This window comes from Aphis gossypii, chromosome X (genome assembly GCF_020184175.1).
Source record: "Aphis gossypii isolate Hap1 chromosome X, ASM2018417v2, whole genome shotgun sequence".
Taxonomy (NCBI): Eukaryota; Metazoa; Arthropoda; class Insecta; order Hemiptera; family Aphididae; genus Aphis; species Aphis gossypii.
The window spans coordinates 38,687,214-38,820,369 of record NC_065533.1 but is presented as its reverse complement, the minus strand read 5'-3'; the positions used below and the strand labels follow the sequence as shown (position 1 = coordinate 38,820,369).

At 27.3% G+C, this 133,156-nt stretch overlaps 4 protein-coding genes, 2 long non-coding RNA genes and 1 pseudogene across 8 annotated transcripts; 4 read left to right on the top strand and 3 right to left on the bottom strand.

The window, feature by feature from the left end:
- Window positions 1-24,992: 24,992 nt before the first annotated feature.
- On the top strand, window positions 24,993-25,879 carry LOC126551957 (uncharacterized). Of its 2 annotated transcripts, none has more exons than XR_007605811.1 (4): window positions 24,993-25,228; window positions 25,360-25,452; window positions 25,525-25,589; window positions 25,701-25,879. It is a non-coding gene; the product is annotated as an uncharacterized LOC126551957 (long non-coding RNA). The 2 variants fall into 2 exon arrangements; XR_007605810.1 differs by having other exon boundaries at window positions 25,693-25,879.
- A 5,447-nt stretch (window positions 25,880-31,326) lies between these two features.
- On the bottom strand, window positions 31,327-32,425 carry LOC114125745 (piggyBac transposable element-derived protein 1-like; annotated as a pseudogene).
- A 6,418-nt stretch (window positions 32,426-38,843) lies between these two features.
- Window positions 38,844-41,079, top strand: LOC114125743 (elongin-B-like). The gene is made up of 4 exons (XM_027989511.2): window positions 38,844-38,978; window positions 39,063-39,156; window positions 40,215-40,356; window positions 40,417-41,079. Exons 1-4 carry the CDS (start codon window positions 38,976-38,978, stop codon window positions 40,673-40,675), a joined length of 498 nt encoding a protein of 165 aa, XP_027845312.2. The 5' UTR covers window positions 38,844-38,975; the 3' UTR covers window positions 40,676-41,079.
- Window positions 41,080-44,516: 3,437 nt separating this feature from the next.
- On the top strand, window positions 44,517-60,819 carry LOC114125746 (ATPase ASNA1 homolog). Of its 2 annotated transcripts, XM_027989514.2 has the most exons (7): window positions 44,517-45,005; window positions 45,109-45,256; window positions 45,314-45,465; window positions 49,684-49,939; window positions 50,001-50,204; window positions 50,281-50,411; window positions 60,470-60,630. In XM_027989514.2, the coding sequence occupies exons 1-7, from the start codon at window positions 44,881-44,883 to the stop codon at window positions 60,483-60,485; spliced, it is 1,032 nt and encodes a 343-aa protein (XP_027845315.1). In that variant the 5' UTR covers window positions 44,517-44,880; the 3' UTR covers window positions 60,486-60,630. The 2 variants fall into 2 exon arrangements, with proteins under 2 accessions (XP_027845315.1, XP_027845314.2); XM_027989513.2 differs by lacking the exons at window positions 44,517-45,005; window positions 45,109-45,256; window positions 45,314-45,465; ... (1 more) ...; window positions 50,001-50,204; window positions 50,281-50,411 and adding an exon at window positions 54,698-56,025 and having other exon boundaries at window positions 60,470-60,819.
- Window positions 60,820-89,349: 28,530 nt separating this feature from the next.
- On the bottom strand, window positions 89,350-92,934 carry LOC126551584 (uncharacterized). Its single transcript, XM_050205383.1, has 8 exons — window positions 92,875-92,934; window positions 91,962-92,154; window positions 91,484-91,654; window positions 90,846-90,953; window positions 90,552-90,758; window positions 90,018-90,274; window positions 89,548-89,728; window positions 89,350-89,468 (listed from the first exon to the last, which is right to left on the bottom strand). Exons 1-8 carry the CDS (start codon window positions 92,932-92,934, stop codon window positions 89,350-89,352), a joined length of 1,296 nt encoding a protein of 431 aa, XP_050061340.1.
- Window positions 92,935-96,422: 3,488 nt separating this feature from the next.
- On the top strand, window positions 96,423-102,465 carry LOC114125739 (uncharacterized). Its single transcript, XR_003592539.2, has 6 exons — window positions 96,423-96,889; window positions 96,977-97,062; window positions 97,142-97,221; window positions 97,297-97,505; window positions 97,578-97,799; window positions 100,808-102,465. It is a non-coding gene; the product is annotated as an uncharacterized LOC114125739 (long non-coding RNA).
- Window positions 102,466-124,157: 21,692 nt separating this feature from the next.
- Window positions 124,158-126,090, bottom strand: LOC114125750 (uncharacterized). Its single transcript, XM_050207207.1, has 4 exons — window positions 126,039-126,090; window positions 125,416-125,658; window positions 125,229-125,333; window positions 124,158-124,171 (listed from the first exon to the last, which is right to left on the bottom strand). The coding sequence occupies exons 1-4, from the start codon at window positions 126,088-126,090 to the stop codon at window positions 124,158-124,160; spliced, it is 414 nt and encodes a 137-aa protein (XP_050063164.1).
- Window positions 126,091-133,156: the final 7,066 nt, after the last annotated feature.

The window sequence follows — 133,156 nt, the reverse complement described above, 5'->3', positions numbered from 1 at the left end:
TCGTCTCGTCAGTGCATCGTGGTTGTGAACGTTGAACTCTGCGCGTTAGTGTTTTGTTCTTATTATAATATTATTATTTATGAGTATTATCCAAAATTACTACACAAAATGATCAGTACACTATACCGCCTTGCCAATAAATAACAATTCGTATTTAAACGACGATGTTATTGATATTAAACATCGTTTATTCCACAAATCGTATTACTTTATCAAATATTATGTATGCATTCGGCCATTGAGAACACGAATGATTTTCTAATTGTATACAATGGTTCTACTGAAAATGCTGCTATCGGGCATTGGCCATATTGTGTAATGTGTGTATTATATCGCAATGAAACTAAATGCGTTGGTAAAAGTCGATACGGTCTATACCTACCATACGCTATATTCTATACATTTAGAATCATTCAAATTGTTTGAAATAATTATCGTAAATGAAGTTAAAATACAAAAGTTTTAAATTATTATTTATTACATGGCAGTTTTAATTGGATTGGTTATAATTAAACACCAATGTTACATAATATACAAATCGATTATTGTCGAAAATTCGTGCATAAAATACACGTGTTGTACTGGATTTAAATTCGTCTGCCTACATTTTATGTTTGTTGTGATCTGGGAACGGACAATAATAGGCCGTGTGCCCGGTTATTGTCTGTACATGTACGCACCTTATGCATTGTGCTACACACCGATCGGTCTGCTTGTGTGTAATGTATACAGCACTGAGCAGTAAGTGGACATTGTCACCAAATTAATCCTGTGAGTGTTAGTGTGTGTATGTGTGTACACACTTAAAAACTAGTGGACAGTAGGCAACTCGAATAAATGATAATAAATAAAATGGCGTATTGGTAACACGAGTTTTCATCATGAATATATTGTACAAAATTATAGTTTGGTTATATTCAAATATGAGTTTATATAAAATTCTATATAATTATCAGACATGTATGTGTATATTATAATAAAATTACGGCCTTCCTGGTCCAACAGATAAAAAGTGTCGAATAAATAATAGTTTTACATGACATTTTTTAACATTATGATTATAAATGAATAACGTTTAATGAAAACAATTAAGCGCATTCGGATCACGACAAACAAAAAAACCCGACTAAAACATGACTCATAATAACTTACTCAATAACGACGATAACAGATTAGGTACTACAGATAACTATAATAGTCCCGACAGAATTAATTCTATAATACTTTAAAGTAACATATCAGACAATATAAGGTTTCCTTCGTAAATTCTATTTGCTTTAAATATAACTATAAATACGTTAATTAATTAATTATAATCAAAATATAGAAATATGTTGTGCATGTTGAAAAATGGAAAAATACCTATACAAAAGCATGCAAATAAAGCTTTGTATTTCGGATCTTTTGACTATAATTCAAACTCGTAGCTTATTAAGCTATTTTTCAGGCTGTTTAAAAGAAACATACAAATGCATATAAATCCAGACACTAGACTAATAATATTATATGTAATACAAAACGATATAAACAAAGGTTGCGATTAGCGAATTGCGCCAGTAACAAATATGTATATATAATATTACTATGGTGATTTGCGATCACGCGTATAAGAAAATACAGCCATTATTTCAAATGCCTTTTAAACACGACGTGTTAACGCAACGACAATTTAAGTGTATGGCAACGACGTACTAAACTGTACCAGTGAGAAGTCGACCATATTAATTTTAGCGCGCAACATCGAGCCGGCAACGGCCGATAACTGCGCTTAAGCACGTAATTTTTATATTTTGCCTACGATTTATTCACCGTAACAGTATTACAGAATATTTATACAGAAATAAAACAATATAATATATTAAACGAATGATGCGCGTCAGTGTGTGTGTGTGTGTGTGTGTGTGTGTGTGTGTGTGTGCAGGGCCTACGAAAGCTATGGTGGACTGCCCAGTGTGATGGCACGTCAAACTGAAAACTATTTAACTATTTCGATTTAATTTATCTTTTGATACGTATATACGAACAAAATCATCAATAATTTACGCAATTTGAAATATGTATTATCCAATACATCTTCTGATCTTCAATTGATGATACTTAATGGTTTTATTTTAAAAATAATGTTTGTAATTACACCACTTCCTTTGTGAGTGCACAAGTCGCGGCGACTGGTACATCAATTCTCTTTTGATATAATATTTACGTATTTACGAGTATAATTTAGATACCCATTTTTATAAATAAATTCATTACTAGACGGCAGACGGTATTACAGGATATTACGTTTATATTTTCTATTCTTATTAATATTAATACCTATTTTGATGATAATCACAAAAAAAAAAAACATTGTGATTAAGTACTAGGTATCATAATAATATTCATGAAATTGTGTATTCAAAAGTAAACAGTTTTAAATTTAAACTTAAAATTATAAATTTATATAAAAAATAAAATATATAGGCAATACATAGGTATCGGATTTCATGTAAAGAAAAATAAATATAATCTTAGTTAATGAATAATATGTCTGTATGAGATATTTAAACATTGTTAAACCTTGTTTTAAATCATAATTAGTGTGAAAATAAGCAATATAAACTTTTATTTTGCTTACAATCAATTCAGCTTTCATCTCACACATTTCAAAATTTGTGACTAGAACTTTTAGAATAATAAATGTTATATAGCAAAAAAGTAATATTGCTTCATACAAAATGTAATTGAAAATGAGACTTTTATAACAAAAAAATCATCCAATTTTAATTGTTTTTTTTTTTTTTATTTAATAAAATCAATGAAATATCCATTTGTTTATAGGTTGATTGTCTTTATTTAGTCTGTTTTTGTGTTTAATTTGTCTGTTTTAATTGTTGTAAACGTTGAAGCATCAAATAATTAGATTATGTTGGAAATTAATTACAGTAAAAATATTTAAAAAAAAGTTGACATACGATTAGAATTTTTAATTTAATAGGTACTTCGTTTTCTTTAGAGCCAGTTTAACCCTTTGTAAACCAACAATAAATGGTGATAGAAATTTGATTTTTTCTCACCTTTATAAATTATTATTTTTTTGATGAATTTAGAAATTAAGAAATTTGAAATTAGAGGTTTCTTAATATATTTTTAAGGAGTGGGATAAATAAGTCCCTTTAGTCATTTAAGGACTATACTTAAAAGTCCCTATGGTCCGTTACGACACTACTATTTTCTCATTCCCTATGATAAATAGGTAATAATTAGTTAAAATTTAATTAATTAATTAATTAAAAATATAATGACCATTTTAAATATGTATATAATTCATGTTTCAAATTAATAACAATATAAACTTAAAGAAAATAGTTATAGTATCAAAAACTAAATGGTTTAATAGTTTAATTTAAAACATCAATTTTTACGGAAACAGGTATGTATAAACTACTGTCTACTGTACTGAATAATTATAGAGATGTAAGTCTTTTACTCATTATTTAAGTATGTAATACCTATGTCATATTCTGTTTCCCTATCCACACAGTGATGAGTAGTCAGTCACCTGAGTAGTCACTAATTATTGTATTATGATTTTTCCATGGTATGTTTACATCACAGTATATAGAACCATATTTATTGTGAAATATTACCTAATGTATTGTCTAAGTTATAATGAATATTAATACATTTATTTGGAATATAAATATAAAAATGTAATGCTTAAGAACTATTCAACTATGTACAGTGACGTATTTAGACATTTTGCACCCCAGTGCAAAAAAAAATTTGGCGCCCTTAAGAGGCTAACCACTGGAAATATGGGAGATCTTAAATCGTTTTTCCTCAAAAAACAACATATATCCTGAATAGTTTTAGGTTATTCCCATGTAATTCGTTGTAGTGTTGTAAAGTGTTTAAATGTCTTTTTTTTTTTAAACCATTATCCTTATAATTATACAATTATGTACAGGGGCGGATCTGAAGCTTGGTTTAGGGGGTGGCGAATAGGAATTTTTATGTGTGATATATAAAACACAATGAATACTTAATCGTAATTTCAGCAATTTAAGAAAAAATAAGTACAACGCTTATATTCACTGTAGGTATATCTTTATTTATAATAATAAGTATCTATATAAAAATGTATTATTCAAAAATATTTATTACAATAATAAGTTAATATTTCTTTTTTTTTCATTTGCAAATCTATTAATAACGTCTTCTATATTTACAAAAATATCTTTATTTTTTAAACGCCTGTTAAGTCTGGTATTGTTTTACCTTTGAAAACAAAAAATCAATTTCCAAAACAATGTGATAACCATGATTTTGTGTGTTATGAAGGATCTTTCAAGTTTTCATTTGAAGAATGGTCTCTTATGAATTACATTAATCCCAAAGGTGAAACCTGTTTGGATAAGACTAAATATCCTATTATGTTCAGAAAGCGCATAAGAACTGTGAACAATACATGCGTCGTTAATGCAAAAATGGTCAGATATTTTAAAAATCATTGCAATGTATACATGTATTGTAGCCATGAAGGGTGTAAGACTTTTAGGATTAAAGTTCAACTAACAAACGGTACGTTCGTGGCAAAGATGTATAGTTCTAGTTTGAATTATCATCACAATCCTGATGACAATGGTCCTACAAACCACGTCAAAGGGTTTCAGCGAGACTTGAACAAGGAAGCGCTTAAAAAAACTTAAGCGTTTTCCTTTAGGTCAGACAATGTTGATATGGCATCACCCACCCAGTTGAATTGTGGCAATTTGCAAAATATTAAATCAGATGATGTAATCAGAAAAATCAGATCAGAGGCGTTGACCGCTGATGATTATGATAAAGATGATTTTCATGATATTGTATTGATATGTAACGATAAAGAAAATGACTTTGTACAGCATGTCGGTATACCATCTGTGCACTGCTATAGTAAAGAACAGTTGGATATATTAAAAAAACTGATTAAAAATCAAAAACCAGTAACTGGTTATTTAGATGCAACTGGTACATTGGTCAGGAAAATTAACAATAAAAGCAAAAGAGTTCTATACTATGTTCTAGTTGTTAATGTCCCTTTACCTAGAAACTCTAGTGTCACGTGTACCGTTGTTGAAATGATTAGTTCAGCACACCACATAGTTGCGATTTCACAATGGTTGACCGCTTTTAAAGCATTTGTTTTGAAACACAAACTGACTTGGCCTGTATTCACAAATATAGTGACAGATTTCAGTTATGCACAAATGAATGCCTTGAGCATTGGATGGAATGGTTTTACTTCCATATTTGATTACCTTAACTGGTGTTACAGAGTATTGGTTGAAAACAATGTAGGGACTAATGTCACAATCATAAACATCTGTGCGAATCATTACACAAAAATCTTAGTAAACCATGTCTATACATATTTTCAATCGGAGACAAACAGTTGTAAGACTGTAGACAAAATGAAAAGAAATGATGTTATTGATTGGATATGTTTACTGTTTAATGCAGAGAGTTTGGAAGATGTTGAAAATCGGTTCAAAATATTTTCAGTAATATTATTGTCTCCATATTGTCTTTTTGCATTTTTTAAATAATTAGAAATATAACAAATTTCAAATAGAAGATAGTATAAAACCCTGTAGTAAACGTGTTATAGTTATTAAATCATAAAAATGCATTAAATTATGACAGCGACTAAGAACGGCGCGCGGTACGGCAATTATTGTCGTGAACCCAGTCTCAATAGAGTCTATAATACGCAGCTTATTCTCCCTGCCCCCTCCGGCCCTCCATCAAACCAGCCGTACCATTTTACATGTTATGATTGAAACTGTCGGGCGGCAGTTTCACTGTAACGGCGACCGTCACCGTCATCGATAAAACTAAAATAGCATTTATATTAAAATAACTATTTAAAGGTTTTAGACTTGGTTGCTTTCAATTTATAATAATAAACAAAGAAAACAATATAAATTATATAATATTATATTTTCAATTCGAATAAAAATATTTTTATGCATTATTATTTTAATTAATTATTATTTACAAGTAACTGGGTTTTTTTAAGGGGGAGACTCAGTCTCAAAGTCTCCCCTGACGAGCCGCCCCTGATCCCCACCCCGGGAATGTCAGAAACCTACAGGTGCATAAATGGGAATTCTACCCAAACATAACATTGACGTACTTAAATAATTATAAAAACAAAATTAGTATGCAACTTTAAAGTTTACTTACTGCTCCTTTTCTTGATACCACCACGGCCCCCACGGCCACCACCGCCGCCACGGCCACCACCGCCGCCACGGCCACCACGGCCACCACCGCCGCCTTGGCCGCCGTATATATAATTATATATAGTAGTTGACATATTCTAATCATCAATGAAGATAAAATTAACTTATTATAAAATAAAAATGTAAAAACTAATAAAATAAAAAACATTCACAATAATAATATGTGTATATTATTTATGTACATATTATTATGTAAACAATATTATTAATAATCTATTCAATTAATAAGGTAGCATACCTATAATATACATATATCAATTAAAAATTGTATACTCACTATTTGACTGCTCGTCGAATGATCAATGAATGACCGCACCGCAGTACAATATTATGTAGCACAATTTTATTTTCCCTCCCACCACAGGATCGCTGTCGAAAGCGTCCGTCATCGGGGAGATCCCAAAATATCGAAGAATAGAAAAATAGGGATTAGAGACTTATTTTTGTGTTTCATTTTAAATAGTATTACACTATTACTAATATCATTGATTAAAATTTGTCATATATGTATATTTAATAAATGGTAATACCATGAACAGACTATTATTTTTCATACAATTTTACGAGTGCAAAAAACTGGTTTCGTACGTCTTGTATAAATATAAGTATTGACTTTCTTCTCTATATATCAAATATAATCATCTCTATATATAAAGGAATTAGGAAAGTGTACTTTACCAATAATCAACGCAGAGCCGAACCTATTACGGACGCCCGTCGACAGTAGTTTTTAAATGCATACTATGCAATATTGTTATGTTAAATTTTATAGTAAAATAGTATTTATAGTTGTGAACCTGTTATAGTATTAATCGCTTAAAATTGCTGTGTATTGATTTTAAGATTAAAAACTATGGTTGAACATCAATCTTGTATACTTTATAAATTATGTTAAAAATAATGAAAATAAAATACATTTTTTTTACATATTTATTATTTTATAGGGTATATTCTACAGAATAAGAACATAATGCATACTTCCTAGGTTTTTTGAACACATAAATCCAGTCTCTAGCTATAACTGACAAAAATGTTTTTTAAATTAAAGTACTTAACTAAAACCTTACTACCACATACTACTATTTTTTCCCTAATAACTTATTTTTAAAATTACTAATATATTGTAATATAATAACAGTAATATTTTATATCATTTTTATACCAAATATATTTTAATTTCAATGATAATATTTTCTGTTACTGTTTTTATTTATTTATCTCCATTAATGTACCTAATTATTAAGTTTAGCTTTCAATCAAATAATATTGAAAATTTACTATTTAGTATTTATTAGTTTTCCATAATTAAAACAAAAAACCATTTATTGTTGTCGCCGTCTTACAAGTGGGTAACATAGCAAATTTACGCTCTATAGATCACGTTAGGTTAGGTTCCTCATAAGTTCCTCATAAGTTATTCTTATAGTGATCAAAAAATTATAAGAATAAATAGGCACAATTTTTTTTATTAGCATTTGAAGTTCAAATATTGACAAAAATTCGTCAAAAGCATGAATATTTGCAAATTATTTTGTAGGTATAATTCATAAAAATGTTTGTATAAGTATCTAATTGTTGAAAATTTAATACAAGATTTTTCATAAGTTTAGCTTACAATTATTATAAAATAACTTAAATTTTGATGTATTCAGGTCATTAAAATACAAACCACCTTTTTCACCAACCACTGGAAATTATATCCTAGGCTGACAAATCATCTTCGTTCAGAATCGTTTTTCGTATACAATGATAATTATCATTGGATTCAAATCTAACCCTCCTATAATGTATAATAGTGATCCACATGGCACCTAATGTACAGCAGAGCGGTACCCACTTGCCCGTTTTTTTTTAGTTAAATACATATAAATATAGAAAAGATAGTAAAAACAAAACATTTTTCAAGTCAGGTAAAAATATATAAAAAACAAAATTGTACTCCAAACAAACAAATGCCCGTTCAGCAGAACCATTTGCAACAGGAATTGTTAAGTTTAATCGAATTGCAATTAAAATATTAGGAAATACATCTTTTATTTTTGTTTCCTCGAACCATTCTAATATTTTATGCACATTTGAAGCATCAAATGGTGGTTTACTGAGATCCCAATACTCTCTAAATTAAACAAATTAAAAAATATGAAATAAAAAAATTCGTATAGCCCGTACAGATAATTAAATGTTGATGTGTCTAATATCTATGAGCTATTTAAAATTTTAAAATAATAACACAATAAGTATTATTATTAGTTGTCATGCATTATTCTGTCAGACAGAATAATCACTATAGTGGCATTTCCCACACGCGCTACAGGGCTCAAAAATCTAAAAAAAGATTATATACAATAAAAACTCGAATAATAAATTATTAACAAAACTATTGATATATGAACCTAACCTATCGCTAATCAAACTTAACCATCGAGAATAGAAATACACACTGTAATATCTGTAATTTCTTTATTCTGTGGTAATAGTGAAATAGTGTATATTCCACAAAAACGTCAAAAACATACTTAATTATTTAATATTATACGATATAACTTTTTTTTAATACCTAATTTAATTTTTTGTGACAATGATATTTAGAATTCTTAATTTTTGTCCGGGGGGCCCCATAACATTGTGGGCCCTGGGGACGCTACCCCTCTGCCCCCCTAGTCCCCGGGCCTGGCCCCACTGAAGGTGATCACGGCATTGGTCAATGGTCATAATAATACTTATCAAATACATATAAAGACCAGAAGTTAAAAGTAATAAATTCGATATCGTTCGAACCCAAGATAATAATAGTGATAATCATTGTAGTATTGTACCTACTCGCTACTGGGATATACATATCCTGATAGCTAGATATAGAACTTAGTTATTAAGGTGCATGTACCTTAATAGTTAATAACCATGTACCTTTTATGTATTAAAAATGTAATTATTATTAATTTAACAGTTTTTACTATGTTACGCGTGTGTAAGGCGGACAACACCAAATGCGGGTATGGGGTCTTCTTAATGGACTTATTGGGAAATCATTAATCAACTAAAAATAAACGTTATATGTTATAACAATATGTCCGTTGGCCTACAAGGTCATGAATTCTATGTAAAAACATTTAATTATAAATTTGATACTAATATATATAACATGATAAAAAAACTTTTATAAACATTTATTTTATCATGATATATAATATATTATACTGAATGTTATCGTCTATAATAATAGAATTTAATCTAGAAGATTAAAATATTATTTATACAAGTTATAACTTTATAATCAAATATATTTATAGTTTCTACAATGAATAATGATATTATATATGTTCAATGCAGGGGATGCAGCAACTCATCAGTCATCGACAATATAAAATAAAGCTACTAATTCAAATAGTATAATATTATATTTAATAATATAAACAGTCTAACAGAAATATAATATGACTAATAACTACAATGAGTAATAAGTATCGACAAAAGGGTTAAATAAATTCGAATTTTAAACGATATGTGAGACGCCATCTACTGATTCTGAACCATCAATAGACTTCGTTAAAAATATGGTATTTACAATACTGGCATTTAATAATTCTACAAAAGATGGCACGAACTAAAGACGTCATATAAAAGCATTAAACATACATCAATAAATTAACACCTAGGCTGAAACTGAAATCCAACAAATTCAAAAGAAACAAAATTGAATTAAACATAAATCAAACACTAAAGAAATAACATGAAAAAATATCAAACATCAACAAACTTAACAAACAAAAACAATTAAAATATAATTCTCACATGAACAGTCCAATACAACTAAACATAAAATAGACGATAATCAAATTCACTTCTCTTAGAGTGTAAGTATAATATTTCAATAATATTTGCACTTTAAGTAAATCATCATTAATAATTTTTGGAAGCCGCAAATCAATGGCGGCTAATATAAATGAATAAAACAAAGTAATTAAAAACTACGCACGACTACCCGATACGCGTCTTACGGGAAACAGTCACCTGGCGTGTTGATACGCCGTTTCCGTTTTCTCAACAAGCTATGAGTCCTTTTTAAATATATACGTCTGATGGGAAATTTTCTTGGCTTTCCGCGTATGTAGGTTAAGTTCTTCGACTCTCCCGGGAACTCGACGAAAAAAATTAAAAACTACGCACGACTACCCGATACGCGTAGTACGGAAAACAGTCACCTGGCGACTTACCGTGCTACGAGACGTCTCTCAATAACCTCAGTACTTTTTTGAATGTATTTCGTCAGATAGACAATTTTCCTGGCTTTCCGAATATGTAGGTTAAGTCTTGCGACTCCCCGGGGAACACGACGAAAAAAATTAAAAACCACGGACGGACGCCCGTCACGCGTAGTACGGAAAACAGTCACCTGGTGACTTTAGCCTGTACCATATTGTGATGGAAAAGTGCTTTTAACTCTAAAATCATTAACATAGCGCTATCTTGTGGTTGGCGGATGTTAGAAGGAGGTTGGAAACGTTTTGCGCCTGTTATACATTTTAATGCAACCCAGTATTCGGTCTTTCTTATCACTATTCGTCCGAAAAATAGTCACCTAGCTTTAGTCACCCAACTTCACACTCGTAATTGGTTGTGTAACTTTGTTATAGATATTTGTTTGTTGTCATACGCTTTTAATCTGAGCTTAGAAAACACACACATTTTATCATGCAATGATGTTGCATGGCTATTGGGAAAAAGAGTAGTTGGGGAAGTGCATAACAAAATTACTTTCAATCAGAACAGTATGGTTATCCTGCCATGGTTAATTGGTAGACATTGGATTATAGTCTTTATAAATTTCAACACCAAAGAGTGTTATATCATGGACCCGATTAGTCCATATGATACAGAGAGTCGAGCATCAAAAGATCATTTCAATAAAGTATTTAAAATATTGAAATCAGATGTCATCTACGGTGACGGCACACATGAATGTTCATCATTAACACAGATTCCATGCCCGTTTGAAAATGTTCCAAAACAAAATGATGCATTTAATTGTGGAGCTTATATTATATATTACACATTTAAATTTATGGACAATTCCAAGTTCAGTTTAGAGTTCGATCCTAACACTTATAGAGAATATTTAAAGACCTATCTATTAGAGAATTCTGAAGACATGACAAACATATGCTTATACTGTAACTGGCACTCAGATAGGTACCGTTGTCCACTGGATGATGAATATGTAGAATGGGTGTCGTGTTCTCGGTGTTGTCCCTGGATAGCCATCAATTGCATCCCTAAAGAATACAGACTTATTAATTATGATAATATTGATTTCTTCTGTTTATTTTGTCAAAAATGATGAAAAAAACGATATACAGAAATACTAAATATAGAGTTTAGGTAGGTGAACAAGTTAATTGTTAACAAATGTCTGGTACCTATGTGTGGAATAAGAACACTTAAGAAATTATGAAATATTTAAACAGTAACTATAAGATGTTATTTGAAACAATAATCTACCTATCTAATAATAATAATATCACAGGTTTTAGACTACTTTATGAGATATCTCTCGGATGCTAAGAAAATATTCTACACAACAGTAGGTACCTGTACAACAAAAATAGCAATCTTATCAAAATGCTATAATTAATGATAGTTGATTATTTCTAAGTTAGTAAAAAAAAAAAATACATAGTAAGTTAAAAAACAACCACAAAAAAATAACTTAAACAATGTTTAAAATACTTTTCATTAAAAGGTACAGAATTGAATTAATTTCATTAGCTTAATCAAGCTAGTCTTGTTACAGTAAGTTAATCTAAACATTTTTTCACATAGGTATGTAAAATACCAGACATTATACAAAAACACAACTTGTAACCACACCAGTTATGCTTTTACTTTAATTCATGCATAACTGACAGTCAGCAGTCTGATTTAAAGTGGGACGGCACTTTGTGTTTTACTTAATGAGTAATCGATTATAAAAAATGTCTGATGTGTGTGGGTGTAAAATAAAAACACTTAAAAAATTATGAAATATTCAAACAATATATATAAAAAGAAGTTATCTGTATGTAATAATGTATTTAAAACAATAGGTAACGCACCTATTTAATAAGATTATTATCACAGATTTTAGATAACTTTATAAGATAATGCTTGCAACCTAAGAAAATGTTCTGCACAACACATAGGTACCAAGTGTAGTATTATAATATGTAAAAAGAAAATTACACGGTTTTTTTCAAAATGCTATTAAGATTGTTTCTAGGAATTAATGAAAAAAATATATATACAGAGTAAATTAAGAAATAACCACAAAAAGGTACCAGATATAATTAATTTTATTAGCTTTTCAAACTAGTCTTGTTACAGTAACTTATAAAATAAGTTAATCCCAACCACTCATTTACATAGGTAGGCAAATCACTAGACATAATTTTAAAACACATAGTATAATGAAGGGTTCAGTGCAACAACCTGGTATGTCCACTTTCTCAAAAAGGTTTTTTATTGCGGTTTTCTAATGAGGATATAAAGCTACACATTTCGGTGTAACAAACTGGTATGTCCGATTATTAGATACAGAGATATAAGCAAAAATGAACTTACCAGGTTATTATATTCAGTGCAAGAACCTGGTATGTCCTTATTATCCGGACATACAAGGTTTTAGCACCGAAACTAATTTGACTAAAAATTATAAAAATCAAATTTATGAGCAAAAAACCTGGTAAGTCCATACATTTATCGTATTTATATATCATAACATTGTTTGTGTTATTATAATTGTAATTTGAATACATAATATCAATAAAAAATATAGACTGTTACATGTTTTCTATATAAACATAAAGTGTATGATAAATATTAAAGAATTTAAACGTTTATTTCTTCTCTTGAAAAATTTCCAAAAGTGGATATACCAAGTTGTTGCACTAGACCCTTTAATTTTTTTTTACCACACCAGTCATGCTTTTTCCGTAGAGGATACCTACTGCTAAATCAATGATGTACTGTTAGCTGATATACATTTTCAAAAGCCATAATGATGTGTGGAAACAATAATATAAATGCTTATAACTGAAATGAAATAAAATTAATACACATTAACTATTATAATATCTATACTTACTAATTTAAACTGTATATGATTCAGACACAGTAGGTTTATTTAATGCCTGATTCGTGTTGATGAATACCAATCAGAAGTTTGATAAGAATGACCTCAAGTTGTTGGTTACAAATAGCAGTTGTTATATATATTTACTTTGTATATATATTCATGTGTTGTTCAGGCCCAGGATGTAGACTAAAATATAAAATAACTTTTATAAAAATATAGTAGAAAGTTTAGATACTGTTGTTTATCATAACCTACCAATAATACATTATTGTAATATTGCAACACTACACAACTTCCGTATTTTAAATTGTAAGTCTTTAAGAGTGATTGTTGTAGGTAGTAATAACTTGAGGTTCAGTAACACTTTGTTTTTTCAATGTTTTTCGTCTCCCTTGATTCATTATTGTCAATATTGCACCTAGAAATATTTAAACAGTAATGTAAAATAAAATCTACATAGCAGGTGGATAATGAAGGTTTATGAAATTCATCCTGATAGTCACATCGGAACCAACTAATACCTAAGAAATAACTTTTATTTTTTTCAAAAAATTGTAAGTATCATAGACATATTATGTCCTAAACATTTTTACTAAAACTAACAAAAAATTAGAGTGTTGGTCATTGACAAATGCTTTAAAATTTACAGAAATGTTTAAAAATTTTTATAATAACATCTCAAGAGCCTCAGTTTCAAAGTTAGACATTTTGTCTTGAAAAAATATTTTTTTAAGTTTTTTACTTTTTTGAATGATAACATAGAATTTTAATTTCATATTCCAAAGCAGATTTTTTTTCTAAGTATTTTGATACATACAAATCGAATTTGGGACGAGTAGTTTATGAGTTATAAGTATTTAAATTTTAAAGTTTAGATAGTCGGTGAGGAGTGTACGGGGTACCCCGAAAAATATTTATCCACTACTACGCTTGTCTAAACTTCAAATACTTATAACTCATAAACTACTCATCCTAAATTCGATTTGTATGTTTCAAAATACTTGGGAAAATATTCTGCTTTGGAATATGAAAAATATAAGGATAAAAATATTTAAAAAAATTGTTTGATTGAATCTTACAAGGACTTAAGAATCTGAATATTTAGATATATCACTAGGAAATTATGATGATGTTCCAGGAGAAAAAGTGTAGTCAATACTATCATGTAAATCTAGATAAAATTTAAAAATATTATATTAAATAATTATTATAAATGGATCTCTATATAAAAAATATTAATAATCATGTGAACTTACCAGGTGAACAAGTTAATGGAAGGGCTGAAATGTATACAGTATTATTGGGAATTGTACGTAGATTTCATTAAAATAATAAAATGGTCAGTTTAATAAATATTCAAGTATTTTCAAAAAATGATACAAATTTGAGAAAATAACATAGAGAAATTTACTTTATCAATAATCGTGATTTGTTAAACTTTGATAAAAAATTATTAAATATAATTACGGTTAGGGTCAGGGACGGTTACCAATATAAATATTGGACATACAATTGAGGTTATGTTTATAGATTTTATCACGGTCTTAAATATAAACCCAAAACCGGGTCGAAGCATAGATAATAAAGAATGGATAGGCCACGCCTATGCTTATAAAGTTATAACATGTATAGGTGCCTCGTTCCTAAAGAGCAGATATCTTCTAGTGTCTCACAAAGGTGCCTGTTATCTCAACTTTTGGTTATCACTTATTGAAAATCTGATATATATATATATATATGGATTAGGGAGTCGTAGGCAGTTGTCTGAAAAATGATAAGAACTCGGGCCGAATGACGGCACCACTAAAGTTATTGCCAACATACAATTTCAAAAAATTTTATTATAAAACTTTATTATAAAACAAAAAGATGACAGCAACTCAATATATATTTCTTCTGTCTTCCCTGATAGAATTGCATATACCAATGGAAAACTCTATAACCAAGTATGTGCATTATTAAATAATTGCTTATATTATTTCTTGTTATGATTTTTAATTATTTGCTGTATTGTAGATATTGAAATCTTGGAAGATTCCAGGAGCAGAATAAACATTTTCTGAAGATTTTTAGCTAAATAAAAATAATATACAGGGTGAAGTATTGACTTTTTTCATTTTTTATTTTATTTATTTTATCTTACTACCATAATATTTATTATATTATTATTTATTTTATTTATATTATTTATCTAATAATGTCAAATATTAGATTAAAAGCATTAAAGGTACCATATAATATCGATGTAATTATTTACTATTTTAAATTTTGAACATCGTAATCATTATATGTACGCATATCTTTAAATTACAAGACACCTACAAATTAGTAACTCCAATTATTAAACTATAATGATGGTCAGGAAATGAAAACACACTGAATACATTTTTTTTTTTTGTATTTTATATTATTTTGTTATAAGGCTATGTTATTATGTTATATAGGCATGTTAAGGCTGCGGCGGTTGCTGCGGCGGTTGCTGCTGCTGCAGCTCCGGCTGCTGCTGCTGAGCAGCCAGGGCGGCCTCCTCCCTCAACTTTTTTGCAAGAGCAATGGCCGCTTCTGCGGCCTTCTCTGCCCTGGCTGCTCTACTTGCAGCCTCAGCGGCAGCATCCGTGGCCGCTGCGGCGGCGCGCTTGGCGTAATGGCACTGTGTGGTGGTATGCCCCCACTTGAAACAAACTATGCATTCTAGAAAATCAAATGAATCAAAATTAAAACATATCCATGATAAAATGTTAATTCCTTTTTTAATTTAAACAATTATTTATAACCAATGGTAATACGTTATACGTATCACATTATGCAAGTATATAGGTATATTTAATAATAAATAAATAGATCATTAATAAAATATATTAAAATAATCAATTTTATACAGATTTCAATATAGTTGAAGATAAGCTAGTATTTGATGGTATGGAGGTGTTAAGTGCTGATGATAGTAATGATTTGGATATGGAATATGAAGTACCAAAAAGTAGAGAAAGTATGCCAGGTAGCTGGAAAAGAAATGTCAATCAGAAATTAAGAATGAAAGGAGACCCATATTTAGGATATAGCAGGTCAAGAATAAATCAAGTTTTACATAATGTTGACTGAGTAGGTAAAAATATTAGACCAGCTTGTGCAAGTGAAAAATCACAAAAAAGGAAATGCAATGAAGTAGCTGAAGTATATAGATTAAAAATATTTAATCGTTTTTGGAAAAACTTGAACTGGGATGAAAAAAAAACTTATGTAACTTCTTTAATAATAACCACTTCTGTGAAACAAAGAACTGTAGAATCATCACGAAGGAACAGCACTATGTCTTATAATTTAAAAATTCATGATGCATATTAGTGTGTATGTAAAACAATGTTTTTAAATACACTTGGGTTAGGTGAAAAACAAGTTCTAACTTGGTGCCTAACTGAAAAAGATAATGAGATGAATTATGAGAAAAATAAAGAAAATAACAAAAGCTCTACTTTAAGAATTACTCCAGAAAAAAGAAAAAGGATATTTGTAACTGAATTTCTTAACAAATTACCAAAACTACCCTCACATTATTGTAGGAAATCTACCTCTAGATTATATTTTGAGCCATATGTCAAATCTAAGTCTCAATTATACAGTATGTACAAAATAAAGTGTGATGAAGAAAATAAACAACCAGTGTCTAGAAAAATATTTACTGATATTTATGAAAAAACCAATTTTTCTGTGTACCACCCAAAAAAGGATCAATGTGACATTTGTTGTTCTTATCAAACAAAAAATATTGAAGAGAATGATTGGAGTAAACATATGAAGGATAAAGATCGAAGTAGGGAAGAAAAAAAACTAGAGACAAAGAAAAAGCTATGCTTAATGATATTATTGTATTCACTATGGACCTCCAGGCAGTAAAAATTTGTCCATATTTAAAAGCAAGTGCTTTATATTATAAGAGTAAATTATGTGTACATAATTTTACAGTGTATAATTTATCCTCTCGAGACTGCACATATATATAATAATTGAACAAAAATACTTAACCAAAGGCCATACACAGATGGGATGTGACTCTGTCCATTCAACAATAGAAAATAAATTAAAAAATACTGACATTTATTTACCTTCAGATTATATGAAAATAACGAAAAGTGCCAGGATTAAACCCATAATTAAAATACAAAATGATTAAAATACAGTGATGTAACATTTTTCAAAAAATATGAACTTGAATCATACAGGTTTGATACTATTAGACCTGGTAAAAAGCCTGGAGATCCTACCGTTACTAATATAAAGGCTATTAAATTTTAGTTTTTTGAGATACGACCTATTAGTCGCCCATCGACGATATACGTCTTAAATAAATAATAAAATTAAACATAATAAATAATCAATAACTAAAATTATATAATAATTTAAAACATAGACATTTTTACAAAAATCGTCGTCGCCCAGTAATTAAATTACAAAAATCTGTTGGGCGACAAAAAGTTTTCTCTTTGAGAGATTTTTATCGCCCAGTATATTAGTTGAAATATCCACTGAATGCACATGAATATAAATTGTCCGTAGATAGAACTAGACTACAGAAAACCAATTAGTTGGTATCATATGATAATATATACTTACTATTTCTGTTAGGGGCTTTACCGCCACCACGACCACATTTTTCCTATAATGACGCTTCAAATTTTCTCTATAGCTTTTTGAAACAAAACTTATGGAAAACTTAGTGTTGGATTTTTTTACCGACACTTTAAAAAAAAATTCGCATAAAAACGCATAAAATTTCAGTGGTCTATGAATAACTCAAAAAAAGTCAAAAAATTTTGAAAATTTAACTGTATATAGATAACACTAACATAAATATTTGGTGAAAATTTCAAGTATTTACATTGATTAGTTTTTACGGTTAAGTATTTAGTTTCTTTTAACAAGAAGAATGTGAACGTGAGCCTAAATTTGGCCCTGCATATTATTCAAAAATAATAATTGATTATTATGTAATACAATCATTAAATGTATTTAAAATTGAACTTGGGAATAAAGATAAGTAAAATATAAAAAAAGTCGGCAAGTGGGTACCGCTCTGCTGTACATTAGGGGGTGGGGTAGACCTCGGACTAGGTAGATTAATTTGAATGCAATGATAAGTATCATTGTATACGAAAAACGATTCTGAACGGAGATGATTGTCAGTCTATAATATATTATAATTAAATATTGTCATATATTCTATTTTGAAACAAATATTCCGATTTCATAAAAATTAAAACTCAAACGCTCAAAACATTTTTCCTATAATGACTCTTAAAATTTTCTCTATAGCTTTTTGAAGCAAAACTTATGGAAAATCTTGTATTAAATTTTCTACTCTTAGCTACCTATACAACAATTTTATGAATTTTGAACTACAAAATAATTTGCAAATATTCATGATTTTGACGAATTTTCGTCAAAATTTGAACTTCAAATGCTAATAAAAAAAATTGTGCCTATGTATTCTTATAATTTTTTAATCACTATAATAATAACTTATGAGGATTTTTGTATTAAATTTTCAAGTATTTTGATAGGGCCAAAAAGATTTTATCGACACATAAAAAAACAATTTTCAGAAAAATTGAAAATTTCAGTTGTCTATAAGTATAGCTCAAAAAAAGTCAAAATATTTTGAAAATTAAATCACGTAAAGAAAACGCGAATCTTAATAACTGGTAAAATTTTCAAGTATCTACGACTTATACTTTTTGAATAATAACAAATATTTAAAATCGTTTGAGGATAAATCGTTATCGTTACGCTATTTCGTTAAAATTTAAAATTCAAACGCACTTAAATTTTTTCCTATAATGATGCTTCGAGTTTTCTCTATAGATACTTGAAGGTAAACTTATGGAAAACTTAGTGTTGTATTTTAATCCTTAGTTATAAACACAAAAAATTTTATGATTTTTCAACTTCAAATAATTTGCAAATATTCATAATTTTGACGAATTTTCGTCAAAATTTGAACTTCAAATGCTAAAAAAAAAAATTGTGCCTATGTATTCTTATAATTTTTTAATCACTATAAGAATAATATATGAGGAACTTTGTATAAAATTTTCAAGTATTTTGATAGGGCCAAAAAAATTTTATCGACCCTTCAAAAAAAATTTTTCAGAAAAATTGAAAATTTCAGTTGTCTATAAATAGCTCAAAAAAACTCAAAATATTTTGAAAATTAAATCAAGTAAATAAAATGCCAATCTAAATAACTGGTAAAATTTTCAAGTATCTACGACTTATACTTTTTGAATTATAACAAATATCAAAAATCGTTTGAGGCTAAACCGTTATTTAACGCGGTTTTGTAAAAATTTAAATTTCAAACACTCATAAAAATTTTTTGTCTGAATCCGGTAGAGTTTTTTTTACAGATATTTGAAGAAAAATGTATGGAGAACCTTGTACCAAATTTTCAAAACTTAGTTATAAAAGAAAAAAATTTTATGATTTTTCAACTTCAAAATTACTTGCAAATTTTCGCGTTTTCGACAGATTTCGTAAAAATTTGAACTATAAACTCTTATAAAAAAAAATTGTGACTAACGATTTTTAATTTTTTTTAGCTACAATAAAAACAACTCATAAGGAACCTTGTATTAAATTTTCAAAACTTTTTGGTCATCCAAAAATTTTTTATCGACACTTTAAAAAAATTTCTCAAAAAAATCGAAAATTTCAGTGGTCTATAATAACTCAAAAAAAGTCAAAATTTTTGAAAATTTAACTATATACAGATACCACTGACATTAACATTTGGTGAAAATTTCAAGTATTTTCAGTGATTAGTTTTTGAATTACAACCATAAAAAAAATCGATTTGGTCGAAAACTGGTTTGCGTAAAAATTGCCGTTTTTCCGTCATTTTTTTTTTGTTTTTTCTCGATTTTTTTGAAAACTGTTGGAAAATGTTAACTTTTTACCTCTATAATGCACCAAGGATATTCACTTTTACATCGGAAACCACCCCCATTGTTTGAAATTGGAGCATTATTTCGACTAGTTATAGCTGTACACACAGACACAAAAAAAAAAAAAACAAAAAAAAAAAAAAAAAAAACAAAAAAAAAAACATACATCATTGTAAAATCAATACATTCTTCACTCCGTTCAGAATCTAATATATAAAATATTAGAGGTAGTCATCAATATTGTACTTACATTTATATTGTGTTTTAAATTAAAATTAAAACTTTTAATTGGAGTAGGTATTGATGATAGTCGATAGATTGACGACCGTTTCGCTTGATCGCAAAATACAGAATGACACGGTCACCGGGTGGCGGCTATCGGCTCTATTTCAACATTTTCAACGGCTACGCGGCAAAATACATTTTTAGCGCTTTGCCTCAGACGAGTATGACGTATCTTAGCGGCGAACATTCGCACTCAATTTTGACAAATTCCCGCGTTCATGACCCGTATAAACGTGGTTTAATTTAATTTGCTAGCTGTTTTTAAATTATTTTACCGATTTCCGGCCGTCGCTTATTACTTGTAAATTAATAATTATATCATGGCCTTATAATAGGTTATTATATATACAGTGTTCGGATTAAATAAGTATTTTTTTATCTAGATAAAGATAAAGATGATGCAACTCAAAAGTATTTAAATAGAGATGAAAGATGACTAAACTCATATTCATCTAGATAAAGAGATAAAAAAAAAGATAATTTTTTTTAATAATTTTAAAATAGGTGTACCATAATCTGACTTAACAATATAGTTGTTTTTTGTTTTTTTTAGTGTGTAAAAAATATTATTATATGTTAATGGATCAACATATTATACAGAGCATAATCATACATTTTTGACCCAACAAATACTTGAAAATTGTATACAAAGTTCCTCATATATTATTCTTATAGTTATTAAAAAATTATAAGAATACATAGGCACAATTTTTTTTATTAGCATTTGAAGTTCAAATTTTGACAAAAATTCGTCAAAATCATGAATATTTGCAAATTATTTTGTAGTTCAAAATTCATAAAATTGTTTGTATTTATATCTAAAGTTAAATTCAAAATTGATTAACCATGCCTTTTGCAAATGCGTCCTAATTGAAAAATAAAATATTTGTTTCAAATTAGAATGTATGGCAATATTTAAATGTAATTTATCCTAGACTGACAAATAATCTCCGTCCAGAATCGTTTTTCGTATACAATGATTTTACCCAGGGCCTGATTAACCAATAGGCTTAGTAGGCTACAGCCTAGGGCGCCAATTGGTCAACGTTAAATTGGGGGCGCCACAACATTTTTTTTTTGACGAATGTAGAATTTTTACTAACCCTAGCCTACTGGTGACCAACTCCTTAATCAGGCCCTGATTTTACCAATCATTGCATTCAAATTTAACCTACCCTAGTCCGAGATCCACCCCACCCCCTAATGTACAGCAGAGCGGTACCCATTTGCCGACTTTTTTTTTAGATTTAATTATATTTTAATTGGGCAATAGGTACTTACATAATAATTAATAAATAAATATAATAATAACAACATTTTTTTATAATAGACATAGCCAACAGATTTTAATAAAATTAAAAATTTTGAAAAATGTATATATTGTATAATCTAATAATAATACATAATATATGTTTTAACGGTAGCGTTTTGAAATTTTATTATTTTTCTGACTTATTAACAAATGCAGAAATCGATAACGTGATACACTGATGACTGAAGACAGTGAAGACAGAAAAATGAATAAATGACAATTGATTATCGGGAAACAGATTACAGAGACAACACACTCAACAAACCAAACTATAAATAAAATCTAAAATAATTCGAATGCGTATTGACTACCTATATTGGTATATTGTGTATATTTGGTTGTCGCTGATAAGTCATAGGCTGTAACATTGTCAGTGTGTTTTTGTGGGCTTCGGCGAACCGATTTTTTTATTTAAGTTATAACTATATACTTCATATTTTAATTGTATAAAATATAAATAGTCCATAATAGACAACCGTCGATAATAATCAGACAACGGCAAGCATCTATTCCTAAAATAGACGAATTGTACATTTTAATTTCTACAGGCTACGACATGCAACAATGGGAAATGAGTAAACACGGTCGTTATTTTACGTTAGTTGTACATATTATTATAAGTTAGATTATTTATAAATAATACATTAAAAAAAAATTTAAAAAATCGTTTGGCCAATTTTTACGATTTTCATCAATAAAAAAAAGTCGGTTAGTGGATACCACTCTGCTGTACATTAGGGGGCGGGGTGGACTTTGGACTAGGGTAGGTTAAATTTGAATGCAATGATGGTAAAATCATTGTATACGAAAAACGATTCTGAACGGAGATGATTTGTCAGTCTAGAATATATTATATTTTAATATTATTATTAGGACAAAAAAAATTTTTCAGAAAAATTGAAAATTTCTGTTGTCTATACAGTGGCGTAGCCAACAAGTAGGCCCGGGCCTACCCACTTTTCTTCAAAAATGAATGTTTTATATCATGTTTTTTATTTAGGTAATAAAAATATTCATTGATAATCCTTATTCCATCAAAATATCGGGCCTACCCACAAAAAATTGTCTAGCTACGCCACTGCTATAAAAAAAGTCAAAATTCTTTGAAAATTTATCTGTGTATGGAGAACGCTAATATAAACATTTGGTGAAAATTTCAAGTATTTATATCGATTAGTACACATCATTGTAAAATCAATACATTCATCACTCCGTTCAGAATCTAAAAGTATCTAGATAAATTTATTTAGATTAGTAAACTATTTATCTAAGATAAACGTTTAGATACCTTATAATTTTTTATCTAGATAAGATCAAATATGAGCAAAAAACTATCTGGATAAATATCTAGATAAGTCCGAACACTGGTTATAACTTATATTATACTATTATATAATTATTCTTTCTAGTAAGACTTTTTACGTGCGATATGATCTCATAATTGCTTAGAATAAATTATTATTATTATTAATAATTAATAATATTAATATTATTACTACTATATTATTATTAGGTATTTTTTTTTTATTCATATCGAAGAGTTTTGCTAGTATTATAACACGCGTGGTATCATGTTATCAGTTTTTTTTGGGGGCTTAACATAATTAATTCTACGTGCATATGTAAATCAATTTACATACATGTTCAATTTTAACTAATTTAATAAATAATTAAAGATAGTTATAACATACACACGACATATAGTGTTGGAAATATTTTAATTACGATTGCGTACACAACATTTTTTTAAGATATCTATCAAAACGTCAACGGAACTAAATAATAAGTCGGAAATTTAAAACCGACAACATGAGTCGGCCATTTCAACTCAAATTGCACTTGCAATGAAATAAAATTATACACCTAATAATATATAGATTAAAAAAAAAATATGGTTGTACATTTAATTTGGTTTATTTATTTATACATTTAGTATTTATTGGTTGTCTATACTTGTATTATTATGCTATGTTTGGTTTATGATCGTAGTGATCGTATTATAAATAGAAAACATCAAAAAAATAATGAATATCTATTATTGTCTTGCGTTTATCATTAACCACATTGAATAGTTCTTCCAAACACCAGTGGCACAGGCCATAGTCATAAACTCATAAATAATATTATTGTGTACCTACTGCGTAACAGGGATTGACTTGGAAAATTATAATAATGAATAAAAAGAGTTTCTAATAAATGCATTGAATTAATGCCATTGATATAGTATTATAGTTTAATTCAGTTCGGTCTTTCTTAAAGAAATATCGGTAATTTTGAAATAATAAATAATTCATAGTCAAGTTGACCAGTTTCAGATTGTTTCTTCAATAAATGTTCTTTAATCATTATAATATTAAGTATATACCCAAACGTCCCAAACTAATATTCAATATGTAATCAAATTGTAAAACTATAGGCACCTAATCCACAAGGCTGGGCATTAACGAGTTAATAAGTTAAATTTAAGTTAAAAAGTTAAGTTACTTTTAACTAAGTTAATTAACGAGTTACATTTTTTCCCAAGTTATTCAGTAACTAACGAGTTAATTAATTTTATTGGCACGGTAAGTTAATTTTTTTCTTAAACCACAGATTTAAATTAAATTAAATTTTGTACAAATTAATTTTATAAAAAAAAATCTGAAATTTTAAATATATTAATTAATAATTATCATGACAAAATATTGCATATTCACAGAAAATATTATATAACTATATAGTATATTATAAACGGAAATGTTATAGGGGTAACCTCGTAATTTTATTAATAAAAGAAAAATATAACAATTATTTAGCCATTTAGGTAGGTACTCAGTATCCCGCCATACACGGTTGTAATGTTTGTAGACTCATTAGTCATTACTCATTACCCAATCATTATTATTAATATTATTACCTATTATTATTATTTTTTTTTTATTGAAAAATAGACAGTATGATCATCTACAGATAAGATTATAAATGTTTAATAAATTATCATGGTTTTATTATAATGATAGTTAAAGTATGAATGTTGAAAAGCTTAGTTCTTGGTTGCATTATTTTACTTTTGATATTCATATGATTTACCCACGATGTAGAGAAGATAAGGTGACACCACTTGTACATATTCCGGTCGCAAATTTTCTCGGCAGTGTGGTAGGTAGCGCCACCATTCACCCGAAGGCCGGTTTTCATATTGTGAATACATTGTTTTTAACGTAAAATTTCAAAAATTATATACATTTTTGTCGTGTTTGATACTATTACTTCAAATTTAAAATATTGACCACATAAGAATTATTTTTAAGTAATCATTCTATTCAATTAGGTAACATTTAAAATAGTTTAAATTAAGAAAGTTTTATTATATAAGTATTTTATTTTAACAACTTTATGTACAGTTATATGAGTTTCGACTGCTTCGCTAAATTTTTTGTCTTTTATTTTTTTCTCGATTAGCATTCTCTGCATCACATACAAAATACATTCTTGATTGTAAATAAAATGTTATAATATTTTTGGTCAATTCATTTGCATGTTCATCACACCCAAGTAAGTTTATATTAAATTTGTCTGTTCTTAGCTCATCTAATATTAAAAATAATAAATTTTTTTGGATTTTAGTTCTTCCAATAATTGAGCAAATGGCATCTTCGAGCTAAAACAAATAATAAAGGAGATTATTATTAGTTAGTATACAAATATATTATACATATGCAAATTGTTTGCATTTTTATTTATTATATATTTATATATTATTTATTATTTATTTACTTGGTAATTTTCAAAAAGTTTTTTAGATGGTACAAGTAAATAACCACGAGTTTTCAATTCTAGTAATTTTTCCCTATCCTGTACTTCATGATCATCTGGGGCACACAACATGGTGTAACATTCTTGACAACATTTGGCAGGTTTTACTCTTCTCATCTTCCTTGCAACATAACCACTTAATACAGTTAAAGCATCTTCATTTATTTGGAGAAAACTCTTCTTTATACTTATTGTAAGTAGATATTACTAATTCCATTTTTGTACATACATGTTTCAATGAATAAATAAACATATAAATATCATAAAATAAATATGCATTTTATTTAAATCAATAAATTTGTACGATATGGCTACATAGTACATACCATATAATATTATTACAATTTTTACATAATAATTGGTACATGATTCGAAACATTAGTTTATTTTAATAATCTATACAATATAACATAAAATATATTATGTTGGCGTGCACATTAATGACATTTGAACATTAATTAATACACATAAATAAAATTTAAATGTAAATCTCCATTACGACTTGTATAAAAGTCGGCCTTCGTGCGAATGGTAGCGCACTCTGGTGATAAATTCTGAACTACCAAACTGCCGTGATTTTTTGCGTCAATATTGTACCATTGAAAGATACGAGAGCGGTGTCACCTTATCTTCTCTACATCGTGGATTTACCAAATGGCAAATACACCTCACTAGTTACTAGGACTAGGTATGAGGTAACTACTGTCTACTAAAATGGTAAAATACAATAATGGTTTGATTAAATATTGTATTCTTACTATTAATTGATGATTCTATTATTTTAAGTAATTATATTCTAATAAATAATATTTAGTATAGTTGTGGATCATTTACGTCACCAAATACATAACTATTATTTTATTGGATTTCATCATTGATTAAAGTATAATATAATAATATACAAATATCTAACTAACTAGTAACTTTTAACTTTAAACTTAATTTACTTTTTTCTATATTAACTTAACGAGTTAAAAAAAATAGTTAACTTGCCCAGCCTTGCTAATCCAGAGATGTATTTCAAGTTTTTTTGGCCCAGGGCTAATATATTTATAAATTATAAATTATTATCAATCTATCGCGGACCGTCATAGGCGTGCGCAGGATTTTGAATCGGGTGCCGCATACATTTTTCACCAGCCCTACAGAACAATAAGCAGCCCACTTATTTCCCTCATATTATGTAGTACATATAAAGTAAAGCCAGGTTCACACTACACCGTGTCGTATTTAGATCTTCGCTATTTTAAAACGATATCATAACCGTTATATTGGGAATAATAGAAAAACGTACCGTCTGCCCTCAGAAATATTGCCAATGAGTTCTACTCAGACTGCATTTTGTCTATGTCGTACGTGTCGTATTCACGAGTACGAATAAATGAGTCAAGCCACACTGACCATACTATAAGTAGGTACCTATCTATTTACGAAGGACGGGTAAAACCATGGTGTGTTGATACACCCTGGTAAAAACATAAGTATACGTTTTTGTCGAACAGCGATATTATGATGGTCACACCCATCTGTGTTTAATCCGTATTAAATTAATATCAGATAATTTATTTTTGAACAACTAGACGCTATCTACCGATTATCTTTGACTAACCATATAATGATAAATAAATACACGAGATGGCTCAGATGGGCAACCTAATATAAGATGAAGGTTCTGAGTTATTCTACTATGGCATACTTTTTCAAATCGGATACATTTTAGAATATAATAGCAAGAAATGTATAAAACATTTTGACATCATAAAACAATAATATTTACAATCCAAACTCACGAAAATAAAAGTAAAAAAAAGACAAGTCTACATAGAGAATAGAACACACGACAATATAACAAACCACGATTTAGTAAGTGGTCATTATATGAGAGTAAGTATATTACAATCAATCTTACTCTCTTTCCAATTCGCCGTTGGACAATTTTTGGAAGCCACCAAATTATGGTGGCTCATAAAATAAAAGATCAGTAAAATAAAGTATCGTAGTACCACAGTTTTAGATAGACGGTCCCCTCTCCCCCGGGACGCATATTAACATTCCGCACATCAAATAAAACCCATAGGGGAATACGGCATTCTCATTAGTCTGAAATATTTAGCGCCGAATTCAAATTTAAATTATGATTTATTACTATATATAGTTTATACTACTATATATTATTTACTATTTAATAAATTATACTTAATATATTATGTTTGATTATTTATTTAAAAAATATAAAATATATTGAATATATATTGAACTAGGAAAACAGTACATAAATGTAATAATATTTTTTTTTTTTATAATATATATATAAACTTTATATTATTTTGAATGATGTACATTAATGATGTAATGATTGTATATATTTCAAATTCAAATTATGATATATTGTATTGATGTATTATAGTTTAATTAAAGTAAATTAACTTATATGTTCAATATACTTTTACTAGTGTAGTATTACATTAATTAATTTTATTATTATAATGAAAACAAAGTTAGTTGGAAATATAATGATTAATAATAATAAATATATTTAATATTTTTACATATATTTGTTAATTTATATAGGTACCTAATATAAAAATTAAATATGAGAACCAACTCAAAAGGAAACTAAACACCTATGGTAGTAATACTTTAGTATAGGTTTGTGGAATTAGTTATAAGTTAATAATAATAATGCATGGGTACCTGCACGCGGCAGTACGAAAACATGGTCCCCTGGGCTGGTCGGTCGCATATTACTATGTCCCCGAAAGCTTTGTACAAAATGAAATTATAAACGTTCGATAGGAAATTTTCCTGTCTTTCCGAATATATTGGTTTGATGCGTCGCCATCTTCCGGAACATTGTCAAAAAAATTAAAAACGGCGCGGACCCTGGACGTTCAGTCGCTTATTGCTGTACAACCGAGATCCGTGTGCACTCTAGATTTATATTTAGCACGTAGAGAATTTTCCTGGCTTTCCGAATATAATATCAAATCGCTTAGCCACCTTCCGGAACATTGTCAAACTAATAACCGCGCGCCCGCCAGTACCGAAAGATCGTATGCATCTAGGTACTTATAATATTATACACAGTACATTATATTATACTAAAATCAGTATTCACTGGGTGAATTACGTGGCGCTATCTTGTGCTATAATGTAATTTAAGCGTATGGCGCCTTGAAAATAATAAACTGCAATCAGGCGTACAAGGTTTCTTATCACTAGGCGTCCGGAAAGATAGTCCCCTAGCTATGGTCCCCTAACTTCACACTCGTCAATTTTTTTATATTACAGACTAATATTTCCCTTCTTGGTTGTAGACATGGTCTACCTCTTGAAGTCCCTGGAGATATCTGTTGTTCTTTTTAGGCCAGATTTACCTTGTGTTATTAGTCCTTAGGCAACTGCTCTTCGAAATTAAAGAACAGTTAATTTTGATTCATTAAGCTTGTTATTAATAACAAATGAATTGACAAATATAATATCAATAACACCCCAAAACAATCTATGCCACCATTTTTTTGATTTTCTATTGATATTATATAGAGCTCGTAATTGATCTGCTTTGTCTACTCCCCCCATGTATTTATTATAATCATTAACTACAGTAGGACATTTTATAGTTTTTTTTGTTCCATCACGTTCAGTTCGCAATACACTACTTTCTTCAACACCATGAAAATTAGATGCCAAGTGTACAGTTCTATTATCCTTCCACTTATAAACAGTAATACCTAAACGAGAGGTCTTAAAATCATACATGCCCCTTTCTAAAGTTTTATCCTGAGCTAGAAGTGAAATACCCTTTCTATTTGATCTTATGGTACCACATGCAAAGGTGTTTTCTAGCTTTAATTTTCTTTAATAAATTTATAGATGTAAAATAATTATCAAAAAATACCTTCATTTCTTTATTCCAATAAGGCTTTGTTAGGTTTAGAACTACTCTCTCACCCAAACCAAAATCCACAAAGTCATCAATTACTTCCTCTTTCCCTTGATAAACAGAGAACTTACTTATATATCCATGTTGATCAGCCAAACACCATATTTTATAACTTCTTTTTATTGGCTTCATTGGATTGTATTGTTTTATTGAGCTGCGCCCTTTGAATAAAACCATTGGCTCATCCACACTCACTTCTCTAGTCACTTTATATAATTCCGTAAATCTAATATTGATAGAATCTAGGAGTAGTCTTAGTTTAAAAAGTTTAACCTTATTATCAGAAGTCTTAGCATTATTGTTATTAATATGCAAAAAACACAAAATATCATTAAACCGCTTTCAACTCATAGCATCAGAAATTATTTTTACACCTAAATCATTACTTGTTGACCAATAATCTTTCCAGGATGGTAATCTATTATATCCCATTACAAAATTAATACCAATAAAAGCTTTCAATTCTTCAATTCTTAAATTCAAAGTTTTCCCTCGTTGAGTGGCATACTAATTAGATTTTGCACAGATATTTTCCAAAATAGGGCCATACACTTGAAGAAATACATCAGTTGGACTTGCACTGTTGACAAAAAATCCATGAATTGGTCCTATACAACAATTTCAATAACAATTTTACTTTTATATTAAACATACCAAGTACCTATAATGTACCATAAGCAATTAAATTAAATTATGAATAAACAAGTAATATTAACCCTTTCAGTCCTGAATTTTTTTTTTCATTATTTCTTTATATTAGGGTATAAATCACGTGTATTACCAATTTGGTGAACTTTGGACTTTCCATATGGGTAATAAAGTTATGGCTTTGCACGAGGCCACTGGTCGGTAAGGGAGTCAAATAACTTAGTGATTAACAGTTGTTATTATGCACAATTTTATTGAATAAAATTATAGAATAAATAAAAAAAACATTTCATTCATCTTGAATTTATTTTAATTTTAATTCATATTGAGTTCATAATAATAATATTATTATAATAAAATAAAAATAAAAATAAAATAAAATAAAAATAAAAATAACATTGAATCCATCTTGAGTTCATAATAGTCTTTTACAATTACATTTGGTTCATGGTAAATAAAAATAAAATAATGAATAAGCATAAATAAGTAACAAATTTTAGTTTTATAAATTTACATATCACAAATTGGTATGAAATTAGGAACTTTATTTGATGTGGTACAATCTGAAGCATTCATTTCTTTTAGTAAAACATAAATGAACACCGCATTTAGTACATTTTACAGGACTTCGTAGCTTGCACCCCTCATTTTTACAGCGAACAGGATAGTTACTATTGTCATTTATTGGTAAATGGTCAATGTGATCAAATAGTACCTCTTTAAATGGTCTTTGATCAATATTCCTGACTCGTTTTCGAACTGGAGTTGATGATGGTGATGGACTATTGCTAGGCCTACCTCTTTTCTTTACAAAAGTCTTACCTACTAAAATTAGGGTTTCACCTAGGCGTTCCTTGAAGTGCAGTAGGTCCATCGTTTTATAAATGCCAATATGTTTACAATCTAATTTGTATTCCAACCAACTATTTACACAGGCCATGTCAAAGGCATGTGTAATCATTCTCAGTGTCCACATTCTAGATTTAATGAATGTTTTGAAAAAACTTACAAGTTGATCATGCTTATCTACTCCTCCCATAGACTGGTTGTAACATTTTACAATTTCTGGCCGCCTATTTATCGTAATGTAAGTTTTTTCTTTCTTGTCATACCTTTTTATGTCATCAGGAACCCCAGAGGTTATGAAATTAGACCCTAATACCACTGCCTTATTTTCATACCATTTGATTAATCCAATATTACTATTAGGCATGTTAGAACTCACTTCAAATGATGATCCACGACCCATTTTTGATAGTTCTTTGTCACTAATAAAAGGCGGATTTGCAAACCGATTAACTCTAATTGTGCCTGCAGAATATATGCAATTTTGTTGTAGTGCATGTAATATGTTGAAAGAAGTGAAAAAGTTATCCATGTACAAAAAATTACGGTTTTTTTTTAATAGCATGGTAAGTTTTAAAACCACAGTACCACCTAAACCAAATACTTTTTGTATATTACAATTTAGTTCAGTGGTAGATCCTTGGTAAAGAAGAAAATCATATACCAGACCACTCTCACCACACATAAGATATAACTTAATTCCCCAGGGATTTGGCTTACCACGCATAAATTGTTTTACGCTTAGTTTACCTTTAAAGGACGCCATTTGCTCATCGACACACACATTTTTTTCGACAGGTAATTCATTACATCTTTTTTGCAAAATATTGTAGATTGGCCTTACTTTTACAAAACGATCTTTATTGTTTATTGGAATGTCGTTGTTATCCATAATATGAAAGTTTGACCTTAACTCAAAAAACCTGTTTCTTGTAATATTATCAGCAACAATATTTATTCTGGACTTTTGTTCCCAATACATTCGTATTCGAGGTAGACCAAACACCCCCATAAGTAAATGAACACCAACAAATATTTTCATTTCCCTGGAGTTTGTTTCAATCCAAGTTAATTTACCATTCTGTTGTGCATAAGTGTTTGTATATGTAGCCATCTATCATACTCATTGTCTGGAATATATTTCATAAAATAATCTAGTGATGTTGGTATTTCTTCGGGAAAATGACGTTTTTCAAGTTCATCTAAACTAAATTTCGAAGGTACAAAAGGCTGTTTTTTCCATTTTATACTTCTTTTATCAACAAACGCTGGCATAAAATCATTTTGGTTATCAAATGGATCTGTGATTGAATCTGGCACTATCTAACATTCAAAAATGTATTATATACTTATACGTATATATACTTGGCGCACGAGTGTTTGACTGAGAATATTCGTTAAAACTATAAAAATGTCGCAATAGACCATAGGGACTTCAAAGTCCGTTGTGATTATTGTCAATAAACACATATTTATACATAATAATAATGATATTCAATAGTACGTTCTGTTTCTCGGGATTATAACGAAAATAATAATAATAAAACCCATTGCTTATCTATACTGTTCGCGCTGTGGTTATTTATATAAATATCGATATTTATTTTATGGGTTAAACTATATTTATTTTATTATGTGATATATTTAACGCCATCTATTGATTTCACAGAACATTTTCGGGAACATTATTGATTAAAAATGGAGTGACTTATAAGTTATAAGTCACTATGGTCAGATAGTACTTAATCTACTTTACCTATGTTTAAATGGATAAAATACACTGCGGACTCAAAAGTCCCGTTAGTCGGCAAAGGGTTAGAGGAGACAGTCACGGATCCAGAACATATTTATGGGGGAGGGGGGGGGCATCTTCAATAAAATTTCGCTAGGGATTTTATAGCATTTGCATATTTCTTATGAGATGGTTGAAAAATAGCAGAGTAAACTTAAAATGTGTTTCATGATACAGAGAACTCAAATTAAAAATTTTATTTTACTTTTTTTTTTGCATATTTTGTGATTTTTTATTTTTTAGTGCTTTTTTGGACTTATTTGCTTTTTTACCTGTTTTTTGAATCAAAATCGGTCTTAGATAATGAAACTATGTTTTACCAAAACGTGTTTTTATTTAGATTTTTGTCAATTGAATAATCAAATAAATCATAAATGTATAGATTAAGTAAATAGGCAGATTACGCTGATACAACGCAAACTATTAATGATCATATTATTATAGTGCATATTTATGCAATTTTAATTTTTAAGTGCTCTAAAATCTCAACCCTGGTTAAAATAATCTACTATAGTAAGGTGACCATAATATGTCCTGTTTTAAATAGGGTCCCGTTTTTCGCAGTATTTATAATTCATATAAGTATCAAGTATAGTATGTATTGTTTGACTAACAATATATATTTTACTTATTACAAAAAAGTGTCCTGTTTTAGATTCTGATCGAAGTGATGAATGTATTGATTTTACAATGATGTGTTTTTTTTTGTTTTTGTGTCTGTGTACAGCATAACTAGTCGAAATAATGCTTCAATATCAAAATTCGGAGGGTGGTTTCCAATGACAAAGTGAATATCCTTGGTGCATTATAAAGATAAAAAAAAAACATTTTCCAACAGTTTTCAAAAAAATCAAGAAAAAAAAAGTGACGGAAAACAGGGATTTTTACTCAAAACCAATTTTCGACCAAATCGATTTTTATAAATAATATGCTGAAAAAACATATAAACTCTTATGAAAAATTAAATACTTACTTAATTTAGATTTTTGTTAACATAACTGATTAGTCAGTATTAATGGCAAGACAAAAAGTTGGAGAATTATAAATGGGTGAGAAAAATTGATGCAAGGAGGAGAGCATTAAAAAGTATACTCAATTTAACCTAACTAACAACCTAACCTAACTCGGGCAAAAAAAAATAATAATAATATGCCCTCTGGTATATTACTGTGCCTGCCTAGTTACATAAATTTAAATACTTAATAAACTTTTATTTAGATACCAAGAAGAAAAAAAGAACGCGTGTCCTATACACCGATGGGCAACTTTACATTTTGGAACGGACATATCAAAAGAATAAGTATTTGAAAAATACAATGGGAGAATGCTTGGCAAACGAATTGGGAGTAACTGAGAATCAAGTCCTGATTTGGTTTCAAAATCGACGGGGAAAGAAGATGGACAGGCTATATTTGTGAGTGAGTGATCAACTCTAAAACACGTATAAATTAAACAATTTTTTTTATAAAATTTTGGTAAAATATAATATAGTATTTTGGTGAATTAATATTAACCAGTGTATGTAGTCTTTAACTTGATATACCTAGTATAATACTATTATTAATATTCAAGTAGATCGTGATGAATTTGGTGGGTATTATTATGGCAACGACGTACCTATGCTTAAATCAATGATTAATTTTATTTTATTGTAATTACAGTTGAGTCATTGATATTTGAATTTTTATTCTTAATTGTAACTGCACCTAACATTAAAGTTTCGATAAAATCATAATCTTCTTAAATATCATTAAATATAATATTTTTATTAATATTTGTAATAAAAATATTAGTTGTTTTATTTATATTCCCTCTGTAAAATACAAAGCATGTATAAATATTAATTATTATGTATGACTAGTTAAGTGGAAATATTAAAACTTACGGAACAAAATACTTATCAAATGATAAATGTTTATCAAAATTTTCAATTTTTCCACTCATAGTTTCATATGATTTAAGCACATGGTTTTCAAATAAGTAATTCGTATCATTGCTGAAATTATTGTCTCAATATAGTATATAAAATAATATAAAAATCGTATATAATTTTAAACATACAACAATCTATATAATCTAATATATCATACAATAGAGATCCAATTTCTAGATTTTATTTTCTGTAAAATATTATAAATTACTTTAACTAAAAAGAGTGGTCAAGTGAGGATAAGGTTAGCACTATATATATACTTACTCGGGATCACAAGTTCCTATAGTATGTATATTTAAAAACATCCATTGAAGTTTTTTGTGCAGTTCAACATTTTTTTTTTTTTTTTTTAATAAATATATAATTATTAAAAAAATCATAAACTATAATTCTTAAAAATTTTGGAATAATTTTAAATTTGGATTTGAATAATAAGTTACTAATAATATAATGATTTTTTTCATTTTATAGTATGAAATCAACAATATTATGATGTGCAATATGATTATCATAAGAGTTTTTGAAAAAAAATACTGAATTTAAAACATTTGTCAATTATTTAAATTATGTGAATAATAATGCACACATTGATTGCTAGAACAACAATAGCCCGTTATTTTCTCGCCTTTAGCAATGTCTTTTATTGCTACAATCTGTGTATACAATTTGATTTTCGAAATCCACTCACAGTCATGGTTGCAGTAAGCTGCGGGACTAAGAAACAATAAATTATGTTTTTTAACCTAACCTGTGGCTGCAGTGCAAATTTTGGTATTCTTTTACTTTGTTATTATAGGATCGATGTCGCTGATGATTTTTATAAGAGAGGTATATTAGAGGCAAATCATTTTTTTTTAACCCACTATTTTTAGATTTAAGTTCGATATTTGTGTCCTTTTGGCAGTGATTCCCGTCAAAGACGCGCTACAGGAATAATCTGCAGTCTACTCACGCAAATGTTACATTTAAAACAATAATTAAAAATCGAATATTGCCGGAGCAATTTAACGATCTATGTATTTTATATAATATGCAGGCCGTAGGTTAATCGTCAACGTTGTTAACGCATAGAGTAAGACGGGTGATAACCACGCATTCGCACAAACCTCAAGCCGTCCGCTTCTGGACAACGAGATCCTTCACTGTTATACATGCAATTAGTAGCCGGGGACTTGAGTAATCTAATGGTGCCAAGTCTCAAGTCGATCGCACAATTATTCGATTTTTAATAGTGATTACCGCCAAAGACTTCGGCAGGAGCATCCATAAGCTACCTGTGAATTTTACAATTTTTATGAAGTTAGCTATACTACTACGTAAAATGCATATTTGTATATTTGTCCACTCCAATATAATAAAGATCATGGTGACAAATGTTGTAAACTGTTAAATCATTCTAATGATAGATTCCAAAATGGCCAAACGAACATTAAAATGCAAGAATTAGTGTTTTGATGTTTTTAAGTTATATAAATAATGATAACAATAGCCACATAAAGGAAACATTTTTATTTTAAATAAAAGTTGTATATGATTTTGTAAAAGAATAGTTAAAGTGGTCTTGGTCATGGTCTTTTGTGACCCTGAAAAAATAAAAAAAATATTTTCAATATTAATATATAATCGTTTTTTAATGAAATTTCAATATATTACCGTTTTCAGTAGGTGTTTTGCCAGTATGCTTGGCACCGAAAGCCTTCATTACATTCACACTTGTACCGCGTATTGATGTATTCGGTAGTTGTGGTACGTTTTCCATCGGTGACATAATTCATAACTGTCCGTACTAATATATTTTATTTTTCTTAAGACGTTTACTTGATCTTGACTAAACAAATAAGTCTCAAAATCTTTCTCTTTTGGATCTGATACATACTGAATAAATTCTGGACAATTATCTTTCAGACAGATGGGTAACTTAGTTAGGACACAATTAATTGATTCTGTTTTTACATAAAAATAAAAATTTATTTTTGATCAAACTAGAAACTAATTCCTTATAATAATAAAAAAAATAAATATTACTATAACTTTTTTTTTGCGGTGCTTTTTTAGGATTAAATTCAGCCGCGGTGCCCTGCTGCGAATACCATGTAAGATAGAACAAAAAAAAAGTTCTATACATTTTTAATTATTTATTATGATCCATAGTCAGCAATGCCCTTAGGAAGTGCACCGCGGTTCGAAAATACCGAAAATCCTTATAGGGTGCCGTTCCATAGGATCGTCGATAAAATCGATGGGTTATGAGAAGTACCGGAACGAGTGGGCCTGAAGCACCCATATCATTGGGCTTAAAAAATAAAATAACATTATCAAAAATATGAAATACTGACAATCACTAAATGTCGGAAAATGTATACTCGTATACATGGATGGTGTGGTGGGTGCAATTCTATAGACTCACCAGCCAACCTCAAAAACAATTTACTTCATTTTGACATCATTTAAAAATGTTGCTTCGATCAGGTACAAATCGAGAACGGAAAGAGTTTGAAAGAAATAGAATAAATAAAATTAGAGACGATTATTTTGTCATGTTAGAGAATGGAGTGGGTAATACTAAACAATGAATCGAAAAATTTTATAAATAGATGCAAATGAACGTAGCTTATTGATTGTTAAAAGTAATCCAGTTGTGGAACTTAAGTGAAAAAAAATTAGGATAACTAATAATAGATTTCAAGGCCAAAGGATCGTATCGTAGTAAATTACGGCGTGTAAAACGCTCGTTTAGCTTTTATTTTTTATAATACTTATTTGGACTTGTTGTTTTCAAAAGCATTACAGAACGATAGTAGATACACTCAGAAATTCTCTTATACCATTTTCAAAGCTCTAAGTTCAAAGCCTGATTTTATACGATTTTTCAAGTACGAGTACTATCGTTTCACGAAAATAATGAAATGTTTCAACGGGGGGGGGGGGTTAGGTTAGGTTATTGAGAACATTCCTAATTGTAGTTGGTCTGCTTTGAAAAATCACTAAAACTCCAGGGTTGTTTTTGCACCACTGTTATAAAATACATATCGATAGATTGGTATACATGTTGGCTACATGGTGTACTAGTTTCAAAAATAAGAACTAAAAATTACGGTGCCCAAATCGACCTCTATGTAAAATGTTCGTTCGGCCATCGGTTTACCGTGAAAACTGACAATTTCGTAATTTGGAAAATCACGTTTACGAGCTGTTTTCCGGAAAACCCGTCAGACATATGACGAAAATCATAATATGGCAAATATTTTCATACTTTTTCATAAAAAAAAATAGTTTACAACAATCAGATAATCCAAGAATATCAAGTGTTACAGTAACATCGACTTCTATTTCAAAGATTTTAGTGATATAAGTGCTTAAAACTTTTCATCGATAAAATGTATAATACAATTACAACAGCATGTAGTTTTATAAACAATGATGATACAATATAATAAAACATATGAACATTTGGCAGCGGTGTCGGATTAATTATAAATGAGACTACGAGATTGAGTGGGTTAGAGCATTGGTTTCCAATTGGTGGTCCGCGGACCCCCAGGGGTCGCGTGTTGATGTTGGGGGTCCGTTGTTATGTAGTACTGAAGTGATACTTTTATTTTATTTCAGTGGAGTTATTAAAAATAAAATGTATTATGTATACAATATATATATATATATTATTCACATTATGCTCCACGGAAAGCTTCATTGATTTTTTTTCATTTTTATAAGAGAACAAAATTTAAAATTAAGTCATCACAAATAAGGGGTCCTCGTCTAATTTAAGTTATAGGTAGTGGTCCGTGGCTAAATGCTAATTGGGAACCACTGGGTTAGAGTACTCAGACTAAGTAGTCAGTACGTAGCGTTCACTGCTACCAGGACTATGGCAAACGTAGTAACGTTTTTATCGTGTTTACAATATATTAAGAATAATGATAACAATTTGTGCACCACCCTTATATTATCACATACTATACGTGTAAGATACGGCATATGGTGAGCCACACCTTTAGTTAATTTTTTATTCCAACTTTTTGCTAATAAACCTGTAGTTAATTTTCAAATTAGATAATTCATTTCTTTAAGGAGTTAATTTCCTTCAAGCATTTTCCAAAATGGTAAGTTTACTTTTATGCACTAGTTTCTATTATCCAAAATTAAACTAGGTCTGGATATTTAAATAACAGTGTTTTATTATTTAGAGCGCCTATTTTGTGATACAACGAAAAATGCAATACATATTAACAGATGTTGAGGACAACTTATTGGTTCGAGATCTCAAGTGTATAATTGAATGTATGTATAATTATTTTTAAATTAGCCTGTGGTTATTTAAGTTCTTAGTGTTAGTGTAATGAATAAAACCGGTAGTAGGGTTACTCTTTAATACACAAAATAGTATAAAATTGAATTGTTTTTTTTTTATTTTATGAAATGATACCAATATAGTTATAAAAAGCCAATACCTTGCTGATGTTTGCCATTTATTTCCTCTTTGTACATTATTATAGAATAATATGATAACGATATACGTACTATTTAGAGTTTTATTTTTTTAATAAAGTGATAAATTAAAATCTGCTTGGACAATTATTCAGTTCTTTGTAGAACCTGTTGTCTTTACTCAAGTAGATAATAAAGTATCATTTAATGTTCTATCCAAAGATAATCTGCTTAGTATACATAGTACACTTATGTATACTTAATTAAGCTTTAGATCATAATTCACAGTACTCAAAAGTTATTTATGTACACAAAATAGCTATATCCTTGACAAAAAAATATAGGTGTTTCCAATAAATCTATTCAGTGATGTACTTAATCAGGTTTTCAGGTTTTATCAGTAGAAAAATATTTGTTCATCTCTGAACTAATAATGTACAATTTATGACTAAAATGTTTTTTACTAAAAATGATTTTAAACATTAACAATTTTTATTATTATACAATTTTGTAAATAAAATACCAATATTTATATTGACGATGTATTTATTATAATTATACATTAATTGTAGTACTATCCAATATACTATTCATATATATATATACAAGTATTATTGGTTTATTGTAATTTTATCGAGTAATAGTTTAAGGTAATTATATGTATCAAGAATAAACTAAACTTAAATTATTTTCAATTGCTTATTTTTTTCCTAATTTGTTAATAATATCATTTAGTATTTACTATTAAGGCTTTTTCTTATACATTACCAATAATCAACATTCTTCAATTATTCTTGATTATAATCACCTTTTCAACCTATATCTAACAATCATAAATAAAATTAAACTGATTTAAACAAATAAATTGATTAATTCATCCAAAAATTACATTATTTTTAATTTAATTTTAGCTGTAATAAATGTATCTCCTGAAAATCAACAATTATACTACAAAAATAAAATTTTGAATGAAACCAAAACATTGTCAGCTTGTGGTTTAAGTCGTTATTTTGCCACTGCACACCGTCCAGCTACTATTGGCTTAGCATTAAAGTAAATATTTTATATATCTAACGAAATATTGCTATTATTTATGCTCTTTAATATTTATAGAATGGAAAATGATGAGTTTGAGAAGTTGGAACTAACTCCATACCCAATGGAACCTGAAATGCGATTTACACAGAAAACGTCTCAATTTCTTGCTGAGCCAAAAGGTAAAACCTACAATTATAACGATCCCAGTGGTGAAGCAAGTGGTAGTGGTGAACCAAGTGGTAGTGGCATACCAAAAGGTAAACTTAATATCAATGACAAACCAAAGAGCAAACCAAGCAGCAATGAAAAATCAAAAAGGAAACAAAGAAAATAAACATCTCATCAAGTAACATATAATTACTTATTTTCAAAATTACCTTTTTTTTGTTAATGTTTTATAAATAAGTACAATTTATATCCTATTCTCTATTGTCCTTAGATTTTTTGAGACCAAATTAAATGTATTTAGTAAAATTATGTTGTGAATTAAATATTACTCTTTTTTTATATACCTATATTTACAGTAAGTAGATAACATTATAATTTATATGATTACTAAAATATTTCACTTTTTGTTGTAAATTGTATTACTATTAAATATCATTAAAAATATACAAATGACTAAGTAAAATTAAAAGATACTATGTTATTGAAATTTTCGAATACTTACATGAATCATGAATGAATATGATGGACTTTCAATTCACAGTAAAACTGATGGTGCCATAATATTTATTTATTTATACAATTTTGTATTAGATAATAATTCAACACATAGTAAATTCTGAAATACTAAATATCAATTAGAACTGTGTAATCTAATCTTACACCTACTTATTTAATTATATAATCTTCGATATTGTCAATACGGACTTCAGTAAATAACGTAATTACTTGTAGATAGTATAGATAGGTGTGCCTAGATTTTATGTATGATTTTTGCTTAAGTAACTATTATAGTTATTATATATTTATACTATCAACAAAAAATAATAATAGTACAAATAGTTTTATTTAGGATTATTATTAACATAAATTGTGAAATATATAAAATAAATTATGTGATTGTATATGAAATGCCCTTGAATATACATGTTATTGTATTGCAGATAAATTAATAAAAAAAATGTATTATATTGTATTTACAAAATTATGTATATCAGTAAATACAATGTTGTGCATATACTCCCAACATCATGATTCTGATAGCTAAAAAAAAAAAAAAAAATAAAATAAGTAACATAATTTTTTAAATGTATAATTTATTACAAAGTCTTAAACCAAATTCTTACTTTCTATCATATTCTCTAAATTCTATAATATTTTTCATATTAAAAGTCAGGAAATTGTGAATGTATAAATTTTTTTTCTCATTAAATATAATGTCATCTGAAAGTTTGGTATAAAGAGCCCACAACCTGGCAGTTATAATTTGAGTTTTTAGAAGCCAAAACAAGTTAGTTAAATTTGAATTCTCAACACTAAATCTATCTGCAATATCCAGTTCTCACAACTCATCATTTTCTACTTCTGAATATATACTGTAAAAAATTGTATTTTGTTGTATTAATTAATTAATTAATTAAATTAAGCTATTACAGTTATACTCACATTGAATTATCAAACTCAATCATACTATTGAAGCTTTTACTGTTTAACATGTCATATTTTTTTTTCTAAATTCATAGTTTTTTTTTTTACTTTTTTTTAAATATAATAGGTATGTTTGTTGTTACTGATTAATATTTGTATGATAAATTCTTTTTTTTATAATATATCGTTTATACCGAAATTGTCTTTAATTATGTTGAATGCTTTTAAATGATCTTTGTTGATGTATGTTGTATTGTGTTTAAAGATTGAGTTTGAATATTGAGAGTGTATTCTTCTAAGGCTCAGGGTGTGTTTTTAAAGAAATATGATGCTGGTTGTCCATGTACGCATCTATTTTTTATAATTTAATATATTACAATAGGTATGAATTTTAATTATTTCATTGATATAATACAATATTGTTTTTAATACTTACACTTTATCTAAATCATTTTCTAAATTGATCTCAGTATTGAACCACCATTTGTTGAGAGAATTAATAAATTTTATGAACACCTTATCAATATATTTAACTACATTAGCATGCATTAACATTGACATATACATACATATCTGGAGATGTGAATTAATAAATTTTTGTTGTTGTCTGTTATAAATTTGTAAGTAATTATAGGAAAGATTTCATTTCATTAATTTAATTTTTATTTATTTATTCTTGCAGATGACTTTTTTTACAGAAGAGTTGAGACTGGAAAAAAATTAATGTTTATTTATAATTGTGAATTAATGATTTAATATTTATACTCACACGTTAATAGCATCTTAAGCATCTTAGTATCCATTGTACATAATTAATGATAATCTATAATCTTTAGAAGAAATTTGAGTGAATGATTGTAAAATATTTTGTAAATTTAAGCTGTTGAGAATTGGTTTGTTGAAGAAGGGTTGGGGTGAAAAAAAAAATTAAATTTTGGTCTAAATAAGTAGTGTTAAGAGTTCTTTGTTTGGAGAACTGATAATCAACGAACTCGACATGGTAGATTAGGACGGTGAATATTTATTCATTAATACTAACGAGTGACAATAAGTTTTAATATTTAACACAAATTACAAGACTATACGTAAAACACGCTGCCTGTTAAGCGTTGGGTACTACTACTAAACTCTAAAAACGCAAGTACACACCTCATTATAGAGTACCTGATTACATAATTGGTGGGAAATCAGTCAGAGTGACCACCCTCCACATAATTTATACATTCACATATCTTATAATATTCTCATAATTTATAACAGAAGTAATATGAGGTCCTGGAGGCTGAGATTTTAATGATTAAGTGGATTTAGAATAACTTATGACGGTGCTGCTTTGTAGAATTTTGATGGTTTCTTTAATTTTAATTGCAATATTTTTTTCCTCCTAAGACTAGCTTGGTTAGGTTAGGTTAGGTTAGACTTGCTATTTGATTAATTTATTTTGAATCTGCTATTATTATTATTTAAACCTGTCTTTCTTCTTTGATGAACTTTATTATTTTATTTGTATTTGCATATCGTGAAAAATTATATTGCATATTATTATTCATATAAAATTGTATAATATGTGAGTTTTCAACTAATATATTATTAAAAGAACCTAAGTTGTAATTGTAATATATAAATTATATCTTACATCATTTGCCAAGTATGGTTTTGTAGATGATGGCCTGGTTTGTGGAAATGATCATATAGTAAATGATTCAATAATGTAGATTCAAATTTAAATTTTTTTACACAAAAAGTACAATTTATTTGCAAAAACTTGATATCTACAGTATCCTCACTGTAATTATATTCATTATGGTTTTGCATAAACCAAACTATAAAAAAAAAAATAAATACCAAATGAAAAATAGTAAATACTCAATTTAAAAATAATTTTTATTTAATAAATTTATTTTACACAATTTTTTAACTAAAAAAACAAACAATTTGAAAAAAATAATCGTAATAAATAAATAAATAGGTAAGTGGGTACCGCTCTGCTGTACATTAAGTGCCGTGTGGATCACTATAATATATTATAGGAGTGTTAAATTTGAATCCAATGATAGGTATCATTGTATATGAAAAACGATTCTACACGAAGATTTGGCAGTCTAGGATATATTTTCTAGTGGTTGGTGAAAAAGGTGGTTTATGTTTTAATGACCTGAATACACCAAAATTTAAGTTTTTTTATAATTATTTTAAGTCAAACTTATGGAAAATTTTGTACTAAATTTCAACTCTTATCTACTTATACAAAAATTTATATGAATTATACCTACAAATTAATTTGCGAATATTCATGATTTTGACGAATTTTTGTCAATAATTGAACTCCAAACGCTAATGAGAAAAAAATTGAGCTTATGTATTCTTATAATTTTTGAATCATTACAAGACTAACTAATGAGAAACCTTATCAAATTTTCAAGTACCTAGTTTGATTCAGCCAAAAAAATTTTATCGACATTTATTTAAAAAAATTAAACAAAAACGAATATTTCAAATGCCTATAATTCGCATTAAAATAAGCGAAATATTTTGAAAATGAAATGATGTTTAATAATATATAATATGTATATTATACAATATAATATAGTATGACAAACGTTATTACGTCACAACAGAAATATTCACAAGCACCCAGATGGCGATAGTGTATGGCGGTCCTTTGTTCTATATCAATTTTACGACTACCGCCCATGATAATAAACATCGTGACACACACAATATTAATGATTGATAAGGATATGTCAATACTTCCGACTGTTGATTTTCCCAGTCTAAGGTGGTTTTTCTTTGTTTATGTGAAGCAGTTACAGTGCCACACCCTACAGTGCAATATTGTCAATACTTTCATTCGTTAGCATTTTGCAAATAAAAAATTTAATTCCTTTTTTATTGTTTGCTAATTTCTCTTGTTACCTGGTTTAAAATTTATAAACATATCTGAAAATGGATAGTAATGACCTTGTTGATTTTGAACAACTTCAACCTTCTCTACAAAACATAATCAGCCAGGATAGTTTGAAATGGATCTTCATCGGTGGTAAAGGAGGTGTTGGTAAAACTACTTGCAGGTAAACATTGCATAGAAGTGCATAATTGGTTTTACTTATTTAATAATTATCTGTCATTGCTTACACTAATAAACGACTGATCAATTTCAAATAATAATTTCAGTTGTAGTTTGGCAATTCAATTGGCTAAAGTCCGTGAATCAGTACTTATATTATCGACTGATCCTGCCCACAACCTATCTGATGCTTTTGGACAACGATTCACTAAAGCTCCTACTAAAGTTGAAGGGTTCAATAATTTATTTGCCATGGTAAGCCTTTTAGAAGGTATTAAAAACTGAAATTTATTAATTGAATTTATTACTTAGGAAGTAGATACTGATGTTAATAGTGAATATGAAAATTTATTTGAAAGTAACAATGAATCTGAAGCAATACAGATGGGTAACAGTTTTATAAAATCCATTCTAGCAGCTATTCCAGGTATTGAAGAGTCAATGAGTTATGCTCAAGTAATGAAGTAAGTACATTCAAACATTTAATATTATACTAATATAATAATTTTATAATTTTAAATGTAAATACACAAACCTTTAATTATATTTGAGACATATAAGGAGCTACATTTCAAAACATACTGTTTTCATTTTACACTATTTTTCAAAAACCGCAATTTTCTATTCTCATTTACTAGTAACTTGTAGAAATAACCTAAAAATATCAAAAAAATCATTTAAAATATACTTTTTACAAATAATCTAATTTACAATTTTAGTTTTAATGTAGTAATTCATAATTTAAATTCCTGAATTACATGGTAACGTCTTATTTCTAACAAATAGTAAGTTTTGGTCTGTTTATGGATAGTTTTTCTTCTATATTTTTATATTCCACCATATAGTACAAAATGTCAACAACAAATAAATTGAAATAGGTACATTAATAAAAAATATATGATACTATGTTTTTATTTTTAAATAACTATATTAATTAAGTATGGGTACTTACTTCCTTCCTTGCTTGGCGCATAGGAGACCTAGTCCTCGATTTATACATTATTATTATTGTTTAATTAATTCTACTTTACACCTTTTTTTTAGTTGGTATTTTACAAAGGTTTGAGTTTTTAAAATAAAAATTATCAAGATCAGTGATAGGTAGGATAACCAACCAGAAAATAATAATAATAAAAAAAAAAAGAGTACATTATAAAATTGAACCAAATTTACCATTTATAAATTATTTTTATTATTAACATAAGTATTTTTATATTCAATAAACTTTTATTAAAATCTTAATGATTGAGTAGAAATTTGAATAATAATAGGTACTAAATTAAAATAGCCATTTAAAAACATGGAATAATTTATATATCATATTGTTTACTTAACTTTAATTAGAATTAATTAAGTAACTTTAAATTTAATTTTGTTGTATTTTTGTGGTCCGTGAATTTTCTTTAATAACTTATGATCCAATTTTTACTTATTATACAATTCAGTGCAAGTTTCATTATAGATTGTATAGACTTGCATCGCTGGTTTTAATGTTTTGATATTTAATTAAAATTAATCAAAAGTCCAATATTTGTCAATTTGCGACAACTATGTAGATAACATCTTTAGATTTTCTACAACAATTCATCAATTAATATCTCATTTTATTCTAAAATAAATTTCTATTAAAACCAATGATAATAACATTAGGTTACTATTTACATATACAAATAATAACTTAACAAATGTTTTCGATAAAATGAATTATATCAATAAAACTGTATGAAAAAATTAAAGATTATATTAATCTGGAAGGTTTTAAAAAACAAGTACATTTGTATGCACCAAATAATATTATTTAGTGCATTAGGACATGTCTCCAAAAAAGAGTACTATCCTATTAAAATAAGTTTGTATGGTCAGCTCAGCTGATATCACTGGCAATTGATAGTTTTGGTACTATTGCTTTTAGTATCACAATGATGATAATGTTTACAGATGTAGAAATAAATAAATAAACTATTCAAATTAATTTTCAAAGTTAATTTGTATAAATTAAATATGATTATTAATTAATTATTAAAAATCTACAGAAAAAAGTTTTATATATTAGAAAACAACTGAAAATAGTAAATTTTGTGTTTACTTTAATGTTATTTTATACTTCTTATAACATAGAACATAGTGCGTTTTTATGTGATATGTAAATTCATTTTGCCTTAATATTGGACATTTTTTTCTATGAATCAATGTATAACTCAGTTAATGACATTTTGTAAATAGTACGTTTTAAAATACATACATTAAAACCTAATTATTAAAAACTGAGTTCTGAATAAGAAATAATATTTAATTTAATAATTAAATACTATATCTGCTACTTAATGTTTTGGATTAAAACAATTGTAAATTAATTAAATTTTTTCAATTTTTCCTAAAATTTATAATAATATTTAATATAATATTATTATATATTTATGAATTCAGTTATGATATAAATGTATTATAAAAATATTTATTTAGGTAAGTATTTCAAAATTTAAGAATATTTCTGAAAAGTATTTATTTTAAAATCATAAAATGTAGATAAACCATTTAATTTATATCTTATACAGTGAAGTGGGTGAGGCAATGATTTTAATCAATACGAAAAGAAGTATGCATACATGAAAACATTTTAACTAATCTATGTCATAAAATCTTAACTAAAATTTATTTTTGTTATAATTTTATAAAATGATGAAGTATTCATACAAAAATTAAGTATAAAAAGAATGTAAAAACTAAAAATTTTTTAATATACTCTAAAAAAGTTGTATTATTTTCCATCATTAGCATAGATTCATTTTTTTACCTCTTTGGCATATTATTCTAAATAATTATGTAAATGTATACAAATTTGAACTTTATTCATAAACATTTAATACCAGAAATATTGCTTCAAATGAAAAATGACAAGAGACTATTTTTGTTGTATTTTAGATTTTTTTCTTTTACAGTATAAAATTCGAAAAATGTTTTTGAGCTATTTATAGACATTTTAATATTGGGAGTTTTTTTTGTTGTAATTCGGTTAAAAACTTGAAATTTGGGTTGTTTACTTATCTAGACATGGTAAAATTAACATTTGAGCTCTTTTTAGAATTATATAAATATTTTTGATAAGTACCTACTAATTTTTGTTTCTTGTCTGTAGAGTGTAGGGGCGATGTGGGTTTGTCCATGAAAATGGAAATGATAGTTCATCTATACAAAAAAAGTTAGATTTTAATGTTGAGAAAAAATTTACCTGTATATTATACTAGGTAGTATAAAAATAATAGATAAAATATATTAATCATACAACCATAATGCATAAGGAAATCTAACATACGTAATATATATATATATATACTTCTTTTTAAATATCATAAGAATATCATAAATACCTAAACAAGAAGAATATTCTTTAATACAATCATAAATGCATTAAAAAATATTAAAGAAATATGTCCTATTGGTGACATATATTTATTATGATTTATTATAATATACATAATTTATTCAAGTATTATTTAATGTTTAATTGTTGGATGAGTTGGTGTTTCACTTACATTACCCCCAAAGTCGTCACTGCTTTACCAGACAGCCATGTGTAAAGTGCCTATGTGAATCTGTAATCTAGGATTTATATATCTTCGCAACTAAGTGAAATCTAATTAAAAACTATATGTACCTACTATCTATTAAATTTTCATTTTATTATTATCTGCAAGATTTAATATATTTAAATTTAAATATTAAATTTAACTGCTAAAATATAATTTTTTTTTTCATGGGTATTCCTATCATTCAAAGAAATGTAATAAACTATTATAGTTCTTAAATAATTATTTTTTCCCCCCTAATGTCAAAAAATTACTATGAATGATTAATCATTGCAAAGTTTTATCATCTATTATTATATGATAGGTAATTAAATACTAAAAACAATGTACTCAAATTTATTTATTTTTTATAAAAGAAAAATACTTTATTATTGCATATTCCATTTTTGTCATATTACCAACATTCTCAATAAAAGAAATATATTTTTTATTTTATTGTAAAAAAAAATTTGAATTATATAAACTGTATGCAGGCGTTTTTAAATGTTACTATATCATAGAATACTGTAATGTATATGAAAACAATTATTATTTCTTATAAGTTCAAATGGTACCTTTTTTCCCCTCCTTAATATCATGTTTCTAAAAATTATTTTCTATACCCAGGTAATCAAATATACTTAGTACATACAAGTAGGTAGGTACATTAAACATTTTAAAATTATTTGTAACAAATTTAGCTGTCATAACTATATAAAATACAATATAAAACAAATAGAACAAAAAATATGATATTGTATAATAACATAATATTTTTTTATTACTTTTGTAGTTTAGATGTACCAATTTATTTATTTTATTATATAACAAATTTTAGATTGTTGATAATATAATGCTATCCACCGAGCTTCACTCAGAATCGTTTTTTATTAGCAATGGTATACTGTAGCTCATAGATAAAAATTAAATAACCTTATGTATCCTATCTTTCCGACTTTTCACTCAAATCAGTTACTGCACTCTGACTTTTTTAAATATTAGATTGATTGACATTCAGAATAGGTACTTAAATACAATATTTGTACATTTTCGTGTTAAATTTATGTTGTATATCATAGTAATTGTAAACTATTACTGATATAATTTTAATTTTAGGTTAGTTGAGAGTATGGACTTTTCAGCTATTATATTTGACACTGCTCCTACTGGGCATACTCTGAGACTTCTAACATTCCCTTCGATGATGGAAAAAGCTATACAAAAAATTTTGCAGATTAAAGATAGATTAGGTCCTTACCTAAATCAAGTATTTTTGTTTTTTGGTGCTGATTTTAATGTTGATGATACTATACAAAAACTTGAAGAATTGTTGGCTACAGTTCAATCTCTTGATCTACAATTCAAAAATCCTGTAAGTAACCAAATAATATTTTTTAAATAAATAAAATTGATTTATAACTATTTTGTGATAGGATAAATCTACATTTATTTGTGTATGCATTGCTGAATTTTTGTCATTATATGAAACGGAAAGGCTTATTCAAGAATTAACCAAAAATAAAATTGACACACATAATATTGTTGTTAATCAACTGTACATTACTAAGGATTTTTCGAACCGCAATTGTAAAAAGTGTTCTTCTAGACAAGAATTGCAGCGCACCTATCTAGAACAGGTTAATTTTCATTTTATTGTATGTTTGAATATAGTATATTTTAAAATTGTATTATTGTTATTTTCTTTTGTTTTAGATAAACGATTTGTACCTTGATTTCCATATTACTAAGCTTCCATTGTTAGAAAATGAAGTCCGAGGTGTTAAAGATATATCTGAGTTTTCTAAGTATTTAGTTGACTCAAGTTATATTTATCATAAGACTGAGTAAGTGACAAATATTATTGTGGTTTTTTTTTATTTTTAGTTTAAACAACATTTTTTAAAACTATAAAATGTACATCCAAAAACAAACACAAAAGTATTAGTAATTCTTTTATCATAAATATAATTTGAATGATTTAACTTATTTTAAATGAACTCTTATTATTAAAATATTAAAGAATGATAACAGTTAATTATAATTAATTTAATGAGTTATTAAAAATACATTTTTAAATTAAAATTTTTTTTAACAAAATACACTTATTGTCTTATAAAAGCTTATTAATTTTTATTCTACACAATTATAATTAGTTTTGGTGTTAGTTTAAGTCATAAAAAAAAAATTCTTTATATCTTCTAGGTATTCTATGTATAAGTCATTTTATAATAAATTATATAAAACTTTGGTACTTTTAATGGTTAATTGAAATAATTATAGTGACTTAATTGTATTTATTTAAATGTATTGTTTTATTTTAAGAATATTTTGTAATATTATATAAGAATAATTAAGTAAGTTTTTAATTTTAGTACAGGCTAATGAAGCGAATATGCTAAGGCCATAAAATTATCATTGATATTCTGTAATAATTATAAATGATGATGAGAAGTAAAACTCTTCTCTTAAGTATATGTTAAGTTCATACTTAACTTATTTAAGCAATCATCAAAGTATTTAAAATAATTTTTATCTTTTGTGTATATGTGTGTGTATGTTTAATTATATAATAGTTGTTGTACACATTTTTTAATTTACTATTTACTTAAGAGAATAAGTATATTATTGAAAAATCACACATTTAACAGTATATACTCGTACATTATTTCAGTTCTATTTTCATAATAAATTACTTATCACTTTAAAAATAAATGAACACTGATTTGAAAATTTTATTTGTTCGGCAATTATAAAAAAACTGTCTTAAGGTATGTAAAATAAAATTTTTTTGTGAATTTTAAACAATATTATAATTATTTAATTCTGATGTTAGTTTATGTTTTAAAAAACATTTTTTTTATAACTTTGTACCTTACATAAAATATAAACCATTTAGTTTTAAATCATATAAAACTTTGGTACTTATAATGGTTAGTTAAAATAATTATAGTGACTTAAATGTATTGTTTTATTTTAAGAATATTTCATAATATTATATAAGAATAATTAAGTAAGTCTTAAATTTTAGTACAGGCCAATGAAGTAAATATGCCAAGGTCATAAAATTATCATTGATATTCTGTAATAATTATAAGTGATGATGAGAAATAGAATATTCTTCTCTTAAGTATGTGTTAAGGTCATACTTAACTTACTTAAGCAATCATCCAAGTATTTTTTAAGATAATTTTAATCTTATATGTAAGTTGAATTAAATAAAGGATTTTGTGTGAATTTATTGTGTATTATTTATTTTGAAAAGTTTAGTATCATAAATTATTTATTTATTAATTAAATCCAAAATATCTAAACATGATGGATTATCAACTTTGATATGATTGTCAAAAATTGTGTAAAATACAATTAACTGTAATTGAATAAAAGTGGGTAAGTGGGTACCGCTCTGCTGTACATTAAGTGCTGTGTGGATCACTATTATATATTATAGGAGTGTTAAATTTGAATCCAATGATAGGTATCATTGTATACGAAAAACGATTCTGAACGAATATGATCTGTCAGTCTATGGTATAAATTCTAGTGGTTGGTGAAAAAGGTGGTTTATGATTTAATGACTTTTTTTTTTTTTATTGTGGTATCGAGGACTGGAGGAGGAACTATGGTGCCAGTACTTCTCCTCCAGCCCCCTATGATTTAATGACCCGAATACACCAACATTTATATTCTTTTATAATTATTGTAAGCTAAACTTATGAAATATCTTGTATTTAATTTTGAACTCTTAGCTACTTATACAAACTTTATACAAAATTATACCTACAAAATAAATTGTAAATACTCATGATTTTCACAATTTTTGTCAATAATTGAACTTCAAATGCTAATAAAAAAAAAATTGTGCCTATGTATTCTTATAGTTTTTTAATCAGTATAAGAATAACTTATGAGAAACTTTTTATTAAATTTTGAATTATTTTGATTCTGTCAAAAACATTTTATCGATATTTATAAAAAAAAAATAAACAAAAACGAATATTTCAAATGCCTTTAAATAGCTTTAAAATAAGCGAAATATTTTGAAAACTCAATCATGTAAAAAAAATGCCAATGAAAATAACTGGTAAAATGTTCAAATATCTACGACTTATACTTTTTGAATTAAAACAAATATTTAATTTCGTTTCAAGATAAATCGTTATTGTTAGGTACGTGATTTCGTAAACATTTAAAACTCAAACGCACATAACATTTTTTCTATTATGATGTTTCGAATTTTCTCAATAGTTTTTTAAAGGAAAATTTATAAAAAATTTGGTGTTGAATTTTTAATCTTAGATTTAACACAAAAAATTTCATATTTTTCAACTACAAAATTACTTGCAAATTTTCGTGATTTTGACATTTTTCGTAAAAATTTGAACTATAAAAGTTTAGAAAAAAAATCGGGACAAACGATTTTTGATTATTTTTACTAAATTAAAAACAACTTATAAAAAACCTTGTATTAAATTTTCAAGAATTTTTGGTCGTCTAAACTTTTTATTCCATAATGTTATTAAAATGTTCTTTTAATTCTTGCGTTAAAAAAATTGAATAGGTTAGTGGCAAAGCCAAGGGGATTTTGGGTGTTCTATTGAAATTTTTTCTCCTAATATATGTATTATTTATAAACGAAAACTGTAAAAAACTTGGTTTAATTTATACTTAAACCTTCCATTCCATAACCCTGGCTACGCCACTGAGTATTTCTACTACTATTATAAATCATAATAATTAATTACCAAAATTAATTTTTTTGTATCGTGTAAAAAAAGTAAAAACTTTATAGTTAAAAAATAGTTCGAAATACAAACATTTGTACAAAAATTGTAAACTACAAAATACGCTGGAGTTGTATAACTTTTATCATTGTATAATTTTTATCATAGTATAACTTTTATCAACAGTACTTTTTCGATTTTTGGGTCCTTATCATTTTTCGGACAACTGCCAGCCATCTTTATATTGATAAGTTTTTGTGTTACAACCACATAATAAAAATCGATTTGGTCAAAATCTGGTTTTGCGTAAAAATTCCCGCTTTTCTGTCATTTTTTTTTTTGTTTTTCACGATTTTTTTGAAAACTATTGGATAATTTTTACTTTTGATCTGTATCACCAAGGATATTCATTTTTCCATCAGAAACTACCCTCAAAGTTTGAAATTGAAGCATTATTTCGACTAGTTTTGCTGTAAATAGACACCAAACAAACAAAAAAACAAAAACACACATCATTGTAGAATCAATGCATTCATCACTCCGTTAATTAGTTAAACTTTTAGTTGGAGTGTTTTAAAAATGATATATTTTAATAAACAAATATAGTCGAAGATTTATTATTAGAACTTATTTATAAAATAACAATTATGCTATAAACCATCGTTAAAATTAACAAATATTAGAGAAAAGAATAATTAGATACTTTATTAATATGTGTAGAGAGAATAATATACTTTTATATTATAATTAAAACATAATTTTGTGTAAAATAGGTACCTATTTACTTACGTAGGTATATAATATATTAGGTATGTAAATTATATGATAAATACATTCATTATAGCTATCAGCCGTATTCGATAAAACCTAATAATTAAAAAGGGCAGTCAGCAATGACTACCTACTGTGCGATTTTAGTATTTAATTTTATACTAAACATGAAATCGCCATATCAAGTATAAGGTACAATAATATAGTTATACAGCGGAGAAAGTATTATACGGCTATTGGAGTTGTTTGAGAGAATGACGTTGTAGGATAATAATCTTATACGAATATATTGAAGGTATTATATGTACAATAATATACATGTCGTTTGAATTTTGTCTGGTTAATTGTCTGTCGGAAAAAGACGATCGACGAAATCCTTTATCGAGGGGTTGGCGGCCGGGTGGTACGGCGGAACAAAGAATGTCGTCGTTAAACCGGTTTGTAGACTTATGGGGTTTATTTATCGCATCGGTATTTCGTGTACAAGGGCGTAAGGTATGCGAGACGTAGGCAGGTGGTTGGAGTAGTTTTTTTTTTACAAAACGCATAGTTGTCGGGAGCACTGCGCGAGGTGCGGTTAGTAAGGGCGATGGTGGTGGTGGTAATATTCGATCATTAGGCAGCCCAGCCAACGTAGTTTAGCAAACACATAACACGCCGCACCGCAGGAACGAGTTGAGCCGCAGTAACCATTGCGGCGTACCGGTAAACGGTCCTCTGTACTCGCGTGTCGCTCTTAATAATATTTCGATCGTTGACGTGAACGGCAAACGCGATCTAATGGCGGACGACGGGATTACAGTCGGCGCGTTGTTAGAACACATAACGGTCGGCAAGACTATCGCCATGCTCGTCTTGGGCCTGGGATCATTCATTTTGGGCATGTTGCCCATACGACTGACTTCCAAAAAATGGTGGCGGCCGAACGCAGAAGCGCCGGAACAGCACGGCGGCCATTCACACCCGGGCCATTCAGCCACCGAATCTTCGCCGGTCGTGTCGCTGCTATTGTGTTTCGGCGGCGGCGTGTTGCTTTTCACCACGTTTTTGCACCTGCAGCCCGAGGTCCGTGAGAACGTCAGCCAGCTGCAGGCCGCTCACAAGCTGCTGCCCGACGGCCCGGCCGCTGAGAACCTGGGCGACCTGATATTCTGCGTCGGGTTCTTTTTGGTGTTCGTCATCGACCAGATAGTGCACGCAGTGCTGGACAGCGTATACGCCGCGGACGGCGATGACGCCGGGCAGGAAATGTTGCAACGATCGATGAGCTTGAGACGGCGCAACCCTCCTGCAGCAGTGCCGAAACCACCCGGTTTGCTGCCGTCGTCATCGGCCAATTCGTCGGCTACTTCCGATGAACGCTCGAACGAGTTTACCAACGGACGTTACCGGTCGACATCCTGGGAAATGACGCTGCCGACTACACGGACAAACGAACAGCAGCAACTTCAACCGCGATGCGGTGAAGTGAGTAATGCGACGAAACGGCCGTCGGAATCGCGGAAAGCAGAAGGCGCACAGTCGTTTCGAGGACTGTTCGCCGTGCTGGCTCTGTCGTTCCACGAGGTGTTCGAAGGCCTGGCCATCGGGTTGGAGGAGCGCGTCGACCACATGTGGTACCTATTTTTCGCCGTCGCCACGCACAAGCTCATCATCGCATTCTGCATCGGCTTGGAACTGGCCTGGTTGGAGACCAAAAGGACCGTGCTAATCGCGTACGTAGCCACGTTTGCCGTTGTCACGCCAGTGGGCATCGCCATCGGCATGATTCTCGTGAGCTACGGCAACGGAGGCTCAGTGGACGGTACACCTGGACTCGTAGCTGTCGTTTTGCAGGGACTGGCCGCCGGTACCCTTTTGTACGTCGTGTTCTTCGAGGTGCTCGCCAGGTACAAACAGTCGGGATTTTCGCACCTGTTGGCTATAATATTTGGCTTCTCTATCATGTTTGGATTGCAGATGATGAGTGAGTACCTACGCCGTTTTGTGGTGATGAGTAAAACATAGACTAAAATTAGTTAGTTATTTTTAATAATAAACATTTCGCCGTTTTATTATTACAATATATCATATAATCAGGCCTTGTAATAACTTTAATAAGAAATACTAAATTGCCAGTTGATTTTATATAATATACTGCGTTTATGATATTCATTTAAATTCCAATATTCTCATTAAAGCCGGATTATGATCATAATATAAGGGGGGGCTATTACATTTGGTTAGGCGTTTTCACAAAAACAATTTCATTTTTTCATTCAGATTTAGTAGTTTGTAAAAACTATTAATTGAAATAAGTAAAGTAGGTATATTTGTATATTGTAGTACCTATAGTGTACAGTATTTATAAATTATAATAATGTTTTATTTATTTAATGCCATTTTTATCTAAAAAAAAAGCGAGTCAACACATTGTGGTCCTTTTCAAACTGGCAGCCCCCTTGATCCAGCCCTGATACTCATAAATCTTATAAAATTTAATGTGCATCTGTTAACATTATTATCAATTTATCGTTAAATTGATTCATGTTTAGATCGCTTCAATTTGTTAATAAAATAAAAATAAAAAAACAGTTATTAAATTTTTTGAAAAAATTCCAGATTCGCTGACAAGATCAATATATAATATAATATATTATGATAATAGTAAAATATTATATATTATATACGTACATATATTTAAATATATCTTGTGTATGTGTGAGTAAAAAGTACTTTTTACATTATTCCTCAAATATATTTAATAATAAGGTTTAAAACTAGTATTATTTTGAATTCTGAACGGAGTGATGAATGTATTGATTATTCAATGATGTGTGTTTTTTTTGTGTCTGTGTACAGCATAATTAGTCAAAATTATGTTTTAATTTTAAACTTTGGGGTAGGTTTCCGATGGCAAAATTAATGAACATTTTTAAACAGTTTTCAAAAAAATCGAGAAAAAATAAATAAATAATGACGGAAAAATGGAAATTTTTACGCGACACCAGTTTTCGAACAAATCGATTTTTTTAAATGATTGTAATTCAAACTAATCATTATAAATACATAACATTTTCTTTTCACCCATTGTTAATATTAGTGTTATCTATATACAGTCAAATTTACAAAATATTTTGACTTTTTTTGAGCCATTTATAAATCACTAAAATTTTCGATTTTTCTAAGAATTTTTTTTTGAAGTGTCGATAAAAAAATGATATATGACCAAAATAACTTGAAAATTTAATACAACATTCCTTATGAGTAGTTCTTATTGTAGTTAAAAATACCAAAAATCATAAGTCACAATTTGTTTTTATAAAAGAATAAAGTTAATAGTTTAAATTTGTACGAAATATGTCAAAATCGTGAAAATTTGCAAGTAATTTTGAAGTTGAAAAATCATAAAATTTGTTGTGTTTATATCTAAGGTTAAAAAATTCAACACTATGTTTTTCATAAGTTTTCCTTCAAGTAGCTATAGAAAATACTTGAATCATCATTATAGGAAAAATTTTAAGTGCTAACTGAAATTTTAACGAAATAGCATAACAATAACGATTTAACCTCAAACGGTTTTAAATATTTCTTATTATTCAAAAAATAAAAGTCGTAGATACATGAACATTTCACCAGTTATTAAGATTGGCGTTTCCTTTACATGATTTAATTTTTATAACAATTTTTTGGTCGAGTCAAAATACTTGAAAATTTAATACAAGGTTTCTCATAAGTTATTCTTATAGTGATTAAAAAAAAATAAGAACACATAGGCACGATTTTTTTTTGTTTAGCATTTGAAGTTCAAATTTTGACGAAAATTCGTCAAAATTATGAATATTTGCTAATTATTTTGTAGGTATAATTCATAAAAGTTTTTTATAAGTAGATAAGAGTTCAAAATTTAATACAAGATTTTCTATAAGTTTAGCTTACAATAATTATAAAAGAACTTAAATTTTGGTATATTCAGGCCATTAAAACATAAACCACTTTTTTCACCAACCACTGGAAATTATATCCTATACTGACAAATCATCTTCGTTCAGAATCGTTTTTCGTATACAATGATACCTGTCATTGGATTCAAATTTAACACTCCTATAATATATATTAGTGATCCACACGGCACCTAATGTACAGCAGAGCGGTACCTACTTACCCGCTTTCTTATTTTAACTTCGTGTGCGTTTGTAGTATACTAGGAATATTATAATTTATTTATTTTATTTAAAACCATTGTATTTAGTTTATACCTGGAATGATAAAAAAAAAAACAGGTAATATTAGTTGTATGTAAACTGGGAGTTCCCTGTTTCGAATACTATATTCTGTTAAACAGCATAATTGAAATTCTCAGACACGATGATGATTAAGGCCACACTTATATTTAATAGTACCTTCCTTACCATTTACACTAATGTTTTTTAAATATATTTTTTAATGTGTCTAGACAATGATAAAATATACAGATTATGAGTAATACAAAACTATATAAATGTAGGTAGGTATAACGTTTAAGTGGTATATATGTTTAAAACATTAAACTTCAATCTACGAGTACCTATAATAAATATTTTTAAGTATGTAAAATACCTACCTAAATGTGAATAACTAATGACTATTAGAAAATAATTTATTTTAAATTTATGATTATAAATACATTTACTCTAACATTTTAATTTAACTCGTAAGACCTATATAAATATAAAATAATATACATCACTTAATGTTTTTATTAAAAATGTACCTACTCTAATTAGTTTTTGAAAAATCTCATTTAGCATATTGTTTCTTAAAATATTTAATAAGATAGTTCAAGGTCCAACATTTTTTAACATTATTGGTGGGTTCTATTCGATTTTCAATCTTTTCGTGTAAATTGTAAATTAACTGTCAACATTAATATTTTAATAGTTTAAAATAATATATTCAAAAAAGAAAATGACAGTTTGTTAATTGTATATTAGGTACTTAGGTACCTAATAGTTAGTTTGCCATCGAGTAATATACATGAATAAATTATTATTCAGCCGGTTAACTGCCTATTATTTGAATTATGTAAATATGTATATTTTATTTACACTTCAATTATACATTGAATTTATTATATTTTCTGGTATTAAATTAGAACTAATAACTAGAGGTGAAAAGTTAAATGAATAGCAGTACTTTTCAAAATAACCAAAAATATTTTGAGTCCTAAATTTCTACGCAAAACCAGTATCTAATTTATGAAATTGGTCTTTTTTTATTATTATTTGAAAGCAAATAATGTAAATATGTACTTAAAATGTTCATGAAATATTAATTATATTATCATTTTATAATTGTTTTAATTATTAAATGCCTAATAGTAAAATAAATTATTTAACTTTATAGAAATATTTAAAACCATATCATGATTTAAAATTTTGTCCTATGTATTATAGGCGATCGACCATCTCCATCCAGAATCGTTTTTTGTATACTTACAATTATACATCATTAAATTAAAATTTAACACAACTATCACAATGACCTCGATAGTTTACTAAAAAGATTAGGTATCCTTAAAAACTCGATAGGTATCTACTACATAGCAGAGCGGTACCCACTCGCCCACCTTTTTAAATACATATAAGTTATATTATTATTTATGATTAATGTAATATATTTATATTTTTGGATACTGAACACTTAATGCATTATTATTTTTCGAACTATTCAGCGTGATAATAATATTACAATTACACCAGACGCATTTTTTATATTTTGCCTAGATAACTTTATAACTTTATATTCGGTAATTTTTTTGAGGAGAATAAGTCTATAGTCTATAGTCTATATATCTATACGTGCCGCATGTGGTTTACTAAAGTTAATGTCACGAGTCATTTTTGCCCAACCTATTTAAATAGTTTATTTATTTTTGTCAATAATCACCTAGAGACATTAGAGCTATTAAGTAATTTGATTTAAAATTAAAACCACAAACCCATAATTATATTAATTAAAACACTCGTTTGTTTTAAAACTTACATATTAATACTTTATGTAGGTATGTTTCATTTTATTGACAACTGACAAATTAATTTTGTAATTCTGTAACATTTTATATGATATACTCGTATTAATATTCATAATAACTTGTACACCTCTTAACTTTTTTATTTAATTACAAACAGCTTGTATATGAAGGTACTTTATTATTTGCTACTTTTCTTACACTATATATATTATTTTTTCGTTATATTTCTCTTGTAGGTTATAGGTAATATGTAAAAGATATTTGTTAACTTATTATGACTTACCAATAACCTTTTGTCTTTAAATTAATGATCAATATATGTATATTATTTAAATTAGTTTATATCTTTTAGTTGTTTTATATTATAATTTATTCCATCTTTGATTTTATAGTAATTAATAATTAAATAATTTTTCAGCTCATCACAGTCATAGTCATGGTGGTAGTCTTGGGCCAGATGATTACCATCATCATTCAGATCACCATCATCATTCGGATCACCATCATCATTCGGATCACGACCATGCATCTCATGAGCATGCACATGAACATGAACATGGTCATTAAAACTTTTAAATTATTCAGACTTAATATATTACTAACCATTTAATTTTTATAGTTTTTATTTATTATTTTATTCATAAACTATTTATTAACATTATTATATATTTTTTTATCTAACAAGTATTTTTGTAGAACGTAGTTTGGGTGTTGGTAATTGTTATAAATTAAGAAAATAAATACTTTATTCATTATAAATAATACTAATCTCAAAAAATAAAACATATTTCAGTAATAAAAAAAAGCTCTTTTGATTGTTTCTATGTTTTTACCGTTAATTTAAAATATTAATAAACGTAGACCCATGTATCTACACAATATTGATAGAATTAAAGTAGACATATATGAAGATGCCTCTGTGTTCAGATTTGTATAATTTAGTTTATTTTGTTTACTAAAATTTCATTACAGATTAATGTTTAAAATATTATATATACCTAGTGATATAGATGTATATTATTCGCCAAACATTTATATATTAATTTTAGGTGAATTTAATTCGTTACAATTCGTAAACACTGTTATGGGTGGCATCTTCTTCATATATTAAAAAATGTGGTATAAATAGCCATAAATACAATAAAATTTGTTTAATGGTATAAGCAGTGGCAGATAGGGATAATGTGAGTATGAAAACAGTTTCTAGCTGTTATTTTTTGTTACCTATATATTATATACAATAACTTATTGTCTTAAGTCTTACGTATAAGTATTTAAGTCGTGTTTATTCGTGATACACTGTGAATAAATAAAATTCAAGGTCATAATTATGTGGCAAGGTAAATTTACCTTGCCAAATGATTATAACTACCTACCACAATATTTTATCGATCTATTATAATGTATATCTATTATAACCGTAATAATAACGATAATAATCATGGATTGATTTAATGTTGCCAACTATTGAAAGAGAACTCAGTCAAAACCTCATGAACAACCCATGTAAAATCGTTGATGAATTTTTTAAGAACAGAAAATTAAATTTTACATTATAAAATATATTTCATTTATTTATATTTACTTAGGTATGATAATTAATGTAATATATTTCTAAACGATGATACCATTTCTTTATAGGTGCCAAATGTTTGTATAATTAGATAGTGGTATACAGGTAATATTCTTATCCAAATGTTTATTTAATGTAAACTGTCTAAAGCGAAATACCGAACAAACCAAAAATTCGGCTATAAGGAGATTGGAGCACTCCGTATTTTTCGTAGCTTTAGACCCATAAGCGGAAGATTAGTTTATGTACTTCCTGATATTCGATAACTGTTTTAAAAATACGTATGAATTTATCATCCTTTTTTATAGGTTATGTAGGAAACAGATTTTTGATTTTTGTATTCGATAAGGCTTAAAAAATATGTTAACTTTTCCAAAAATAATAAAGTATTTTTATTTTATACACATACACATACATTCAATTTTGAAATATCAATTATTTATCTTACATAACCTAGTAAAAAAGTTACCGAATACAGATCTATTTTAATTATGTAAATCGGATCATAGGAAGTTACTAAAAAAATCTTTCTTTTATATCTATTTTGTACCGATTTTAAAAACGGAAAAATGTCAAAAACTTAATTTGATGACCTATGCATGCGCGTGCTTGAGTGAGACTGTTTTTAGAACCGAAGACGATTTAATATCATGGTCATTTAGTCATTAAACTAATGATCGTTTAGGAATAGATATAGTAATGTTTTTGGAAATAATAGTATTACTCCGAACAGTGGTGGCTATCCTATACCTACATCAAGTATATCAACGGATACACATGATTTTGGGTGATTATGGGGAAATTATTAAATAATAATTAAATAAAAATTAATAATAATTGTTGGTTAGTAGGTGTACACAGATTTTAGAAATTGGATATACATGGTAAATTTATTGTAGCCGCCACTGACTCCGAAAGTCGTCGCTTATTCAATTATTAATTTTATATTTTGATGTTCATTCTTTCATTCTTCAGTCTTCGTTTCTTCAATCGTTCTATGTAAATATATTTGTTTTTCTTATGCATTATATTACAAATTTGTTTTGACATTGAAAAATGTAAAATGGGAAACTATATGGATTTAATAATAATTATTATAAAATATTTAAAATGTAATACGTTATTATATTATTGTAATAATATAAGGTGTAATATATGTATTTAATCGGGGCCAGTGCAAACAAATTTCTATACGTAGGCAAAGATCAAAATTGCTGCCTCTTGTTTTATAATTTTTTCTTATACGCCGCCTTTATATATAAATATAAATTTTGCTGCCGTAGGCTTGGGCTTACATCGGCTACATCGCCTACGCCTATAACCGGCCCTTTATTTAATATAACTGTATTGGGGAGAACGTGAGAGAGGCAGCTCGGATTTCCCTCACGTTTCCAAAAAATAGTATGAATTGTAAGAAATTATTATATGAATGTAAAAAATTAAAAATGTGTAAGAGTTATGATTTACAAATTTGTATAGATGTATAATATTGTGTAACTAAAAATTATAATATTAAAAATTCAGCGATCCCTGGAAAAAAAGAAACAAATTATTTAAAATCTGAGCTTTAGAACTTTTTTTTATACATATTTAACTAAAATTATAATTAAATATTTTTTTACGCCATCACACCTATTTTTAACCTTAAAATGTCAGGTTTTGCAAAGACAAACAGTTTTATCGGAACTCGTAAGTCATTAGTCGCAATTTGACGAGTAACGAGTATCACTACGGAGACTTGGTAATCGCATTTTTGGTTTCACGCCTTATCGGTCGTAATATTTTATCTATGTTTGGTATGTTTTAGCCTTTTAGGTATTGATTTGGGAACGTTTAGTACCTACTTCAGTTGCGAATTTGTAAACATATATCGGTATGTAAACCCGTGTATGAGTATTTGGTTTTTGATTTTAATAAAATTGTCAAAAGTAAAAATGTAAAGTTCCTGCCTACGGATTACGTTAAGTCGTAGACACATAAGGGCTAAAAAAAACAAATTTTAAACATGTTAAAAAACGTTTGAAATGCTACCTATTTAAACAAAAATGAACTAAAAATATTGTTTTAAACACAAGTTTTTTATTGATACTTAAAACATGTATTTTAATCGTTTAAAACAAAATCAATATGATTTTTATATTTTAAACGTGTTTTTAAAATAACAGCCCTGAGTGTATCACGCATAATAAATTATATAGGTAGGGTAAGCTATTGTATTATTGTTGCGGTTAACGAATGGTTCATTGAATTTTACATAATGTAAAATAAATAATAATTTTTAATTATTCGTCTAGGTACTTACAATTGTTAGGCAGTACTGTCGTGTACCACACAGCACATCAATATTTTATAAATATTTTTTCATTATTTTAAATAAAACATAAATGATTTAATAAATTTTTTAGTTTAATTGCCAGTATGTTTTTAAATATTTATACAATGTATAGCGATCATTGATTGAACCATTTTGCATTTTGAATTAAATATTTAATAAATAAGATAATTTGGTACATAATTAAATATTTAAAATCAATTTTAAATTAATAATATTATTTAACATTTAATAAATAATGAGACAGATGTTTATTAAACGTTACTATATTATTAATTATCAATCAAAACAATAGGTAGACAAATTTATTATTTAGAAGTTGAAGACGCTTGATATTGAATGGAGCTTGGACAAGGACATACTTCACTACTTTTTCCATTTCATTCTGAATAACATTTTGAAATTTTGGTAGTTTTTTTACAGCATCTGATAAACAATTTTAATTACACTATAATAAAATTATGTACAGTAATAATAATATATAAACATATTGTTATATTTTATACAATATCATTATCTATTTATATTATTTAAAAGCATTTACTATTTATATCATAAATTATAATATTATGTAATTACTAATGTTAAACAAGATTTAATTTTCTTTTTAAATACTTGGTAATTTTACTAATTCACTTAATAGACATTAACAGACATTTTGAAATTTATGATGGAGATTTTAGTTTTATGGTTATGGTTGCTATTAGTTACAATAATAATCATAATTAGTGCGAAAAAAATTATTATCCCTGAATAATGCATCACATTCTCAACAAATTTCTGTAAAGTAAAAGCAACTATCAATGAGTTAATTGATAAAGTTCTCCCAAATCTACCACAAAATTACAGAAATTGTCAGTGGCTCAGTGCGCGGACTATATTATCTAATATTAATTAACAATATTAAATAATTATTAAACTCACTCGATTTGTCAGGCACATTCTAACATTGAAATTTGGGGTGTCTATAATTCTTCTACGAAACATCAATCCACAACGGCTCTGCTAATTTTTATATAGAAATAAAATACTATAAACTGTGTTGGAAAAAAAAAATTTAATTTATACTTCAAATATTAAGCTTGTCACTGATAAATGTTTAAAAAAACTGAAAAATTGTAAACAATTTAAAAAACTAATAGTGTAGGTACTTAGAAATGAAAATGAAAACAATTAACAGATAAATTATTAAAGTATAAAAATAATATAAACCATGAAATTTTAATTTAATTAATTAATTTTGATACTTTTGAGCAAGTTTAGGAGGAAAAAAAGTGTTTCCAAAATAAAAAAGAAAAAGAAATAAACATCATTGTAAAACTAATACTTCGACTTCGAATCTAAAATGCTAAGACGTATTATTTCAATTATTACCAACCATACATAATAAAACTAAAAATAATTATGTAGGTACCTATCTAAATATATACTACCAAAACATTAAAGTGTTTAGTCTTCTAGTTTTAGTATATTATATAACAATAATATTTTGAATCAGTCAATAAAGTGACAGTGCTTAAATAACATTAACATTTAGCACCTTACATCCTTTCCCAATTTTAAAAGTGTTTCCTAAACTCATCTATAATTATATTATATTATATATAGGTATTTCATACTACACAAAACAAATAATTTTACGTAAAAATTTATAAAAGGGAAGAATGGGAATTTGAAACTTATTTCATTAAAATACGGGGAATTTTACTTAATTTAAAATAATAAAAATTATACAATATACATATATTATATAATTTAAAATTAAATTATGTTGAGTCTATAATATTACGAATTTTTAGAGTACAGCCGTGATAATGCGTAATTGATTAATGATATACTGCCGCCCTAAGAAAAAACGCCGTAAATCAGAAAAAAAAGTATCAATGTTATTAAATATCAATATAAAGCGCTGATTTGTATGTATTTGCATATTCTGTTTTTTTTTTTACATAATAATATTTACTATTTAGATTAATTTAAAAATTGGGGTTATTTTTTTGTAGTATAATTATTATGATATAGGTAAATGTGCGATTTTCAAATTAGGTTAATCGGTCGGTGCAGCACGTTTGGGCATTTTTACCTGTTTAGTATTTAAAATCCACACAACGTTTGGGCACTTTATATCCCTAAAAAGATACCACGTTTGGGCACTAAAATGTAAAATGTTTATTTCTTTGTTTAAGAAGTATATAAAATATGTACATACATGCATAATATATAAATATCAAAATAGTATATGTAACAAGTTTTATAAAGTGTTAGTTACTATTTATTTTGTAAAATAATTGAAATAAAATAAGTACAAATAAATTAAATAATAATGTAGCTACAAAAAGTTATAAAATACGTAAGTTATATATACTCGTGTTAAATAAAAATAATAATAATCAAAATAATGAAGGTAAAAAAAAAAAAGTAATATATTAGGTATATGTAATTATAATATTTATATTTTATTTCCTTGATAACGAATTCCCATAATTTTCAAATATTCAATAAGTGTTATGTCTCCTTTGTCATAAGCATTCCAATTATCAATCAAAAATTTTCTTTTAAGTTCAGCCTCTTTTCTAGTGTAATTGAATTGATTTTTTTTTATACTATTTATTTTTAATGTAGTTTCTGCCTGAATGTTAGTTAGAACGTCTACTACATGGTGTATGTTTGGATGCGGATGGTAAAATTGTGCATTGAAATGTTTATGGAAAGCTTCGGGTCCATTGGTTGTCCTAGTATTATTTATGGGAGCTTCTGCCCAAATATTTGGTGGAAATTGAGACTCTTTATTAATATAATTTTCTAAAATATAATCAGTAAACGTATGGTTATCTGTAGGAGCTATAGAAATGAGCTCAACAAAACCATCATCAACTTGTTCAGGTGGTAAGAATGCTAGACCAAAAAAATATTTTAGCCATAACCCTATTTCTGTGTTATTTTTATACTGATTAAGTAAATAATTATTTGATTGGATTTTACGATACCAGCTTTGACCCAAATGAAATTGACATGCAATAATTTGTGCTGTTGGAAACGATTCTTCGATTGCAATATGTGCACTTTTTTCAAAATCCAAATGTATTTTAATAATTTGTAGTTCTTTGTTAATTAACTTCTTACAAAGTTCTTTAATTAATGTCCACATTTCCTTATATTTATCAGTTGATTTCGAATTTAAAAAACAATAAATTATAGGCAGATAATAATTGTTTTGTAATATTGGATTGTATATAGTTGATAAAAATATGACGGACAATATGTAAAAGTACCATCAGCAAAAATTTCACGTACTTCACATAACATAACTAAATTTGTATAACAAGTGAATATTGGTATGCTTTCATTATTTTTCATAAAACAAAATTGTTCGTTATTATTAGCAATGATATCGTTTTGATTTGAAAACAGTTGATGCTTAGCCTCGTCTATTGATTTAGGAATAGTTAATATTAGTTTTCTCCTAGCTTCATACATAGATTTTCTAAATAAACGCACATCTGAATGACTTATATTAACAGTAGTTTGATCACTTTGATCTTTAAGTACTTTTCTAATTATTTTATTTGGTTTAGTAAATACATCATCAATGGCTTTTCGTTTAAGTGTAGACATTATTTTTTGTCGAGTTAAAATATTTTCAGAAGTGGCCGGATGATTATGATCATTTTTTTGTGAAATTATTAAATCAAGTTTCTCACCAATGATTGCTGTTACGTTACATTTACGATTTGTACATCTAAAGTGAAAAGTTCGGTCCTTCAATTGTTTATTTTCACTTAGCTTATATCCCTGTATCAGAACACATCGTCTTCCTCGTTTTGTTACAAATATATCATCTATGGAGTTCATGGTAAGAATATTTCCTTTAGCACTACACACTCGACAAACGACTACGGACTGATTGTCTGATATGGACTTATGGTGAAATAAATATGAACCTATTGCATTTTGTTACACTATTAATACAACTTTGGAAATTACAGATGAGTAGATTTTCGATATTTTCGATAACGTCTATGATTACGCATTTTATCGCTTTCTACAAGAATGTTTATTATCGTAGGAAGTACGAGAGTCGTGCGTTTTGCTCGCCGATATGGCGCGTGTGAACTTAATCAATGTAAACTAAAACCGTTAGGTATATATTTATATTTTATACATCTATATACATATATACTTACTATATACTACATAGAGTACCTAAAAACTATAGTGCCCAAACGTGTAGTAATATCAGAATAAAATAGTGCCCAAACGTGTTGTGATTTTGTGCCCAAACGTGTCGCAATTTGGGATAAAATGCCCAAACGTGTTGTAGCCTAATCGGTTAGGGTGTTCAAAATGAACCTTAGACTTTATACTAATAGACTGGCCTTGCCTATAGAGTAGCTGTAGTAGTAACCGGTCAGATATAGATATCTACTGCAGTAATGTACAGTATAATAACATCACTACATCAGTGAAATATCAGTGTTGTTATTGTACATATTATACGTCATATAATATTTATATAGTGCAGTCACACACGAAAAGGGCACTCTATCTATGATCGTTCTGCGTGTACGAAAGGCCAGTGTATTAGTATAGGTAATAGGTAAGGCAGTTCGTAGTAGTTTAGCACAGGAGTGCGATAAAAAAATCAAAGGACTATAATACATCGTGCAAGAAATTAAAATTATAAAATAATAACATAATGTATTCGTTTAGGATTAAGAAGAAACATGAATTATATAAAAAAAACACAAATACATTTCAAATCCACCACGCCCCGCCCGAATAGTACGATAGGAATCGTAGCACGATCTAAATTTAATTTTCATAAGATTATGCTTACAGACAACAACCTGTATATAACATTATTGTTGTTTATATTACTATGATATTATAATAAATACAAAATTAAAAACGTCGTTGCCGTCCGATTTGAGCGACAAAATTCACCGCACATCATAAGCTCCTTCTATATGGCCGCCGCCGTGCCGTCGCGATGATATTACTCGTACTATATTAATATTATTAAACTTACAGTTCATATGGGAAACGGGTATTTTTATGTGCCATTCACAATGTCACACAAGCTGCATAGGCGTATGTATAAAGCTATCCGTATACCCGTATAATAATATGATCGCGAGTACATAACGATATTATAAAAAAACCATGGAAATAATGAGTGAGTTATGACTTTTTTTGAAACTCTACGTTTTAAAATGATCATAACTCACTTAAAATTAATAATATCAATAGAAGGCTACGTGGGGCCTTAGATAATGACTTTACCTTTAAATTATATTATAATATGGTCAATTCACTCTAATATCAAAACTAACAGCATATTTTTGGAAAACGGTGAACGAAAATTTGCCATGTCGTACGTGTGTAAGACGGAGACGACGCATTGTGAGTACGACGTGCTCTTAATCAATGTTTGGCGTAGGTACTGTAGAATATTGTATACGAGAAAAATAACGAGATTATATTATATTTTTAATTCAATAAAATGTAGGTTTATATAATAATATATCGAAATAAACGAAATAGTGAAGTCCAAGCTTTATCACCGGTATTATTCGTTGTCGCCAATTCTTGTGATACTTAAATAGTTTATCTTTATGTTATCCGATTACGAAATACAAAATATGCTGAAATGCAATAACTAATATAAAATATAATGATATAATTCTTAAAATATACCGATAAAACCAGTAAGCAGCAGTTATTAGGTATAAGAATATTATTAGATACGCCTATCGCCTAAATATTATTTTATCGTTATCGATTATTATCCAGACCCTCGCGACTTCGACGCTGTCCGAAAACGGTACAATGTCATTGTGCATTTGTGCGTGTTGTAGCCGTATAGCGTGTACCTACTGTCTAGCTACGTGCAGTTGTACAGTATTTATGGTTATAGTATGAAAGTATGAAATAGTGAACACGTTTATAAGTCAATAAGAGTATGAAATTTTCAGTTTTTCGTAATAAAGTGTATTTACAATTTATGTCTCGCGTGTGGCTTGTGTGATTTTACATAATTATATTGGAAATATACCAAATTTATGTAATTAAGTTTTAATCAGTATAGTAGGTACCTTTTTTCACTGCAGTTGTTTTAGTGACTCGTTTTTTTTTTTGTTATTCGGTTTGAACATAATTTTGTGCGTTTAATATTACATGTGTGTTTCGGTCGATAGCGGGATGACATTAAATAAGTGTTCACGGCTAAAATTGTGTTTCAGCCGTGTAATGTGCAATAATATTATTTTTAATTTTTAAATGTTATCGTGGCTGTGACAGTTGCTTTAACTAAAAAATTAACAATTAAAGCAGCAGTCACAAAAAAAAGATAAAATAATGATAATCACGACCATAAGATTTAATAAAATCAATAAGTGTAATTAAAATACAAAACCAATAATTAACGTTGTAAACAGTTATAACTTATAATATTGTTATAATAATATATGATTTTAAGGCAGCAATATTCTTATTATATTCAAAAACGCCTTATTGGTTATAAATACTGTATACAGCAGTATTTTTGTAAGCAGAGATGCAGAAAAGTTAATGAAAAAAAGAATAAAAAATAAATATATATGAGTTACTTATTTAATTATAAGGGCTACGGTTTATATACCACAGTATGTTATTTAATTGGAACTTCTGACTATTGCTTTTATCAGTTATGTCCACGAAACACTTTATGATGTAAATGGTGGTGTTTATATTTTGCATATTTTTGCAAATTTTGACTATGCGAAAAATGCAAGTTCTATTTCTACCTATGGTATATTTTGTTACTAGGTGTCTTACATTATGTGATCTCAAACAGAGTTAGTAAATTTAACTCATAAGAACATATAATTGTTTAATAGAAGTTATAAAAATTTAAAACATCATATACTCTCAACTAGGTATATTTTAATAAATAACTTATACTACTAAGTATATTGTACAGTTGAATCAACCTCATACTTTTACTAAACTTATAGAAAATGTAACCAAAAAGTTAATCAATGTTATCAAAAATTTCAGTTGGAATAACTAACAAACAATATTAATAAAATACATATTTTAGTAAATCCAACTACCTATTCCAATTAAAACCTTTTAATTACAATTACTTGTGTTTTATAGTAAATATTGTATATATATACCATAATGTCCATAATACTTAGTTAGGATTGGTTGTAACTTTGGGGACATAGAATTGAAATATAAGTAATACAACTGATGAAGTAAAATAAATATCTTTTTATTATTTAACAATACAATTTACATATTACATATAATAATAAATAAATAATATACATATAATGTTTATCAAAACAAAATATATTTATATAGTATTTAAATCATTTATAAATGATATTACTGTTAGTATACTTTTATCATATTTAAGAGTAATTTAAAAAAAAAAAAAAATCAAACTTGTTCACTTCCTGTTGGGTAGTATACATTTAACGATAAATATGTTTTGAAACACAGGTTAGGTTACCTAAAGCCTTAAGCGGTGTCTCAAATTTGAAATATGTGTTATTAAATAGGCTCATGATCAAAACCAAAATAATCAGCTAAAATGATGAAAGTTAGACAAATAGTTGTGTTCAAAACATGATTTCTGGAAAATGTATTAAATTAGATATGTATATAAAATGATTAAGCATGTTTTTATCTATCAGAAAAATATAAATTCATAGAGTTTGGTTTTCTACTACATGTGATCCGCAAAATTAAGAAAGAACGTATATGCAGCTATACATAAGCAGCCTGGACGTTTTTCAAATATCCATGAAAACCTAATTTCCTTAATCCTTGGATCTCTTTTCCAAAATTTTGTAAATGTCACTCCATTGTTTCGGTTTGGGAATGCTTGTGGAATAACAACACCTATTGCTATAAACATATTGAAGACTAGTGGTAAATAAATGCATGTTTTAATGAGAAAATGAATAAATGTAGTAGGTACCTATTATTAATCAGAAAAAATAAAACTAAAATTAGAATATATATTTTAATTTGGTAATACAATTTTATAAGACTCAAGGAGCTTAATAGTGAACAGTCAAGTGGCAGTGTCATTAGTGAAAGTACTTTTGCTGCAGTATTTAATTAACACTAAAAAATGAACACTAATTTAAAATACTTATAATAAATAATATTTTATAATATACATCAGTTACATTCAGTTTATTATTCAACGTTGGACAGCATGGACGCTTCTTTGACTAAAAGAGAAAAGCATTGTATTAATATCTCTTAAAAGTGTATGATTTATAAATATTGCTAAATATTTATAGTATATGATTTATTAATTATAAATGTATTATTATAATAAATAATGCTTACTTTCTACTTATACCTTTTATGGAAGTTGTAAGTAACAGTGGGCTTTTGAGATAAAAAAAAAATAATAATAATTATAAGAATATTTCATAAATAATTCCATTACTAAAATCTTTAGAAACTTTTTAAAATTTTTGGAACCAATTTATATTTTCAGTTGGAACACATAAAATTGAAAAGAATCAAATAGAATAAAATTAAAGGATTATAAACACATAGGATGAATAAGATGACTATACATGATCTGCTATGATGGTATCACGTCCTCCTAAGAAATAATTTTTACCTGTATTATTTGACGTTTCCTTTAATTTTTGGGATGATCAACCACACCTGGACTGGTTACATTTGATATAGGTAGTATCCATGGGACTTAAATTGTTGCCCTAGGCCACATCTGAAGTCGAAGACATTGATCTCTTTTCTAAATCATTTCTATGGTGTTTTTACAAAAAATAAATTTAAGGAATATAAATTTTTCTGTTGAACCAACAACAACAATTAAGGGCTGTAATATTAACCCAAATTTAAATGTTTTTTCTATTTATTGACTGTGTAAAGATCTTAAATTGTTTGTCTAGGTACTTACAATTGTTGGGGCAGTACTTCCGCGTATGACCAAATGCCTTGCACTTGTGGCACGTAATTGGTGGCCTAAGAGATTGCTCACCTCGTACCAGTTGAGGCCGTCTGAACCACAGCCCGGTTTCAGGATAAATAACAAATCTGTCAACCTATCCCGCAACTGGGCTAATGTGGAGGCTAATGACTGTAGTATCAGTTTTTGGTACCTAATATAACATTTTAGTGACCAGGTAAAATATGTATACATCTTTCGTGACTTCAACTGTTCCAATCGTCTCCTGGGCTTTACACGTGTAATTACCGACGCGACGATTATTAGTATTCAGAAAAGTCAACGCCGTATAGGCAAAATGGTGTACAGTAGCGTTTTCCATGATTCTAAACATTAAAAATAACCCACAATAAATTAATTAATTATTTAAATGTTTTATTATTGAAACTAACCGACTGAAACAATTGACTTGAAAGCCTTTGGTCGGGGATTTTGTTGATGTGTGTCCACCACGTCTATAAAGCTCACTGCAACCACAACCACGACCATACGTACAAGCCCGACTTGGCCACTGCCAGGCGTTTGTGCAACGTTGGCGAAGACCGGTGATGTGCCCTGCCACTTTTTCCTGCAGCAGACGCGGCAGTTGGTATTGACCTTCGACAGTTTATAAATTAATGAAAATAAATTCTTAATGACATTTTGTTCTAATATATTTTTCACAATTATTGCGTAGGTAAATAAATTTAATTCGATGATCAACTTACATATTAGGGTCGCATACCACTACTCTATACCGCTGCGGTACATGGTCGACCAATCGTGGTGATCGTACCAATGACAAAAATGAGAAAATATCTGACCATTTCAGATTTTGGAAATGACCAAGTTAATGAATTCGGGATGATTTTCCTTGTTTCATTAATTTGGGTTTTCAAAGTCTGAAAGAATTTTATATTATTCACAGAAAACGCTCAGATTACAAAACTATTATTTGCTTGTACAACTTTTTCTTTTCTCAGAGATGCCCACTTCTACATATCAATCTTAATATGCCCCGATATTTTTATCCAAATCAGTTCGGTGGATCTTAAGTTATAAAATTACTTCAAAATGCACACTTATTTATATATATATATAGATTACCTAAGCTATATTATACTTTTTTTTTTATTTAAAAAAATTAATTTCGAGAAAACGGAAAAATTGTATAACAAATTTGAAATTAAGATTTACATAATATACGTTTATAATTTAGAAAAATGTTTGCTAAGAGAGACCGGACGTACCATTAACATATCCCATCAAAAATATAATAACATTTTTAACAGATTATTGAAAACGGAGAAGAAAATGTGATTTTAAACGCTGTGTTTTCGGTTCCGATTCTGCGTTAATCTGAAATTTATGATACCTTAATTGTTTTCTTATTTAAATCATACATACAATTGTACGATGTTAAAGATATTTTATGGAATTAACCGATTAATAGAATCAAACGATCTCTGGCAATGAGATAACGAGTGTATTCACCAACGTGAATTAACGGAAATCACCGTAAAATTAAAAATTAATAAAGCAATTTCTATACTTCCACCAATATCTCTTGCAGCTGTTTGGGTACTTAGAGCATGGGCTAAAGTTATAACTAAGCGTTTTGAATTATCGTGAACCTATTATGTATCGAAGGAATAGTTTATTATTGTATAGGTTTGTGTAAATGTTTATAATTGTATTGAGAATCACTTGATTCATGGCTAAAAATTTGTTGATAAAAATTTAGATGTTTTAATCTCAAATTTGGGTATTATTCCTATAGGTCAATTGAAAGCAGAACAGAAGAAAACCTTAAATTGTTGTTAAATAGTCATTAGTTGAAAACGATTGATTCTAATTAGTTCACTAGGATATTGTTATTAAAATGGAATGCAAGTGAACTGAACATAAAAATTAGTGACTATGACGAATAAATATTTAAACATTAATAATGCATCGTTGTCTACATCGGACCCATTAACAATCGATTAAATACATTCCGGCAGAAGCAATAGCTATTATAGATATTCGTAACAGTTTTTGCCTTCAGACGATGATATGTAGAAATTTTATCGTTTAATGTGATCGGTTAGTAAATATAAAAAGTGGGCAAGTGAGTACCGCTCTGCTGTACATTAGGTGCCGTATGGATCATTATTATATATTATAGGAGTGTTAAATTTGAATCCAATGATAGTTATCATTGTATACGAAAAACGATTCTGAACGAAGATGATTTGTCAGCCTAGGATATAATTTCTAGTGGTTGGTGAAAAAGGTGGTTTAAAAAAACCAGCTTATATTAAAAAATATTTTGAAAATTAAATCACGTAAAGAAAACGCGAATCTTAATAACTGGTAAAATTTTCAAGTATCTACGACTTATACTTTTTGAATAATAACAAATATTTAAAATCGTTTGAGGATAAATCGTTATCGTTACGCTATTTCGTTAAAATTTAAAATTCAAACGCACTTAAAATTTTTCCTATAATGATGCTTCGAGTTTTCTCTATAGATACTTGAAGGTAAACTTATGGAAAACTTAGTGTTGTATTTTTAATCCTTAGTTATAAACACAAAAAATTTTATGATTTTTCAACTTCAAATATTTCGCAAATATTCATAATTTTGACGAATTTTCGTCAAAATTTGAACTTCAAATGCTAATAAAAAAAAATTGTGCCTATGTATTCTTATAATTTTTTAATCACTATAAGAATAACATATGAGGAACTTTGTATTAAATTTTCAAGTATTTTGATAGGGCCAAAAAAATTTTATCAACACTTCAAAAATATTTTTTCAGAAAAATTGAAAATTTCAGTTGTCTATAAATAGCTCAAAAAAAGTCAAAATATTTTGAAATTTAAATCACGTAAAGAAAACGCGAATCTTAATAACTGGTAAAATTTTCAAGTATCTACGACTTATACTTTTTGAATAATAACAAATATCAAAAATCGTTTGAGGCTAAACTGTTATTTAACGCGGTTTTTGTAAAAATTTAAATTTCAAACACTCATAAAAATTTTTTGTCTGAATCCGGTAGAGTTTTTTTTACAGATATTTGAAGAAAAATGTATGGAAAACCTTGTACCAAATTTTCAAAACTTAGTTATAAAAGAAAAAAATTTTATGATTTTTCAACTTCAAAATTACTTGCAAATTTTCGCGTTTTCGACAGATTTCGTAAAAATTTGAACTAAAAACGCTTATAAAAAAAAATTGTGACTAACGATTTTTAATTTTTTTTAGCTACATTAAAAACAACTCATAAGGAACCTTGTATTAAATTTTCAAAACTTTTTGGTCATCCAAAAATTTTTTATCGACACTTTAAAAAAAATTTCTCAAAAAAATCGAAAATTTCAGTGGTCTATAAATAACTGAAAAAAAGTCAAAATTTTTTGAAAATTTAACTATATACGGATACCACTGACATTAACATTTGGTGAAAATTTCAAGTATTTTCAGTGATTGGTTTTTGAATTACAACCATAAAAAAAAATCGATTTGGTCGAAAACTGGTTTTGCGTAAAAATTGCCGTTTTTCCGTCATTTTTTTTTTGTTTTTCTCGATTTTTTTGAAAACTGTTGGAAAATGTTAACTTTTTACCTCTATAATGCACCAAGGATATTCACTTTTACATCGGAAACCACCCCCATTGTTTGAAATTGGAGCATTATTTCGACTAGTTATGCTGTACACAGACACAAAAACAAAAAAAAAAAAAAAAAAAAACACACACCATTGTAAAATCAATACATTCATCACTTCGTTCAGAATCTAAAATCACACGTGCAGGCTACAATTAATATTCGATTCACAACCAGATTACCAGAAACCACTATTAAACAAATTAAAATTTAAAAAGTAAACATACCTTGACGAAATGAGAGGTATTATAGGTTATTATATTAAATATAATATAATATTATAAGTCTATGAATATACCATTACAATTAACTAAATATTTTGATTTTTGATAATCACAATGTAGGTACACTATAAAAATAATTTGAGCATAGCGACTGTCAGTGAAATATTCAAATATCACGTACCTATAACATAGAGTAATACTACTACTATATAATAATAGTACTCTATGACCTATAATGTATAAACTTACTATAAATGTATAATAATATAACATTATTTTCGAAAATTTTAAATTACATATTGGTACCACTGTATAGATTATAATGTTCAAACCACGAATTAAAATAATATTATACTGGATACCCAACGAGAGGTGATAAGGAGCTCCCAAAGTGACTTTTCATGTACAAAGGACTACTAGCGCTTCAAGGGAATTCAAAATATATTAATGTCGTTGTAATCAGGAATTGAATTATATAATATATATATTTCCTAGAAGTTTTATTAATTAATTTAATTCGTGGAATTTAAACGTTGACGGTAAATTATCTTGAAAAAAGTCGCCACTAATATGATTACAAGTGCTAGGTGTAGTTTGCAACAGCTGTTTTAGCGAGTCAATTTGGGTCCCAGAAAAATGGTTGTTTGTATAGGTCGTTGGGTATCCACTATATTTTAATTCGTGGTTCAAACCACGGACTAAGCTGATATTATCCATGAACTCAACGTTTATAGATTATTCAAAATTTGAACTTCAAATGCTAATAAAAAAAAATTGTGCCTATGTATTATTATAATTTTTTAATCACTATAAGAATAACATATGAGGAACTTTGTATAAAATTTACAAGTATTTTTATAGGGCCAAAAAGATTTTATCGACACATAAAAAAACAATTTTCAGAAAAATTGAAAATTTCAGTTGTCTATAAATAGCTCAAAAAAATTAAAAATATTTTGAAAATTAAATCACGTAAAGAAAACGCGAATCTTAATAACTGGTAAAATTTTCAAGTATCTACGACTTATACTTTTTGAATAATAACAAATATTTAAAATCGTCTGAGGATAAATCGTTATCGTTACGCGATTTCGTTAAAATTTAAAATTCAAACGCACTTAAAATTTTTCCTATAATGATGCTTCGAGTTTTCTCTATAGATACTTGAAGGTAAACTTATGGAAAACTTAGTGTTGTATTTTTAATCCTTAGTTATAAACACAAAAAATTTTATGATTTTTCAACTTCAAATAATTTGCAAATATTCATGGTTTTAACGAATTGTTGTCAATATTTGAACTTCAAATGCTAATAAAAAAAAATTGTGCCTATGTATTCTTATAATTTTTTAATCACTATAAGAATAACATATGAGGAACTTTGTATAACATTTTCAAGTATTTTGATAGGGCCAAAAAAATTTTATCGACCCTTCAAAAAAAATTTTTCAGAAAAATTGAAAATTTCAGTTGTCTATAAATAGCTCAAAAAAAGTCAAAATATTTTGAAATTTAAATCACGTAAAGAAAACGCGAATCTTAATAACTGGTAAAATTTTCAAGTATCTACGACTTATACTTTTTGAATAATAACAAATATCAAAAATCGTTTGAGGCTAAACTGTTATTTAACGCGGTTTTTGTAAAAATTTAAATTTCAAACACTCATAAAAATTTTTTGTCTGAATCCGGTAGAGTTTTTTTTACAGATATTTGAAGAAAAATGTATGGAAAACCTTGTACCAAATTTTCAAAACTTAGTTATAAAAGAAAAAAATTTTATGATTTTTCAACTTCAAAATTACTTGCAAATTTTCGCGTTTTCGACAGATTTCGTAAAAATTTGAACTAAAAACGCTTATAAAAAAAAATTGTGACTAACGATTTTTAATTTTTTTTAGCTACATTAAAAACAACTCATAAGGAACCTTGTATTAAATTTTCAAAACTTTTTGGTCATCCAAAAATTTTTTATCGACACTTTAAAAAAAATTTCTCAAAAAAATCGAAAATTTCAGTGGTCTATAAATAACTGAAAAAAAGTCAAAATTTTTTGAAAATTTAACTATATACGGATACCACTGACATTAACATTTGGTGAAAATTTCAAGTATTTTCAGTGATTGGTTTTTGAATTACAACCATAAAAAAAAATCGATTTGGTCGAAAACTGGTTTTGCGTAAAAATTGCCGTTTTTCCGTCATTTTTTTTTTGTTTTTCTCGATTTTTTTGAAAACTGTTGAAAATGTTAACTTTTTACCTCTATAATGCACCAAGGATATTCACTTTTACATCGGAAACCACCCCCATTGTTTGAAATTGGAGCATTATTTCGACTAGTTATGCTGTACACAGACACAAAAACAAAAAAAAAAAAAAAAAAACACACACCATTGTAAAATCAATACATTCATCACTTCGTTCAGAATCTAAAATCACACGTGCAGGCTACAATTAATATTCGATTCACAACCAGATTACCAGAAACCACTATTAAACAAATTAAAATTTAAAAAGTAAACATACCTTGACGAAATGAGAGGTATTATAGGTTATTATATTAAATATAATATAATATTATAAGTCTATGAATATACCATTACAATTAACTAAATATTTTGATTTTTGATAATCACAATGTAGGTACACTATAAAAATAATTTGAGCATAGCGACTGTCAGTGAAATATTCAAATATCACGTACCTATAACATAGAGTAATACTACTACTATATAATAATAGTACTCTATGACCTATAATGTATAAACTTACTATAAATGTATAATAATATAACATTATTTTCGAAAATTTTAAATTACATATTGGTACCACTGTATAGATTATAATGTTCAAACCACGAATTAAAATAATATTATACTGGATACCCAACGAGAGGTGATAAGGAGCTCCCAAAGTGACTTTTCATGTACAAAGGACTACTAGCGCTTCAAGGGAATTCAAAATATATTAATGTCGTTGTAATCAGGAATTGAATTATATAATATATATATTTCCTAGAAGTTTTATTAATTAATTTAATTCGTGGAATTTAAACGTTGACGGTAAATTATCTTGAAAAAAGTCGCCACTAATATGATTACAAGTGCTAGGTGTAGTTTGCAACAGCTGTTTTAGCGAGTCAATTTGGGTCCCAGAAAAATGGTTGTTTGTATAGGTCGTTGGGTATCCACTATATTTTAATTCGTGGTTCAAACCACGGACTAAGCTGATATTATCCATGAACTCAACGTTTATAGATTATTCAAAATTTGAACTTCAAATGCTAATAAAAAAAAATTGTGCCTATGTATTATTATAATTTTTTAATCACTATAAGAATAACATATGAGGAACTTTGTATAAAATTTACAAGTATTTTTATAGGGCCAAAAAGATTTTATCGACACATAAAAAAACAATTTTCAGAAAAATTGAAAATTTCAGTTGTCTATAAATAGCTCAAAAAAATTAAAAATATTTTGAAAATTAAATCACGTAAAGAAAACGCGAATCTTAATAACTGGTAAAATTTTCAAGTATCTACGACTTATACTTTTTGAATAATAACAAATATTTAAAATCGTCTGAGGATAAATCGTTATCGTTACGCGATTTCGTTAAAATTTAAAATTCAAACGCACTTAAAATTTTTCCTATAATGATGCTTCGAGTTTTCTCTATAGATACTTGAAGGTAAACTTATGGAAAACTTAGTGTTGTATTTTTAATCCTTAGTTATAAACACAAAAAATTTTATGATTTTTCAACTTCAAATAATTTGCAAATATTCATGGTTTTAACGAATTGTTGTCAATATTTGAACTTCAAATGCTAATAAAAAAAAATTGTGCCTATGTATTCTTATAATTTTTTAATCACTATAAGAATAACATATGAGGAACTTTGTATAACATTTTCAAGTATTTTGATAGGGCCAAAAAAATTTTATCAACACTTCAAAAATATTTTTTCAGAAAAATTGAAAATTTCAGTTGTCTATAAATAGCTCAAAAAAAGTCAAAATATTTTGAAATTTAAATCACGTAAAGAAAACGCGAATCTTAATAACTGGTAAAATTTTCAAGTATCTACGACTTATACTTTTTGAATAATAACAAATATCAAAAATCGTTTGAGGCTAAACTGTTATTTAACGCGGTTTTTGTAAAAATTTAAATTTCAAACACTCATAAAAATTTTTTGTCTGAATCCGGTAGAGTTTTTTTTACAGATATTTGAAGAAAAATGTATGGAAAACCTTGTACCAAATTTTCAAAACTTAGTTATAAAAGAAAAAATTTTATGATTTTTCAACTTCAAAATTACTTGCAAATTTTCGCGTTTTCGACAGATTTCGTAAAAATTTGAACTAAAAACGCTTATAAAAAAAAATTGTGACTAACGATTTTTAATTTTTTTTAGCTACATTAAAAACAACTCATAAGGAACCTTGTATTAAATTTTCAAAACTTTTTGGTCATCCAAAAATTTTTTATCGACACTTTAAAAAAAATTTCTCAAAAAAATCGAAAATTTCAGTGGTCTATAAATAACTCAAAAAAAGTCAAAATTTTTTGAAAATTTAACTATATACAGATACCACTGACATAACCATTTGGTGAAAATTTCAAGTGTTTTCAGCGATTAGTTTTTGAATTACAACCATAAAAAAAAATCGATTTGGTCGAAAACTGGTTTTGCGTAAAAATTGCCGTTTTTCCGTCATTTTTTTTTTGTTTTTCTCGATTTTTTTGAAAACTGTTGGAAAATGTTAACTTTTTACCTCTATAATGCACCAAGGATATTCACTTTTACATCGGAAACCACCCCCATTGTTTAAAATTGGAGCATTATTTCGACTAGTTATGCTGTACACAGACACAAAAAAAAAAAAAAAAAAAAAAAACACACACCATTGTAAAATCAATACATTCATCACTTCGTTCAGAATCTAAAATGCTTAATGGAAACGTATTGAAATATCTCTATCGGTATTAATGATAAATATATTTTTTAGATTCTGAACGAAGTGATGAATGTATTGATTTAAAATGGTGTGTGTTTTTATTTTTTGTTTTTGTGTCTGTGTACAGCATAACTAGTCGAAATAAAGCTCCAATTTCAAACAATGGGGGTGGTTTCCGATGTAAAAGTGAATATCCTTGGTGCATTATAGAGGTAAAAAGTTAACATTTTCCAACAGTTTTCAAAAAAATCGAGAAAAACAAAAAAAAATGACGGAAAAACGGCAGTTTTTACGCAAAACCAGTTTTCGACCAAATCGATTTTTTTTATGGTTGTAATTCAAAAACTAATCACTGAAAATACTTGAAATTTTCACCAAATGTTAATGTCAGTGGTATCCGTATATAGTTAAATTTTCAAAAAATTTTGACTTTTTTTGAGTTATTTATAGACTACTGAAATTTTCGATTTTTTTGAGAAATTTTTTTTAAAGTGTCGATAAAAAATTTTTGGATGACCAAAAAGTTTTGAAAATTTAATATAAGGTTCCTTATGAGTTTTTTTTAATGTAGCTAAAAAAAATTAAAAATCGTTAGTCACAATTTTTTTTTATAAGCGTTTTTAGTTCAAATTTTTACGAAATCTGTTGAAAACGAAAATTTGCAAGTAATTTTGAAGTTGAAAAATCATAAAATTTTTTTCTTTTATAACTAAGTTTTGAAAATTTGGTACAAGGTTCTCCATACATTTTTCTTCAAATATCTGTAAAAAAAACTACCGGATTCAGACAAAAAATTTTTATGAGTTGTTTGAAATTTAAATTTTTACAAAAACCGCGTTAAATAACGGTTTAGCCTCGAAACGATTTTTGATATTTGTTATTATTCAAAAAGTATAAGTCGTAGATACTTGAAAATTTTACCAGTTATTAATATTCGCGTTTTCTTTACGTGATTTAATTTTCAAAATATTTTTAATTTTTTTGAGCTATTTATAGACAACTGAAATTTTCAATTTTTCTGAAAAAATATTTTTGAAGTGTCGATAAAATTTTTTTGGCCCTATCAAAATACTTGAAAATTTAATACAAAGTTCCTCATAAGTTATTCTTATAGTGATTAAAAAATTATAAGAATACATAGGCACAATTTTTTTTTATTAGCATTTGAAGTTTAAATATTGACAAAAATTCGTCAAAAGCATGAATATTTGCAAATTATTTTGAAGTTGAAAAACTTAAACATAGGAGTATAGATGTAGATATAGATTTATGCGAATATTGGATGTACATGTTGTTGGTGTACGTGCGATGTAATTCTCGAAACAACGCCGATATCAAACAATACAATTTAACGAACAAAAAGGCCAGGTTACAGGTAGTTGGAAACCCGTGAGCCGCCAGCTGCACAATATGTACATATTATAGCTATATCCGCAATCCGCAATATACGACTCCGGTATTCCAGACCTCCTGTGCAACATAAAATATCATAAGATCAAGTCGATCATTGACGACTATCCTTGTTTTTACGACAGATGACAGTCTCGAAAAGAAAGTCAATCCCAGATTTGACTAGATATATATGCAAAAAGCATTATCGATTAGACGATATTATATTCGTAGAGACATTGGGGAGATAAATATTAGAAAAATACGAAACATACAAAAATCGGCGATGTAAAGTACGGGAGGCGGAAAAAATGACCACGGAAAAAAAACCCAAAAAAAAAAACCCACGGAAAAAAAACCCAAATTAAAAAACACACACCGGAAAAAAAGCCCACGGATAAAAAAGCGCTATCATTGTAATCTTATATTATGAAATATTTTATAAACTGTGGTTGATTGTTGATTATACAATGGATTTACAATCATGTAATATATTTTTAATAATAAATAATAATATTTTTAAAATAATTTTATCATATAATTATTTTATAGAACATAGGAACAAAATATTAAAAATATAAAATATTCTCGTTTGTGGTAACATAATAATAACTAATAATTATAATACGAGAGATCATAGTCATAATAATTAAATAATATAATAATAATCATAGTTCGTGATAATAATAATAAATTGTTAATTTAAAAAAATAATTTTCGATAAGTAGTCTATACAAATAAACAATCATGATAAAATTCAATAATCAAAAGTGTGATAATTATAGTATAAATATTTTGTTGGTTACACTGTAACATAATAATTAAATAATGCAATTATAGACATAATATAAACACAGAATAGATACATAATATAAATATAGATAATAATTAATAATCATAGTCAAAAACACGGTCTTAGAAGATCTTCTAAGACCGTGGTCAAAAATAATAAAAATTAGACATATAAATATTAAATACAGATAATACTGATTACAGATAATAATTAATAATCATAGTCAAAACTCAAAAGTCAATAGTCATAAACTCATAAATACTGTGACACGTGAGTTGTCTTTTGTAAGTCAATTTTTTTCATAAAATAATTCAATAATCAAACATTTAATAATTATAGTATACATAAAATTAATCAAACTTAATCCGTGTGTTATATGAAATAGCTTCTAAGAAATTTTCAATTGTTCTTTTTTTTTCTTTGTAGTCTATACATAGTTTTTTTAATATCATTTGTTTTTTTACAGTTATTTTTCTTTTTTTTATTGGTTGTATATTTCCTAAATTATACTGCCTTATTTTAGTATCATCTACAGCAACTTCTAATCTTATTTTTTTTATTAATGTCCATATGGATGGATGGTTATGACCTACTAGATTGGAGAATCTGTGATTCCATCCCTCAGTTGTGTTATTGGTCCTGTGTTCGTCATTCAATGTTGCATCATGGACATTCCAGACACTTGGAGGAAATATTGGTTGAACTTTTTTGAATTTAATTTTATTTGTCGCACAATTTATTCTTTTGAAAGTACCATTCACATATGTAGAGTCAAAATATTCAACCAAATCTAAGGCAGTATCAGGCATAATAGATTTCAAATATGACATCCCCTGCTCAACATCTGTCAAAGGTAAAAATGCTAAACCATCTAACATCCCACAGAATATACTAAAGGTATTGTCTTCACGATATAATGTTTCTAGGCCTAAAGCTTGAACCTTTCTGTGCGTAGACTGTGCCAAATGGTAGAAGCACCCACGGATAATAACTTCTCGGTTAAATACTTTATGAACAGCCTTAATAACAGCATTTTCAAAATCAAGGTGAACATATTTTGGCTCTAGGTAAAGGTTTTTCTCTGCACACTTTTCGATTAATTTTCTAAATAATAATTTATAGGTTTTTAATGTTTTCCTTTGTAATACCCACTGTGCAAAATATCATTGCTGATAAATCGCCAAGAGATCACATTTTGAACTGCGAAGTTACAAAAAAGTTCTAGTTACATTTCTTAGATGTCCATAGCAATGCTAACGCCTAGTTGCGCGAAGTAACAACTGCGAGGTTATAATGTACCTTCAATAGGTCATCGCATATTAACTTCAATAGGAATTTTATGGGAGCAAACATAACTTCACATGAGTGTATATTATGACTCTTTTTAGTAGCTTCTGTTAGAAGTTGTTCAATTACTTTTTTCAACATCTGAATACTCCAGTTAATACTTCTCTTGGAAGTTTATTTTAAGTTAAAGTTAAACTTATATTATTGATAGTATATTAATAGGTTTATTTATAGGTAAATTAATACCTATAAATATATATGGTGAATATACTCTAAATACTGGACATACTTGGTATCTAAAATTTTGTCCTCTATTCAGAGTACTTACTCAGTTTGTAGAAAGTTTGAGGTTTATTCCAATAAAAACATTCCTTACTTGGAAGTGTTTGTTAGGGGATGTTTCAGTTTCAATAATATATATTATATATTCATTCTAAAATACAACCTTTTTATTGTAGGAAATAAAAAAAAAATAATAACAGTAGTTGATTAACTTAAAATAACCAAAATTTAAAAATCAAAATCTTTATATAAAATAAAATAAAATAATACTTTTGTATAAAATGTATTAATAATAATAATACCTTAGTATATTAAATAAGTTTATACATAATGTTTAAACAAATATGAAAACAACTTTTTATTGTAGGAAATAAAGAAAAATTAATATCAGTAGTTGATTAATTTAAAATAACTAAAATTTAAAAATCAAAATCTTTATATAAAATAAAATAAAATAATACTTTTGTATAAAATGTATTAATAATAATAATACCTTAGTATATTAAATAAGTTTATACATAATGTTTAAACAAATATGAAAACAACTTTTTATTGTAGGAAATAAAGAAAAATTAATATCAGTAGTTGATTAACTTAAAATAACTAAAATTTAAAAATCAAAATCTTTAATAAAATAAAATAAAATAATACTTTTGTATAAAATGTATTAATAATAATAATACCTTAGTATATTAAATAAGTTTATACATAATGTTTAAACAAATATGAAAACAACTTTTTATTGTAGGAAATAAGAAAAATTAATATCAGTAGTTGATTAATTTAAAATAACTAAAATTAAAAATCAAAATCTTTATATAAAATAAAATAAAATAATACTTTTGTATAAAATGTATTAATAATAATAATACCTTAGTATATTCAATAAGTTTATACATAATGTTTAAACAAATATGAAAACAACTTTTTATTGTAGGAAATAAAGAAAAATTAATATCAGTAGTTGATTAACTTAAAATAACTAAAATTTAAAAATCAAAATTTTTATATAAAATAAAATAAAATAATACTTTTGTATAAAATGTATTAATAATAATAATACCTTAGTATATTAAATAAGTTTATACATAATGTTTAAACAAATATGAAAACAACTTTTTATTGTAGGAAATAAAGAAAAATTAATATCAGTAGTTGATTAATTTAAAATAACTAAAATTTAAAAATCAAAATCTTTATATAAAATAAAATAAAATAATACTTTTGTATAAAATGTATTAATAATATAATACCTTAGTATATTCAATAAGTTTATACATAATGTTTAAACAAATATGAAAACAACTTTTTATTGTAGGAAATAAAGAAAAATTAATATCAGTAGTTGATTAACTTAAAATAACTAAAATTTAAAAATCAAAATCTTTATATAAAACAAAATAAAATAATACTTTTGTATAAAATGTAATCTCACATAAATAAGCTTATAATGATCATATAAAATTTTAATAATAATAATAAAACAATACCTTTTAGTATTAAAAAAGTTTATACATATTAATGTTCAGACGAATGTGAATGAATCATGGACATAACTATTGCTTTATTTTCTAATATTTGTATAAAAAAACATTTATAAAGAATACAAGAAAAGGTTACATAAATAGGTTTTGATATACTTGATGTATCCACATAAAATAAACCTAAAACATTAGAAGGTAAAGGGTCATTATAAAAAGGTGACACACTATTGAATTTACAAATATTCAATGTAATACTATTATCTTCATTTTTAATTATTTGTAATACCCTAGCAATTTGATTACAAGATAGCATTACATATTGATCTTTAATTTTATCAGTATTAAGTAAAAAATTATTAATACTCAATTGTTTAAACATTTTTATTTTCGGGTTGACTATGGATTGCCTATAAACATCATAATACATTTCATATTTAAAAACTGGAGACTCTGAAGATGTATCATTACCAAGTGTACAATTATTTGATAGAAGGGTTTTTTCAATTATCCTATTATATGCTTCTTGTAATGGAAATCTTGTTTTTTTATTTTTTTTTTTTATTTCTTGCAGATGGTTTTCATATTTGAAAACACTAAACTTATCTAGGGGCCCATGGATTTTAGCACACTCTGGCAAATGTATTAAATTATGTACATTGTATGATATGTACTCTGGACCATAAATTATGATATAATCACTAATAAATTGTTTTATTAAAGATGTAGCCTGATCATTATATAATATATGAGTCTCATGAGCCACCAATAAGCGCATTGAACTATGCAATAGCATAAAATGTTTAAACTGATTTTTTTTTAAAATACCTTTCAGGAGAAATGGCCCAGTATAAAGGAGTAGGGCACGGAGCTCTGTGGCTTTAAAGTTTTCAAATTCTTGAAGAGATCTAGGTAATCTAGAAAAATCTGATGGATAATATTTTCTTAAGTTTTTTATATTTATATCTAATAAGTTTAGTTTTTCTTGAGGAATTCTCACTATTTTTTGGCATTTACCCAAAACCTTATCAACCTTTTAACTACTCCAAGACATACGACATGCATATAGTCAAGACTAACTACAGAAATGATATCAATAGGTAAACGTTCTAGGGGAGATGGTCCTTTATGGTAATCTTCATTGGTCTTACTGCGAAAACTTTCATTTGTCCTACGTGGAGCATCCACACCAGGAAATGTCATTCCGTTAATGAAATCACCTTCCTCAATACACATATTACATCCAAAATAAGCCATGTGACCTTTTACATTAAGAATATAAGCTTTAGCTGGTGCATCACATATTATTTGACTAATTGAAAATCTAAAAATGTTATTGTCATTGATAATACCATTTTGTAAAATTATTAACATTTCCTCAATAAAAGGATTTAAAAACTCTTCAACATCATAAGGTTTTTTTGAGTCACTATGATAAATTCCAATAGTGAATACTTTATTAATTAAAATCGGTATATTTGTAATAGACATTAATATAGGCCAAAAAGCACTTTTAGAACATTTAGATATAGGCAATCCGTCAATATTAAAGCTAAGTTTTATCTTATTTGAATTGATATTGAAATAATGTTGATACATTTTTAATATGGGTTTTAACATATATTCTATTCCGATATGAATGTAAGATCCTGGTTTTATATTAATTATATTGTGGGTAGTTGGAGTTTTTAGAAGTGTCCTGACATCTTTTGGAACATTATTATGACCCTCAGATCTAAATATTGAAAGAATTTCATTCATTGCGTTATGAGAGATATTATAATCTAAAGAGAGTTTACACAATTTTTGATTTAGATGAGATGTCGGTGGTTTAACAATTTCAGTGTCCATAGTACTTAACAGTAAACTATCACTAAATACATTTAGTTGTAAGTCATCTTGTTGGAAATAAATTTCTTTCTCGACATTAATATTATTTGTTGATTGATTCATTACATGATTGGACAGTGGTATAATAGTATCACATATATTATTTGTTATTGTAGAATTGTTATCACTATTTAATAGACAGTTGTTAACATTCATTACCGGTGAAAGATTTGTGTTGTTGGCAGAAGATTCATTTGGCCAAGCTGCAGTAGTGTTGATTATTAAATTTGAAGAATTATTGAGAGGATTTAATCGACTAATTTCCATTGATACTAATCTTTTAAAATTTCTGCTCGACATTGTTGATATTGTGGTACGTTTTTTTCGTTGAGTTTTATTCTGTAACATTCAATACATATTATAGGAAGATTATAGCATTAAACAATATAGGCACTATACATTACTTTTAAATATTAAAATGTATTTTAATTATTTGAGTATCAATGAAGGTAATTAAAATTAAGATTCAGTGCTTTTTTCAAGGTCTCTTTTATATCTCTGATATCCATGTCTGAACCAATCTTTAATATTTTTTTCAAACTCACAATCTGTACAGTTGAATTTAAGTCGGCATAACTCTATTAATAAATTAAATATAATAATAATAATATACTTCATTTAGTGAAACATTACATTTTAAAAAATATATTTTAGTACCTAACATAAAGGCCATGATTTTTAAGCTCTGTAATTTGTAATTGGCTTCTCTAGTTTCACTATCTCTACCAGATCCAGTCCAAGAACATTTTTTAGCCAAAACATTAGAAAATAATCTTTGTAAATTTCTTTTAATTAAATTTTTAGCATCTGTACCGCCAACAATTTCCATGTAAGATTTCTAACATCCAATAATAGTTAATATTATAATATAACATATGTACAAATGCACAATAATACAATTTATTATTAATGAATTAATTACTTTATAATAATTTATTATACTATATAAGTCATTACAACCATTTGTATAAATTGCAAAAATATATAAATATAAAAAAATAATAGTATATATCCTATACTTAAATTTCACTAAATTGATAAAAATCTTTTAAATTTGTATTTTATATTACATATAAACACCATAATTAAAATTAATGTATAGCAAAGCTAAAAAGTAATAAACCTACCATTTTAAATTCAAATTCCTTATCATTCACTATCATTTGCTCAATATTAGTTAAGTCTTCTGTCGACTTTAAAGGAAACAAATTCAAAAATGTATCATCAAAAGAAGAGGCAGTCATTTTTGATGAATTTTTTTCAATAAACAAATTTGTCTTTTCCAATCTATCAATCCTAGCATCCAACCTTTGAACATACATGTTAATTGAAACTACTGTTTCATGTATTTTTTTCAATAATTCATGAGAATTATAATTGTCGACTAGAAAATATTATACAATAATTAGCTTATTATGGTTAAGGTTAATAATAGCATTTTAGACAATTATAGGTATATACATTTTGCCTAGAAAAACTTGTGATCATATAAAATTCAATAAGTAAATATGGTGGGATACTCATAAGTTTTAGTTGTATAATTAATATCATTACTTATTTGTATATAATATATTTAATAATTTTCTAAGAAAAATAAGTTAATTTATTTTTACTGAAACCAATGTCCATTATGTAAATAAACTAAATATATAGGTAAATACCTAAAGAGCTCTGTAATGAATTATTTTGAATTCTATCAATTTCAGGATAAATTCTACTGGTACTTTCAATATGGTCATCAATATTGTTAAATAGCTGACGTCGGGTTGCATTACTAGTACTTTCATGATTCTGAATGTCAATTATATTGAGTTCATCACTATAGTTGTTTGTAACTAAACAACTATTATTTAAGACATTAAATGCTTCTGATTAAAATAAAAAAATTTAAATTTAAAATCTTTAATTAGTTTAATTATATATGAATAAATAATATCTTTCAATAAGCACTTTACCAGATATAATGTTTGGTGATAATCTTAAATTTATTGGTGACCCATTTATATTTTCTGCACCAGACATTTTTGTGATTTTTATTGGAGTGTATTCTGGGCTTGTATCATCTAATTATGAGTAATTATTATAGAATTAAACAACTTGTAAAATTATTTTAAATACATATAAATAGTTAATATTGTTATAGTATAGATGCTATTCCTCTATAATATCCATTGCTATATAAGTATAAAAAATTCAGAATTGCTACCTGTATACCATTAATTATTATTGATATAGAACAATTTACTTTTAATACCTATATATCTTAAAATGCATAGTTGAATGAATAAGAATGATAAGTAGGTAAAGTATAATAATAATACATAAACATGAATAAAAAGCTAAATTAAAAAAAAACATAAAATTTATACTATTATTATATAACTATAATTATGCAGTTCAATAAAAAAAAGTTAATAAAATGCTTGATTGTAATATAATATTATATTATAGTATATAGTATATTATACTATAATAATAATTATATAAACTGAATTTATAGCAGTGGAATGGCATACAACATTGAAATAAAAATCTATAAGTACCTACTTGCATTTAAGTATTAAATATATATATATCTTAATTTTAACAATACCACTCGTCATTGTTTCTGTATTATGTTCTAGGTCATATAGGTTTCTCTTAAGCATATTGACCCTTTGTTTTTTTTTAGTTTTTTTAATGCTACATGATTGAATTGGTTCAGCCTCTGACGAGGATTCATTAATTAACAAACATTCACGACTAAGAGCATCTTCATAACAATCTTTGAAAAATCAATAAAATAAATAAGTATGAATATAGTTAAATTTAAATGTTGATACACATGCTTAATGTTAATGTTAATAAATATCTAAATATATATAATATTTAATCATCATCCCACAATAATATTAGGTAGGAAAGTATCTAGTTAAAAATCCAGTAACAATTTTAATAGGTACCAAAAAATACCTATCCACAAATATTATTAATATAACTACCTATAGCTAATATATTAAATAGTAATTGGATTTTATACATATATATATATAGATATATATAATACTTAAAATATAGTAAATATTTCTTACCATAAGGTAAACCAATAATTTTTACATCATACTCTAACCAGTCTTCAGAGGGTTTTTGATATTTCATTATCATATTATTAGTAACTTTATGTTTAGGCCATTTACATCTAACAATAGATCCTGGATTTTTAACAAGCCAACTTTGTGGCACTACTGAACAACTTTTTGAGTCCAAAAATGTTATCACATTCCACTGAAAAATTAATTTTTAATTTCAATAGCATATACTCGTATACCTATAATAATATAATTGTACTATATTTTTGTAAAAGGTTTTTAAAGTTATATTATAATTGAGGCATATTGTAAAACTATGTCACTTGGGATAGTTTTTAAATTACTTAAACGTGTAAATACAAACTTCACACCTAGGTATAGTGGTGGTAAAATATTATTATTTTGTATACATTTGTTAACACTTACAGTCTGTAAAATGCTGTATAAGTACCATTTATTTTAATATTTCTGTCAGAAAAATAGTAGATTATATTATCTGAGCACTAACATTTTATTATTTTAAATCAGCTTTATAATTCCTTTTTTTGTGTATTGGAATAATAAAGATGAAATTTTCAAGTCAAATTATCAATACTCAATAATTAAAATATCAATTATATTAGATAAAAACCTACAGGGCCAGATTTAGGAAGTTATAAAGCCCACATAAAATTCAACTGGTGAGGTGCCTTCCTGGAATAAATATTTTCAATATTTAGCAGTAGTTTAAATTAAATAATTATGATATATTTGAGTACTTCATCTATTAATTTACTATATACCTACATGATATGTGAACTTTGGCTTCAAAACCCTAAATCCTCCCCTGGGTTGATACTCATGTAAAATACATAACTCTACTAAATTATGTATAACAAATGTATTATAGGTAAGTATGTATAGTATAGGTACTTACCAAAAGATCAGTTTTTTCGGTTTCTTCGATTCGTCCCGTAGATCGCATATTTCTTAACATTGTTGCGTGACACGTAAATTAGTCGTAAAAAGACAACACACGTTATAACTTTACAAGTCACAAAAACAGTCAACGCGACACGCACGCATTTATAATCAAAGCTAACCTCGCAAAACCACAAATAATTAACAAAGCCTAACAATAGAGTTACCGCCAAAATATCAATCGATTCAATCGTGCGCATTTATTCATTCTTTAACGTCTGTAAACATATGCATTCACTGAACTAAATACATGTATTTGATAGTACGTACTACGTATAGTGTTATAAGTTTTAACATGTATTTTAAAATAGTTATAATAATAACTACAGTGAGCGCATGCGCGCCGCGTGGACGCGTGGTGGTAATTTATATTAATTTGAATGAGATGAGTCATGATGTGATCTACATTATATATAATTATTATATTATATATTATATACTATTTACCATATTACTATATTAAGTTACTAATCAACTTCTAATGGAAATGTATGATTAACTTCATATAGAATTATCAATTATCCATTTGGTAGACAAATAACATCACACTGTATTGTCCATGTGAGGTTACTTGTTAACTTCCAGTACAATTAATGATTACCTTCATATAGAATTATCATAGACGATTTGGTAGACTAAACATCACACTGTATTGTCTATGTGAGGTTACTTATTAACTTCTAATACAAATTAATGATTAACTTCATATAGACTTCATAAATGATTTAAGCAGATCAAACCTCGCATTGTATTAGTCATGCGAAGTAACTAAATAACTTCTAATAGAAATTTCCACTTAGCTTCTCATAGATATTTTTTTTGTTAACAATCTATAAGGGATATCTTATTGAATACTATGTAATATTTATACGGGAAGTTGAAAATGTGACCTAAATCTAACGAATTATAGAAGTTATGTGACTCCTTTTGCACAGTGGGTAGACAGTAAATTGCAGTTATAAATATGCCATCTACCTCTACTCTTATGACATACAATTGTAAAAATAATTTTGGTGCTAATGAAAAATTACCATCTAAGTACCAAGTATTAGATTTTGATAAATTTGTCATACCTTCTACCGTGCCAAAAATCAAAATTCTTTGTTCTGAATCAGTGCCATTGTCGAAAATTAAAAAATTGTTGTACTCAGGATGACCTGTTGTGCACCACTCATCTGTTAAACATCAATATTGAAATTTAAATACAATAGTAATATTAATAATTTGTATATATATTAATTTAGGTACGTACCATCAATAACCAAATTCTCCAGACTAGTTGGTTCTACTGGATTTAATTTAGAACGTTGATTTCTTAATGTTCTTTTAACATTTTCTTCTACTGGCATCTTGGCTCTAGTTCCACCATCCAACTTAGAAATATTTTCCGCAAAAACTTCAAGTGGCTTAGATAAACCAGCTTTTGTCTGCTCTTTCATAATGCATAGAGCTTTTTCTACGTTTACTTTATCATTATCTCCTAAATGGTTATGATCAGATTTTGACATAGGCTCTTCTTTTTGTAGATCAGTGTATAATTCTCCTGGACATTTCATTGCAGACCTCTTTGAACACCTCCAAGTTATTTTGGATTTACCAATATGCTTTACAACATATGTATAGCCATTGTAGCATAGCTTGTCACACCCTTTATTAGATTTTATAATATCCATAATAGTAGTAGGTATGTAGAAAAATGTAGAACAAAATATAAAACAAACCGTTAATTTTGGATTTACTTCTGAGCAACTGAGTACTGAGTGAATTATTTATGTAGGTACCTACTATTACAACAGTCAAGAACCAAGTGTTGTATTTTTAAGTGGAATGGATATAGGTACAAAATACCTGTCTATAAATTTCAATTTTATTACCCAACTAATATTTTGACTGGTTAAAAACTTGGAAAAGTACAGCTTATTTATATTATATTGATTTATATATTATATATATAAATATATCAGCAATGTAAATTAAATTAAACTTCAAAATGCTTATCAAAGGTTGGGCAATAAAAATGAAATTTATTGACAGGGTAAAATATAGATTATATTGTTAATTATCACACATAGAAATCATGTGTTGAATTAACAACAAAATGTGTAAATATTAAACACATTTGAGTGTAAAAATCTAGCTGAAGTAAGCTTGGTGTTGAAATACTATTAGGTATAAAAAAGTTAAACTTATTCAAGCAAAATCAACATTTATTAAGGGTTAATTAATAATCATTGATTACATTTTTCTCATTTGAGACAATAATAAAATGGTGTCAAAACGATAATCAATAGTTAATACTATTACTACTACTAATACTACTTTTATACAATAGTAAATTGTTGAATTATAAGGTTAATTATAATAATAACTTGTAGGCTATATCTATACATAAAAAAATGAAAATTAACTTAACTGTATAATAATGATAATTAACAATAAAAAGCTAAGTTAAAACAATATAAAATTTAATTGAATTGCTAATAAGTATGTATCTATAAATAAATGTAAATATATATGTATAATATATTTTTTTGGGCTTTTTTTCTATGGGATTTTTTTCTGTGGGCTTTTTTTCCGTGGGCTTTTTTTTTTGGGTTTTTTTTCCGTGGGTTTTTTTTCCGTGGTCATTTTTTCCGCGATTCGTAAAGTACATAGGTCGTACGGTTTATGCGTTTTAAGCAATGAGTGAATAGGTTATGACAGTTCAAAATTACTTTTATCGTGCAATCAACTATACTACTACATTATAAACAGACGATCATGAATCACAGATAAATACCTAACTATATACACGTCAGAAAGACGTCTGGCAGTTTTACCGAAATTGCACGACCGGACCAAACGTGACAGCCAGTCATTAATAGCGCCCGACAAAAATGAAATATTGCAAAACATTTCAGGGGGGGGGGGGCATTTCTATAAAGTAAATCACACAGCGTATAGTTTTTAAATTATATTATTTTTAAGGTAGCAAATAGCAAATTTTTCTCATCACATAAACTATATCGGAGTATCTTTGTTATTGGTCTTGGCATTCGTTGACTTTATCTACTTATTTTCTAAACGATAGGTTAGGTTAATTACGCGTCTTGCCTATTTGCCCCGGTAGGTAATCTCATAGTTGCTACCAATAAAAATCAATTCAATTCTCTGCAAAACTTTTTCATGTTCAAAATTTAGTACAAATTAACAGTAATGTTGAGCTAAAGCTAAGTTTTACTACCCGTAGTTTTCAAACGATAACATCGGAGATTTAGAGTGAGATGTTATCGCTGTTATGCATTAACACCACACAAAATAATCATGAAAGTGAGCAAGTAACCAGATACAATCCATAAAATATATATTATTACAGTATAATATTATAATCATAGTGTACCTACTGGTATAGTTACTATTGACTAATGATTTTTTTTAATTTAAAATTTAAATAACTGATAAATGATAGGTGATTGTGATAAAAATGATAAAATGAAGCCGGTTACCACTTATCATAATATTTTCACGAGTTCAGCACAAAAAAATGCGATTTTGATAAGTCACGGTTCACTGAGAGGCGGGAAGGTTAGAGTGTAAATTAAGTACTAGGTATCAGAATTGATAATATTATGCACATTATTTTTCTGCGAAAATGTGAAAAAGTACATACACGATTAAGAATACGTTGTTTTCAACGTTTTTTACATGCTACATAATTTTGACTATTGAGTGTTCTGATTTACATATACATTTATATTTAATTAAATTTTATTGACAATTTTTATCGTCAAAATGAAATGTTGTGTCTTTAATTGTGCTGCTGATAAAGAAAAATCTACTTTTGGTGTGACAAAAAATAAAAACTTACAAATCAATGGGAAAACAGTCTTCGTACTTTTCTTAAAAGCAGATTTCGAGCGTGTGGTGCACATTTTCACGAAACTGATGTAATTAAAACAAAGATTTCAGGACAAGAATTTTCAAAATCTTCTGTAAGTATACAATATAAATGTGAATAAAGAGTTACTGAATTACTGAAATACTTAACATTGTTTGTACATATTATACGTAAATTATAGATTTGTATAAAAATATTGAAACTACGACAAAGTGTTATTCCTTTTCCAGCAAATAAAAACTTAATATTGAGTGAACCAGAATATAAGTAATCGATTATCAGTAATATTATATTATTTTAGGACAAACAATTAATATGCTTGTAATTTTTGTTATAATTGCTCTAGATCATAAACCATAAGGACTTCAGCATAATACATGACCATTGCTATAGTTCAGTTTCTCCAACAAAGAAAAAAATTAAAGTGTATTTTATAATTTATATAAATAATTTGGTAACATTTTTGTTAACTTATTAATAGCAAATTATTTTTATTTCCAGCTTGACATTTCCAATTTTGACAATATAGCACCTGTATTATGTACCAAAACACTGTTTAAAATGAACAAGTACCACTAAAATGGTTTATTGATATAGATGTATTTGAAAATCAAAGTATTACTATTATAAAAGCATTTCGTTTCATAATCTAAGCTCTTTTTCAACAAATTATATGAAGTTTATTGAAAAACAACTTGTAATAATTGAAGGTAAAATAAAATACATTTTTCAGTAAAAATTTTAATAAATAATATAATTTTAATTTTTAATTCATTTTATAGATTCATCTGACATTGGTTATTGGTATATCTTCTAATAATTTACTTAACTCTTTACAATATCTGGAAAATATTATCAGTAAATTTGATCAAAAATTTGTACTGGAGCAATATCCTCCAATGAGTTATTGAATATAAGTTAAGTGTCTGGAAACAAACAGTATGTAGATAGCTGTGGCGAATGGTATCATATTAACTGTTTAACTTCTAACAAAAAAATAAAAGGTAATTTTAATTTAAAAATACTACATTTTGTAAATATTAGTATTACTACAATTTAATGAAACATTGTCAGATTTTTTAAGTACAAATAATATTTTGACATTTAAATGTACTGTGCATCAAACTGATATGCTCACAGATTAATATAGCAAGTTTGACATAATGAGAATGAGACAGTACACATTTATTAAAAATCAAATGAATAAAAAACTAAAAAAAAAAATACCAAAACTCGTAGGTAGTTGATTAAAATTATAACTAATACTGAAGTGACTATAATATATAATACTTTTTTCAATCATTAAAAATATGTTATTTTTTATTAAAATATAAGAATTATGTAATGCAATAATACATTATGCAGTATTGTAAGATACAAATTTATAATTTGTGATTCTGTGTTTTTTACAGTGTAAATTCATAAAACGATTAAAAAATATAGTATATTATTTATTATATTAATTATTATTCAAATTTGTGATTCAATATTTTAACGCTTGAAGCGCTAATGCTCGGTTCTGGTAGCTGTTGTGATAACAATTAAAAGTCAAAGTGTCACATTATTATGGTTAGTCTTGCAACCATACTATCTTTAATCATATGTGCCACTAAAAGTATACAATCCATCAATATATTATTAAATTTGTATTTATATAATCATAGTGGACTGGTGTAGTGACTATTGACTAATGATTTTTTTTAATTTAAAATTTAAATAACTGATAAATGAACGGGCTGAAAGTGGTGCATTTTTTATACTTCCCAATCAGAGCAAGATGATTTTTTAGACACAACCCAATAAAACACAATGCATATAATCATTGGGAAATTTATCTACCATGTTATCTTAGTTAAAATAGACATGTCCCCTATTTGATAATCATCATCGCCCTTATTTACAAACTGTTCATGGGTACGCTTGACAAAATTTACTTCAGGGATGCAAACTCTTCACTCTAAATATACACTCGTGGTTGTATACTTTGTACAAGAACAAAACCCTCTATGCCCTTTTGTCCCAAAAATATAACTACGAGCAGGCATATCACAGCAAAATGACTTCTATATTTCTCTTACCACATGGCAGATAAATACCATTAACACATATTCTTTTAGCTCTTTAACAAGTTCAGATAAAAATGATTGCTGTTTTTTGGTTTTTGTTTTCCCCAATACAAATCAACTAAGAAAACGGGAGATTAAATAATATGTTATTTATCAATATAGCAAAGAATAAGACAAAATTGACTAGCTGAACTCTTAGCCATGGTGGCACACACTAAGAAACATTTCACTAACTTCTAAAGATTGTTTAGAAATTTTAGTTTGTAAAAGAGTTCTAGCATCTACTGGAAAAACATGGAATCATTTATAATTATAAAGCATTGCTTTTAATAGATCTGACAATGTCACATTAGTTATTTTATGCTTTACAGCCCAGTTAGATAATTTATGCAGTATGTTATCAATTAAGTTATCGCCGCTGTCCGGTTCTGAACTTGAAATAATATTATGTTCAGAATTCAAAGAATTTTTCACATAAATATTACTAGCAAAAACAGAACCACTTCTAGTTGGAATTTCAAAATATTCTTTTTTAGCAGTAGTTCATATCTTTTCATTTTCGGCTTGTGTCAAGTTGTATAATTGGTGATGTACTTTTTTCAACACAAACCACATTACTTTCACATTCAGAATAATTATTCCCAATAACAAAAACCAAATCATTAACCTCTTCTCTAATTAATCTTCTTTTAGTAGATTTACTAAATGCATTTGAAGTTATTTTTACAAATATAAAATCAGCAGATACCTATAGTAGCTATAATGCTATACCTGTATTAACTAATTTAAAAATATTTTATATAAGAATAAGAAAATTACCATGTACTTACAACACTATTTTCAAATAAGTTAAATTGAATAATTTTATTTGCACACGCATGGACAACATTCAAAATTAATATTTAGATTCTGGGATAAAATATTAATTTAATATAAAATATATTGTGGATCTTGATAAGTTAATTATTTCAGTTATTTATTTTAAAAACTAACTGTTTGTTTGGAAGGAAAAAATGCCCAATAAAACATTTTTTGTTCTCATACATTGTCCTGGTACAATAGCCTATACTAATAATAAAAACTATATGTATGTAATAATTAATAAAGTATATATACAACAATATATCAGTCCGCAGTAGGCACTCATCTATATTAGGAGAATATATTTAAATATTAATTTTTTTATAAAATTAAACTAGAAATTTAATAAAAAGAAGAAAATATAAGCAAACAGAATATTGAAATAGATGATTTAACATTCCAATTTATTCAAGTTATTAAATATATAAATAATTAGTTAAATAATTTAAATACCTATACCTATAGGAAAAATGTACTTGTCATAACAAAATAGCAGAAAATATATTTCAATATTATAAATTATATTATACAAAAATGTTATTGCCATATGTATATTAATTATATTTTATTGTATTAAATAATGAAGTGTAAGCAGATACGGCAATAGAATTTTTTTTTAAGGGGGGGGAGGGCAGAGTTGGCCAAATATTTTTTTTACATGGGCTCAAATTTTTTCAACAAATACTGAGGTTATTTAAATAAAATATAAATATTTTCATATCATATAATATAATATAGCTATTAGCTGTATAGTACATACATTTTTTATATTGTAGGTATGCTCTAAAAGTCTAAACAGAGATGATATATACAAACTTTTGAATAGCTAAAAATGTTTTAAGAATAATGTCAATATTTTTTTTTGTAACCTATGTAAGAAAATGTTTAATCACAGACCTTCAATAACTATATTCATAATGATGACATGATGTACAAAAATGATAAACTTAAATAACTTTATATAACTTTAATATTATATACCTTAATAAATGAATAATAATGTGTCTTTTACTTACCTACATTTCATAAATATAAATTAAAGTAATTGTGTTTAGTAATGAACAGATGAATTTGTTTATTTTCAGCAACATATATTGTTTCCACAAGAAGTGAATGCTGCTACAAATAATTTAATAAGACAATATATGGGATACGATACGACTAATCAAGGTCTACAATATAAATATCTTATTGGCGAACAGACAATAAGCAATATGGTCGAAAATAAATTACATCAACTTTGGGGATGGTTTACAACTATTGGTACTTTTGTTTCGGGACTGATGGGGATATTATTTGTTATAAAATTAATATTAACACTATTGTATACGGTGATTACTATTTATTTTTATACAAAACCTTTGGGTGGAGTGCAAAACTGATGGCAGAAATTTTTTCTAGTATTACTCATTGTTTAATGTTAAAAGACACACAAAGAAAATCAAAATTTTGATCAAGGCTCAAAAACATTTTCGTTGTACAATTAAAAAATGGTAGAAAAGTGTAGACAAGCTTGAATCAAGATTTGGTTAAACACTTTAAAACCATACAGCTATAATGCAATATATTAATAGTAGTAATAAGTAATACCTACTTGCTATATATTAAATAAATGTAAGTGTTTAAAAACTATTCAATAGGTAGGTAGTTATTTTTTCACTGTTTTTTTTTTCTTAAAATTATGATTTAATTCATTTTTTAAAATATTATCATTGTATTATTTATGAATTTAAGGTGGAAACATAATTTGAATACATTGTGAATAATTTGTGTGAAATACTACAATAATAAATTAGCTATGTATCCTATACTTATATTATATATAATATATTTTTTTGTACCTTCAATTGTATGTTATGTTAAAAAATAATTACATAAGTATTTAGTATAGATTGTTTTTTGCATCCTACAATTTACAATATTATGAATAATTATTCCCTATATCATCATTTATAAATATATGTATACAACAATCAACTAAAATATGTATTTAATTTTAATGAATTTGTTATTTACTTAGTATTAAAAGTATTATTTTAAATTTCTAAATTTAATTTAATTATTTAATGATAAAAAATTATAATTTCATATTAAATGTACATGGAAAATGTAAAAAAAAACACCTTTTTTTGTTTTTTGTAAGAGGGCCCTTGTAAATTACTGTACTGGGGGCCCAAACATAAGCCAGACCGACACTGGCTAGGACTTAGGAAAGAGTGCGCACATTTTAGTGGGTAAAAATGTATGTAATTTTATTGTTATTTATTCACACTGAATCATTATTGATCCCAAATTTGAAAAAAGGTTATTGAAATCAAATACATTAGAACCTAAAATAATTTAAGATGCGTTGAATAAAAAAATTAATAAGTAATATTTGTTTTTTAATATTTTGTATAATTAAATATTAGATTATAAAATGATAATATAATATATTTTTAAGTATGTTTGAGTAGGTTCAGGTTATTGTACTCAATATTCTATTTTTCTTAGAATTACCAAAAAATATGTAAGTGGTAGCATGTTCAGGTTATAAAGTATAACGTAAAATGTACTCAATACATTTAACTACTACAAAATTAATATTTAGATGTTAAGGTATTTGTAAAATATGATCATTGTTGTGCATGTATAATGTATATACTATATATATATATATTATATATGTTTGTAATTATTTGTAATTTATTTGTTAATTATAAACCAAAATATTACAAAAAGTTTTGAACATATCTTTGTAGAAAGTGGCTTAGAAATATTGTATAATTATTTTTATAATATGCAATAGATTTTTATTAGTGTATTTTTGTAATCTACAACTACAATAAATATTATAACTAACCCTGTCTGGTTGTTATTTGTTTTAAAGTAAATCATCCGTAGTATTATGTTTAATAGTATATTTAATATTTTAGAACAATACCTCAGAATCAATTAAAGAGGTGCTAAATAGAAGTCTTAAATCAAACAATGCAAAATATTCGCCAGCGATTAGATCATTTGCATTAACTCTTCAATTTTATTCAGCTAAGGCCTATAATTATGTAAGAAAAAGTTTAAAAATGTATTACCACATTCAGAAACAATTAAAAAGTGGTTTTCTGGTGTTGGCAAAGAACCAGGATTCACATTTAAAGCGTTTGAACCAATTAGGAAAAAGGTCATTGAAACACAGGGTTCAGTAATTTGTAATATTACAATTGATGAAATGGCTATAAGAAAACAGACTATTTATCTTAATGGTATATTCTATGGAGGTATAGATTTGGGAACAAGGCAAGGTCAAAATGACTCAGATAATTTTCAACAAGCAACAAATGCATTAGTGTTTTTTGCAGTTAGCATGAATGGGCATTGGTATTGAGATATTAATCATATCTCTATATTATTTATATTATTCTACATTGTTATATTATTTATTGTTATATATATCTTTGATTACCTTTATCGATAAATCTTTATCTACGGTAGTACGGTGTCAATATAGTTACTCTGCTTTATACCGTCAACCAGTGCGTTTCACATTTAATATATTTTATAACCTTTTCTGAGTCAACAAGAATTTACAAATAGAAGGTTCCATTAGAATATTTTTTAATACACAGTTTTACGAGCAATGAAAGAGCAAATTTATAAAGATTATAAGTTATTTAAAATGAGTCCGAAATCTGAACTTAAAAGTTTGTATTTTTTTAGAAATAAATAATATTATCAAAAATGTTAAAATTGTACCCGAACTCCCCTACTGTACCTTTGCTGTATTCATTTAGTATAAATCATAATGAAAAATCACAAAAATTTTATTGATCAAGGTATATGAAATTTTATATGACTAATGCCAAGTTTCATGAAGGAAAAGAAAAAACAAAAATATCAATTCTAATTAATTTATATCTTATAAAGTATTGGTGTAATAATTTATTTTATTTTAATATTTTAATTGTTTGTTTATATCGAGTAAAATTAAGTTCTAAATTATAATTTGGTGGTTAATACATAACAGATTTATCCAATCCTACTCTTACCATCATTAGGACTTAAGGTCCTTAAGAAATATAATTCAGTTAGTGTCATTCATTATGATATGCATTATATTATTGTATATTATTATTATGGAGCTAATTATTTTTTGATGGTTAGATTATTTTATAATTTATTGTAAACATATTATATTATTATATTTATTTCATTTACCTATGTAAATTATTAATTTTTGTTACATTAAAAAACAACAATTGTACCCAACCAGAGAATTAAATCATTTACTTTTCACATCAAAGTTAATAATGAATGTATAAGTGTGGATACACTTGCAAGTAAGATACCAAACTAAAATGTTTTTCCTATTTTCTTTGAAACTAGGTTTCATATAAATAAAAAATCAAGAAAAATTTTTTTTATCATAAAATAAATTAAATTAAATTAATTACTTTTTTGTAATATTATCCTGTTTTTCCGCTTCTGGTTCATCTACAAAAATAAAGTACAATTAATATCTGTTTATAAATTGAAAATCCTCAGATGATCTATTTACTGTCTAAATAATTAAATTTAAATTTATCTGTTAGCTCATCATGTAAAAGATTGTATTTAAAAAATATATATTATAATTATTTAGATAAATATTTAATAATTTTACGTGTTCTACAGGGTAGGCGGAAAAAAGCCTAGAAATATAAATATAAATGTGAACACCTAATTGGTAATTAGTAATTATCATGTATTTATAGGCTATAACAAAATATAATATATTATATATTATAATGAAAATAATAATTAATTGTATAAAATATAGATTGTAAATCTAACAAAAATATAATTATAAACACAATAGGTAATATGATATATTGTGTTATAAGTTATAAGTAAAAAACAGAAGTCTAAGGTATATACTATATACATACGGTATATACTACCTACTATAACAGATAATAATTATAAATAGTAAAATATAATTGTTAATGTATCAGAGGCCAATATAGGTAATTTTTTAAAAGAAAATATTTCTGTACTAAAATGTTTTTGCAACCTACAAGTGGGCGTCATAAACCTGTTCCGCTGCCGTGGCTTGCGGGGTGGCCTAATCTTGATTTTCCGGTTATCTGAAAAATAGATTTATCAATAAATTAAAAATATCTAACTAGTATTTTAACATAATAAATCTAATCAAACTATATTCAATTTTTGTTTAGATTTATACATGCCTAAAAATCATTTAAATACATACATTGCAATATATACCTACTAATGTTTATAAATATGTTAATTTCAATAAATAAAACAATAAACATTGAATAACGGCTAGGATAAATGGTAATATTTTAATTATAGGCAAATATATTTACCTATTAGGTATAAGTAGTTGTTTATTAATGTTATGTTGTATTAACTTTGAATTTTTGATATAGATATTTTATACGATTAAGACATTTTATTTATTAAAAATATTAATCATTTGTTATAAAAACATAATTATCGTAAATATCATCAATACATTTTTTATAGCGCCAATTCCAACTCGCAGCCTTGTGCCCTATTTGTTTACAGGTATGGCATTCTGCAATCAATTAAAATTTCAAAGTTTTAATCAAAGTAGGTATATTATTATGTTAACAGAAATGAAATTAATTATCAAACGTACTTCCGTTAAACATGTGCTGCAGCAGCGTCTGCTGAGTTTTAGGCTTCCACCCAGCTTCAGCCTGTTTTGGTACCTGCTGGTACGTCTGCTGGTACGGTTGCTGGTACATCTGCTGGTACGGTTGCTGGTACATCTGCTGAAACGTCTGCTGGTACGACTGCTGATACGTCTGCTGGTACGTCTGCTGGTACTGCTGCTGGTATAGCTGCTGATACGTCTTCTGGTACGGCTGCAAATTGTTATGTGCGGGAAACATTTAAAATAATTTCATAAAATTTAAAAAATCTTTATAAGCTGCGCGTAGCGCATTATATTGTGTAAAGCAGTTTTGTTTGAAAAGCTCTATAATTCTTGTTGTGATACAAACTTAAAAAATTTCAACACAAAATATCTTGTAAATTATTCTTGCGGAAAATATGGTCACAATTTTTGTTCTCAAATATTCAAAGTTTACATTTTTATCATATTTATGATAATTTGAGGACCAAACTGTAAAATTTTAACTCATACAATTGCAACTCGCAGCCTTGTGCCCTATTTTTTTACAGGTATGGCATTCTGTAATCAATTAAAATTTCAATGTTTTAATCAAAGTAGGTATATTATTATGTTAACTGAAATGAAATTAATTATCAAACGTACTTCCGTTAAACATGTGCTGCAGCAGCGTCTGCTGAGTTTTAGGCTTCCACCCAGCTTCAGCCTGCTTTGGTACCTGCTGGTACGTCTGCTGGTACGGTTGCTGGTACGTCTGCTGAAACGTCTGCTGGTACGGCTGCTGCTACGTCTGCTGCTACGTCTGCTGGTACGGCTGCTGGTACGTCTGCTGCTACGGCTGGTACAGCTGCTGATACGTCTGCTGGTACGGCAACAAATTGTTACATTGGAAACATTTAAAATAATTTCATAAAAATTAAAAAAGCTTTATAAGCTGCGCGTAGTGCATTAGGTATATTATGTAAAGCAGTTTTGTTTGAAAACCTTAATAATTCTTGTTGTGATACAAACTTAAAAAATTTAAACAACAAATATCTTGTAAATCATTCTTGCGGAAAATATGGTCACAATTTTTGTTCTCATATATTCAAAGTTTACATTTTTATCATATTTTTAAATGTATTTTAATCCGATGCCTATCTAAGGTGGCGTTGTAAAAATTTGTGCAAATCATTATTTTGGAAGTTATATCCTTTCAAAGTTTGCGATTTTACGTGTTTACGTATATGCACGGAATAACTACTAGGTACATATTATACATATACTCTAATAGTCTAATGTCACGCGGAGGTGGTAGGTTAGGTTAGGTTACTGGGCATATGTAAACTGCGCCCAAATGATCTTTTTTTTTGTAAACTGCGCCCGAAATTTTATCTACGTTAAAAAGGTATAGTGTAAACTGCGCCCGAATTTTTATCTATGTTAAAAAGGTATAGGGTAAACTGCGCCCGACTTATAAACTTATTACAATTTGACTTATTAAAGTAATAAACAACAAAGAGTTGAAATATATTGTTATCAGCTGCATTTCTAATTTAAAAGCTCTTGCACTATTTAAATTCCAATTTATGAATATGTATCCACCATATTATATTGTTATTTGTAATATTTATAATTATTTTAATTTTTTAAATTATATTTCATTTTTAATTCCTAATAAGTAATATGTTATACAATATGACGTTATTATTTGTAATATTTGTATTTAATTAATTTTTAATTATTCATATTATATATCTGTAATAAATTAAGTATTTTACCTGTAATTTTACCCGGGTGCAGTTTACATGTGTGATTTTGTGTTTACCTTATCTTGGGCGCAGTTTACAATCGCTGAGGTTACCGGCTGCCCGAAGGGCAGGTATGCTCTCCCGCCCGCGACTCCGTAGGGGTCGCCAACCCCCCTCCCCCTCCATCAGGTTAGCTATTTTAGCTCCGGGGGGGGGGGCGAGCCCCCTACTAGTTAGAGTTAGGCGACCGGAGCCACTATACTTGATAATTTTGTTATTTAACTGTTGGCTCTGTTTTTACCTTGAAATTTAACTTAAAAATTTAATTTTTAATTTTCAAATTAATGGTTTGCGCAATTTTTCTTTACACTATTGTTCTTAACTCGTTGAAATACATATGTTTCAATAAAAAATCAAAAAAATTCACTTGGAAGCTAAACTGCAATTGTTCCAAAATCTAATTACCTATTTAAAAAAATTTGAAAAAAGGTCGTCCAGTAAAGAAGTCTTGTTCCAGTACGAGTGCTACGACAAGTATTATTACGACGTATTATATTATTTACGTAATTTATGAAGTCATTTAATTATTTATAATTACTTTAAAGTTTAAATGTTGGTAAAATGTATACTCAATTATTTGAAATTTGAATAACTATAATTATTTACAAATATGTACCTAATATTCTTTGATTTTTAATTTATAAATTATGCAAGTAATATTATAAAATATACTTAAATATAATGTATGATCACGTGGTTACAAATCTTGATCACAACTGACGACAAAGTTGTAGGTACACCCGGAATAGTGTGAATGCTAACACCCGGGTTACTCTGACGTGCTGAAAAATTATATAACTCGGCCCGGACCAGTGAGAATAGACCTTAATACATTAAAATAATATTTATACCAGTATACCAGTGTAGTTAAAAATATGGAGCTATATTAACTCAGAGATCATTTATTTTACCACAGTCTTGAAAATATAATCGTTATATATGCACAGATCAGTGGTAATAATGTGAGTCTAGTGCAAAAAGTTGCTCAAATAACTACTATATAGACGAAGAAGTGACATATATGCACAAACGTACAGTGTTTATGATGTCGAAAGACGTCAATTTACAAAAAACAAAAGGTAGGAATTATAAAATTAAAAAAAAAAAAACTGTGGTAGTAAAAAAATCTTGTTAACGCCATATAGAATGCCGGGCGTGTTTTTTGTTTACAAGGCGGAGTTACTGTAAAATACACAATCAATTATACATAAATATATATATATATACCAAATTTATGTAAATATATTTGAAACATTATTATTTAATATCGTATGAAAATAGAATAGAATCGTTAGCCTTTTTACTGCTTTATATTATAATACGTTATTATTTAGCGAATAATAATAATATTGTTTATAACCCGTCCAGTTCATCTTGGCCATCAGCTGACGTTACAAACTACCATCACAGTCGGTAGGTATTATACTTTACATTTTAAGACGGGTAGTAATCGTAACGGTCTCCGATGGCCAAGATAGGACGAAGATAGACAGAACTGGATGAGTTATTAAGTGTATATAATAATATAATATGCATATGGCTACATCGATCACACATGTTTTACGCTTTGTTAGAATATAATATAGAGTACCTACGTGATTTAATAGTATAATAAGACTATGGACGGAAATGGTACGTTTTGGCGCCGACAATTCGGTCCGGATGTGTCGGAGAAATGTCAATTGAATTCTCTACAAACTTTTCATGTGTCATGCTTGTATATTATTATATAATATGAATAATATAACATATTGATTTACAAAAGCGTTGTCGACTTGGTGGCGTCTAAAATATATGATATTATTATACTGTACTCCGGTAGTCTGCATTATTATAATACATATCGTAGGTATAAATGGAATGGAAACCCGTTCCGAATATCCGGGTAGGTGTATAGTGTGTCTTTAACGACTCAAACATCCTGTCCATAGAAACGAAAAAGGTTTTGACCATAATTGTGTTAATAGTACATAACATTTGTAGGTACCAGGTATGATATAAAATGTTCTTTTGTAAATTGTATTGTTATCGAAACGTTTTTAAAGATATTGACAATGCGACCTTCTGTCAGATATACTCGTATTATTTGGACGCACTTAAACTACATGTAGAATACGAGTGAGAAAAAAAAATGAATAATTATCAACACTTTTATTCAATATATAGGTACTTAATTAACATGTTAACATACAGTTAATAATTGAGTATTTTTCTTTATTTAAAAGAGGCCAATTATTTTAATAAGTATGTTTTCCATCGTAGGTATTCAAAACGTAACTTAATGACCTGCAGATTCAAATAAACTTACCGGATGACCAATTTCCTCTGGTAAGTTATCTTAATATTGAATATAATAACGATAGCATATTAATATTGTCGTTCACAATGCATTTATTTTTGGAGCAACAATTTTATTCATACGAGTTGTTTTCTCCGCGAATGTCGCGTGACGGTTATTCCGCGAGTACGCGTGTTGTCACACCAATGCTTTTTCAATAGCAGAGCGCTGGATATTAATGATATTATTATTATTAAAAGATAAAGTAGATACAAAAATGTACTTTATTAGTTTTATATTATGACAATATGACAAATCTGTTTTCAAAAGTACATGAGTATGTAGGTATAACATATATGGTACAATTATGGCTATTAAGCTTATAATTAATATCGGTAGGTACCTAGTACCTACCTACTAAATATTTTTTATAATATTGCCTAAATGGTACAAAACAAGATGCATTCAATAAGTATGTAATAATATGGTAATGATTTATAATATCCTTCATTCACGTAGAACATTTGAATAACATTAAAAGTATTTTAAATATTAATATAATAATTGACAAAAACGATTAAATAAAATAAATAAATCTATTAAAATAATTACTAACGGAAAATTAATGTGATGACAATCTTTTTAAAAAACAATAATAAAAATGCTAAATACAATTTAGATACTCAAGTATACAACTATAGGACAGACAATTCCTTTTTTCTTTTATACAAATACGATAAAATATTTATGATAAAAGACTTTTGTTATTGATCATTTTAATTAATGAACTATTGTCTCAATAACATACTATTATTTTTGTGTTTCTGTAATGCAGGGATGGACTACTTGGAGTTATTAAAGGGCTAATTTTTAGAATTTAATTTATAATTAACATTTACTTTTTATATCTACAATATGTTTTAATGTTAAAAAATATAATAAAATAAAATTCAGATAAACTCCAAACCTCTATAAAATAATTTGAAATGTAGCAAACTAGATAAAAAAAAGTAGGTACGCAGGCCACCAGTTGCCATCCCTACTATAATACATCTTTAATAATATTTATAATCAGTATGACAATATATAAAAATTAAGAAAGATTATACAAATATACAAATTATACAAATTATACTAATGACTACCTTTACCATCGAAATATAGAATTCACATTCCTTCAGCTTAATCATGTTTTATTATGTATAATGGTTAATGCATTATTACGTACACATACGAAGATAAAACGAGTCTTGAGTCAAATTTTGGGCATTCGTATAGCAGGTGATCTACTGCGGTAGAGTGATCCATTACTTTAGTACAGATTAATAATACATTTTTTTATAGTATAAAAAAATACCTTATACTTTTGATCGTGTCATATTTTACCTACTCATTTTTAATTATAAAAAAATTCAAGTAACTAACATTTTTAGTATCAATTAAAAATTTTAAAGAAGTATGTTGAGGATTATTAACTGACCTCCTCCAATTTTTGGAAAACATGAAATCGATATAAACAAAAATACGACAAATAATAAAAAATAACTTATTATTATAGTGGTATAAAAAATTTCACCAAACAACATTACATAAGAGAAATGAAAGGGCGAGTTTTAATATTTACGAGGCGGAGTTACTGCAGAATACTTGTATCCTCCTACTTCCCGCCGTACACTAAAAAATATAATGCATTGTTATAATTATAAATTTTTTATCGTATTTGAATAATGTGGTCACTCGAAATTATTGTTACATATATAATATATAGGACATAGGGTCTACCTAAAATAATAATTATAAATATTTATTTATTCCAGAATAATTATTATTAAGTTTTGATAATATAATGTTATATAATTTTTAATGGTGAATATTATACTGTTTAAAAAAATTTATTCTATCAAGAAAATATGATACATTGTACATAATATATTTAATATATTATCATTGATTAAATCGTTTATGGTTTACACCAGTTTATTTTATAAGTATGATAAATTGGATACTAAAACAATGATCTGTTTTTAATAAATTTTTGTATAAAATAGGTAAATAATGATATTTAAAATTAAATGTATATTATATCGTTTTCTTCACTAAATATGATATTCCTTATGAAATCCGTGTATATAGTGGCTCGAGATTAAGGCCAGAGTTATACACGGCGTATACGCCGCGTTTCGAACGCTGCGTATTTCGCAGCGTTTTCCATCGGATTAAAAATGCGTTTGTTTATATCGGAGTAGCTATATGCGACGGATGTAATACAGCGTGCCTTTGTCTTTCGATGCGTTAAAAATGAATTCACATAATAATAATATGTTGAGTGAAAATTGAAATCATTACGAGTTTTCAATGGCTTTAAGTTTCGCGTTTATCGTACATTAATGAATAACATGCAACGTTGAGTATGTTGTAAAAAAAATATAAAATATGATTTAAATGATGCCGTCTGTGAACAGAATACAACACATTATTCATGAACCAAATGATCCTCAATCTATGGAACGGCAAAAGGTTGGTATAATGATTAATAGTGTTAAACGTAAAACAGTGGAACAGTTGAGCGAGTACCCCTCAAATTGGAAATTCGCACAACGCCATAAAAGTAACAATATAAAATACCAGAGAAGAGGATTAATAATAAAAATAAATTATCATGATAGATAGGTTAGGTTAATTAATTAATTTTAGGTAATATAAGAATATGGCATAGTTAAACAATTTTAAAATAAACAACTAAAAATAAATTATTCAAATGAATATACTAATGCACATTGGCGTAGACAGAAATTTTTATTGCAAGGAGAGGGGATGTATATAACCCCTAAAAATTAGCTAATTTTCATAAAAAAAGGTCAAACTTGTGTGAGAAAGGATTTTTATATTATCCTAAAAAGTGATGAAAGACACAAAAAAAAATCTAGTATAGAAATCAGTTAAAACTATTAATTAGGTACATTAATCAAGTAATTTAATATTTTATCCAGGATAAATATTTATCATTTAGTTTTTTAGTTTTTTTTTTAGTTTTATAGTTCTCGCCATTGCCCCAATTATTGTCTGTTCAGAGGGAATTTACGCAAACGCCACCCATCATCAACCAACACCAACAATAAGCAGTATATTTTTATTACCTAACATCGAAGAATAAGGGTATTAAGATTACCTGACTAAGCGCAATATTTAATCCGCCTCTTCACAAATGGAGTGGTACATACAGCATCAGGTACCTGTAAAGATTATACCACACCTTCATCTTGCATCATTATCCACCATTGAAAACCGTGTATTGTGATGGTAGGAGTGGTAGGCGGTAGGTAGCTCAAATATAACCGGCTGTTCGTTCAAACATAAATAACATGAATAGTTCCCCCCTATTTATTACCCATTCAAGTTTACATCATTTCATTCACGCTGTTCGTAATATAATTAATATAATTTTAATTATTATCGTGACATATTTTTTCGAATGAAGCATACATAATCCATCAACTTTACCATAACTTACAAGTATGTAAAATGGTTGTCATAATATATTATAGATTATTGTATACATTTTATGATATGCCAAATTTATTGATTTAATCAAAAAAAACAATATTGATGCATATTATGCTAAATATTAAATGGCCTATTCATATGCATTCTGTAAAATCGACTCACTTACTGCGGATAGAATATTGTAGTTCCCTACGTTGACCTTTTCTGTCCGAAATTCCAATCTATGTACCTACCTTCAAAATAAGTGATTAATGGAGATTTAAATATAAAACTCGCTCTCCAACAAAACTTCATCGCTCTGATCGCGTTGTAGTTTTTTTTTATATTCTTGTGTAGTTGTGTGCGCGAATCGCCACTGGTTCTTTATACTATTATTGTATTATATTTGTTGTGTTCTTGATATTGCAACTTAGCGCGCGCGCGCGTGCATTTATTATATTAAGGAATAGATAGCAGCTGGTCAGCCGTGCATCGACTATATTGTGAGTAAGTGAGTTATCTTTATTATTTATACATTTTTGTTAGTGTGAGTTCTTATATATTTGTACTAGTAGTTACCTATTGTTTATATTATTATTTTAATTATTATATTTTATTATGTTGGGCCAAAAAGGCCGTAAAACCTATTTCTATTATACCATATTTTTTACTACTATTTCATCTGAGTTACCATTTTTATAAGAGTTAACTATTTGTCTATTAGCTTAAGCTTAAACATACATCTACACACCCACTGCACACTAGTACTCGGAGTTTAGCTCGGTGAACCCGTTCACTTCTGACTTCTCTTGAGTCACTATACAAACATACACGCAAATCGGTCGGTGTAGGGCACGATTGCACTAAGCATATGGTGACCGGGCACACGGCCTATTATTGTTCCGTTCTCAAAGCAAACTACGTAGGTATGTTATGTATATTTTATTTTTGTTTTGCGTCAACATTGACTCGAGTCTAAAAGTGGCAGCGTCTAAATGACGGGACACCAAAATATATACTAGGTATCATAAATTTGAAATAGTTTCGGAATATTTTATTTCATATTTAATTTTTCTGTAACTGAACTATTTTTGTTTACATAATTATAATAAAATTGCAATGATATTCATATTTATTACTTAAAATAAGTAAAATGGTTTTATTTTAATACCTTTGCTATATATTTTGTTAAATTAAATGCAATTTTAAATGTATATTCATAACCTAAAGATGTTGCGTACCAGCACATTGTTTTGACTCTGTATAATCATTAATCAAGGCTCAATAATTAATATATTACATTCACAATTAATGAACATGACTAATATTAAATTAAAATGTAAAAAGTGTTCGTGGATATTCTTATCTTTGAATTTTATAAAAAACCAAATTACTTTACTATTGATAAACATTACATAGTAAATTACATAAATTTATATAAAATTTGCTGCATTAAATGTTAGTATGACAGTTAACAAAATCCATATAAAGTATGCGACACAAGTTACACATAGACATAATAATATACAGTGTCATCGGGGAGAAGGATTATTCCTTTAAGGCAGCGTTTCCCAAACTTTTTTTCTGCTGAATCCCTTCGAAATATTAAAAATTATTGCGGACCCCCATAATAAAAATAAAATTTTCATTTTTATACTATATAGTATTTTCAATTTACGTCCGCGGACCCCCTTCGGTACACGTGTAGACCCCTAGAGGTCCGCGGACCACAGTTTGGGAAAGGCTGCTTTAAGGTGTATTTATACTATTTTGAAATACTTTGTTTTTTTGTATAATTTAACGAAACCGACGAATAACATTCAAACCGATTTTTTTTTAAATAAAATACCTAACAGTGTTTTGTTATAGAACAATAAATCGCAGATACAATACGAAGAATGCGCAGCACCATGTATTGTGATCTCGGTGACAAGTAACAATTTATCTGTTATTTCTGTTTCCTATTGTGATGGAGTTCGCTGGGAAAAGTAGGTGGTACTTCCATTGTGTGAAATTAAGAGAGCACGTAGACAATCATGTACATTGGCAGCGAACGATATTTTTTTTTTTGTCGCAACGGACATCGGCTAAGAGTCAGGTAGGTTATTTTTCAGAATTTTACGCGGAATACTAAATATTTACAAAACAGATGTTTAATTTAAATAATATTATTATGTTTTACAGCAAATTTAATAACAAATCGTGATTTTTTTTAATCTAAAATTGTGAATTATCTTTTAAAAATAACGTCATGTATGTGTCACTGAAATTTATTGTAATTCACGCTGTGGTTTTTAACAATATTGTGATTTTATTATTTATAATTTTATAAATATAAACTAAGCAATCGACAATCAATGAAAATCATAAATGCGTACGAGAATTAAAATGTGTATTTTATATTGTTATGTATGTACTTAAAATTTGAATCCCACGTGACCAAGTGTAAAGACATACATAGATATATAGGTAAGTTAAATAGGTACATATAAAGAACACCTGTGGGAATACGAAATAATTGTTTGATTCATTTTTGCGTAAACAGCTATAAAACTCAAAAATACAAATTATATATTTTATTTACCGTTGATAACCATTACTACAGAAATATGTGTTAAAAGTAATTTTTCAATAAAACTCGGTCAGACGACGACGATGTTTTCAGTTGTTGGTTTGTCCAGAATAATACCATCTAGAGCTAATGATGCATCATCAATATCACTATTTCTCACGAACACACACTGGTGAGCTCTGCACGGTCCGGTCTTTTTCGATTTTTGTGGTTCGGTCCGGTCCGGTCCAGTCTAGTGATATTAATTATATATATTATTAACGATACGTGATAAAATAATTAACATTATAATAATATTAGTTATGTTATTTTAATTTAGATTAAAATGTTTTGAAACACCAAAATAGTTCGTCACGTATTTATATTGACATAATATTCACCTATTATTGATCTAAAAAAGTACGTGAAGTAATGAAATTATGCACATTGTATTTTCAGTATTATTATTTATTTCTAAATTTAAATGTAAAAATGTATGTATTGTAATGTTTATTAGTTTTCCCTTAGTGTGCTGATAAACTCGTAAAACACGTTGGACTTAGCACAAAATACAAAATTCGTAACAACAATGTGTAATAATTTACCAATTTTTGGATTCTGCTTGCTGTAAAACAATGTGTCAATTAAGAGGATGTCACACGCGAATGTGATGTCACTGTCTTATACATGCGTAACATATTTGACTAAGCTAAGCAGTTTTTAGCCATATATTAAGCGTGTATATGACGGATACAACACATGCGTTTTTCCAAGCCAAATTAATTCTTACTGAAAATCATACGAAAGATCAAATATCTGAAAAGTATTCTCAACTGTTATAGAAATTCAAAATATAGCAAAAATAAGACGCATTTTAATACAATACATCATATCACGTGGATTGGTATTAATATACCTGACTGTCACCATATGGACCATAGTTTTCTTTATTCTACACAATAAACCAAATCTTTTTCATTCAATTCCAGATGCTTTGTTAAAGCGGTTTCCGTTTTACCTATGTTAATTTAGTATTATGTTCGAAAAAACACTTTACTTGGATATTTAAAAACCTCTGAAAAAGAGGATCGTAATAATAATGGCACATCTAAATGCTGCTTACGTGCAGGTAATGACTTATCTACGTCAGGGATTTGTGTACTTGGTGTGTGTGTGTGTGTATATATATATACATACTTATACTCGTATACATATATATAAACATAAGTGTTTGTAAAATAAAATACAATAGATAGGTACAACTAAACTTAGAATAAGCATTGAATCCAACGAAACTATATGTGGTCGCCTGTACCTACGTACCACATACATAAAAATATTCAAAATGAACTCGTCTGAAAATTTGGTCTAACCAGAGATACGGTAATGTCGCGAGCTAAGTAAAAATAAAGAATAAATCCAAATTTAGTTAACTTTCCCGGAAGATTCGGTCTAAAAATGTAAAGCAAAGTACCAATAGTATTATATAATTAATAATGCAGACTCCACATTAAAATAAATTTGTTTCCGAGTAAGTAAACTAAATTTTGATTAATTTTAGTTAAAATAATTCATATAATAAATAAATATAAATAACTAATTTTTATTAAATTTAGGTTAATTACTCATGTATACATTTTACACATTAGACCATATATTTAGATTCCACTTTATATGATATATTTTATACAGCGTTTATATTTAAAATTGTTCACTTAGCGGTTTTTTACACGGAGTTGACTTGGTGTTTTTGTTGGGATAATGATTACTAGGGCTAGGATTTATATACAATAAAATTTTTTATACATATTTGGCAATAATAAGTATATGTAATTAAATGTACTATGAGCTCCCACTGTCGGCCAATTGTTGTCATTTTCTTATTGGCACCATTATTTTCAATATTTGTCTATTTACACTATACATTAAAATCATAGCAATGTACTTCTAAAATAGGCGTATAAAATATAAGTTTCCTAATGAACAATTCAATATAATTTAAAACATGTAGTTTAGCCGCTATCCGTATACATATATAATAAGTCGTATAATCAAAATTTCGAACAAAAACCATTATAATATTATATTGATTAAAATAAAATATGTACAGAAAAAAAAATAAAAAGTAATAAAATAAAATAGAAAATAAAAAGGATATAAAAATATTGTTTGTATATGGGCAGCCGGGAAGGTATACCTAGTACTATAAAATAAGTAGTTATTTTATAAAAATATTTTTGTTATAAATTATAATATAGATGAATTCTCAGTAATTTCATAGAGGTTAAACAATATCGGTATCAACATTTAACTCTAAAATTATATAAATTGTATAGTATATTACTCAATGTATCTATACAAGAATCTTCAAAGGATAAGAAAATAAAAATGACGTTTAAAGATTTGATTAAAATATATTTCATTTTTCATAATTTATACACAAGAGATTATCTATTTACGTAATCTCTGTAATCGATGAATTTAATTAATAAACAATTGAATTATTATTGTCTCAATAAAATAACATAGGATCATTATATTTGTATTTCTATAATATATTGTAATAATTATATATATGAACGACATATATGTCGGTAAAAAGGCTGCATACGAGTTGATTTCCGGGTACCTGCTTAGGTACCTACACCGATACCGTTGAATTGATTCTCGGGTCATTAAGATGTACGTACGAGTTGTTTTTCTATTGTTGATACATCAGTAACGAAAATAACAGATATTAATTGATCAAATGTTATTCAGTTTGTGCAATTGAAAACAAATATTAAATGCGGCAAGAACGATACTAGAAAATCCAAGAAAAACTTTTACTGTACATGTATATATTTATATACGGCGATAAAACAAGTCTTGTGGCAACATTTACCCTGACGACTTTTATGGACGAATATCTGATTTCGTTTAAACATGCACTCTATTGTACGAGATTGAGACACGAAAATAATACGACAAATTAAGAAAATAAAAAAATAACAGCAATGCTAAAAAATCTCACCAAGCGCCATCATTCAAGAGAAAGGGCGGGTTTTATTGTTTACGAGGCGGAGTTACCACACACAAGTATCTACGGTTCACTGTCCCAATCGCGTACTAAAAAATGCATTACATTGTTATAAATATTTCGTCGAATCTAGGTAAAAAAACGTCAGGTAAAAAACGACACGGCAATAAACAACAAGGGTAAAAAGCGACTATAAGTAAAAAACGTCAAATACATTTTAATCCTAAATATTAGTTAAAATATAAGTATATTATAAGCCAATTGTTAAATTACATAAGTTTAATGCAATAATAAAAAAAAAATCATTAAGTACATGTCAATTGTTAAGTTAAATTTGGTTTACCACAGATATCATTGTATTAATAAATACAACTTACATATTAGTATTACTGATTTAATATAGGTTTTAATATTTCGCTAAATCGAAACCTAAATTGTAAAAATTAATATAAATGTAAAGTTTATTTCAACAAGCGTACTTTCGAATTACTATATACCTATGTATATCCAGAAATAATTTTTAATAACAATAGTATACAATATTCCATATTTATGATTTATTTTCATTATTTTTTACTTTTTTAATTTAACAATATATAAACTAATAGGTACTCTAACTAATTTTTGGAATTTTAAAGTAAAACGTATTTAACGATTTTAACTTTGTCGTTTTTTACCGATTACCCACTACCGTAATAGTCCAAAAAATTTCAGTGTCGTCGAATCGTGACAGTTGAATACTTGAATACATATTATTATTTATAAGTATATACAATATTAGTCTCTTATTTGATTAGTGTATTTTATAAAAATCGCCACATTAATTTATTACATTTGTTTGTATTATAGTGTTGTATATTATGTGTGCGCTGATCGCTACTTTTTTTATGAAATTTTTTTATTATTATTATTTATTTTATAGATATATTTTGATATTGTGTTTTTCTATGGTGTGAGAATTATTTATTGTGCAGCTGACCTGCCTTACTATGACGAACTGTGAGTTTTTGGTTTTATTGGCCGTAATTAATTATATTTCTTGTAGAACCCAAAATAATTATTATTAGAAGTTTGTTTTAATACCTATTTTCATGATGTATTCTATTATAGCCGCACTCTATAGTACACTCATTCAAATAAACACACACTGCACCCATATATTATTATACACTAGCACTCATTGATCTTGCTCTGCAATCCGGTCGACTTCCATTGAGTTGCTTTAGGTACACATTATATTTAGTTATATACAAACCACACATAAATTTAGACAAGTATTGGTACGTGCAACGTATTTTTGGTGGTCGGGCTCAAGGTCTATTGTTGTTCGTATCCGGCAGATGCGTATGGGCTACCTAAGTACCTGATAATTTTATTATAAAAATATTTTAGAGATTTACACTACATTGGCATTATTTTCATATTATATATATAATAATAATACATGTGTATTATTATATAATTATGTGTATGTATTTTTTATATTTCGTATTTAATAACTGAATAATACCTATACAGAGTACAGAAAATAGAATAAAATATATGAGTATTCAAATCAATCGTTGTCGGTTTTATATTTTTTTTAATACGCTATATACACTATAAAACGATTTTCATAATTTGAGCAAGTAGATGTTAAACAATCACAACGTACATTTATAGCATGTAAAATTCATAATAATTATTAAAAGCAATAACAAGACTATAGCAAACAATTGCAAGGATGATAATTGATTTTGATGTATTGATGTATTATACTATTATTTAGCTACGATAAGTTTTTTTTTTTTAACTGTTTAATATTATAACGTAATATAATAATTAATTATGTATTTGTTTTTTTTATTAAACATACTATTTGCAAATCAAGAGCAGTCACAAATTAAAAAAAAAAATGGGCTAATTGCATAGAGTCCCCACTTTATCCGATCCCTTCCAAACCAAGATAACAATTTAGCAAATCAATTGCAAATAATTGAAAATTGATTTATAGAATTTGCAAATCAAAATAATTGTAATTTTGGCTAATTTTTTGCAAATTATTAAATAATATCAATTTAAATTGAAAATTCAAATGTATATAGAGAGTTTTACCATGCTTGTTAATAGAACAATAGAAAAAAATGTTGTATCAACAATGATTGAATAATACTTAAAAAATCATTTTATTTAAAAAGTTTATATACTATACCAAAAAACATCATATTATAAGCATTTTAATTATACAATGTATAAAATAATACTTCGTTGCCCAACTGACAACATAAAAACATTAAAAAAAATGATATTTTAATCAAAAAAGTGGGAAAATAAAATATTTATTTAATTATATCATGACAAACACCAAACAGAATCTTAATAAATCAATAAAACATAATCTTTTTGCTATCTGAGGTATACCCTTAATATGTGCTTAAACATTGCCACTAAAAATTCCTAATTGCTCTTAATTATTGTCCACCGGTATTCGATACTATAATAGTTACAAAATAATATTACAGTCAAAAGGTATTTTTATTTTATTCGAATAAAAAGTGCTATATCGAATCGTGTTTATATCTTTAGAACCATTGTGTGGCTTGTGCGTGATAATTTTTAATCGAATTGACGATTTTAACATCTCGTGCAAAGAAGTGGAGGTAAATAATATATTTTAACGTTACCGCCGTCGTCCGCACTAGTAATTAATACGAACAGTCTACGCGGTGTAATATGGTGTAATATTGTGTAAATAAGTGTTCCCGGTCAAGGTCACCGTGAACCAAATGAGCAATACGATTGTTTTTTTCACTGGAAACAACCAGGATGGCATGATCCCATGCGCAATTTTCTGTGTCACTGTCGTCGTATTCACACAGAGCCGCGTTTTCAGGTATATAATATTGTATCTGAAACGTTTATTTTTATTTAATTTAGATGAAATAATAAACCCAAGTCGAGTTTGAGTGTGTTTATTAGTCATCAATGGCGAGAATTGAACCCGGTGGGCAATCCATCTGCAATAAATTACGTACTAAATGCTCTAGTGCAGTATTTCTCAACCTGGAGGTCGTGATCACCTTAACTAGGTCACGTAGGTCAAAAATAATACTATCCTATGTACTAATTATATTACCTGTATAATTTATCATAAAGGTATTACATTAAATATCATATTAAATAAGTAAATTTATATTTAATATAATAATATTTTTGGGTTTACTACATTCGTTATCACCATAGCCGATTTCCGTAAAAAAAAACTAAAAAAATGTTTATAGAAAAATACATCATAGCAATTCATGCTCATGTATTCCTTAGATCTTTGGTTTCGGTGTAAATCACTTATGTAGTTATGAGGAACTTTGTATTACATTTTTCAACTACCAATAAAAATAAAAATATCCGCCATACTCATCAATATAATATTATATATTACGATAATAATAAAATAGCATAATATATAATATTATATTGTTGTGTCATACTCTACGCAATGTATGCGGCAGATCGTTGTAATATTTTTATGGTATCCTGGTAGTCGGTGGCGCTAAAATGTACGATCTATAGTATCTTATAGATCTTTTTGTATAAGATTACTGTATATCAACGGATCCAAACACTGTTTTGATATTTACAATATGATACGCGGATTTGTCAAATATATCTAATTGAATAACCGCGTATAATATGTATTTTTTTTTATTTTTTTTTTGCGAAAATAAACAATAATTAACAACAATAGTATGTGACAGCGTATTGATTTAGATGTTTAGAATTGTTTACACATTTCATGCAGCATCAACTTTTACAAGACTTGCGATAGTATAATATAATTATTAGATACTTCAAAAGTCATTAAAAAAATATAATACAATTAAATAAAAAAATTTAAAATTAATATATTTCAAAATAATACAGTATAAAAACTGTTTTTTTTTTGTACATTATATTACCCATATTGAGTTTTAATTATATATAGGTAAATAAAATCATATAATATGATGTCAATAATTATTATAATAGTAATTAATAATAACAAAATGTAAATAAATAAAAAAAGTATACAATAAAATTATATATATCATAATTCACAGCATAACGTCTCAAGTCATCCGTTCATCCTCGCTGCAATCTTACTGCGTAGTTTCAAAATCTAAGCAAATAATAATAACATATTGTACTACGTTTAAAATATTAATATTATTAATTCTATTATTTGAAATTCATACTACGTACTACACTATGTGCTTTTATTTATTAATCGATATACTCTAATTATTTAACTATAAGCAATATTATTAATATTAGGTACCTATAGATACAAGTTTAGGTATATAATAAGTGAATGGAAATGGCACAATTAAACCCCCGTTAAGTTTTGTTTGAAGTTTTTGACGAAACCAAAATTAACTAAAGTTAAATTACTATCATATAGGTGCTTTCAACTAATAGATACCGTACACTTGTGTTACATAAAAAAATAATTTATGATACAAATTAACAAATCATAGTTACTATACTACCTACTAGAATAAGTGGTTTTCAGGTCAAAGTAATACTGCGAGACACTAATGAAATATTATTTGACAATACCATGAAACGTTTGGTTGAAAAGAGAATTAGAGATTTTCAATTATAAAAAAACGTGATATAGATTAACATTTTTTCCTAACATATAAATTATTTTACACGTTTTAGTGAAAATATTGGCTTAATGTATCTATAGATTTTTTAGGGTTGATATAGAACTCACCCAATAGTCCATCCGCGAGTTACCATGTTTCTTTACCCGTCGATTTTGAAACCACACAATCACTCGTCTTTCAGAAAGCTTAAGTTGTTTTGCCAAGTATCGCCTGTTCCCAGGGCTCAAACACGAATTACTTAGAAAAGCCTTTTCTAAGATACGAATCTGTTCTTCGGTGAATGAGGCTCTTATCCTTTTTGGGTACTTGATATCTAAATGAGAAATAAAATATTCAAATGTATGTACATATTTGGATATAGATACTACATTCTAATCTATTTCTTCAATAAAATAATAAACATTTGTTTTTAACAATGATTTACAATAAAAATCTATATCAGGTAATATATAACTTAAGTATTAATATAAACAATTATTAAAATATTAGTTATAACTTATAAAATATAATAAATTAATAATTGTTATGTATCGTAGTTAAAGCAAATTTTATAATTTTATGATAAACTTAAAGTTCAAACACCTAATTCAAAACTATATGATGTATACATTTAAATATAAAGATAATATATTTACACGTGTTTAAAATCACTGTAGAAGTAGTCACTAATAAATAATGATATCCTTTATATTATAAAGTAAATATATGTAATGCTTTTACATATCTATAAGAACAACTTATATAGGATCAAGTATGTTGATCCCCGAATAATTTTTATCGACTTTTGTAGAAAAAATATATTTAAAAATCAATAATCTATCATGCTAATAAATAACTGAAGTAGATACAAACATTTTGAACATTATAACATGTATCTACAGAAAATTTAAAATTAAATATTTGGTGAACACTTCAAGTACCTACTTATACGTTTATTTGTTTTGGGTGAATAATATGCAGTCGTAAAAAATGTTTGTTACTTTCCAACAAGTTGTTTATTTTTGTTATAGATAGATAATCAAATTTTTACTTATTTTCATTGAAAAACTTATCGCTTGGTCACTGTTACAGATGTATTAAATTTAAGTTGAATTAAATTTTATTGGATATGAGAATTAATTATAATCAGTCGGTTTGTCAGCTTATATCACTATAAGTATATTTCGTGATATGTTGTGTAATATTGCTAGGAGGTAGTAGGGCATAAAGTAGGTAAATTATTTTGCTTTTAGTATAAAAATTAAAAGTACGTTGATTAACATTTTTTCTAAAAATATAGCATTTATTATATTATTGATGCGTTTAATTATTATAGTAATATGTATTTAATATTTATACAATTATACCATATTATGTTAACTTATAACTCAAAATGTAATTATAGATATTTTCTATAAATATAGTAAAATTGTAAAGGTTTATAATATAAGTAAATGATATCTTAAAACAAATCATGAACATAGAAACAAAAAAAGTTTTTTTACGTATTTTATATTATAACTTTTTTTCGTTAAAATTCTAACTTCAAACACATATTTAAAAAAATATAGCTATGTATTTTTTAATATTCTCAAACAAATATAAGAATAAATTATGTAGAATCTTGTATTAAATTTTAAGAAATGTTGACTTCTGAAAAATTTCTTATCAACTTTTACAGAAAAAAAACTAAAGAAAATTTGTATGACTACAAATAGCTAAAAAAGAGTTTAAAAATTCAAAAATATACTATGTATAAATAATAAATTTCGTAATCATATATATATATATCAGTATTTCCAACCTTTTGAGATTCAAAATCGGAGAATTTTATCTACTGTGTAGCGTGTAAACTTATTGTATACAAAAAGTAACACACTTCATTATAAAAACAGTATTTTCATTGCTCCGCTTAGAATCTAAAAATCACTATGTGTATTGTTTTTGATATGAGGTATCTGCTATTATAATTTCAGATACATGAATCTTTTATTTAAAGCAATACAGTAAATTTTTAACGAGTTATATTTTAAAGTTACTTAAGTTATAGATTTAGAAACAGATTAGAAGTTACAAATATAACTCGGTTAAAAGTATTTTCAAATTTTATTACAAATATAATATATTAATATGAACTCACTCAACGACTCTTCAGTAGATTTAAGGGATGAGGCGAACGTGTGGGATGGATCGAGTGTATGCGATTGAACAATATTCGTATACGAGGCTTGTGCATCATTTGTATCTGTATTTGAAATCGTATGCAAATTAGAAATATAAATTTGATTAGCAATCAACATGTGATTGATACATGGACGAGACATTACCGGAGTGTGAGGCAGGATTGACTTCGTATGACATACGTCTAAACCAAGCATTCCGGTAATGCGGTATCAGATGTTGTTGACTTTGTAATTTCCAGTATCTGTACATCATACTATTCCAAATATTAACTTGGTTCTGCATTTGTATTTTTTGGTTGTCCTGCCAATTGTTCTCCATAAAACCACTCTCAACCGACAATGCATTATTGACGTGTTGCGACATCGTAGTGCATAATGGTTCTAAGTCTAAAAAAAAATACATAATTAATGGTATGTATTCAAAATTGTTACGTTGTCTATCGTTATAATCTTTATATATCGCTATAAAACTTTTCATTTGAAAACTATAACTGCATATTTACGCTAAAATAAATAAATAAAATAGCACCGACCAAAGATTATGTTTCAATATATAAGTATACTTACATAAATATCATACCGTGGGTATTAAAACACTTTAATGTAAAAAATGTAAAAAAATAATGTACTTTAATGTACTTTTACTTTTATGTTTTACTTTTATTGTAAAAAAACTTTTTAAAGGTTGTATATATAAAAAAAAATTTATTTATTTTTGCATAAACAGCCATAAAATGCAAAAATTTAAATAACATATTTATATTTACCGTTGATGCTGTAGTAATCTCCATAAACGTTGGTATTATAATCCATATCCATTATTGCAAAGTTACGAGTAGATATAAATTTTCCTGTAAATCAGTGAAATGAGACGATGTTGGTGTCTGGAATATTATTCAGTCAGAATACTATCTTGAACTGATGCTCCGTTCGTATGTCCACCCGGTTCAAGAGTAACCCTATCAGAATTGGATAAAAGGGCGTGAACTCTCTATTATATAATATATATATTTATATGTATATACATATCCCGGAGGCGTTACTGTAATTTTTACTACCTACCCTTCAGACCTATATATGGCAAACAACCTTTGTTCGTTGGTCGCAAAAAAATCATCCCCACACATGTTTTGTTGACTGGAGTTGGCGGGAGGTGAGTGGCCGTTCATCAGTTTTCGTCAACAGCTCGCTCTGTTCGCACCCGTTTTCCTGTCGACCTTGAGATCACCAACAATATTATAAGTATAAACACTCTTACATATAAATGCACAAATAAACAGTGACCGCTGCTTCACTAACTTGTTGTACGGATTAATAAATGTTTATTATAATACCATTATATTATTAGATTTATAATTTGTTACTTTAAATTGAATGTTTACTCACCTTAAATAAATATTTACTAATTGCTATACTTTTATATTTATATATTACTAATTCACGACGTGCAGTGATGCAACAAGTGAGAGTTGGATGATATTTTATAATATATTATAAATCAAAATCAACAATAAATGACTTGAAATTTTATTTTGTTGAGTGTATTTAAACAAACACAATATTGGTACACAATGTCAGGTTAAAACTCGATTATATTGTATTGTATTGTACAGTGTATTATGTCGGTGCAACACATTTGCCACACAATACAAATTTTTTTAGAAATCGATGACTAGTTTGTGCACAACGAAATCGGTCGTTTACCTGTAACCGAACGACTCGTTTGCGCACAACATAAACACTGCGTATATGCACTTATAACTTAAATTTATACTATGTATTTACAATAATATACGATATGATCCGTTTTAATACCGAAAAAGATCATTAAACTGAAGCAGTTGCGTACTAGGAATAGTTAAGATTGATTGACCAGGTTTAAATACTTCTTAGAACGCCGATTCTTCCAAACGTTCAATTGGATAATCATTCTTTTTAATTTTTTTTGAATAAATCATACGAGTTGGTACTTGGTGCCTATTAAAGAATTCTTCATAATACGTGTATGATACAATCAATTCGTTTCGTAATCTAATAAAATTAAATATTTTTCTGAATATTAACTAATTTTCTAGGGTGGAATTTAAAAAGGTCTTTTTTCGTTTTGCTGCCAAACAGGTATTATCAAACCCTCTGGCCTTTATATCCCTAGCGCCGTATGTAAATACGCGCATTTCATTGACTCATTTGAATTTCACGTCAACATATTAATTAGGTAAATCTAGACACGCGGTATTATAAGTGAAAATGTATACAGTTATTTAGCTATTCATAATATTATATAATAAATAGCCAGCGGTGCCGATATGTAAATATTATAAAATATGAGTTTGTAGTAGTCGGCAGAATCAATAAAAACCTTTTTCCTCAACAGGTGGTTTCGGCGCGATGAATATATTCCCACTGTCTTGAATAATCGCGTTTTACTACAACCCCCACCTAACCCTACATGGACCAACTACGTAGTTCGAAGCGAATCATGTAACAGAATAATAAATAATAATGTGGCACTTTCACTTACATCGTTGACAACAATAGACGTATTGGGTTCAGGGGGAAAATACACAATAGGTTTCGTGGGCGTAATCCGTTTGGGCGTACCTATCGACCAAAAGTATGGCCTGTTAGGATCAATAGTAAAGTTATATGGAGAACATTTATGCCGCCCCAAAAATTTAAAATATCATATCAGTAAAGCTACCAATATTAAATTATTACAGCTTAACAGTTACGTCTTACGTGTAAGGATACATTAACAATATACAAGATAAAGAAACAATAGAAATACATACTAAAAAGAAAAAAACCATCAGTATTTAAAAAAGGTTAAAGTATATTATATTATATTGTATCGTATTGTAAATTGACATTTGTCATAATATTAAAATAAAATCGCCTACAAAATATATAGTTAATATTTAATAAAAAAAATAATAAAAATATTGGTAAAGACGTAGAGTAAATTAGTAAGTAATACTAATATAAAAGTAGTACCTATACTATATAATAAAGCTAAACGTTAAACATTCCATTTTAATAATAACAAACACTTCACAATTAATAATCGGCATGTTAATATGATAAAAACATAATCAGTTATCACATTAAATTTACAACAATAATAATATAATATGTTACTTAAATAATTGTTCGATTACCACAACCATTATTTGCTGCTCTCCATATCATTATTGTCAATAATTTATTATTCGATTATTATTTAACTTTTTTAAAATATAAGAAGAATGTGTAAAAAATTATACTGAGTACCTACCTACTTAATTACTTCAAAAACAAGTCAGTTTTTAATTTAATTGTTGGTTTTGAGATTTAATAATTTTATACATTTTCGGTTTCTATAAAGCACGACAATATTAATTAGTGTATACTGTATAATATGTATTCAGAAATGAGCGTTCCAGCTTCCAGGTCATTCTGTCATTCAGCTACATGGAAAAAATACAATGTAAATTTAATAACATATTTAATTTTTCCAAAATAAAATTAGTAGTGAAATTAATTGGTAATTGGTATTTTACATAAGTTGTAGGCATAGAAAAATGTACATATACATAACTTACACAAATACACAATAATAACGTGTTACTTACCTATGACTTGAGACGATTTATTTTCAAATCACAGCAACGTCGTAACGATTTTAATGTGGATTATATATATAAAAAAAAAAAAACGTTTCTGTCGTCTATATGACGTAGGTGTATTTTAACACGTTCGCGGTCAGTTACTGCTATACCAGTAATTTCATTTTTTTTCAATTTTTATGTAATTGGTCACTACTGTTATAACAGTAATTTACAAAACTAACGAAATTGGACATTACTGCTCATACAGTACTGTTTTTAATGATATTATACGAAACTAGAAATAAGACTGACCCATTACGTATACTTATATATTTGGGCACGTAACATTATCACACAATAATATTATTCCAAATGTGACATGTTCTATTTTTACACTTTCTGGTGGAATTTTCGTTTTTATGTTGATATGGATGTTGTTTGCTTTGTAATTATATGATATTATGATACAATAATATTATTATTAAAACGTTTATACGGAAAACGATTATAGAATAACAATTTAGTCGTGTTTTAGACGCAAGACAAAGCGTACGTCATTATTTTCGTGTTAATGATTTACTGTGTGATAATTAAAAATGGCTAATAATTCTAAAAAAGCTATTGAAGAGTTTTTAGATGAAAGTTTTGAAGATGAATCAGACATATGTGAAAATATGAGTCTCCAATGTCGTCCTCACAATAAAGGAAGTAGATCTACGCATTTTAAGCCAACAACCTCTGAAGAAGTACAACATTTTTTGGCAGTGTGTTTGCTTGGAGGTTCCATCAAATTTTCGGTTGTTAGAGACATGTTCTCTAATAACCCATTATATTATCATCCTATTGCTGGTCACATTATGTCAGGACGGAGATTTGAGAAATTATGTAGATGTTTTAGTGTAGAATATGCAAATGATACGAATCCATTGGTAGGCCTCATGAAAAAACTTTATCCAGTATTTGACATGTTAATTCAAAACTTTCAAAAGTCATATTTTCCCGATGAAAATCTATCATTGGATGAGTCATTGTTATTACATCGAGGTAGATTGGTATGGCGTCAATATATAAAAGGAAAAAAAGCTAAATATGGTATAAAATTCTATGAACTATGTACTCATGATGGTTACGTTTTGAATGTCGATATGTACAAAGGCAAACAAACATCGTCAGCAGTTGAGGAGGGAGTATCAAAAGTTGACAATATCGTCTTAACCCTTATGAAACCGTTTTTAAATAAAGGGCATAGCCTTTACATGGACAATTTTTATAATAGTGTAACTTTATCAAATATTTTATTAGAAAAAAAAACCCACACAACTGGTACTCTGAGGTCCAATCGCAGAGGAAACCCAAAGGAAGTAACCACTAAAAAATTGAAACGTGGTGATCATATTTGGAGACGCAACAAAAATGTTTACGTATCCAAATGGAAAGACAAACGCGATGTTTTATGTTTAACTACTAAAAATCATCCAAAAATTATACCATCAAAAAACAAATACGGCATACTCAAAAATAAACCAGCAGAAATAGTGGACTATAACAACTGCATGAGTGGCATTGACCGCAGTGATCAAATGGTCAGCTATTACTCGTCTCCGAGAAAATCGGCAAGATGGTATAAGAAAGTATTGTACCATATGTTAGACATTACTACATGGAATTCATATTTTATTTACAAAAAACATTTTAATACAAATTTAAGCTTTAAGTAATTTCGTGATCAGCTAATTAAAAATTTGATAGGACTTCCAATGCAAACTACAGCAACAGATCTATTTAAAATTAAAAAAACAAAAATTCAAGCACCTGAAAACAATCACTATGCAGAAAAAATTCCCATACCACAAAATTATAAAAGACACACATACTTTAAAAATTGCATTCAGTGTTACAAAACTAAAATACGAAAACAAACATCATTTCAATGTAAAGTCTGTGGTAAACCTCTTTGTCCTGGGAGATGTTTTGAAGAATGGCATAATTATAATCAATAAGAAATAAATATTTGTTTAAATTCACTTATGATATTATCAATTTTATTTATATTTACTTATATTATGTTTTAAATTAATTTGTATCATGAATCAAGTTGAAATCATGCAATAAAAATGTTTTTCTCTTTATATTTCTAAAGTTTGGTATTGATTTTTAAAATAAAACTCAAGTTCAGTTATTATTTTATGGTTTTGAATTTATTTTATACTATTACTGTTATAACAGTAATGACCAATTACTAAAAACAAAAATATGCAGCAAGTCAATACTTCTATAGCAGTACTAAAATATTACTGCTATAGCAGTAATAAAAAAGTGCTTTTCTGAAGTAGATACATAAATTATATCAAAAAGTGAGGTGTCCGTGAACGTGTTAAAACGTATGTAAATAAAGTGAATCCAGTGCACCATGAACTTAACCGTAGTCGTAGTTACCGAGAGTCGACTGTAATAAACTTATTGTATTAATCGTCTTCTACGAACTATTATAACTAATAAGTTTTAAAAATAACGACTTTGGATTCAGATACTTGTACCTTTACTAATAAACAAAATAGCGTCTCGATTTATTGGTATCACTCAAGAATTTTTAGATTTATAAATATGATGAAATATTTGAAAATACCTAGAAAATACAAAGTACAAACAACGTTTCTATCTGTGATTTCGGAAAACTAGTCAATTGTCAAAAAATACATTTTTATATTAATAATAATAAATAGTATTTAATTATTCTAGAAATCAACAAATTACAGTTCCAAAAACCAACATACCTATATATATTATAATATGTATATATGTATAACGCTATGTTAAATTTTATAATATATTTTATATTTTTATTATTACTATTTAGGTAAAGATTTTAAAAGTGTTATTGATTTTCATTACAAAAACGATTACTGGATGTGTATTTTTAGGTTTTATGACTATTGCGCCGTGGAAGTCATGCGCAAGCGGTTTCCACGGCGTCGTCGATTTAAAACCGAAAAAAAAAGGTTTTATGAATATTACATAATATTATCAGAAATTATACTGCCCGTGTAGCGATCAAGTACCCAAAAAGTCATTAATCTTTCGCGGAAATCTTTATACCCAGCTATTAGTGAACAGATTCTTTTATCAATTAGCTATGCCTGACTCTGTGGTGGACTACGTTTACGAAATACGTGCTCAATGCACTCCTCATGTAAATAAATACAAAAATACACATATCATGTATAAAATAGTATACCAATTTGTATTTTCAACTTTGCTGATCATTGAAATATATTTTTATAAATTCACATTATACGTGTTAATATTATAAATATAAAAAAGCGCGTTCTATTGTCATAAATCAGTTTCTATTTACCGTATAAGAATTCGTATGGGAATTCGTACCCGCACATCATAATATAAAAGATTTTCAATGTTCGGGGCTGCCTATTTATTAAAGATACTGCAATACCTACGTATTGTATATCTACTAAGGTTTATCGTCTTTTATACTATTAATGTTATATAATGTACATATAATATACAGTTAAACTCACACTGAATCCTTACTATAGGTACATACAACAAAAACCGTTATACCTGCTGGTGAACAGCCAATTTATACCTATACCATTATTATATATTCTCCTTTTCGCGGATGTTAGGATGTCAAAATCTGATGTTTTTTTTTTTTGAACATATTATTATTTAAAAACCATTATAATGAAGTCTTTATGTAGAAGTTCTTAGAATTTTTACAGGAAAGGATGTCGTGCACATATATCGCTTCCACAGAACGTCTAAAAATCTTTAATGGAATCACGTTTTACTGTTTTGAATAGACCCCGCATGGCGCCAGTCATTACAATGGCATATATTTTTAATAACAAAATGTTTTTACTTTCTGTAAATTTGGAATATATGTGACAGTTAACAAAACCAAATATATGCGTACAGCGTAGTATCCGTTAGTAATATACTTACACTATGTACGTCGTACGATACGCGATGTACCTACCTTTGTTATTTTGCCAAAAAAAGTTTATACTTGTAATAAAATAATAAAATATAAAAATATAATATTAATATTATAATCGAATTTACCGAAGTACTTACTACCAGTAATTACAACATAACAGTAAAATTATATCATTACTTATAAAATCCAAATACCACTTAGTCACAGATCGCTGTAACTCAAAAACTACGCAACGCTCCAACTTGAAATTTGGAATAGAGGTTCTTCTCATATTTTCACCGTGTAATAAGAAAGTACTTTCAACAATGTTGCGTTTTAGTGGAGTAATAAACAATAATTA

Coding starts and splice junctions, on each gene's coding strand:
- LOC114125743 (XM_027989511.2), top strand. Junction 39,157..40,214: donor TCTCAAGTGTATAATTGAAT/GTATGTATAATT, acceptor ATTTAATTTTAG/CTGTAATAAATGTATCTCCT. Junction 40,357..40,416: donor ACTATTGGCTTAGCATTAAA/GTAAATATTTTA, acceptor TAATATTTATAG/AATGGAAAATGATGAGTTTG.
- LOC114125746 (XM_027989513.2), top strand. CDS start 54,840: ATGGCGGACGACGGGATTACAGTCGGCGCGTTGTTAGAACACATAACG. Junction 56,026..60,469: donor GTTTGGATTGCAGATGATGA/GTGAGTACCTAC, acceptor ATAATTTTTCAG/CTCATCACAGTCATAGTCAT.
- LOC126551584 (XM_050205383.1), bottom strand. CDS start 92,934: ATGTTAAGAAATATGCGATCTACGGGACGAATCGAAGAAACCGAAAAA. Junction 90,275..90,551: donor TTCATTACAGAGCTCTTTAG/GTATTTACCTAT, acceptor AATATTTTCTAG/TCGACAATTATAATTCTCAT. Junction 89,469..89,547: donor AATCATGGCCTTTATGTTAG/GTACTAAAATAT, acceptor ATTTATTAATAG/AGTTATGCCGACTTAAATTC.
- LOC114125750 (XM_050207207.1), bottom strand. CDS start 126,090: ATGGATATGGATTATAATACCAACGTTTATGGAGATTACTACAGCATC. Junction 125,659..126,038: donor AGATTACTACAGCATCAACG/GTAAATATAAAT, acceptor ATTTTTTTTTAG/ACTTAGAACCATTATGCACT. Junction 125,334..125,415: donor CAATCCTGCCTCACACTCCG/GTAATGTCTCGT, acceptor TTTCAAATACAG/ATACAAATGATGCACAAGCC.